Raw genomic sequence first — 142819 nt, forward strand, 5'->3', positions numbered from 1 at the left:
TCAGACTTCACACCCACCACCATCCAGCTCAGAGGAGAGGATTAAAGTTCCTGCAGGTTTTAAAAAGTTACACACAACGGCCCACACCACTCCACGCCATGAGGAAACTTTAGACATCCTCCAGATATTTTATATTCAGTTCTTTTGTTGGAGGAATTAGATGGTTTAAATCAGAACATGATGACAATAAATGAGTTGAGTGAAATGTTTTATGACCAGAGCTGCAGGTTCTCAGACAGTAATTATTTATTCATGAGCGTCAGCAGATGCTCCTAATAATGACACATAAATATTGCATTGAATAATAAACTCATTCAGTAGATTGCTTTTGTTGTTCATGGTCTTTGCATGTTTGTTATCCTAAGTTAAAGTCAGTACAACCTGTTTCTGGCCTGCAGACGTTCGTCTCCTGCTGTGGATGATTTTAGGACTATTATTTGTCCAGCTGATGTAAACACATGCAATTTATGAGCGTCCACCAAACTAAAACAGGAACAAACAATTTGCATGTTTGAAGACATTCCCTGTGTTTACTGATGAATTTCTGTTTTAGCCTTTTTTTTATACATGATTTATTCAATTTTTCTCTGCTTTAATTCCCAAGTTTTACACTGTAGCACTTCACTTGTTGCTTTATGAATAAAGTTGAGTTCAGTTCATTTCAGTAAATTGTTTTAGAGCAATAATAAAAGGAGCTGAATTAAATACATTTTTAAAATTGTTAGTTGAAATGCATAAAGTACAAAAATTAGACAAAAATATTATTATTTCATATTCCCTTAATTTACATTTGAGTTTATGAGATTTAAATATTTGAAGTTCTGTATTTCAACATTCATGATTCATGAAATCGATTATTTAGGTATGAAACAGTTGTCTGCTCTGTGTGAAATTTTAAAATTATGTGCAGTAGGGTTAATACGTCTAGCAAAAACGATTAGATCACAATTTTTTTATCTTTATGGCAACTTTTTATAAAATTCCATGTAATATCAGCCATAAAAATATATGTAGTTCAACAAATGAAACTTACATAGAGATGATTACAGACACAAGAGGATAAAAAGCACCTTAAACAGGCAACACAATAAAATGAAGCATTAAAACACACGTCTACAGTGTTTAAGTAAAAAACCTTCTGATATCATAGTAAACAGCTGCAGAAAGCATAGATTTCAAAGAGCAGACATGAATTCATGTTTGTTTTCCCCATAAAACAAAGAAAAAATCTGTATTTAATAAAGTTTGTTTATTTATTTGTTTCAGCTGCCCACTGGACTTGTTTCCTATGATTAACCAATAGAGTTTTAAACATAAAATGGGACATTTTCATTTTAATGAGAGGTTATTAATTATAAGGGAGTCACTTATTAGTCAATTACTTAATAATGGAATTTGAATTTTTTTTTCATTATGAATTGCAGGACGAATTAGGAGCAAACGCAATCGAACAGCTGAAGCTATGGGTGGTTGTTCCTCCTGCGACCAGAGGGGGCGCTGTGGAGCAGCTTAAACAAGCGGCTGTAGGTCTCAGTTATTATCATTTATGAAGGGACTGAGGTCAGAGGAGCAGCAGGACCTGCCGCTCTGGACTTCTGGACGCTTTTGGGCGAGCTGCTATGCTGCTGCAGAGAAAATCAGCTGCTTTTCAGGCCCTACTTTTACTTTTTATGCACTTTTCTCGCGGAGCGCTCGGATTTAACCTGGACACCTCTCATGTCATCAGGAAAGACGGAGAGCCGGGCTCTCTGTTCGGGCTTTCTCTCGCCCTGCACCGGCAAATCGACCCGGATAAAATCATGTGAGTGTTCACACATCTTTCTGTCTTGTGATTTTTTTTTAAATCAGAGATTATTGTCACACAATGACGTTATTAATCAATAACTCCCATCAGAAGATGTTTACAAACCTGGTCAGTTTGAAATATTTAGCAGGTTTATGGATTTTTTTCTTTTGCATGAACTTTAACCTGACTTCCATTTTCAAATTATGCTGTAAAATTGAACTAAGGTCCTGTAATATCCCCCAAACTGTTTTCCTTCCTGCTATACACTATTTCCAGATGCATGGGAAATAATAAGTGCAACAATCAAATTTAACGTGTCACTTTTATTAGATAAGAAACAAAGAGAGAAAAAAAAAGAGAAATAAGAAAATGATTCTCCAATTACCGGATGGTGTTTTTGTATTAATTGTGTGTGCACCTTTGAACTTTTCCACCTTTGAACATTTTTCATCAAAACCTGTGAGCTTTCCTCAGAGCTGCATTCTGCATTGTTACAATTTTTCTGTTTAAAAAATAGAGACTATGTAGATTGCTGAGGTACAGCACAAATGTGTAGCATGCACACAGTTTATCTGAACCTGTAAATAAGGGTCAGGCTGCATGCAAAGGGGTTCTTCATGGGCATGAGCCTGCAGCAGCATGCAGAAGAACAGGGACGACACGTACTGAAAACAAGATGACAGATTAGACTTTCGTTGGAATTTTAACCTCACTTCTGTATTGCCTGACGTTCATAAACAGGCCACGGTTTGCTGATTGTTTTGGTGTTTTACTTCCAGATTAAATCTCAATGAAAACCCAAAGAGGAGCAGGTTTCCTGAAGACTTTGCAGAACTCTGATTTGTGAAAATGAAAAGAACTAAAATTTCTAGAGAGTTTGAAAGTTATGAAACTGATGTGATATTTGCTGAGCAAACAGAAGCTTGACAGATCACACTGACCCGATAGTTGCTTCTTAGGCTATAAATGTAAGAGGGAAGTGCAGAATGGCTTCCTTATAGAAAAGCCAAGTCAAGATTTGACACAACATGGCTCAGACTTCTTTAAGTTTAAACTGATTCGACAGCATGAATAATGTACAGGTGTGCCTTGGACTGATCACAATAAAAGGCCACCCTGAAATGGGTAGGTTGAACAAACAGCACAATGCCACAGTACATCCATCCGGCCTTACAACCGCAGACCATGTGTGACCACACCAGCCTAGGACCTTCACATCCAGCATGTTCACCTCCAGGATCGCCTGAGGCCAGCCACCCGGACAACTGCAGCAACAATTGGTTTGAATAACCAGAGAATTTCTGCACAAACTGTCAGAAAACATCTCAGGGAAGCTCATCTGCATGCTCGTCATCCTCATTGAGGTCTGGACCTGACTGCGGTCCGTCTTCATAACCAACTTGAGTGGTCAAACACTCACATTTGATGGCCTTTGGCACGTTGGAGAGGCATTCTGTTCAATGATAAGTCCTGGTTTTCACTGTTTAGGGCAGATGATTGTGTGGCATTGTGTGAGTAAGCGGTTTGCTGATGTCAACGTTTTGTTATGAGTAGCCCAAGGTGATGGTGGGGTACTAGTATGGGCAGGTTTATGTTGTGGACAACAAACAGGTGCATTTTACTGATGGCATTTTGGATGCACAGAGGTACTGTGACGAGATCCTGATGCCCATTGTTGTGCTGTTCATCCACGACCATGACCTCATTGTAGCATGGTTATGCACGGCCCCATATTGCAAAGATCTGTACACAATTCCTGGAAGCAGAAAACGTCCCAGTTCTTGCATGGCCAGCATTACTCACCAAACATGTCACCCAATGAGCATGTTTGGGATGCTCTGGATCGGCATATACAACAGTGTGTTCCAGTTCCTGCCAATATTCAGCAACTTCGCACAGCTATTGAAGAGTAGTGGACCAACATTCCACAGGCCACAATCAACAACCTGATCAACTCTATGCGACAGAGACCCTGCGTGGCAAATGGTAGCCACACCAGATACTGACTGGTTTTCTGCCCCCCCCCCTCCCAAAGAAAAACTGTGCACATTTCAGGGTGGCCTTTTATTATGGGCAGTCTAAGGCATGCCTGTACATTATTCATGTTGTCTAATAAGTCCCTTGATATGCCACACCTGTAAGGTGGGATGGATCATCTTGGTAAAGGAAAAGTGCTCACTAACATGTAGACAGATTTCAGAACAATATCTGAGAGTCATGGGTGTTTAATGGATGTGGAAAATGTTTCAGATGTTTGAGTTCAACTCATGAAAAATGAGAGCAAAAACAAAAATGTTGCATTTATATTGTTGTTCAGAGTAACTTCATGTTAAACAGGTGCAAATTCTTCAAACATTTGCATGAATTGAAAAACAACTAATGAGGATTATGATGATGATGATTTGATAAATAAAGAATAAATTCAACACTATCAAAAAGAAACGGATGCCAAAGGTGTAGGTTTAACCACCAGCCAATCAGAAGCCTCGAGCAATGGGGTGAACTTTGTAAAACCGCTGTGAGCAGAATACAACAGGAAGCTGAGTTATGAACATGGGTGGGCGTGGCCAAAGACAAAGCTGCCGGTAGGAGCAGGACATGACTGGATTATGCATCAGATTTTAAATAATCTTGTAGATTTTGAAAGACCATCCGTTCTGGAAACGCACAGAGCTGCTTGTTTTAGAAGCCCCTCTCTTCTCAGCCGTGATCTTTGCTCCGAATGCTCTCGTGATCTTTAGGAGTCAAAAGCGTGAGACACACTGACCGCGTGAAACCACAAGCCACTGATGTGTCAGACTCTTTGCATCTGTCTCTTCTTTTCTCACAAGGACATACGATTCATAAGAATTCACCAGCAGCTGCAAACATCCACACACGTTGACGGGATTAATGTAAATCTTTCATGAAGGAAGAAAAAATACCTCACACAATCCTTTTTTAATATTTTACTTCATGGGGAAGAGATGGGACTTAGTTTTCTAACAGATTGTTTCCTAAGATGTGGTCAGACATATCTGATCTGGATTCTCTCAGTGCAGCCAGAGAAAAGTGACATTTGAGTGAGGGTCCGCTGCCATCTGTGCATGCGTAACCTGATAGATTAACTGCATCAGTGAGCCAAAGCATTGCAGTTAAAATTTAAACTATCTAGTTAAAGAAGGGTGGTAAAAAAACAAAACTTGGAAAACTAATCAAAAAAGTTGTGCTGAACTTTTTTTCTCTTGACTCGAAGAATATTCACAGCTTGTTCTGTGATGTGTGTCCAGCCGTTCACAGGTCAGCACCAATCAGAGGAGTCTGTTAGAACAGCTGCAGTGGTCCTTTCAAGCTTTGAATGCACAGCTGTGGGAATGCCAGTGCACATCTGTGACCAGTAAGCTCACCAGCCGCTGTGCATTCAGCTTTACACTTCATCAATGACGCGCTGCACGATGGGATGTGGCTCCACGCCGAAATTCTGACAGACAATAAAGCACAGTTGGGGAAAAAGACCTGAAGACACAGTAATGTTATACAGATATGTGATTTTCACCTACAGCGTGAGATCATTTGAGAGATTCACGGATGTTCCTTTGTTACAAGCCATCTGTAAATTCAAGTGAACAGATTTTATGGTAAAGTATTACCTTTTACACCCTGCCATATGGTGTTTTTTTTTAAAAACTACTATAACTATGTTGGTACTACTCAATTCAACTCAATCTTTATTTATATAGAGCTTTACAGAAACAAAGTACCACCAAAGCGCTGTACAGAAAATAAAAGAGGCTAAGCAAAAAGATAAAATAAATTATTACACACTAAAACAACAAGCAGGTTAAAAATGACAACACTAATGGCAAGGAGGAAAGGCCAGGTCATATAAAAACGTCTTCACCTCAAAGAGATGGGTTGCTCATTCCGAAGCTCAGAGCCCGCCACAGAAAATGACCTGTCTCCTTGCATCTTTAAAGATGTGCTGAATATAGATGATTACTAGATGATTAGTAGATGTTCAAATAATGAAAGTTGGATGATGAGCTTAAATCAGGTGAGATTTAGCTATAAGATTAACAATAATGTAGTATATTAGTAATATAGTACTTTTATTAGGGATGCACCGGAATGAAAACTTGTGTCGGTATCAGTGTCTGACATCATTGTTGCTGTCATGGCCGATAATCCATTTTATATATAATAATACATACATTCATAATTACACACACAAGATGCTGTTCTACGAATAGGATGGAGTCATGTGACTGTGTAGTAGGGTCCTGTCTGGGGTGTCAAAATTGTTGTGCAATTTGAAACGAAATGAGACAAAACAATGTTGTGACATCAGACAAGGAACACAAATATGATACAATACAATCCCAGACAAGACAATAGACATCCTCTTGGGGACATTTGTTCTGGACTCATTGCAGTCCCATCAACACAGCTGTACTCATTTTCCTCCAAGTAGCACCAAAACGTCAATTCATACTTTTAACTTTACTTCAACTCTCGTGAAGGTTAAATGAGTTTTAATGCAATAATACCAATTTCTGATACAAAATAAGTAGAACTACTCAAAAGCTGCATTTGTAAGCTGAGTATCTATTTTTATTGCTTGTTCTTTGCAGATAAACATCAGTTCTTCTTATGCTCTAAATTCTACATGCTGTGTTGCTCTTTTGGTCTTAAGCTGCACTTTTTTCACTATGCATAAGATAAATGGGATAATCCTTTTGAGAATCCATACTTTTCCTTTGTGGCCTCTAAATCATATTTTTTGGGAGGAAAGTACTAGTCAGAAATAGAGGATTGCATGTCAAAGCTAAAAGATGTCACTTCCGATCTGCAGTAATGACCGACCGATGTTCGGAGGCTGTGCAGCTTTAAAGAAGGTTTGTATTTGCATGTCACTGAGTTTTGTTTGAGAAGACGTTTTTCAGTTCAGTCTTGCATCTGACCTCCTCCTGAGACATCTTCTTGTTTAGCTAATGAGAAGCCACAGTGCTGCTGCTGCACAGATCAATAGATGTGTAGAGAAGGAACTGCAGGGTCACAAGGAGGAGAGGATTTCCTCTTTCAGCTTTGAAGAAATACCCTCATTGTGAGTTTGCTAATCTGCTCCTACATGATGGCTTTTGTTTGGTTCCAGTGGTTTCATTTGTGCTACACATGACCGATGAGTTGTCTTTCACTTGCACCTTATCTTTCTTGGCAGCTTTAATAAAAAGGGTTTTTGTGTGCTAATCAGAAGCGACTCACATCCTGTTGACTCATGAAAACACAAAGCAATTACTTAGAGGTAGATTTCAGTCATAAATGGATATTTCAGACAACTTAAATGAGACATATTACTTTTTTCTAAGGTTATAATAGTTCTATGATCCATAAAAAGCATGTTTATAAAGTTCTTTGCACTAAATCCCTCTCACATCAAGTAATCTCAGCAGTTTTATTCTTCCAGAATGAGCCGTTTCAGGGCGCTGTCACTTTAAGAATGCAGGCTGGAGCTGGACACGCCCACCTTTCACCCACTCAGGCTGAGTGGTGCAGAGAAGCTCCACGAACTGGGAGGGGCTTGGAGTAGAGCCGCTGCTCCTTCAGGCTTATATGGTAATTTCCCTGTTTGTGACATCACAAACTGAGAATTTTTGAAATGGCTCATTTTAAGCACTTAATTCCTTAACCAAACACTGACCTAAAACAGATGAATGTTTTTTTCACGTTTGGTGTTCACGTTTATAGATGCAGTGGCAGCTCAAAATGATGCATAAAAATGTCCCTTTAAAGTTGGGTTTTAAGAAAGGGCGTTTGACATCTTTGAGACATGATGTGTTTCATTCTCCAAGGTGTGGTTCATGGAGCTGTCTACATGTTATTTATTTCACATAACCCTTAAAACATCTCATCTATCTCAATAAGAGAGTTCCAAATATCAAAGCTCAGCATTAAGTGATTTATTTCAGAACTCTTAGCTTAGGCCAAGACTTAGCTCATGACTTTTAAGATAGTGATGAGTCAGTCAGCTCATAAAAATAATAACAGTGATTCAGTGCTTTATTTTAACCTGTTGCAGTCTCACAGGTTCGTTTAAAAAGTCACTATGTGAGCGCTCGAAAAAAAGGTGTTTAAAAGGAAGCTGCACAAAAACAGATTTTTTGATTGTTTCCTACATAATCATCTGCAGAGAAAGGGCCTTGTTAGCCTGTTCATGCAAAACCTTTTACCAGCAAACCCATGAAAATGTTCACATGTGATATTTCAGATTTGAACCCATTAACACAACACAAACACAAATGTTTTAACTATGTTTTAAATTGAGGTGTCAATCTGATATCCCTAAAACCAGTTTTTATTCATTTAAAAGCCTTGGTTATCTTGATCATATTTTATACAGTATTTGTACAACAGTCATGTCTAGATCGTTGTTGCTGTTAACCCCCTTCCTCTTTAATCTCATCACTTCTGAGTTTCAATGGACTTCTTGATGAACGTGACTTGATGCTGGCAGGAAATGACTTGGGAAAAAGCGAAGTGTGGTTTGTAACAAAGTTCTCTGAGCGGAAACAATCCAGGGATGTTATTCGTGTGTCTTAAACACCATACCTGCCAGTATGCTACCATTGTTCCATTTCTATTCTTCTTGTCATGAGTCAGGCAACCGAGCTAGCTCTAGGTGTTAAGTCTCAAGGCCCTGACTCAGGGTACTGGGCTTGACCTCTGCCCCTTCCTGATGAGCACCCTTACTTTGCAAAGTGATATCTTACCTTGTGCAACCTAGGCTTTAAATTCTGGTAAAACCACCTTTATTTTGCTGTAGGAAGACTCTTGCTGTACCAGAACACACTGCAAGAGCATATTTCCTATGAGAAAGGAAAAGACAAAAGGTGGGGAGAGAGGGGGAAAGGGGGTGGGGGTGGGGGGTCCACAAAAATAAACAATAATGAACAAGAGTCTGCTTCTAGACCTGCAGAAAAAGACAAGAAAAAAAAAGCAAAAGAACAAAAAAATGGGACACAACAACAACATAACAAGATCAAGCTATCACTGCATCAACTTGATGAAGAAATATATAATCAACATTGTTTAACTGAACAATCACACGATAATAAATCACAGTGCATTAAGTGCCCACCATAGTCTTAAGACCTGTGTTTAACGTACCCAAGCCCATACTTACGAGAGCGCCATGTGAGCACCTGTGTGTGTACACGCGTTTGTTTATGTAAGGTTTCTCTATAGGAGCGTCCAATAGAGAGTGTGAGAGACCACAGATCTGCCCCCCAAAGATGTGTAGGAGACGGGGGAGCTCCAAGTCCCAGAGATCCAGGCACTGCCCCAGAACACAGGAACCCCAAGGAGACTGCAACCAGAAAGGCTCCCGCTCCCCTCGAGAGGCACAGAGGATCGCCCCGGGGGGCCACAACCAGCAGCTGGCAGAGTCCCGGGAGATATCAGCGGCAAGCCCACAGGCCCGCCCGCAGCCTCCCACCCCCTAGCCGGCCGAGCCCGGGATCCAGCGACCCGGGACCCAGGGGCAACCACCCCCGCCGGGGACCCAGCAGAGCCCAGGGACCCAGACCCCACCAGGCAGCCACCGGGATTGATCAGGCAGACGCCAAAAATCTTAACCCCCCTGACCCGGGAGCCACGAACACTCAGGCAGACCAAGGCACCACACCCCACACCATGTGTGGCAGGGGGAGGGGGGATGAAGATCTATATCATCAAAAGAAGTTCCAGGAGAGGGGAGGAGTCAAAGGCCCCACCTGACGTATACAGTCAAACACAGTCACACTCTCCCTCCCTCATGCTCACACATGCACATACAACCCAAGACTTACAAAAATGCATGCCGGACACCCATTCATGCTCCCCATACACACCCTATTCACTCTGGTCCAGGTACTGCTGCACATTGGGTACAACCATCACCGGTTCCCAGAGTTTGACCCTTTCTGCTGGGGTGCTGATGAGCAGGCTCCCCCGCCCAACGCTGAGCACAGCAACCCACCACCCCAGACCCCAACCAGACGGCCAGATCTCCCTCCTAGCCTCCAGTCCCAGGAAGCCAAGCAACAACAGAGGTGTGCTAAGACCCCTAGTCTCCCTCCACCTGCTCCAATATAGTGTTGTGTGTTCATGAGGTGTATTCCATGGCTGTGGTGAGCGGACAGTGTGGGCATTGTCTGGCCTATGCCAGCTGATGCCACCGCACCACCCCACTTGCACCCACAGCCCTCAGTGTCTAAGTGCGGTTTAAAATTGGAAGTGGGCACTGGCACCCGGGAGGGGGCTGAGAAATCCCCCTGCCAAGTGCCATTGAATGTACTCACTCCCAAGGCCCCAAGTGTGTGTTTGCGTGGAATGTCATCAGTGGAAGTGTATAAGGTGCAAATAAAATTGGGGGGCAGGTTGCCACAGGAATGCGGAAATGGGGTCCATACCCGCACTCCCTGACTTGTCCACCCCCCAAGGTCCTATGTGTATGTTTGTGTGATGATGTGAGGGAGCATGAGGAGAGAAATATGCGGGGATGGGGAGGAATGGCTGGTTGAGCTTAGCCCTCCAGGGAGCCAGCTCCCCTACTGGCCCCAATAGGCACCTCTGTTGTCAAATTGCCACCCAGGGCATAAAGACCCCAGCCCATCCTGCCAGGGCCCAAAGCAGCAGCATTTCAGAGCCTCACGGAGTCCGAGGGCACCAACCCAGCCCCACCCCAGCAGAATATCTATGCCCATCCCTGCATTTGCACAACTTCCAGAGTATATAAGACATGGGACATCCAGGTAAGGTTGGGTCCGCCGCCTCCTGGACCTCCCCCTCCCCTGCGATGGGACAGCAGAGGAGCCAAGGTCTACCCGAGGCCCCCGAACCTGGGCCAGGCACTGCTGCATGTTCCTGCCTTCTTCCCGGCAGCATACATGTCAGGACCCGACCCCCAAGGCCCCTCCCAGATCCCCACCCGGGGCCGGCCACACCCGAACCCCGAGCCCCCAGGCCCCCACCCAGACACGCCCAGGGGTTATGCAGCTGCCAGGCAGTGACCCATGGTCGCCGCCAAGACCCCCAAGGGGCCCCACTCACAACCGCCAGTAGTCCACCCCCCGAGGCAACCCAAGCACCTCCAGAGGGGGGCAATGGCCCCCCAGTCCCAGACACCCCCAGTGAACCCACCTCCAGGGAACATACGGATACTCCAAACTCAGACCCCCCCCCCCCCCCCCCCCACCACCACCACCACCATCCCGCAGGACAACATCAACGGTCCCCCACCCTCGCTAAGTGATGGAACCGATCAAAGGAGCCCAGAGAGATTGATTTGAAGTGGAAGCAGAGGCTAAATCAAGTGTAATATGATCTAACAAAAGATTTCTTTACTGGTTAATGCAGAGAGTTTATTTTTCCAATTCAAGAGGATAGTTTTCTTAGCAATGCATATGGCAGTCGGAACCACGTGAACCAAAGATGTTTCAATCGGGACATCGTCCAGGTTTCCCAGTAAACAAAGAGAGGGGGAAGTTGGGATATGACATTTCAGAGACTTTGACAGGTCTTCACATACTCTACCCCAAAATTCCTGGACAGGTGGACAGGACCACAGTGCATGAATGTAATTGTCAGGAACGTTGTTTGTGCAGTGTGTACAGGTGTCAGAAGACACAAACCCCATCTTGAACATCCGATGACCTGTATAGTGTACTCTGTGTAGAATTTTGTACTGAATTAATTGTAAATTGGAGTGTCTGATCATTTAGTTTTTAAACAAGTTTGGGACCAGAAGTTCTGGTCAAAGCTGACTGATAGATCCACCTCCCGTTTTTCAATAGGGATTGCTATTCTATCGTCTATTTTGGACAGTGTCTTATATACTTTAGACAGTAGTTTGGGGGGTTTTAGATTATAGAGGTTTAATACCCTAGGTGGTGTTTGTAATTCTATTTTATTGAGCTTAAATTTTTGTTTGACTACAGATTTAATTTGGTGGTATTCTAAAAAGCTATTCTTATCTATTCCAAATTGGGAGACTATTCTATTAAATGGGATGAAGTACAATCCTTCATATATGTGTTCCAGGCATAGGATTCCTTTATTTTTCCAGTCCGGAAGGTTCATCATTTTGTTATTTTGCAAAATATCAGGATTATTCCAGATAGGTGTGCATCTGCATGGTACTAGTGAAGACTCTTGTCATTTTAAGATACTCCCACCATGCTGTCAGAGAGGTGCTGATACTAATACTTTTGAAGCCTTCGTGTTTTCTTATGCTTGAGCTAATAAATGGTAAGTCTGAAAGCTCTATCGTATTGCAAAGTGTCTGTTCTATATCTAACCAGGACTCATCTAGTGGGTTATCTTGCAACCATCTTGGTATATATTGCAGCCTGTTGGCTAAGAAATAATAATAAAAGTTGGGTAGATCCAGTCCTCCTCTGTCTTTGGTCTTCTGAAGCGTTTTTAAGCTAATTTGTGGAGGTTTATCCTGCCAAAGGAATTTAGTGATTGAGGAGTCCAGAGATCTAAACCAGTCAGCTGGTGGTTTGTTTGGGATAATTGAAAATAAGTAATTTATTCTGGGTAAGACCATCATTTTAATTGTAGCAACTCTCCCCATGAGTGTTATCGGTAAGGATTTCCATCTTGCAAGATCATCATCCACTTTCTTTAAAAGTGGGATGTAGTTTAGTTTGGTTAGATCTGCTAACTTGGTAGAGACATTAATTCGTATGTGATATTCCCTGACTCCAATTGTGTATTAAGTATCACCCGCATAAAGACTGATCTTATTTTCTATTTTCTTACACTCTATCCCTTTAATATTTGTTGCTTGCCTAATTGCTGCCACTAGTGGTTCGATAAAAATAGCAAACAGTGAGGGGGAGAGTTGGCATCCCTGCCTGGTCCCCCTCTGAAGACAGAAGCTAGCTGATATTTGGTCGTTCGTCCTGACACGTGCTGTTGGTGAACTGTATAATGTTTGTAGCATGTTTATGAAGAAGTTCCCAAACCCAGACTTTTGTAAAGTTGCAAATAAGAACTTCCAGTTAACTCTATCAATAGCCTTTTCTGCATCTAGAGATAATATACTAGTTTCTATGTTTCTACTGTAAGAGAAATCTATCAAATTAAATAATCTACGTGAGTTAGTGGATGACTGTCTACCCTTGATGAAACCAGTTTGGTCTGGGTGTATCATGAAGGGGGTTACCTTCTCTAATCTTTTTGCCAGGGCTTTACAAACATTACATTTTTTAACAAGCAGCTCCTAAATGTATCTGTCCCCATCAGTCCCTGTGCAGTCTCTGGTGATCTGAGCTTTAGCTCTAACAGAGAGGCTCATGGAGCGCTGCGGCGCTCCAGTTTGCCATCTCAGCTGATTTTGTTCAAAAAACAAACCTTATTGCCCGTGTTTACTTTCATTTTCAAGAAATTTGCCAGCCGTAGCTCAGCAATAACTCCCCACGTCATCATGACATCTGCCTCTGTTGCGCCGCAATATTACTACCAAGTGAGGCGGAACGAATGCCGCAAAATTTGCGCAACGCCATTCCAGCATGGCGCGTTTATAGACATACCATTGCGGTAATATTACGCCGATTTGCCGGCATGTTGTGTCTTGTAAAAAGGGCCACAGAGAGGAGAGACAGGCCCAGGCCTGAGTCATGTTATCAACGGGCCTGTGCTGGGTCTCCTCTCAACACTTCTCATAGTAGAGAATTGTGTGACCTATAAGACAAATAAAACATCTGACCCTGGCTTTGTTGCTGTTGTGCTCTATGATGATTTTCTTGTGCGACGTGGATGAAATTCTATAATTTCTCATTTTGTTTTAAATTATTCTAATGATGCTAGAAAATTGTGTTCTGAAAAGGCACCTCTTTTTATTGTCAACGCACTTTTTCCTCAGGTTGCTGATTGGTTCCCCCAGAGCCCGAGCATTAAACAAACAAGCATCCAGAATCACGGGAGGCCTTTATAAATGTGAACTCGACCATTCCAGTGACTGTGAGCGAGTTGAGTTTGATAATGAAGGTGAGAAACCACCTGCTCATCAAGCTACCACTAGCCTGTCAGCCTAAATAACAGTTTGTTTATTTGTTCTTTGTTTGCTTCTTTAAAAGAGGACAAAGCCCATGAGAGTAAAGAGGACCAGTGGATGGGCGTGACAGTGCAGAGTCAGGGTCCTGGAGGAAAGATCTTGGTAAATTATGACTTTTGACTTTTTTTTTTCCTTTTATCAAAAAGGTTGAACACAGTAGCCTTACTGTATTTCATTTCAGACGTGTGCTCATCGCTACCAGAAGCGCATGTGGGTTAACTCTCCATTGGAGGTCCACACCATTCCCGGGCGTTGTTACGTCCTCAGTCAGGACTTGACCATAAACCCATTTTCTGCTGAAGACGGAGGTAACTGGAACCTCTGCGAGGGCAGAGTTGGAGACAAAGATCATGAAAAGTTTGGGGTCTGCCAGCAGGGCCTTGCAGCCACCTTCACCAGGAATTACCACTATTTAATGTTTGGAGCACCGGGAGCATACAACTGGCAAGGTTAATAACAAAAATTCACATTTCCCTATTAGATCAGGTTTTCAACTCTGACCGTGTGTCTCATCTATGTCCAAATCTTTCTGCTTTCATCTCTGGAATCCTGTCCAGGGACTGTGAATGTGGACCAAAAGAATGAAACTTTCCCAGAAATTGGAATATATGTCGATGGCCCGTATGAGGTGGAGGAGATGAAGAATGTCATACCCGCCAACAGCTACCTTGGTGAGTAAACCACCACCAAAACACAAACTGTCTTCTAGTTTACAATTAAGTGAATCTACTTGGGGCTGATGGTATCTTACTTATTGGAAAAGTAGATTTTTTGACTTTCCTGTGTTCTAGTTAACTCAGAAGTCAGAATTAAGATCTGGGAATGATGTTTTTCCTAAAATAATGTTAAGTAAGAAAAACACTGTTATGCTTAATGATGAGGCCAACAATCATTATCAGTGTGATCTAACAGTGTTTTACATAAAAGTGCTTTTTTGGTGAAGACTGGAGACAAGCAACATGATTGTTGAGAAGAAAAAGGCGTACAAGAATGTGGGGGTGACAACACAGGAAGAAAAGGGAGGAAGAAATTGAAGAAAAATAATTAGAGTTCCTGATTAGACTGTAAGCAAAATCACCACACCAGCGTAAAAACATCCTGATTTTTTCCTTCGGACTTAAAGGTCAGATTTACTTATACTTGTAATACATTTGTAGTGGTCTCTAGTAGGAATGAATGCCTTGTAAGTGGTACTCTGGGGATAGAAATCCCAGATGTTCCTGTTTGAGGATGTAGAAGTGTTTCCCCTAGAATATTTTGTAGGTGTGGCACTGGAATTTCAGCCACGGTAAAGCTTATGGAAGGGAAACACTGGTAGCTTCAGACGGCAGGATTTGGAGTTTTATTTCCTGATATATGGACATCTTGCCTCTGAATGGCTAGCAGAAACGCAACTCTACCACTGAATTCTTTAGCTTTGTAACGCTGATGTTTTATCTCCACGAACAACACAAGCCTGAAGGAGTTCTGCTGTGTGGTGGAGTTGCTAATGCTAACGGTTACCTTCTACTATAAGATGTTCCCTGCAGTTTCCTGGATGCTAAACCAACAACAGCCTTTCCCATCATGTGTCAAGATGAGTGAGTCCATGAAAAATAAGTGACAGTGTGACATAGATCTGTCAGGCTTTTACCCAGGGTTCGAATTACAAGGGCGGTAAGGGGAGCCCAGCTCACCCGATAGGGTGATGGGCTCCCCTGGAATCCCTCAATTTACACACCCAGGGGGAGCCTGAAAAAAGATCCTGGTTCTACTTATATTACATTATTTACATGGACTCTCCGAGGATTCATTTGAGCTGTGAGAACAGAGAGCAGCAGAGCGCTGATTGTGCACGACCACTGTAACATTCTCAAAAAAATAGAATTAACACATGATTGTTTGTGTCGGCTAATATCCTCTGGTGCTTTCTGTCTTTTATTTGTGCCTGATGTGTGGAGCATGTCACCTGTCTTGTGCTCCGGTGACTTCACCTCACTGGTGCAGCCGGTGCGCAGCGCATACTCCGCTATTTCTGTGGTCGATAGATCCCTTTGAACAGCTTAGTTCAAAAGTAACTCATGAGGTAAAAATATAGGAAGCCAGGCAGCAGCTTCTCTGCAGGAATGAGAGGAGATGCAGGGAGACCAGAGGCAGACAGGACAGGAAAATAGTCAAATAAAAAACAAGAAAACAAAATAAAGTATTTGAAAGGAAAATGTAGGTAGATTTATCCCACTACACGTTTAAACTTTCTAAAGGAATAATTTATAAGCAGGTGATATTTATACATTTGATACAATTGAGATCACCTTCAAAACTCAGCCCCACACCCAGTGCCGTTTCAAGGCATTTCGGGGGCCAAGGCTCCCCCTCAAACCCTAACCCCAACCCCTCCCCTCACTGGGCTCCCCCAGAAGCCTCTGTGTAATTCATACCCCAGTTTTCCATCTATTTCTATCGGAAGCTAATAAAAGAAATAGATGACTATTTTCTCGTTCAGCCTGTATATTAAACTCAGTGTGACTGATCATTTTCAAAAATAAGGTAAAGCGGTTTCTCAGCAAACCTTCTCCTTTATAAGGTGGTAAACATACAAGACAGAGTACCGAAAACACATTTTTACTGTATCTACAAACTTTCTCCAACTTTAGGATTCTCTCTGGATTCGGGACACAGAATCACGAAAAGTCGTGAGCTGACGGTGGTGGCTGGAGCTCCGAGAGCCAATCACAGTGGGGTGGTATTTCTGTTCAAGAATGAAAAAAAAGAGTCCGGCAGACTCTTGACGGAGCACATATTCCGCGGGACGGGTCTCGCGTCCTCCTTTGGATACGACGTGGCTGTGGTTGATTTAAACAGTGATGGGTACAAGTTTTTCTGTTTTCTTTAAACAAACATTTAAATAAAAATAAATATGCATACACATTTGCAGAGGTGCTGACTCAAATCACATGACTTGGACTCAAGTCATACTTGAGTCATTATTTTAATGACTTCTGACTTGACTTGATAAAATCCATAAAGACTTACGACTTGACTTGGACTTGAATGTCAGTGACTTGCAACTTGAATCGACTTGCATCTGTTGACTTGATGATGACTTTTAGCCTGGCAAGCCAGACTAAATAAATGTATTATTTAGTCTGGCCAGACTAAATAAATGTATTATTTAGTCTGGCAATGCTCCATTGACGGCTCTCGGTTGTGGGACGGGTTCTACCGTTGTCTTTCAAATGATCTCCGCATTCCACTGGACAATGAATGTGACATACTCTTGTTTCACTCTGCTGCATCATCCCACCCACCAGGCATATAGAGTGCACAAAGCGGATAAAGCTCTGTGATTTTTTCCCTAAGCAGATAGAGCACTATGATTGGCCCACTATTATGGACCAATCACAGCTCTTTATGTGTTTGAAACCCCTCTAGAGAGTTGTGATTGGCTTGCCAGAGTCCTGGTAGGAGCTGCGGTGGTTCCAATGGAGCGGGCCTAGACCAAACTTTGCAAAGCAAGAATTTGGTCTAGTTCACTAGGCTAGATGACTTTAGCATATTTGATATTTTAGCACAAAAGTGACACGACATAGACAAATATCATAAGTCATTCTTTGTTCTGGGTTATTTCTGGAATTTATTTATTATCATTGTCATTACATTGAAGTTTGACAGATGACTTGATTATGACTTGACAATTCAAAGTTAAGGACTTGGACTTGACTTGGACTTCCACATCATTGACTTTGGACTCGACTTGGGCATGGTTGTATTTTTTGGACTTGACTCGAGACTTGACTGGAAAGACTTGTGACTTACTTGTGACTTGCAAAGCAGTGACTTGGTCACACCTCTGCACATTTTATACTAAAAGTGGCTTTGGGCCTTCTAAATTTCCAAAAAACCTTCCAATCTATGATCCAGGTGGGAGGACATTGTTGTGGGAGCTCCTCACTTCTATATGAAGGACAAAGACATTGGAGGAGCCGTTTATGTCTACATTAACAAGGCTGGACTCTGGGAAAGTGTCTCTCCTGTCCGTCTAAATGGAAACAAAGACTCCATGTTTGGTCTGGCTGTGAAGAACATCGGAGACATCAATCAAGACTCATATAACGGTACCATGGCTGACTTGGTGTGCACTTTATTCATTTTCTCAGTAGCAGCTATAACATTTTACCTTGTTTAAATCCCAGATATTGCAATTGGAGCTCCACAGGATGATGGTGGGGCTGGAAGAGTCTACATCCATCATGGATCTCAACAGGGAATCAGAACCAGCCCTGCACAGGTTGCTTTATTTAGCTTTTAATAGTTTTATATGGATTTTGTGGCTTGCATAAGTCTTTCCCCGAAGTATATAATTTTATGTCACAATGCATCATATCGTCTTGTGTTGTACGGCGTTGTTTCATTTATCATTGTAATGTGTTATATCATTTTGTATAACAGTACCATATGTATCATATCGCCTCAAATCATATTTGATTGTAGCTCATCGAATTGCATCACACTGCATCGTATTGTATATTGTTTATCATATAACATTATGTTGCAATTTTCCGAAGGATTTCAAAGCAACTTTTGGCATTTTTTAACAGCCAAGTAAATAATTTCCACTGTAGGAGTTCTGGGAAATTTCTGGGAAAGGGTAGAGGTAACAGGAAAAAGACGATGGCTCGGCCCTCTCCATAAAAAATTGTCCCTCTCAGGATAAGACGTCAGCATATCACGACCGTTATTGCAGTGTGTGATGTCACTGAGCAGCGTTAATTACAGCATTGTGGGGGGATTTCCACTGCGTTTTTCCGTATTGGGAGTTCACAAACAGCGATTTTGAAGCAGCATCAACGCTGCTTTTTTTTCTCCATCCATTCTCTGTCACCAGCAACTCTCCAATTTTACAAATGCCAGTTGTTTGGCAACATCTGCTGACATTGTCTCGTACTGAGTTACAACAAATCAGCATGAGTTAAAGGTGTAATATGGAACTATTTAACAAAAAGCTATTTAAAAAAATTCCTCCATGGGGCGTTTAGATGTGTGCAGAATTAATGTAAAGTCTCTCCTTTAAAAGCTTATTTAAAAAAATAAATAATCAAATTTTAATTTTGTCGGGCACAACACTGGGTTAATGTTTACATCTACCAGCAATGGTGCCACTAGAGGGCACCATTGCACTAAAGAGTCCGCTCGGCAAGGCGAGGCTGGGACAGTGTAAAATGGCGGGCTTGACAAGTCAAGTAACTGATTCTGAGCCCAGAAGATGTAAATACTGTTACAAAATAAACATTTTAGTAGAAAGTAGTCCTTACTCTGTACGATTTGTCACTGGATACGGTGCTGGCTGATCACTTAACATGTCAGCAGTGAACCAACATCCTGATGGCTGGAAAATGTTTTCCATTGTTGCAGCTACAATCTCTAAACACTAGATGTCGCCAGAGTGTCAGTGTTCCATATTAAACCTTTAATCACAATTACCACCCAGTAACACTACCGGGCAATTTTCGAGTATCCCAGTTCACGTGGACGGTTGGTCCCTGAAATGGCCTAGAGTGGTCTTGTTGGGTCGGCCCGGTGAAAGGGAGGCACGCCCATCTAGTGAAGGTCCGGTAAAATTACCCGGAAGTTCGGACACTGGAAACAGACCTATCGAACCATAATATTATGCTTCTTCAGCTCAGTTTCAAAGTTGATATAAAAAAAAACTTACAAAGATGCAGATTTACACATTAAGTTCTAGTTTATTTATTTACTTTTTGCTTGTTTATTTTTTTTCATTACAGGTCCTTTCAGGCAAAGAGCACAACATTAGGTTGTTTGGGTATTCTCTGGCGGGGAACATGGACCTGGATGGTAACTTTTATCCAGACCTGGCTGTAGGATCTTTGTCTGATTCAGCTTTTATTTACAGGTCAGTGTGTGCTTAAATGTTTAAATTCTACTGGTTTTTAATAAAATTAATGATTTCCCCCCCCGAAATCCAGGGCACGGCCGGTTATTACCATCACAAGAGATATCAGAGTATCTCCTAACAAAATTGACCTCAGACTTCCAAATTGTGAAAACAGCTTTTGGTAAGTGTTCAGATTTTATTCAGATTATTCAGGTTTCTATATATTTATATATATAAACAACTTATAAAACTGCCCTTTTTAAATTTACAGCCTCATTGTGCACACATGCTTCACCTACGCAGCGAACCCTCTATCTTACAGCCCACGACTAAGTATGCAGGAAAGAAAATAGTATGCAGGAAAGAAAATAGCTTCATAGTGCATAAAAACATTTACCTGCTTATATTCATTTGATTTGATTCCTAATTGCAGCCATCAGTTATTCTATTGAAGCAGATGGAAATCGCAGGAAACAAGGGTTGACTTCCAGAATAAAATTCCTGAATGAAACCCAGCCGGAATCTGACAACATGTTCAACGGCACCATCGACCTCCGGGGCCGAAATCAGCTAAACTGCATCCAAGTAACAGCGAAACTTAAGGTAAGTCAGTTTGGAGCAGTCTGGGGAAAATCCAGGATGGCACCAAAACAGTTAAGATCAAAGTCCTGCAGGACTAAATGATTTTATTCAAATTATTGTAGCTCCTAAAGAAGCCGAGAAGCCTCTCTTGTTCCGATTTTAATAGTCTGTGTTGGAATTGCTCATGCAGGATAACATTAAGGACAAGTTGAGGAGCATTCCCATCGAGGTCTCTGCAGAAATAATTGCTGCTGAACAACAGAAATCAAAAAATGGCCTTCCTTGGGTGATGCCCATTTTAGATGTCTCTCACCCAAGCAAAGACACAGCGGAGGTAAAACATCTGCTTATTATTGTTTGATTTTATGATTTTATTAATCTTTTTTTGCCTGTGTTGCAGGTTAATTTTGTTAAGGAGGGATGCAGGGATAGTAAAGTTTGCCACAGCAAACTGAAGATGGAGTACAGCCTGTTTTACAAACAGAGCAGCCAGGATGTGTTCTTACCGTTAACTAAAAGGTTAAAATCCAATCTAAATATTAAGATATTAAAGTATAACTAACACTACCAAATTCATCTTACTGTAAAACAAGAGGCTGGCTAGATTATTCCTTATTTCTTACTTCCTGAAAGTCAGAAACTGAGAATTGTCAGACGAACTTACTGATTTTATGTGTTTGTTTGCAGTAAAAACAACATCCCAGAGTTTCATCTGAATTATGAGAAGAAAGACTTGGCTCTGCAGGTGATTGTAACCAACACAAACGGTGATGACGCATATGAAGCGAAGCTTGTTGGGAAGTTCCCTGAAACCCTGTCGTATTCCGGTGTTCGCTCCATAACCGTAAGTTTAGGCTGCGTTCTCACAGAAAACAAGACAAAAATGTTCGTTTTTAAACGAATAAGAGGCATGATTATGTAAACTATATGAGCCTGTAAACTTTAGCTTTACACAGATATATTTTAGACAATATGTTATTGACTCAGACTTAAAAAAATGACAGAAACAAAACTTTCTTCACAGGGAAACAAGCAGATCATCTGTGAGTCCAATCAGAATGGTTCTCAGGCAGAGTGTGAGCTGGGAAATCCTTTCAAGAGGAACTCAAAGGTGTTTTATTTTATTATTTTATTTAAACACTTTCCTGTTTTCACTCAGGTTTAACGGATGTTCTTTCTTTTATTTTAGATTGCCTTTTACATCATCCTGAGCACTTTGGGCATAAATCTCAACACCAATGAGTTTGAAATTAACCTGCAGCTCCAGACGTAAGTCATTTGTAGGTTACAAAAAAACACATTTTTAAGTTTGTTGTCTGATTGGTTACATGAAGGTTCTTTAACATTATTTTTCTTAAGGAATGTACGGAAACATAAAGCTGCCACCCACACAAAATAAAATGAGGCCGATATCTCGGTATAACATGATCATTTTATTGCTCTTTAAAGAGACAATGTGTAGTTTTTACCATTAAACTATGGAAATATCCTTTGACATGTTGAAAATGAATTGAATGACACCCAGTTGTTGAAACGTATTGGCAGTTTCATAACATCTAACCACAAAAATCAGTTCTAAAATATGTGGGAACAGGTCTAAGGCAGGAGAAAAGGCTCAAGTTCCTTTTCTGAAAATATGTATTTTCTAATGAAAGTTGTTCATTTTAGGAGGACTAATTGATGCTCTAAAACTTTTAGACAAAGCAGCAACAAATGTAAAAAGATTTCAAATAATTGTTTGTTTGTTTGAAAGTTTTTTAAAAAGTTTATTTCACAGTGATCAGAATCCCGGCATGCGTTGCGATCGATGACGCAATGCTCCCAGTCTCAATTCGGCAATTATTTGTTCACTTGTGTACCACGCACTCAAAGCCTTACTGTGCACTTTCTCCAAGTGCACTTTGCTGAAGACCGCAGGGCGCAGTGCTAGTATTGGGATTGGGCTTCTGTCTATGGGCGACGCCATATCCTTCTATGGTAGCCCATGAGAACAAAATGCATTTACTGACTGGTTACAAAACTTTCACCATTAATAAATGTTGTTTTACACATTTACCTCTCCACTCGTTGCCAGCGATGAAAGGGAGTCTGATGTGATTGTCATTTAGCTGGAGGTTGCACAACCAGGGATTTTTGACCCTAATGGCCATCCGTTGGTAAGGTCTTACTCCAACACAAAAATACTGCTTGTTTGCAATGATTTAGGTATGTACTGCCCCCAGTTGCCAGGGAAATTACACAGTCACTTGTAGGGTTTGCTGAATTGAGTGCTTTAAGAGCTCAATAGATATATTACCTCTGCTTATGACCAATAAGCTGTGACACTCTATCTAAATATAAACTATCACCCTGCCTGGTCTTTATTGTGCTTTAATCAGAAGATTCTAGGATTATTTCTTTGTTAAGGAATTGTACACACTTCGTTTTGATTCAGAAACAGTCAGGTTTATAAAAGTAAGAATTTGTTTTACCAACAATTAAAACATGACAAATTCACTAAGCATTTACTGTGATGGATGGAACTAGATGTGACATATGAACCTACGTGTGGATGCGATGTTAGTCAGAACTTCCGTATCGCTGAGAGCTGCGTTCTGGATGTAAAATAATTTGGTTTGCGTTAAGCTATGAAGTTGATTATTATCAAAAACCACATCAGATGCAATCTCACTGTGTTCCATGTACCCAAGTGGAGACGCCCTTTTCGGATCAGAGATGTCGGGGGTCGGGGGGAGGTTGTTCGGTGACCCCAGGTACCGGAGTCCGTAGATTAACTGCATTACGACCAGGTCAGTGCAGAGACATCTCCAGGTAACGACAGTTGGAACTAGTTTGCGTCTCTGGAATAACTCTTAAGGAATTGGATAAATCAGCTTGTTCTGCTGGAACTGTTTTGTTGTATCAGCTTCGCAGGTTCAAAAAGATTTTGATGATGTGTCAAAAGCTTTGATGGTTAAAGAGGGTTTTGCTTCAGGTGGCTGGTCTGAAGCTTTCTCTAGAACTCCTGAATCACCCAGAGTGATCCAGTTTTAAGGATCTCATGTTATGATTGTGTAGCCAACCAGAGGTTGACAAGTTTGAGGGATATTACCAAGACAACCTCAGAAACACACGCCTTCTTTGGCCGGAGGCTCTGAACTGGGATAAAGGTTATTTATGTGTCATGGGATTTAACTTTACCTTACTTGTTCTTGTGTGTGTGCAAAATGGTTATGACCTTGTCAAGTAAACATGCTAAAACATATTTCATTGAGCAAAGATTAATGAAATATTTCATTATTTTATAATTATTATAAGTAGCAATAAACAAATGTTCATTTAATGATTATTTAACTTTATTAGTTGTGTCTTCTATCTTCTGTGAGCAAAGAGACTTAGATGAGAAGGGTTCTCTGTGAGGAGAGAATGTTTATTGTTATGATTTCGTTATCTATGTCAGAGCTGCAAGCTCTGAGTTCCAGCTGGTGGGATGGAGGCAGGCTGATTTAAAGGGTAACGCATACAGTCTTGTACCTCCTTTATGACCAGATGTTGAATGGTTAAACAGTACCTAAAAACTGACCATTGCTGGACATTACACACTTAAATGTTTACAGTGGGAGTCAAGGCATGGGTGGAGACTTGGGCCCTGTCCACACGTAGCCGGGGATCTGCCAAAACGTAGATATTTTTCTACGTTTTGGCCTGTCATCCACACGAAAACTGAGTTTTTTCACACGAAAACGGATCTTTTTAAAAACTCCGGCCAAAGTGAAGATCTGCGTTTTCTCCGGTTTGGGTGTCTGCGTGTGGACAGACAAAACCGGAGTTTTAAGGTCCGCAACGTCACTTTCCGCGACAAAAAAATGCTGACATCACGTGTGCGACCTGTGTTTACACTAGCCGACAGCATGGATGCCCTCAGAGCTGCGCTCGCTTTATCAATTGTCCAAGCGCTTTTTGCTTGTTTGTTTTTGCAAGCGGAATAACTGCTCCTTGCGGAAGACCACAGACGAAGGACGAGGTTAAGAACGGGGGAAGTACTGCCGCCTACAGGTCTGGCATGTCCTTAACAACGTATTTATCCGGGTACGTGTGGACAGAGTTTCTTTTTTAAACGAGGTGGTGTGGATGCAAGTTTTTGGAGGGGCGGATATTCGTTTTTAAAAAAAAAACGGCTACGTGTGGACTAGGTCTTATTTCAACCAGACTTCCTGTTTGCAAAATACCTGGAAAAAAGGTGTTGCCTGGAGGATTGAGAGAGCAGCACTGAGGCAATGATTGGCAGCACCCCTCTCAACCCCCCCGCGTGCACTCTCTGAGTTTCTCAATTGGAAAACAGAGTCGTTAACAACTCGAGCGTGCACACAAGCACACAGAAATAGCAGACGTGTCCCTCGGGAGAAGAACAGATACAGAAACTGACTGCACGAAGAAGGATTTCCTGTTTACCTTTGTCATTAGCGAAAAGGGGAGGAGGATGTTTTTCTTGAGGGGAGCGGCTCCGAGCTCCAAAGTGTCTGTCAGGGACTGGCACAAACCAGCCAGAGAAGCACTGCTCATGAGACTCAAAACTCCATTTTAGTTTGGAGCAGCTTCAAAGTTAACAGGAACTTTAACCCAATCACAGCACAAGACACTCTATCCAGAAAAACAAAAGACATTTCAGACACACCAGGTTCAACTTTAAAAGTGGCTGATCAGACCACTCTACATACAAGAGGGGAACAATTAATATACAATTAACACACACATCCTCACACACAAACTAACCAGTCTAATCAATTTAGGTAACTCAAATAACTAAATCATAATTACAAACTTCCTATCCATAACAGAAAACATCTACATTAAATTAAACACAAGCATAAACATGAATCTCCCCTCCCTTGGGACTTGGTAGATCCCAGGAGTGCTGATTAGGCTTCCTGAGGAGATGAGCTGCAGGTGTGAGACTCCATGGGAAACTCCAAGTCACTGAGGTGACAGACACTGCTGTCAGGTGGAAGTGCGGCGAGACTCAGCAGGAGTCCAGTGTAGTGCCGCCACGTTGTACTGCACTGACGTCACCCTGCAAGAGCTACAGCAATCAGCTGCGGCTGATTCTGAATCAGTTGTACCCTGAAGATGGAGATATAATTATGGTTTTAGGCTGAAATATTAAATTTAAAGTAAGTGGCACTATACTGCCAAAATAATGACTAAACACGTGTACAGCACTGCTAAGACACTCATCTATACAGGTTATCAGCATGTTACTCACTCTTTACATTTTAACACTAAACATGTGTGTCAGTTTTGTACAATATTATAATTATTTTGTACAAATGTGATAAATATGTGTTGTGTAAGAACATGAAATGTTTGAACAATAAAGCCGTGTTGTAACGCGATGTCACTCTAATTTTATTTTGCGTGGATGGCAGCTCTTGTGGTAGAACTGATACACGCAATCTTTTTATTAATATGGTGAAAAAATTGATATAATATTAGAAATGATAAAACAAAGGGAAAATGTGTTCACTATTAAAGTAATAATAATGTAAGATAATAATATCTAACATTATATCTCAATGTCAATCTTTTATAATTTAATAGTTTTGTTTTTAAGTCAAGACTTAAAGTTAAGGTCAGCTCATGCTTTGATAAAATATGAGAACTAAAATATGCTCTACCAAGCTGATTTGTCAGTAAAATTGTTCTTTTCTGATCTCATACATTTTTATTAATGAGACTGTCACAAAAATAGAAATTAGAAATCTGCATTTCTGTGCTTTAGGACCAGCGACCAAAGCGACCTTTTCCCAGTGAAGGTGAGGAGCAAAGTGATCATTGAAATCCCGTTGTCAGTGAGTGGGTAAGTACAGTGCTGCAGATTTTCTGACCTGTGCATAATATTCATATAACCTAGACGAGCTCACATGACGTGGACATTTCTCACATTTTTTCCAGTGAAGCTAAACCCAACCAGGTTTCCTTTGGAGGTGTTGTGAAAGGAGAGAGTGCAATGAAGACAGAAGAAGAGATTGGGAGTCTGATTCATTTCACTTTCAGGGTGAGCTCAGTCACTTCCTCTCATCGGCTCTAAGTAACATTTCAGGAGTTATAAAATATGACTTTTTGCCTTTAGATTAACAACTTGTGGACGTCTTTGCATCCGTCTGTTCGTGCCTCTCTGCTCATTCATTGGCCGAAATCAAATAAAGATGGAAAGTGGCTTCTCTACCTGGTGAAGGTCACGTCTCGTGGACCTGAGAAGGTCGTCTGCTCCCCTGAATCTGAGATCAACTCTCTGAAGCTCACTCAGGTTGGAGTTTTAAATCATTAACTTTCATATATTTGGCTTTCTGCTGTGTTTGAATAATTAAAAAGGGACTTTTCAGTCTAAGGTGCCCCGGGCAAAACGAGAAACTGTCACAGAAGGAAGCAAATCCGGGGCCAAGTTGTCCTTTCTCACAGGAAGAGATAAAGTTTTGGTGAGTTTTTGGCCTTGTTCGAGTTGAGCAGCGCCTCGCCTGGAAAGCAGACGAGAGCAGACGGACGCAGCAGGGGGAGTGCTACATGTGTAGCTCGCGGGTGACGACGGATCAAGATATCTCGTTAGAGTTCATACTTGTTTAATTATTTATTTTAATTCTGGTGCCTGTTAGCAACCGAAACACATTCTCACGTGCTTGTGGATATCATATATTGTATATGGAGACCTGACTGTAATAGTAAGTAAAGGTTATCGGCTGTAGGTTTAGTGTGCTCATAGGAAACGTGACAAAAGAACACAAACCACATTCCTCTTTATGGCTGATATAGTTGTCATCATCAGCGTTACATGATTTACAGAATACATGCCACCAACTAACATTTTGCATTCAACAACCAGATGTTTGGATCAAAATGTGAACCAATCAGAACTTAGATCAGGTGAGAGCCAGGCGTTTCCCGTCATGCCCTAGGTTTTGCAGCCGGTGGAGAGCAACTACAGCGCCTTGCTCCAAAATCTGCGGCCGCCTTGATCTCACGAGGTTATCGTTGCCTACGTAGGCATGACGTCAGAGCAAATCGGCGTCAAGTTGGACACAAATCTAACCGGCAAGCACTGTGCGCCGATCACCGGTGATCGAATCTGCGCAGAACTGGCTCATCTTGAACACGGCCTTTGTGTTATTCTGAGTTGTAGATGTGGATGTGATGCATTAATGGTTTGTTCTACTTCCTGTTGTAGTCCTGTGAAACTCTGAAAACTGGGTGTGTGGTGCTGGAGTGCCCCCTGCAGGGGCTTGATGGTACAGAGGTTGAGCTGAGCTCTCGCCTGTGGAACTCCACCTTCATAGAGGTAAACTGGGTTTATCGTCTCTGAACCTTGATGCTCGACCTTCTGATCAACCATTAAACGCTTTTATTTTCCTACAGGAGTTTGCTTCTTTCCCGACTGTTCGTTTAGCTGTGAAGGCTTCTCTCAAGCTTCACAACCAAGCTCAGAACGTTATCCTGGGAACTCCCAACACAATTGTTTGTAGTTTATCGTTTAAAATAAAAATAATAACCACTAACAGTCCTGATCGGTATCACCTGGACTCACCTGGCTTCCCTGTTTTGATGTTAAATGCAGGTGAAGGTGGATGTGTCCCCAGACAGCTCAGTAGCTCAGTATGGTGGAGTTCCCTGGTGGATCATACTGGTAGCGGTTCTCGCCGGGATCTCCATTTTGGCTCTGATGGTGTTTCTGTTGTGGAAGGTAAAGAACCCTTGATGGCAGCAAATTATTGTCTTATTGTCTTTACAAACATGGCAACATAAAAGTTGTCCAAAAACTTAAAATCTTAATTTTAATCTAAAGACTTATTGTGAAATTTGGCCAGACTTTTAATTTGAAATTGTTTTAATTCTGTGTAAAATGTCTGATTGTAAAAATAGTTTTATCAAAACAGTTTACTGAAAAATATAATGTTATTTAACAACAAATTAGAAATGGTGCAAATGTTATGTGAATATAGTTTATTAATTAATACTTGTTGTGCTTAAGTTCACCACCAGATGGCAGCGTTCATACAAAGTACAGAGCTTTTAGACGTATGTACATCAGACATGTGCTAGTTTTGTTTTTTTCTTTATTTTCTGTATTTTGGGGGGTTTCATGAATTTAAATTTAGAAAATTAAAGCGTTGGAGTTCCTGAATATTCATTATATCTTGTTGGAAAATGTCAAAGGCAGTCATTTGTTTTGAACCTTTTTAACAAAAAGAAACAAAAACAATTACTCTCATGTAAAACTAGAAGTTATAATAAATCCGTAGCAGATCAAACACTAAAAACAACAAAGATTGGCTTTGACAAAATGCATATTGGTAGATCTAAATGTATGAACTCTTTTTGTAATTATGTTTTCAAACCAAATGTTCAAATATCTGTACGAACCTGCATTGTGGCAACAGTTTTACTTTCAAAATCCTTTGTTTCTAATTAAAAAAACATTTAATAAGATTCTATAATAAACTAAAACAGGACAAAACAGATGGAGATTGTATGAAAAGGGCTCCAGAAGCAAAGTAAATGTATTCCTCTGCTCTCCTTCAGTGTGGTTTCTTCAAGAGAGCGATTAAAGATCAATACAATGCTGCGTATCACAAGGCAGAGGTCCACGTTCAGCCCTCTGACAAAGACAAGCTCTCTGACGAGGCCTGATTTATTCTCTCTGATTTGGGTAAAGTCGGCATGATGTTTGATTGTTGCTGCAGCTGCTAATGAGCTCACCTTTCCAGCCAAGCCTGCTGATTGAATGCTGAAACTTTTCAGCAGACACATGTTGCACAGAGCTGAAGGAGATTTAACCCTCTGGAGGCAGGCGTTGAAGACTTGCAACGTGAAAACCTACCTACCTGGTTACTCCACCTACGTATTTCATGAGCATTTTAAAACTCAGAAGTACGCCTGAAGGACGTAGTTGTTCGTCCTTTTATCAAAACTTATTTTGAGCCTGAGACGGTAAAATTCAGCTTTGGATTTTTTTTGTCATAGAAATTGAGTGATTCAGTCTGTGCAAACTGTGTCTGAGTTTTGGTGCAAAGATTTGATGAAAATTGCATTTTGTGCAACGACTCTTTCCTGCAGATGCTTTTTTTCCCTGTCATCTCTTCTGCTGCTCGGCTGTCTGAAGCACAAAAATCAGCAAAGCATGCTCAACTTTCTGTTTTTATTGTTTACAAAGCGCATCGGTGCTGCTCATTTTCCTAAAGCTGTTTTAATCTGTCCCCCCGTTCAGTGTGGATTCTTCAGGCGCTCCAAAAAGGACGACAGCGTCCCTCGCTACCACGCTGTGAGGATAAAAAAAGAAACTCCTCAGCAAAATGATGGAGAGATCAAACTGGACGCGTTTGATAAGAAGCAGTGGATGACGACGTGGATTGATAATGAAAGTTACTCGTGAACGTTTACACGAGAAACATGTTGTGCCACAAATGCACTGAATTTAAATTTCTGCTTTGCAAAAAAGTGTTCTCTGTGTAAATATGTTTTCCTGGACTTGATTGTGTCAAAACCTTGAATTTATACTCTGTATAGATGTTGTTGTTGTTGTTTTTTTTCAAGTGTTGTACATATTTAAATACCTCTGCACATTTTGTATTTATTTTTGATATGCAAGAACTAGTTCGACCAAAGTTCTGAGTTAGTTTCTGGAGTAGTTTTGTCTTTTTTAAACATAAAACTATGCAGGGAAGGTACAGCTTAAATGCAACATGCATATCAACCAGTAAGTCATTCCTGGTTTTAATACTTTCCCCTTTGAAATGTCGTTTTGGTACAATATTTGGTCTTAATGATTTACAAACCCATAATTTATGTTATTTTTGTTGTGATGTTCATGTAGCACCCACTGGACTGTAGAGCCTCACTGAGGCAACTCTTTTTGTTCCATGTAAGGAATCCAAAGAGAACATGCAGAAATAAAAATTTGCCGAGAAAAAAACGCCTCGAGTGCTTCATTGTTTTAATTGAAGTGTTTACAGAATAATGACCAGAACGCTCCAGCTGTAAGGATTATTCTTGGAATGAATTATTTTCAGATGACATATGTGAAACAGATCATGAAAAAAAAGCTAAACTTTAGATACTTAACATAAATGTCGGTGCAAAGATGGATGCCATCATGCTCTGTCAATCATTAAATTGAAATGGAGTCTAATAAAAAATTAAGTCCCTGTATTTTAACAAAAATTGAGAGAATATAAGGCTACCACAAACTTCATTAGGTTGATTTATAAATTGTAATTGTTTCTAATTAGGTCCCCAGTAGTTCCTTTTGAAATGCAGAGGGGGCGCTGTGGAGCAGCTGCAGAGACCCAGTGGTTGTGGGTCTGACTCTTATTCATATTCATAGTGATTGAGGGCAGAGGAGCAGCAGATCTAGACTTTTGCGTTCTTGTGGACGAGCTGAGATGCTGCAGCAGGAGGAATCGTCTACTTTTCAGGTCCTACTTTTACTTTATGCACCTGCTGACCGTAGCGCTTGGATGTAATCTGGACACCTCTCATGTCATCAGGAAAGACGGGGAGCCGGGCTCTCGGTTTGGGTTTTCTCTCACCCTGCACCAACAAGTCGAACCGGATGAAGTCATGTGAGTGTCCACACGTCTTCACTGCCTTTCAGTCAGACAGTTTTTTCCTCCTAGATTAATTTAAACCTTCATTCAGACGTTAGCTCTAGACATATTTAGATTCATGGACTCTTGCAAAATGTCTACACATTTGCAGATGAAGCAACTTTTTCATGGATCAATTAAACCAAATTCTGCATGTCTGTCTGCTTTCACACACCTGACTCAAATGAGTAAATTGCCTTCAAAGCTAAGTAGCCTGTTAATCACCCACTCGTCTCAATCCAGATGTGTTGGAGCAAAATAATCATCAAAAACATGGAGGATGGTGACCTTTCGCCTATAGTGGATTGTATTTCTGCATTTCAGCCACATCTTGTGATCTGACCTCATTCATTTTTAATAGAAGGTTTTGGGGATGAAATGAAAGAGTTGCTTTTTTTTCACAGCTTATTTCACAAGATTAATGAACAAACCTTGTTCCCAAGCTTCAATAAACATCAAAGCTCAGATAAATTATTTTGTATCTTGAGCATCAAGGAAACTTGCTTCAAATGTTAAAATGTGTGAAATGAACACATTCTAGAAAAACTAAGAGTTTGATTAAAAAAAATGAGGAAGAGTGTGCACGATGGTGCAGTTGGTAGTGCTGTTGCCTCACAGTGAGAAGGTTGTGGTTCATATGTGGTGAGCGACGTTTCTGCGTGGAGTTTGCATGTTCTCCTTATGCATGTGTGGGTTTTATCCCGGTACTCCAGTCCTCTGCTACAGGTCAAATACATGCATTAAAGGGAAACTGGCAGCCCTAAATTGTGTGTGTGTGTGTGTGTGTGTGTGTGTGTGTGTGTGTGTGTGTGTGTGTGTGTGTGTGTGTGTGTGTGTGTGTGTGTGTGTGTGTGTTGGACTGAACGAACTAATGAGACAGGTGTAAAAAATGTTCCAAAAACACCGAGGTTATGATCCTGCAGTGGGAACACGGCACATCTGACCAACCTCTAGCTTTGTTTTGCAGAACTAGCTTTTGTAAAACTTGTTTTTGGTTTGCTTTTTAATTGTTTTTGTGCTTTTTCATACTTTTACTTGTGTGAAAATGTGAAATTTATCCAAAGTGCTGCTTCTCCATATCTTCCTCCAACTGGATTCTAACAGTGTAAGAGAGTGCCGAGTCTGCTACCCCCTTGCTTCATGGGGAAAAATGTGGTTATTGTCAGACTTTTTCCTCAGGTTGCTGATTGGTTCCCCCAGAGCCCGAGCATTAAACAAACAAGCATCCAAAATCACGGGAGGCCTTTATAAATGTGAACTCGACCATTCCAGTGACTGTGAGCGAGTTGAGTTTGATAATGAAGGTGAGAAACCACCTGCTCATCAAGCTACCTCTAGCCTGTCAGCCTAAATAACAGTTTATGTTTATTTGTTCTTTGTTGCTGCTTCTCTAAGAGGACAAAGCCCATGAGAGTAAAGAAGACCAGTGGATGGGCGTGACGGTGCAGAGTCAGGGTTCTGGAGGAAAGATATTGGTTAACTGCAACACTTTTACCTTTTTTATCCCAATTTTATGAATCGTTAGATTTGAAGACAATAGACTTATTTCATTTCAGACGTGTGCTCATTGCTACCAGAAGCACATTCAGGTAAACTCTCCATTGGAGGTCCACACCATTCCTGGGCGCTGTTACATCCTCAACCAGAACTTGACCATAAACCCATTTTGAGCTGAGATTGGAGTTAACTGGAAGCTCTGTGGAATGGAGCACAGCCATGATTTGGGATCCTGCCAGAAGGGCCTTGCAGCCACTTTCACTAAAGACGACCATTAATTAGTGTTTGGATCACCAGGAGCTTACTTCTGGAAAGGTCACTGTCTAATCCAACAGTTTAGCTACATATTTTTATCAGGATGAAAGTTGTTTTACTCGTTCCCTCTAAATCTGCTGCTTTGGTTCTTCAAATCCTCTCCAGGAACCGTCCAACTGGAACACAGGAATGATGACACTTACCTAGACACGGGTATTCATGAAGATGGTCCACATCTGGTTTATGAAAATCTAAATCCTTTACCTGACAGCAGCCACCTTACAGTACATTTACAGTTTATTTTCCTGACATCAGTGTTTTGATCGTAGTTGCGCGTTTCTGTCATTTACTTTTAAGTTCCTAACTGAGTCTATCCACAGTTAATACTGACGTGTTGTTCCTTTGTAACATTAACTGTAAAATAAAAATAAAGTTGCTGCATTTTAAGCCTTAAGACACGTTGAGATTGGATCACAGTATTCATTTATCTATGACTTTCTCGCAGCACTGACTGGAAGCATCAGCGGCCATGACAAGAAAAAGGGACATTTTGTCCTTTTTTACCGCTGTTAGTAAAGAACAGCGTAGACAGAGAGAGGATGAAAGTCATGAGGGAGCTGAGAAGCAGGATGAAGGAGAGAAGGAGGAGTTGGTTGGAGAGGAACCAGAGAGGTCAGAGGCTGTCCACCCTGAGAGTGAGGAGGAGGAAGATGTAGGCTGTGAGGGAGAGAGTGAGGAGAAAATGAGGGACATCTTCTGTCATGTGCACCGTGTACACTACCGTCAGGTTTGTGGGTGTTGAACAACCCCTCTGTGATTGCAGCTCTTATTGTGTGTAAAATACATTTGAAGCATGCTGACTCTGGACCAAAATTTCTGTTGTTTATATTTAATAAATAGATAAAATAAGACTGAATTAACTAATTATGACTTTTATCCTCATGCTAACATTTATTTTCTTTCCGATATCAGCAAGTGTAAGGGTGGCCCACCTACTCAGCATCATTTGAGGACATTTCCAGTGACATTAATAGGAGACAGAAGACGCAGCTTTCAGCCAAGCTGGTATGAAAGTCATCCTTGGGTTAAATATTCTGTTGCTATGGACTCTACTTATTGTCATGCATGCAGACATTTTAGCTCACCAAGTAGTGCAGGAAGTGTGTTTGACTCACCGTGTGGATTTACGGAAAAAAGCAACTGAGGGGGGTGGGTGGGGGGGTTCAGTACATGCAAAGTACTTTTGTTACAGCTTTATATAATGCTGTTCTGTGTGTGTGTGTGTGTGTGTGTGTGTGTGTGTGTGTGTGTGTGTGTGTGTGTGTGTGTGTGTGTGTGTGTGTGTGTGTGTGTGTGTGTGTGTGTGTGTGTGTGTGTGTGTGTGTGTGTGTGTGTGTGTGTGTGTTTGACTACAAAAAGCACTGCACTAAGAAATTGTATTGTGCACATATTTAATTTGTTTGAATGTTTGTTTTTCATATGTACAGTACATGTAATCTTCAAATAAAGTCACAAACTATAACAATCAACTAGAATTATTTTTTTACTCAAGTCTCATGTTGCGGTGAAGCATTCAGAATTGTTATCTGAGTACCATAAAGACATGCCAGTTTTACTTTCACAAGTAAACCATTACTGCATTCGCTGTAATAGATTACTTGTTCATTGCCTTTTATTATGAATTTATTTGAATCTTATTTTAATAAAATACAGCTGTAAAAGATCATAGATGAAAACAGTAAAGGAAAATTTTTGATAAATTTGATCCCCAAAATATAGTAAAGATAGAAATTAAAAAGAAGAGAACAAAAAAGTGAGTAGTTTCACAGTACTAGGAATTTCCTTTGGTAAAATTGTGCACAAGCACAAAATTAGTCATATGGCAGAGACAAAAAAGAATTTTGATATTGCCCTAATTTTTCCCTTTTTTTTCTTGCGCCCCCATGAAAAAATACTGGCCCCACTGTGGCCCCCCTGGAAAACTTGGTCTAGAACCGCCCCTGATATTGTATGACGAAAGACAATTTTTAATTCCATTGAAACAGTTTAGTGATGAAGTCTTTGTACAGAAACTGTCTGATTTTAATGCATTTCAAACTCTTCAGATGCTTTTGTTTGTTCTGATGCTAAAAAATAAAAAAAGCATAACAAGTGTAAATTCCCTGCAAGACTTAACATTTTTTATTGTTTACAGAGCACGGATAACTGTTTTCATGTTTCCCCATTCGTGGATTCTGCAGACATTACCAGCCTATGATGGAACAATCAATCTCGATGCTTTGGGTGGGAAGCAGCGGATGACAATGAAGCTCTTATTTTTAGCAGATTCTGCAAATTAGGACAAACTGTAGTCCATTTTTATATTTGTGACATGGCTGTTTAATTTCCTGGGAATTTTTTACTGTAGAAATGGTGAATTGTATTTTTTAACATTGTATTAGAATGAAAATCTCAAAGTGTTTTGCAACATACCTGTGAGGTTGGCCAACATGTTCTACTACCTTATCTGGAGCTGTTAAGAAAACCAATGCTTCTGCTTGTCAGTGCGCCCCAGGGCAGCTGTGGCTACATCGTAGCTCATCACCATCAGTGTGTGAATGGATGAATGATACACTGTAGTGTAAAGTGCTTTGGAGTCCTTACTCTGAGAGGTGCTATACAAGTGCGGGTCATTTATCATTTCTTGCACCCGCCTCCTTGTGTTTTTACATCTAATCTAGGGCTCAGGTAGAATTAAGCAGCTTGTAGATCATTACTGAGACAAATTACAGTTAAAGCTCTAAAATGATTAAGTAATTTAGATTATTTCAACTCAAAAAGTCTGGTAGATCTTTCATGTTTCAGATTAGATGTGAGAATTAGAGTCATGACACACCACATCAGGCTGAATGAGATCCACTGCAATTGTTTTATTTAATCACACTACCCAGAACATTTAATATGATCAATTAACTTTATAAAGAACTATTGAGAAAATATTTATCTTAATAAAACCAAAACAGAAAGTGAAATGAGTAAATCCAAACAAAAGAGCATAATGTTTATGCAGAGTTAAACTCATCAACAGATCAGTCAAAGGTTAAACGAAAGCTCTTCTCCTGCTCCTTGCGTTGGGTGTCGCAGAGTTTAGACACTTCTTCCACTCTTCTCTGCAGGAGAACCGAGTTCTGGTCGATCCACTGCAGCGAATCCATGTGGGCGTTGAGAATTTTACAAATCTGCTGGAGCTAAAACAGAGAGAAAGAGATGAATGAAAAAGGCAAACATCATAATGACAGGTTTAAGGATGACTTAGATCTGATCTTACTGGGTCACTGGAGTCAGCTGGGCCGCTGGATGTGTTCAGGTGCTCAATTATCTCCTTCAGGTCCTGAGACATCCTCTTCAGCTGTGCGTCTACGTTCTCAGCGAGCTTGTATGTTCTCTCACGCTCCTCATCGGCATTCTGCATGTAGATGGTTCCGCTCTGCTCCTTCACGGACTCCTCCAGCGGACACAGCAGGTCCTCCAGCTCCTTCTGCTGGGACAGGATGAAGTCCAGCTCCTGGTTCAGCCTCCTCTGGTCCAGCTTCACCTTCTCCAGCTCCTTGTGCAGGGATGTGATCTTCTCTCCGTTCTCCACCAGCATGCGGTCCCAGGCATTCACCTGAGTCGCTTGCTGTAAGAAATGTCTTTCTTGGTCCTCCAGCTCAAGACTCCACTTGTTTATGAGGCTCTCCAGCTGGGCATAGGTCATCACAGGAGGAGCAGTGGTGGTGGTGGTGCCGATTGTTGTGGCTGTTGTGGTTGTGCTTGTGGTGGATGTAGTTTTGAGTCCCAGTATGAAGCCCGTAGCTGTGCCTGTGGTGGCGGCTGCAGTTAGGATGGAGGCCGGAGCAGAGGTGGTGGTTGCTGAACTCAGAGGTTTGAGTGGGAAGGATAAGCCCCCTCCAGCTGCTGTGGTGGTTGCAGTGCTCACCGATGAAAGTGGAGCCGAAATTGGAGCTGCACCAAACATGAATCCTGGAGCTGCTGCTGTAGTGGCGGCGGTGGTGGTTATGGGTGTCGCAAACAGAGTAGGGCCTGGAGTCGGAGCCACCTGGGTGGTTGCTGTAGGGGCTGGGGTTGATGAAGGTTTAATCCCAAAGTTAAAACCTCCACCCTGGGTGGTTGGAGCTGCAGAGGCGGTGGTTGCAGGGGTTCCAAAGCTGAATCCCGCTCCTGTGGCAGCAGTGGGGGCTGCAGCTGAGGTCACCTGGACTTTGGGAGCACCAAAACTGAACCCTCCAATGGACATGCCACTTGCTGCTGTCGTGGCTGTGGGTGCTACCACTGACTGAGGCTGGACTTGTGTGGGAGCACCGAAGGTGAATCCTCCCCCGCTTGGTGCCACTGTTGCTACTGCTGGTGCAGCAGCTGGGGGCTGCGAGGTTAGCAGGCTGCCTAAGGTGAACCCTGACCCGGCAGCCGGAGTTGCTGCAGAGCCCAGACTCAACCCTGTTGCTGCCGGTGTTGTCTGAGGGGTAGCAAGAGCAAACGAGGCAGTAGGCGTGCTAAAAGACAACCCCGTGCCGCCTGCGGAACTCTTGGCTGGGGTGCCAAAGCTGAAAGAGGCGGTGGGGTTGGTCTGGTTGGCATTTCCAAAGGCGAACCCCCCTCCCGGAGCTGCTGAGCTGGTTAATGTAAAACCCGCGTTGGGGGCAGCGGCAGTGGTCTTCTGCGCTCCAAAGGCGAACCCTGCATTCTGTCCGAAGTTGAATCCGCCACTCATTATCCTCACAAGAAGTTAAACACAGCCGTTACGTGTCGTTTAAAACGGCCACTTCCTTGCCGAATCTTGTGGCTTTTGGCGGGTCGCTATGACCAACTCCTCCGACTGAAGTTCCTAAAATCCCCACTGCGTCTATTTAAGTAACTTTGCACAGATACGCAGGAAATGAATGAAATCACACGCTAATCAACGTTACCTTCCGAGGAATATAGAGCCAAAATCAATAACACATTGCTAAAAACGTGGGCCTGTGAACCGACATTTCCTTTAACAGGCAATTATCTGGCCACCTAAAGGAAGTGACGACACCCGAGACGCGGCATTCTCGTATGCCCTGAATTTTGTCTGCAGGGACATAATTCCGCCTATTAATTTATTTGGCAACTGTTTTATCCAATCAGAGTTATGATTAGATTTGAGGTACATGATAGGCTCATTTGACTGCCTGATAGACAAACATTCGGAAAAATATATAGTTTGGCCTTTACAAAGAGTATGCAAAGGCAAGATAGTTACAGAATAACGAGCACTATCAACTCTTCTTCTTTCATACACACGTGAATAAAAGACATTATTTAGGACATTATCGTGCATTTATACGTCTTTATTTTCGCAATTTACCGTCAATATTGACAATAATTTTAAATACAGCCTTTCAACAGAACTTCGTGTCGGTATACGCCAGGCAACAACGATGAATCCTCTTGAACTTTGTAGTAACTCTTTGAATTAGCTTGTTGACTTTTCTGCTTCGGTGGATTTAGCAGCGATCACTTGAAGTACACACCGGACGATACACAAACATTGCAGCGCGGCCGTAGTTATGGATGCTGAACCTGCATCAATTAGCAACGTAACTGAACAATAATAAATTTAACAGCGTGTTTGCGAGCTGCTGGGTTTGCTCAACGAGCTAGTGTCGTTAAATAACACTAAGTGTGGCTCGGAAGCCACCTGCTTCCTCCGAATAACTAGTAAACCCGGTCAACATGAGGCTTCTGAGGTTTCTGAGGAACAGCGTGTCAGTAGGGAAGGATATCGATTATTACTCCAGATTTTCTCCTTCCCCTCTTTCAATGAAGCAGTTTCTGGATTTTGGTGAGATGTATTCATATAACACTCTAGGGATGTAAAAATAATTCAATGCACTGAAATATCACAACATTTCGGTTTATGATACAGAATCGATATTTAAAAGCAGAGTATCTATTATTGAGAATTTACATGCCAACATTTCTTGTATTTCTTTTGTGTGGTGCAGATCAAACACTGACAGCTAGGTGGCAGCAGTTTCTTCCTCCTTCAGTCTGACAGACCGATATCTTGCGAAAACACTGGAATTGTCTGAGTTTTCCCAGTTAAATTCACTTAAAAATTGCAAAAATAGTCAGCCTTTTAGTATCTCAATATATCGTATCGTCTCTCCTGTATAGCAACATATTATATTGCTAGATACTTGCCAATTAACACCCAGTTTTATCTCAAACTCTTCGGTGTTTCTTGATGTCTTGGTCCTGCCCCGGTTGCCTAGGAGATACGTAATCAGGTACCGCCAAGGCGTGTTCCAATCATCATGTGCTACCGAGGTGTCTGTTCTTCGTTTGTTAGCTGTTTAGCTAGCTAAGCAAGAATACACGGGAGGTGCCTTCTTTACTGGTGGTTCCCAGAATATCTAAAATTAGGATAGGAGGCAGATCTTTTAGTTATCAGGCTCCTCTCCTGTGGAACCAGCTCCCAGCTTTAGTCCGTGAGGCAGACACCTTGTCTACTTTTAAGACTAGGCTTAAAACATTTTTATTTGATAGGGCCTATGGTTAAAATCTGATGTTAGCCTACATCTGGACAAGTGGGGGAGTAGAGGTAGGTGGAGTGTACAGTCGGTAAAGACGGCTCTCCCTTGCCCTGCCTCCAACATGCCTCCATCTAAAAAGGCTAGGTTATCCTGAGTTATCTCTGTAGTTATGCTGCTATAGGCTTAGACTGGTGGAGGATACACTGACCACTTTTCACACTCTACTACTTTCTTCTACAATCTGCTCTTTAACTGTATTATTTTCTGCAATTTCAGCTATTAACTTTAATTTTTCTCTAAGTGTTTTTCTCCCCAGAAGAAGCTACAATGATGTTCTGCTGAGCTGTGGTGGCCTCATGGATGGGGCCATCGTCTAGCACACTGCTGCTAACCACTAAAACATTCTCCCTCTCCTGATAATAACTTTTTGCTTTCCTTGACGTTGGATGTGCTACTGCTAGTTTACCCATTTAATTATAGATTCACTAGGATAAGTACAATAACGTTTATCTTTCACCAAATAGAATATTTACTAAGAAATCACAATGCAACCATGCTTGGTGTGTGTGTGTGTGTGTGTGTGTGTGTGTTCTGTCTTCTTGATCCCCAGTGAGTCGTGGTGGATGGCTGCTTATACTGAGCCAGGATCCTCTGGAGGTTTCTTCCTGTTAAAAGGGAGTTTTCCTCTCCACTGTCACTATATGCTTGCTTAGTATGAGGATTGCTAACTTGATGCAATTTGCTGGTTTCCTTATATAGGAAACATTTTTTCTGATTGGATGAACTGACCTGGATTGGAATGTTTATTATGTGAAGTGCCTTGAGATTTGGCGCTATATAAATAAAATTGAATAGCCTAGCCTTGGTCAAAAAATTCCCAGAATGCAGCGTGTTATTTTCAAAAGGATGGCGGCTCAGTAGCCAGCATCTACTTTGGGGGCAAATTTCCAGTATACATGTCACGTGAAGTAAGTGTTCCATTTGACTGTTTTCTTTGATCTAGGACGCCTGGCCTCGTAAGACATCGCCATGCGAGGCCCGGCACATTGACATTGAGAAACATCCCTTATTCTATCAGAATAAAGGCAGTATAAACTTCTGCCTTCCACCTAGCAGTCAGTTTGAATTGCACCACACTAAAATATATATTAAATGTTTGCATACAGCTTTTACATGTCAATTAAGGGTCATGACACAAAATATCGCGATATTTCACATTATCGATACTTTCTTACATTCCTACTCGGTTAACATCATTAGCATGGTACCTTTTGTTGGAAAACTTCATAATTAGGACATCAATAGACCCTAACCCAGGATGATCAGATCTCTGGTGTAATTAGATATGTGTTGTCATAGGGCTGGGTGATAAATAAAAATGTATCTTATTGAAATTTCTGACTAACCAATATGAATTTTATTTTTCCATGGCAATAAATTCGATAATCAAAAAAGATGTTTGGCGAGGTTCATGTCCCTTTAAGAAGCTGGACCACATGACAACGTGACTCAAGAAATGAATGTGACAGCCCCATCTAGTGGACAACTTTTGTTTCTGCACATTCATGTAGTTATTGTCCATTCATTGTTATAAAGAATAATTCCTCAATGTATTGTAATAGTGATTTTAGGCCATATCGCCCAGCCCTATGTTGTCAGTAAATTCATCTTTGCTATTATACAGCTATATTAAGTAGTTGGACCCCCTGCTGTGATGCTGAGCAGGTTTTCCTTCTGGGTCACTGAGATCTTAAGTTGGTTATTTACCCATCCAGGCTCACATAACAAGGTGTAATTAGAAGTGAAATCCAAATTGCTGTCTTGTGTTTCTTTTTCCATTCAGGCTCAGAAAACGCATGTGAGAAAACATCCTTTGCCTTCCTCCGACAGGAGTTACCTGTGAGGCTGGCCAACATCATGAAGGAGATCAATTTGCTGCCCGACAACTTGCTGAGGACGCCGTCTGTGGGTCTGGTCCAGAGCTGGTATGCTGAATCTGCTTTTATCTCAGCAAAGGTTTAAAACAGGCACCCCTGACTCACTACTCCTGTGTAGGTACATGCAAAGTTTTCAGGAGATTCTTGAGTTCAAAGACAAAAACGCAGACGATGAGAAAGTCACATGCGAGTGAGTTGTGTTAACTTTGTAGAATTACTCTTAAATCATTGCAAGTTATTTTCCAACATTTCACTAACTTATTTAATTTTGATCAGTTTCACAGATGCTGTGATAAAAGTCAGAAATCGCCACAACGACGTGATCCCCACCATGGCTCAGGGGGTCGTGGAATACAAAGAGACGTACGGCACAGACCCGGTGGTCAGCCAGAACGTTCAGTACTTCCTGGATCGTTTCTACATGAGCAGGATATCCATCAGGATGCTGCTCAACCAGCACAGTGAGAACGTTTGTTCATTTTTGTGACATCAGATCAATGTTTCCTGAATGTCTGCAGCCTTAAAAACAAACACCCGAATGTTTAAACCTGGAACAACTTGTAGCTTTTCTGCCCCGACGTGAGAATTGTTGCATTTGCTTCCACTTTACGACGACTAAAACGTTTAGCCCTTCCCTCTTCTCTGATCAATATTTTACGTGTAGATATGAATCTGTCATGAGCCCGTAACTGTTTTCCTAATAAATAATCAGCATGTTAATCAAATAACTAGAAATAGAGTAGATGAACTAGTAGGGCAGGTGCCACATGGAGAGGGAATGGCACAGCTGGTCAGGTTTCAGCTTGTTAAAATCTAGGGAGATTTATTTAGTCTGTGAGTAAAATCCACCCAGAGAACCCTCAGAGGAAACCAAAAAGTTGACGTGAATCAGTATAAATCAGCATTTCATTATGGAGTCTTAAAGCGATGCAAAACAAGGTCTAAATGTGCTTTTTTTCATGTATCAATCTAAGCTTTTTGAACAAAAATTGACATAAAATATAGTTTTAATACTATTAAGTATATTATTTTAATTCCAAATGACTCCTCACATTCTTATTTGCAGCTCTACTGTTTGGTGGGAAGGTCGAAGTGAATCCTGCACACCCCAAGCAGATCGGCAGCATCGACCCACATTGTTGCGTCAGCGAGGTCATCAAAGGTAAGATTACTATTATTATTATTAATAAAAAAGTCTTTAACATGAATAAAACCAAACCACTTCCTCTAGATGCCTACGAGAATGCCAGGAACCTTTGTGATCGTTACTACATGAATTCCCCGGAGCTGATACTGGAGGAATTTAATGGTAATTTCCACGTTTGAGTGATTTATCTTTCATTCTTTGTTGATTGATAATTAATAGTCCTCTTTTTGTTTTTTTTTCTCTAGCCAAAGAGGAGGGGAAGCCCGTCACTGTAGTTTACGTTCCGTCTCATTTGTACCACATGGTGTTTGAACTTTTTAAGGTGAGCTTTGCTTTTTTAAAAACTCCTCTTGCAGAGTTCCTGCAAGTGTCCTTTCAATGAAACGTTTTGTTGCAGAATGCCATGCGGGCCACCATGGAGACGCACGGTGATGCATTGGATTGTCCTCCCGTTCATGCACAGATCGCTCTGGGAAGCGAGGATTTGACAGTGAAGGTGAAACTAGATTGGACTCCCACCCTGTGAATGTTTGGATGTGAAATTGTGTTTGCGTGTTATAAAATTGTTCTATTTTTGCCGATTTTGTTAGGTGTGTGATCGTGGCGGTGGTGTACCGCTTCGTAAGATCGACAGGCTGTTCACCTACACGTACTCCACGGCTCCCCGGCCCAGCACAGACGGGTCTCGGGCTGCTCCTCTGGTCAGTTTGCCGGCCTCTTTTTTTTAAGAACTGCAGATCCAAGCCCGTTTCCCACCAAGGGTGGGATGGATGCGGTCTGGTTACCGAACAGACTCACTGCCATTCACACCGACTGCGGTTCCTGTAGAAATTTGACACGTTACATTCAAAAATATTCCTGTAAAAATGTGAACTATTGTTAACTGGTGTCATCGTCATAAAACTGAAGCTGGCAAAAATAATGCAACACGGGTTTTATTTTAAATGAAAACTGATGCACATTCGTTAAACATGTCAGTTTTTGTCTGGCTTATGTTTTTAACTTTGTGACAATTTGCATGCGGTGTCTGAAACAATTAGAATCCATGCGGAAACCTACGGATCTGAACCCACCTCAGCCGGTGTGCATGCTCTGATTGGACTGCGATCCGGAGCTGCAGAATCGTCCTGAAAGGTTTCCATTTGTTTTTTGGGACGCTGCTTGCGGATCGTCAAGAAGTTGAAATTACATGAAACGTACAGAAAGTGAGATGTATGGCAGCAAGGTGCATCTGGTTTATTTAAAAATAAAACCATTGTTGCAACTGTCTGTCGGCTTGTGTAATTAATGCCCTTGATATCAGTTTGAGAAGACGGCTGTGGCTTTTGTTTACCAGCTCCTCTCTACACAATAGCTGAGTGAGGTTGCCCCCCCAAAATCTAACAAAATTGGTGTCAAACATTTGTGCTGCATTTTTGATGCTGCAACATTGTTTGTGCTACTTTCATTTTAGATATTAGTAAAGGTTTTCAAAGGTCCCCCCCCCCCCCCCTATTAAGCAAATCAATCAAAAATTTTTTAGTGAACAGAGCAGGCGATAAATATTCCTAAGATGAAAGTAAGCTGACCGAGTGACTGAACTGATATGTGACCTGAAGGACAGGGAAAAGTGGTCACGTAGACTACATTAGCAATTGTATTCACCTTTAACCCCTCCATTGGCATCAAATCAGCACAGCTTGGGTGCAGGGGGTTGACCTAGGATAACCTTTGGAAACTTTTATTTATCTTTTCAATGAAAGCAGTGCAAAAATATTTGCAGCACAAATGTTTGACACAAAATTTGAACAAGGTGTGTGTGTGTGTGTGTGGGGGGGGCAACTTTACTCAGGTTAGTTGTTCTCGTGTGAACTCGCAAGCAACTTCCCAGTCGGTGTAAATGGTAGTCCATCCGGAAGCTGTACGGATTTCAGTCTGCACGTGGTGTGAGGCTTCAGTGAGATAATTATTTTGTTTGGGTGTTCATCTTTGGTCCAGTTTTCCTATTTGGTCAAAAAACATAAAAACTACCCCTAAAAATGGAGGGAAAACATCTGTTCAGTAAACTAAATGTAGCTGAGCCAACCTACACCAGGACTGACTATAAGATTCTGCTGAATCATGGTTTGTGTTTTCCCAGGCTGGTTATGGACACGGCCTGCCCATCTCTAGGCTGTATGCTCGTTACTTTCAGGGGGATCTGAAGCTATACTCTCTGGAGGGTTATGGAACTGATGCTGTGATCTACATACGGGTAACAGAGTTTCACCATGTTAGAAGTTCCTTGTAGGATGAAAACTTAACTTTTTTCTTTTGCTTATTTCAGGCACTGTCCACAGAATCTATCGAGCGACTCCCCGTGTACAACAAGTCTGCCTGGAAGCACTACAAGACCATCCACGAGGCCGATGACTGGTGCGTCCCGAGCAAAGAGCCCAAGGACATGACCACGTTTCGTAGTTTTTAAAGCCTAAAGGCTTCTTGACGAGGCGTTTAGGGAACCTTCTCGTTAAGGAATGAGTATTTAACTGGTGTTTTAAAAAAAGATCACAGAACAAACTTAGTGCCATATGTTGTATTAGTTTTCAACTAATCATTAAGAAAACAACCACCGTGAGCTGCTGAACAACCAATATTAGTTTAAATTTGTCCAGGCTGAACAAACTGGGTGTAATGAGAAAAGGCTAAATTCTGGTAGTTCAGGACCATTTGCACAACTGTACATCTTTAAGGTGTTACAAGATCCTAGTTTATGTTACAAGTGTGCAACTTTTATTCTAAGTTTCTTTTCTGCTTCGTTATTTTGAAAAGCAAAAGGAAAAATTTAAAACGTTGCTTGATGTGGTCAAAAACTATATTATAGTTACGTGGTCGTATTTTTATTTTTTTTTACAAAAGCAACTGGATAACTAGAAGGAACAAAAATCCAGACTGTCATGTTACATCCTTGACTTTTCCGAGCTTTTCTTCCTAATGTAATGCTAACTGGTCCCAGTGTGGTGGCATTAGGACTGAACAAGTCTTAGTTTGTTGTTGCACTGTAAGCACTTAACTCAGTAGATCTATTTAGATTGTTCTAATATTTGGATTTTTGGGGTAAAAAAAACTATGCAAGTGGAATAGAGGTTTCCAAAAGGAAATGCTTGAATAAAATATATCAAATGTTTCATTTTCTTTCTGCATCTGATAAATCTGTGCAAAAAATTGCACCTGTTGTATGAAGTTGGGGGAAAAAAGCCACAAGTGAAAATGAGATTTATTTTTTTTACACTGTGTACCAAGAATCACTTCTGATTTTAAGAGTTTTCTTGCGGTCCAACATTTCATATTCTGTTCAGACGATGTAGCCATTCCGAGGAAGAGTGTGAGTTGAGTTTTCACTGCTGGGCCTCAGCAGCTCCAGACTCAAACGAGTCCTCGTGATTGGCTCATCCTTCTGCCGTAAAGTCCCGTGATGCGTCAACGCCGTGCATCGTGGTTCCACCTCCGTGATGGAGTCTGGGTCGGACGCAGCAGCTCACCTCATCCCTACCAGCCACACTATTCTACTTAGTAGAAAATTTAGATATAAAACAATAGATTTTAAGTAAACAAACAAGAAAATGCAGTTAACAGGCACATGTATAAAACTCATTTATACATTTAAAACTTTGTGGCCCCTCAAAAATTAAAAGACAAATAGTGCTTGTGTCTGTACAACAACTGTTCCTGCCAATAATTTCTGCAAACGTCTAAAAAAGAGCTGTATACGTTTTACTTCTATGTATGATCTGCAAAAAAACAATTTTACATTTTGAATACATGTTTTTCATCAAAGCTTGTAGCTTTTCAGTGGTAAAAATGTTCGAACATCCATTTTGGTCACAAACCAAGTTTGACATTCTCCATCGTTTAGTTAAAAAGTGGAAGGTGACGTTGATGCAGGTGAGAGCAAAAGTTTAAACTCAGACATTAACGGATGAACATAAATCATAACTAGCTGCTCCCTCAGTCAGCAGAAGGAGACGTCGGTCACTGATAGGATATGTTTGTTTACATTGCAACCAACTGGAAGGATGACAAAAAGCTGCACAGGGAAAAAACTTCACACAGGAAGTCCTGACAAATTAATACAAATAAAGATGTTTGATTCAGCAACCTCAGCAGACCGAGTCGTTAGAGAGCGGCAGCTTGGCGCTGCGTCGCCCTTCCTTCTCTCGTTTCTCTCTTTGTTTCTCCAGCTTCTCTTGAGCCTTACGCATGTCCTTCAGCTTCTTCTTGATAGTGGAACGATCGCTTTGACTCAAAACACCAAGTGTCTGGAGGGGAGAACGTGTAACGATTTACCCATACTTGTTCTGTCATTAATGTCTCTAAAAAAATGCTTTTCACACACAAGTCCACAAGGGGGCAGTAACTCCCTGGTCAGGACTGACTTCTCTAAAATCAGAGCTGTCTGCTGCCTTCATCATTCTAATGACATCATCACTGTTTAAACATGCATTTGTTTCACCTTCAGCTTGTCGCTGTCCAAGTTCAGGAGCTGCTGGCCGTCGATTCCTTTAGCTGTGAACTCTGGTGTGTACTGGTCCATGTTCATGCCCATCAACCAGTGACAGACCTGCTGATTGGTCCACTCAGAAACTGGCCGGTTCTGCCACTGATACTCTTTTCCTGCAGCCACTGGCTCATCATCCAACGTCTGCACAGAAAACAAACATTACAGATAAGATACTGAAATTACAGCGGCTTTATTTTGAAATAATGATTTTAATCAAACTTTTCCTTAATTATTAAACGTTGAGCAGCGTTGGACTCCTACTGGTTTGTGTGTAAAAGGAAAACAAAAAATATAGTCCTATAACATCTGTAGATGCTTTCAATTAAGAGAACAGCCACATATGGTGTGGGAAAGAGCTGATTATTGTTTAACAATGTAGAAATAAATGACGAGTGTTGTAATACAGACTTTAAATACATATATCAAACAGCAAATATGTCCTTTTAACTGCCTGAATCGACAAAAAAGAAGGAAAAGCTGCAACAGAGTATAAAAGATCCAGCCGATGAACATTTCCCAAGCTAGCACACAACACAAGCGTGCAGCAGCAGAAAAATACCAATAAAACTGTGATGCATGACTTCACCCCTTCAGATATGGAAACTAACTCAAAAACAGATACACCCCTCCGCAGACAGTTAAAACATTTTGCACGGATACAATCAGCTGCTTTAGCCACAACAAACACAGGCAGACATGCAGCGCTCCTATTCTCTGTCCATTCATGGTTTAATCTGCACTATGAAAGGGGGGTGGGCTCAGAGAGCATGCTTGAGAATGTCCCCTTTCAGCTGCATCAAGGCGTCCCACACAGCTTTTGTGACTGCGCAACAAGAAGAGCACTCACCTCGCTGGAAGAGAAGATTAAAGTGTGAGAGCGCCCAGACAGATTGGGTTCAGCGACTAACCCAGAGATGTCTGAACTGGGACTGGCAGCGTTAGAATCATCTATGACTGAAAAACTCTGGAACAAGTGGAAAGAAGGAACGCATTTACAACAAAATATCACCAGAACAGGAGGTTTTTGTTTTTTTAAGCACTATGAAAACAGGAAACAGACGGATGAAGAGTGGTGTTTTTACGACTAAAAATATGTTGAAATTAAACTGTTTACTTGATTATGTAGAAAAGACTGACTGGAAATGATCAGCATCTACTGAGCGGCACAATCTTCAAATTAGATCAAAATAAAGGAATCCACCACCAAAACTACAGCAGCTAATGTCGCTCTGGCTAATTAAATCAAGCAAAACAGGAAACATTTCAGGTATGGGTAATGTTTACACTTGAGAGGGTGCAACACCATTCATGTGATTAGTTCAGGGATTTTATGTTATGTATGAACATTTAGATTTTAAATAGTGGGGTTTGTAAATTTGATGCATATTTGTGTGCATTTACACAAAATGCATCACGTTTTACACACACCACGCTGGTTAGAATCAAATCCATGCAAAGTTCTGAACTGATTTTCCAATTAGCAATCGCAGCATGTCATGAAAACTGCTCGTGGCTTCATCCATTTCATTTAACGCATGCCTGGAAGCTTTCTTAATGATAATAAAAAGAAAGAAATGGGCACAATTTGCTGCTGAAACTTTACCACATACCCACTACAAAAGAAACAGTAATTTATTCAAAAGGGTGCGACGAAAGTGAGAAGTTAACCGAGTTAGTTGGTAATAAACTACTGTTATTTAGGAATCAAAGGTGTAACAAAAAACAAGCATACTGTACCAAATCTAATGAGCGACTGAATAAAGAAGACCAGGAGAGATTTGTCTGTTTAATGGGAAAAATGGGCGACAGATTTACCAGAAAGCATAAAATAATCACACATCAGCAGCACGTCTCAGTAACCTGCTGTCAGCGTTTTCGTTCATGTCTTGAACTCATTAAACTGTATTTTGGGAACAGCAGCCCACCTAATCCTGCACGACAGCCAGGCTTCCTGCTGGGTGCATTTGCTGCATCACTTGCCACAACATTCGCGTATGGATACAGAACCACAGACACATTCTTATTAGGCTACTCTCTCATTCTAGTCAGAAAATCGGACGAATTTCCTCCAAATGTTAATGCAGAAACTATCTTTTTATTCTTCCAGTACAGATCTGAGAAAGTGCAAGTTTGGCTCTTTGATTCACACTCTGATGATAACAGAACACACTTCATAATAAATTATGGTTTACATAGACATCAAACCCTCACGTATACACTGAATCGATCATCAGAGATGATGACATTTGCTGTGGAGGATGCTTCGTTTAGTAGCTTGCAGCACATTTCAGAAAATACATGAGAGCGAGTGGATGAGGAGAAACTTGAGACAAAACAACAAATAAAATCAGAGGTTTTGTTTGTGCAATCTAGAGTTTTTTTTTAATCAAAACTGTTGTCATTTGTGGTCCTCTTAGTGAGGAGGACTCAGCCAGCTCACCCACACACAAACATCCACTAGAACATGTGAAGACATGGAGGAAAATGTCTACTTCTATTGTTCTTGTGGGAAATAAGCAGAAAGCTTCATACCTTATTTTTGCGATCCTGGCTTTGCTCGCTGCTGGTCTCGTTTGCAGTATATGGTAGGCTGCTGCTGCTGGAGGACGGCTCCCTGTCTTTGTCTCCAAACCAGGAGAACGGCATACAGGTAGGGATGGAGGTCATTGACTCTGCCGGAGACAGGTTTCCTCCAGATTCTTCTAGCAACTCTGAAGACCCCCTGGCCATTGGAGTATTTGATTAGCAGGCCAAAGCCATAAATAAAAGCCTCATTAGTGACAGTTTTCCATAACAAAGTCCTTTCAAATAAATCTGTAAATATTAAAAATTATTCTATTTCACCAGCATGTTTCTAAATGACATCTGAACTCGTACCTGCTGCCCAAAGATGCTCTCGTTGCCTCTTTGTCGTGCTTTTTTCCTTTACCGCCTGACTTTCGGAGGCCGCTGTTTTAATCGAGATATTTTATTTACAGAAAATAAAAAAAACTTTTTGCAACAAGTGACCAACTTGCTTACCCAAAGTCTGGAAATCGTCTTTTAGGCTTCGCAGCAGGAGAAACCTCACTTAGCTCCTCTGTAAAAGAAGCAGCAATTAAAAGTTTTATACAAATAAAAAGTTGACATATTCCAGGATCTACTTTTGCGCCTCACTTACCTTTGAGCTCTTTCCCCTTGGCTTTTGGCTCCTTCTTCTTTACATTATGCATGAAACCAGAGGGAGACTGTGGGGAGGAAGAGTGTTTTGGAGGAGAAAAATGAGGACTTCCACAACTTTCAGCACTGTCCCCTTGTGAAGGTGACAAAGACGGGCTGCTGGAAAGCTCAGATTTAGTTTTGGAAGCATCTCTACTCTCGAGCGGATCGTCTGGCTGTTCGTTTCCGGGATAGCAGACAGGAATGGGCAGGGCCAAACTCTCCTGGATAGACCTCCGCTTCCTGGTAGACTCCTGCTGCTCCTGCTCGTCCTCATCTTCAGTTTCCTGTAGGGACCAAGACGATTATTCACACAAACAATGCGAGGAAGAGGGGATAAAAGCTGTTTATGTAACAAAAGTTTCTGCATGATGGCTTTTAGGAATTATGACACGTGTCTCCAGAGTAAAATAGCTGCTCAAACTAGCTTTAGTTATAGATTTTTTTGGTACAGTAAGCAAATGAGATTAAATATATGTGTCCAGACAAACCTGAGAGTGACTAGAATGAGCAGCAAAGTTCTCCTTTAGCTTGTTCCTGGATGGCTGACGTTTGGACTTCTGAGCCAACAGACATTTTGCTTTCTGAGCACTCGTGTCCAACCGCACAGTTTCTGGAACCGCCTCATTCCAGTCTTGCTCTACGAGCAGAGATGTACAAACATGAACACACGCTGCTTTAGAGGCAAGCTGTTGAAACGGGTTCAGCCCACCGTACCTATCAGGGAGTCAACGGAGTGTGTGTTGGTGAGAGAGTCTCGGCTGCTTTCAGCGGCTGAATCCTGACCGCTCTGATATTCTGGGGCTGAGGCACCTCTGGACTCCAGGACAGCAATCTAGGGACAAAAACAGACTCAGGCTGATCTCAGTGGTTCCAGCTGCTTTAATCTTCTGCCGGGAAATCTCACCCTCGTCTGTAAACTCTCCAGCTGCTCCTTACACCATTTCTCCTTTTCATCTAGAAGCTTTTTTAGTTCTTCCTCCTTCTTTACAAAATCTATTTCTCTGAGGAGGAAAGAAGAAAACAAACCCATCATGTTTTTGGTGATGATCAAGTGTCCTTAAAACTAAAAATACCTGAAGTGTTTAAAAATTTAGACAAACTTCTTAGAATGATAATCAAGAACAACCCTGATATCAAGCAGATTCTTCTGTTCATCATTCTTAAAATTAAGAATGTTTATTATCTCCTTCCTGCTTAAATTAGCTAAAATTTACATAAAACACAAACCAGTCCTCTGTGACCGGAGACAAACGTACTTTTGTTGGTGGTCCTTGATCAGCTTCTTGGCCTTGTTGTACTTTTTGTCCAGCGCTTCGTACTGAGCCTGAGTCTCTGCTAACTGCTCATTCACAGTCTTACACACAGTCTGGGCTTCCAGCCAGTAATTCTCCAGCTTCAGGATTTTCTCGTTGCTATCCTCTATTTTCTGCTCCAGTGCAGATTCCCTAACATCCCAGGATGATTTGTCCTCCTCAGATTTCCTCAGCTGCACAGAAAAAGGGACATTTTAGTTTGAACAGGTTTAGCTGTTGGGGGTCCTCACACCGTGCAGCATGACTAACTTTTTTGTTGACTGTTTAATTTCCTCCTACCTTTTCCTTTAGCTTATTTATCTCAGCTACAGCTACTCCATGCTTGAGCTGCAGCTATGAGAAAAATTAAACATCTTACATCTGCAAAAGTAATTATTTAAACCAAACCAGTGAGTGTGTTTGTGGAGGTGGGTACCTCTTTGAACTTGAAGACCATCTGAGAGCTGTCCATGTTGGCTGGCATGAACAAAGTCTCGGATTCAGGAAGCTCAAACACCTCAATGTTCCGACCCGGAGAGAAGTTCGACCCCAGAATTATTTCTTCCATGTCCTCTTCCTCCTCGTACCTCTCTTCCTAAAATAAATCTCATATTATGAAATCAGACACTCGCCCAGATGAATGTTTAACATTGTGCCAATAACACTAGGCTGGTCTGGATGAGACATGTTTACATTTAAAAACAAACAACACGAGCAACACTCTGAATTGACAGCAAGGCCACCAACACCCTTTACATAACTTTCAGATTTTGTCTGCTCCAGTAAATCCTGTTTAGTCTTTGCGCAGCCTCTTTGTTGCAAAAGCAAAGGATTGTGGTGGCGTGAACTTCAGAAAGCAAACATTTCACAACTCTGACGGACAGATGGCAGCTGAATGAACATTCTCCAACACAGCAGACTGGTGACACACGGCTTACTCAAGGCCAGATGCTAATTTCCTGGATGAGTTGAGAGGGTTTGGTCTGGGAGCGGCAAAAGGGGCTAATGCTATGCTCATGACATGGCGGGATTACTTTAATTACAGAATTAAGACTTGTAAAACAAAAAAACCTTGTGAATACAGTATGAGCAAACATGTGTGAGGTCTTGGTGACCAGCTGACTCACCTCCTCTGTCGAGTGTTCATAAAGGTCATCCAGGTGATGCTGATGTTGGTTCTTCTCCTGCTCCAGGGTCTCACTTATGAGGCGTGCAACCTCGCTCTGGGTTCCTGGCTTCTCCCGACCAACCAGGAACCTGTTAGAGGCAGGACCCACATGATTTAAAACATGTCGTTTAGAAAGCCCTCGGGGCACAGCCTTCTGCAACTTTCACTAGAAATATGCAAACCTGAAAGATATTTCAGACCTGAACTTGTAAGAGTGTGTGGGTGATTTCCCTAACACAATTATGTGTGCTGCCCCTTACAGTCCGTTTATCACAGAACCCCAAAGTACAGATGTACTAACTTTTTACAGGATTAGTGTTAAATAACAGCAGTGAACTCTCACTGGCAGCTAGAGTTTTACTGTAACGCTCTTTCCAGAGGTGAAGGAGAGGTTGAGCTGACCTCACAGAGCCTTTAGTGTTCTTTAGGACTGTTGCAGCAAACAGCTGGGTTACTCCCACCAGGCTGACACCATCCACTTCTACTATCTGGTCATTCACCTGGATCCTGTATAAAACACACAACATGGTGGATCTGCTGGCAGGATTTCAGAGGATTTTAATCTAGTGAGATATGAACACTTCAGAAAACACTGGATAAAAAATTTTACTGTGAGATTTTAAAGTGTTCTTAATTACGAAGCCGTACATATGAGCATGTGTTGTAAAAACATGAAATAAGTCATTTTTGACTGAAGTTTACAGCTGAACACATAGTTTTCGGAGCAAACTCACCGGCCGTCCTTCTCAGCAGCTCCGTTTTCTGTTATTGTTTTCACAAAAATGCCAAGTTTTTCCAAACCCTGGTCGGCTCCCACTCCCATTCCGATGATACTGATACCGAGCCCATTGTCTCCTGGTGGCAGAGACATTATTAGGACCAAAGAACTGACACAAACAAGCTGAAGTCCACATCTTCAGACAGACACACAGTTCTTAATCAGGATTAGGCACATTCTGATTGAAACTAAGACTTTTTTTTTAAGAATAAACTGATATAAATAAACTGGATTCATTTTAGCCAGTTCTGAAATCTCCAGCTTCTATGACCTGCCAAGTGTTCTCGTTTTAAATCCACCTTTTTCAATTTCCACAGGAAACACATCCATCTTCTCCACCCTCTTCTCAAGCTCATACTCAGCAGACGCGGCGACTGGGTCAACGTCATCGTTTCGTCGATCATAATCCTCGTTGGAGAAGGTACTGAAGACCTGTGTAGATCAAATTAAAATTTTCACTGTAACTTTTGCTTGAAGAACTAAAGCACTGGTGTGGTGCTCGAGCCTACAGCTGCGGAGGAGCAGAGGGTGATTTGGACCCTCAGATCAGAACTTTATGCCTTAGTTTGTTAGGTATAAAGCTCTTAAATCTAAAGCTATCTATCTATGGAGGCTTTTTGAACACATTTAATGACATTAAAGAAGTTGTAAAACTTGCAAGTTGGCTTCTCAAAGCGTTGGACGAGTCTGAAAAGGAGTTTTCTGGTTACAATTATAAAGAACAGACAGCCAGTAAAGGAAGATCATGAGCAGTGTGAAAAGTAGGACACATCTGGAAAGAGCCAAGCAGGGGAAAAGATGGATGCTTACAAATTTAACAGCATTTTCTTCCAGAGAGTAATGGGAAACAAAAAGGTGTCAACGAAATAAATGTATATTTACATTAGATTTTAGTGAACAGCATTTTAAAACCAGGCTTGGAAACAGAAATGATTAAACAAATGTTAATGTCCAAAACGACGTTAAATTAGCAGAACCATGTAGGGAAGTGTTGATTTGTCAGATTGCTGCAGAAATGCATTTCCTCCATCCCACTGCAGCTTTTTGTTTTTCTATGCTCTGCAGCTCAGTCCCACTCATCTAACAATGTCCAGCAGAGAGAACAGCCAATTGTCTCTGATCCTTTCCACCAAATCAAACCACAGCAATGAAAACCAGCCAGTCACCATCTGAAGAAACATCTTTGTTTCTTCATAAAAACCACCAGAGCTGAAAGGACGGGGTATGTGATTCAAATGTGGTCACAGAGCAGGTTGTTAACAGGAATTTACAAGTTCATTTAGATTCAAACTCAGAAGAGAGGATCTGTTGTTTGAAACAGGAGACATTTACATTTCAGGCATTTGCCACAAAATTCCCAAACAATCTATTATTTAAACTGAAATAAAATAAAATTTGTGACATGAAACTTGAACTAAATCAAAGTGCAGCATCACCGTTAGCCACCTGGTGCTAGCCTGGCAAGCCAGACTAAATAAATGTATTATTTAGTCTAGCCACGCTCCATTGACGGCTCTCGGTTGTGGGGCGAGTTCTACCGTTGTCTTTCAAATGATCTCCGCATTCCACTGGACAATGACTACGTTTACATGCAGCCAATATCCGGGTTATGGTCGGCATTCGGGTTTCTGAGTTGATCAGAATAACCCGTTTACAAGCACAAATAGAAAGAGTTACCCCTAACTTGCATAACCCGATGTAAATGCGGACGCTGGGGTAGCGTCAGGACGTGTGGACTACGTCCAGACGCAATATGCGTCATTTCCGGTTCTTCTCGTTCCGGTATCCGTGAAAACAACAACATTTTTCCCAGTTCGACCGCGTTTGTTTGTGCTTTAGTTTCTTCGTCACTCCGAAAGTGTAGTGCTGTGCTGCGACTCGCCATGTTGCTCCCTACTTGTTGTTTACTTCCGGAGTTCTGGCGCATACAAGACGTCTCTCTACTCAAAAGATCAAGATTCCTTGCGAACAGAGCATGCGCAGAACACACGCTTTGATGGGGATATCTCGATATGCGTTTACACGACCAAACATTCGGGTTAGAAAAGGGTTACCCCAGGTGTAGTAACCGGGTTTTTAAAAATCCGGTTATGAGCATATCCGGGTTTCTGGGGGTGTTTACGTGGACCTGCGGAACCGGGTTATTGTGAATATTCAGGTTTTAAAAGGGTTATTGGCTGCATGTAAACGCACTGAATGAATGTGACATACTCTTGTTTCACTCTGTTGCATCACCCCACCCACACGGCATATAGAGTGCCTTGATTGGCCCACAAAGCGGATAAAGCTCTGTTAATTGTTCACTAAGCAGATAGAGCACTATGATTGGCCCACCATTATGGACCAATCACAGCTCTTTATGTGTTTGAAACCCCTCTAGAGAGCTGTGATTGGCTAGCCAGAGTTCTGGTAGGAGCTGCGGAGGTTCCAATGGAGCGTGCCTAGAAGAAACTTTGCAAAGCAAGAATTTGGTCTAGTTCACTAGGCTAACCTGGTGCTGGTTTCACTTAACACCATATAATTCAACATTCTTGTTTAAACAATACAAATTCTTGAACTTGAGGCCTCAACACAGTGGATCAGAGACCACTGTCAGACCAACAACTGTGCCAAGTGAAGCCATTTTCCATAGCTATCTTGAAAATTTCCAAATATAATTCAACTACATGACACACAAGGGCAAGGCCTTTGTAGTAGCACTCACTCGGGACTCTTGTGGAGAATTTACAGCAAGTTTCCGACTAAAATCTCAGAAGAACACTGATGCAATTTATGATTAAAGACTTTCTTACGGAAATTTTTACCAAGAATTATGAGTGAATGTGTAGACAGGGTCCATGCTCCCTTTCTGCTGAATTTAGATTTCTATTTATTTCTTACTACAGTGGATCTGCTGTAAACATACATTTTCCCTGTTCAGCTCTTTTATGATGCACTGCTAGACGTGTGCTGCACCCAACCCTCGCTCTCATTCATGTTGAGACAGACCAAGAGCAGAAATAATAATGCTATATTCAAGTCAGCAAAAGTGCAAAAAAAAATCAATAAATATAAATAATGTTTGAGTAATTAAAGTTCTGAATAGAACATGTGAGATAACACATTTGATTAGAGATTAACAGACTCTGAGAGGGGCTAATACCAGATTACTGAGATAAAAACTAATGATGCCCCAACTGGGAGTTTAACAGTTGAGTCACAATGATTCTGTCATAAATGTCTAAAACCCTCTGTAACAGGAGTTGCAGCTTTCAGTAATCAGACTATGCTAACAGCAAAAAAGCAAAATAAAAAAAAATAAAATAAAAAAGGGTGCTTCAGATTAAATTTGGAAAGACATCATAGAAGTTGTAGTAATCAAACTGAGCCTAATTTGTTTTTTCACACAAGTTGTGTTGGGATGCAGGAAACACACACACGAGGGACCAAAAGAGGAAGAAAGTAGGATAAGATAAACTTTGTTAGCAGAGCTATGTGCTAGCTAGCAGACGGGATTGACCGATATAAACAGGTTGGCTGATATGGCGGGCGTATATTTAATCATTTTTATTGGCTAAAATACCTTTTTTTTATTAAGAGCCGATTTAAAGTCAGGCACTTCAATGGATACCCAGACAGGAAGTCTCAGAAAAGAGGGGGTTGTTGATGCTGCTGCTCAGTCAAAAGGTTTCATTTATATTTTACATGAAGATGTTTATTATTAGTAAAAAGCATACAAGACGGAATGCACTTTAGATGTTGCAGGTGTGTTTTTAAATGATTCTATTTTGTTTCCATCACTATTTTATTTAGTTTTTATTTGTTTGATTTAGAAAAATGTTCAGTAAATTTTTTACACTGTAAAGTTGTATTTATTTGATTTAAATGTATATTCATGTTCCTGAAAAATGTCTCCTTAATAAATGCTCTAACATTATTGTTAACGGACATTTCTTTTCAAAAGGAAAACCTGTATCGATCGATATTGCAGAGTGGACACCATTGTGTAAATCAAGAATAATTCTACAAACAAAATAACAAATCATTGTTTTAAAGATATTGGCCAGAGGCAAAATTTATTTGAATGGCATGTGTAAAGAAGTATTAAAACCTCAGATGAAAAAGGTTTTTGGATTTTCACGGCTGGAATTGAAAGAAAATCTGATATTTTTTACTGGCGCGGAAAAAACAGAAACTTAACTTCCGGTCTAAGCCCTGGGCAGCTGGTGACGTTTCACAAGGAGATCTGCTGAAGCAGCTGTAGTAAACAACCCCCGACTCCGGTGTTTCTGCGTTAGCGTTATAGCAGAGAACAATGTGTCATCAGTCAGATGTAGCTTCTGAAGCCTCTCTGCTAGTCGGTCAGATTTTTTTTTTCCTCTGGGATACGGCGACAAGAACGGAATTTGGATTACTGGAGATGTTCAACTGAACTCCGTGCCCTGCAGCTGGATATCAGAACCGGAGGTGCAGACAGGCTTTGGACCATTTCACTCAGAAAACCCGCGGCCCGATTAGGACACCGGGGAGGATTCTGTTCATCTTTGGAACCAAAATCGGTACAGTTTGTTAAATATTTCATGTCTGTGCTCCATGGGCAGCTTTTAGTTAAGTTCTCAGCTGATTAGCTCCATCATATTGTCCCAATATAATTCAGTAATCTACAGATGAGTAAAATAACATGTTGCCAGCTTTACCGCTGTGTATTTATTGATATAACATCAGAAAATATTTAACCGATTGGTTACCACAATAAATCTTCCTGATGCTAACTCGCTAGCTTGGATCGTTGTTTTCTAATCCACGATGACACGGAGGTTCTACCGGTCCTATAGGAAGATCTATTGTTGAAGAATGGGGATCATATTTTAGATTATATCTGTATGTGTGTGTGTGTGTGTGTGTCGTAGCTTTCACAAATTACTTGTTTATTATTTACCGGAGCTAACACGGTTAGTGCTGTGGCAGTCATGCTAACGGGACTCACCTGCTGGAGTCCAGAAGTGTTCGTTTCAGCCTCACAGGCTCAAGGGCACCAGATTCAGATAAGAAATTGTTTTGGGGCCAGACAGAGATAATTTCTTCTCTGTCTTAAGGTTCCACTGGTCCTCAACCTCACAAAATCCAATAACGGTGTAATTAATCTATCCCAATCCGTGCCGATTTGTCCACTCGCTCCTTGATCGCATCAATCTTTTGTGCCAATGCATGAATCTCAGCCAAAGTTCCAAGCTTATGACTCATTGACAATTATATGAGTCTGTGCATTCACAGCACGGTGTAATCCATCCCTGAACTCCGGGAAAGAGTCAATATTCATCGACAGCTCGTTAATTTTCCAGTAAGCCAGGTAACCTCCCAGGCCAAAAAGCAGGAAACCTGACACCAACACCACGAATATCCATACGTCTTCAGAATCCTCTACAGACAGTTGAGAGAGGTATATCAGGTTCCACTGTTTCCAGTCCATGATATGCCCAACTGGATCTGTCCCAGAGGGGCACCCAGGAGCCCCTTCTCCCGTTCTCATCGTTGAGAAAATTTCATCAATTACGTTGAGACCAGCTGACCAGGTCCATTTTTAATAATTTCAAGTTTCCAGAAAAAATGTAGAAGCGCCGTACACCCAAAGATAGACAAAGAGCCTTGGGGATAAGATAGGGAGAAGAGGAGGAAAAAAAGCATCTGTACTCTCCAAGAGCCGGAAGATACTATCCCAATCCAACCACTTCAAGCGGAGTGTCAAGCAGGGAGGCGTTGAGTCCCATTTTAAAAGTCTTTGGTATGACCCGACCGGATCTGAACCCCGATCTTCCAGGGTGGACACTCTACCACTAGGCCACTGAGAAGATAAATACCAGAAAAGATGCAGAGTTGACTCTTTGGCCACAGTCTTAGAATACAGACTTTTTACACCATAAAGAATATATATAACAATGTTATTTTGACTTCATGTTGCCAAATTCTTCTTATTACAATGTCAAATATCTGAGGTTCCATGCTTCGGATTACACAAAGGTCATTGCAAATCGTAACATTTTAACATAAAATAATAACACAAGATTAGAGCGACACTGACTGAGATGTCTGCCAAAGGTTTTATGATGTCATCAAATAAATACTTTCACAGTGGGAAAACAGGGCATTCAGCACTAGAGACCTGAGGAATCAACCCAAAACAAAGGCCTCCTCTTTCGGTTTCCTCACCATGTAGCCTTTGGATGAAGCCCAAAGAACCGAGACACCAAGTTTCCAGAATTACTCATTAAGCTGTCAGTTCAGTTAGTCAATGTGAATTATTTTAACAATATCTCACTGAATAATAGACACAGTCTATAAAACAGCACATTTGCACACTGATTTAGGGCACTTTTCAGGTACTCCACTCATGTAGTAAGAAAGATGAGACGTTGGCTGTGTCGACACCACAGCAGCTCTCTAGTTCAAGCAGGAATGCCATTGATGAGGCCTCAGCTCTCCCTCAAATCAAGTTTTCCAAACAATAACATGAATGTAACCTTGTTTCCATCTAAAACACAAATGTTTTTTATTTAACAGAAGGCTCAGTTCACAGTTTAGTATTTGTACAGAAACCTGTAAGGTCCTTGAGACAAGTTTGCTTTTACTTTGAATTCACTAAGATCTGATGTGCTGTTTTATGGCCTTTAACAGAACCGACTTTCCCACTTCAACTACCCTTGATTTCTTGTGTATGTCGCCACAAACTCCTAAACCTTTTCCAAAATCTTTTGTTCTGTTCATTGCTGAAATCCAATCACTCGCCCACTGTCTAGCTGGCAAGAAAAACAGGAATCAGTCTGTTTACTAGCTTCTCACTCTCAAAAGCATCCTCACACAAAGTGTACTCTTCCCTGCTAACAGGCTCCAACACTTTTTTTTTTTACATTTAGAACACACATAATGTAAAGATGGGACAGATTAAAGCAAAAACTGTTGCCCGGAAAAGTTAATATCTAAGAATTTCACATCAATTGAACATTTTCTGTCAAATATTCTTCCTTAAATAATCACTCTTGTTGTTTACTGGGTCTCTGATCTAACAGTATCACATTTAGCATTCAAATTGAAGTCAAACACTCAGCTAAGTCTATCCTGAGGGTCACTTTTATTTAATCTTGAACAACTGTAATAATCTGTCCTCATCATGTAAATTCACATGAACAAACCTAGACATGCCCACACCCTACATGAAACTCTTTCCATCATTCCTTCACTCCCCTCCCTACCAACACAGTACCAGAAAGGGAAATGAATCAGCAGCTGCAAGAAAAAGCATGCCAGAGAAACCTCTTGCCAGTGCAAAAAAAATCAAAACAAACCAATGGACTGCCTGCTAGATGGGGGACTCAATGTAAATGAGCACAAAAGACAACAAATTAAAACATGCTGTGAGGCTGAGCTGGGGCAGGGGCGGTAGCCAGCACAGATCACAGAGTAGTTAGGGAAGAGGCGTGGTACTGGATTTTAAATCCTGGATAAACACACCACAACTGCAATATCTCTAGTACTTCCTGTGTTCACAGAGTTCACAGTGATCAAATGTAAACAATGATTGTTTTGTGCAAAGATTTATGAAGCAAGCTGAAAATATATTTATATAGATGCTTTAGAGGTTTCCTAGGATTTCTCGTACACATTTTTAAATTCTGGAAAAATGTAGCCCATTATGTTCACTTCAGAGGTGCTGCAACCTGATGAGCACGCCAAAAAAAAACCCTATTTTAGACAACTTTTAAAAACGGTGAAAGAGAATAGTTTTGAGGGGCAAATGAATCAAACAGTGAAACAAAATAGTTTTTGTTGGTTGCAGCAAGATCAATACTTCAGCCTCTGGTAGCTGTTATCCAACAGAAGAAAGAAAAAAGCCTTTCATGGAATCAAAAAAGTATTAAGACGAAGTGTATGAGACTGCAGAAAGGTCAGGAAATAAACTTATGATTGGCTTTATAGATGAAAATATTAAACCTAAAGTGAAACCCGAAGCAGGAAAAGTAGGGAGAGAATGGAGTTTCAAAAAGGTTCAACAGGTAGAACAGGTTTGTCTCTGAATGGTCCACAAAAGCTATTTTTGTTCTTGTAAAAGCAAACATTGGTTTCTGCACATTTACTTCTCATTACATTACATCACATTAATGTTTTTGTGATCACAAAATAGAAAAGTTTAAAGCAGTTCCAATCAGCCTAACTCTTATCCCAGAGCAAGCGGGTTAATAAGCAGCACTGAGCTGACTACATTAGTATTCTGCCCCGGCTATCACCCTCCAACCCAGGTGGCTGAGGGGAACTCAGATATGCTTCGCTGGTTAGAGGAACAAGTCAAATCAGACTAAATCCTGTGTAGAAGAGCCATTTCAGTCAGGAAATCATAAGCATTTCACTACTGGGTCATTTGGCTGCAGCAGCCACGTTTTCTTTTTTAGTCATCGTAAAATACAGATTGAAGACCATGATATCGGTCCTGCAGGAAGGAAGTTAGGACATAAAAGAAACTATATAAACACACTTTCTGCTAAGAGAAAACAAACCAATGATGTCACAGCAAAAACTTTTAGTAACTAAATATCCTTTGCCTCAGGCATGCGAGATGCCAAATTGGTAAGAAAAGGTATGCTTGAATATTGACTCATATATAAAATTCAAAAAGCAAAATTAAAGTAAGCTTTAAGTTATGATAAAATCAAAAAGCCATGTGTGTTAACAGATGAATGCACTTGTCTAAAACTGCTGTTGGGCTTCCTATAACTGTGGGAAGTGTAGGGCAAAGCAGCAGGTGTCGATCCTGATCAGATAATGTCCAAACGTCTTTTGGACAACCCCTTTGAAATGCTCAACAATAATCAAATCCTGTGTATACAAATATATAACAAATCGGTCGGCTTTGAACACATTTTTTATTTATTCCTAAACGTTTCAGCTATATCTTCAAATTGGGTATACAAAACTTTTTCAAAACTTTAATTAACTAATTAATTATCTGTACTTGTAGCCAGGTTTAGTTTAGCTGTCAATAAAAAAAGCAGAGAAACCCCCAAATGTGTAAAAGTTAACTGGCTGTGAGACGGGGAAATGCCTAACTATTTGTCAGACCACAGATATGAAATTAAAATGGTTCCTCCACCATCTGGGACATAGCAAAACGTGCTGGATATGCTGTCTGACGTCTGAATGTTAGGACAAACTTGCCCACAGAGTAGAAACTCCTAAAGATGTTTGTAAAGCCCCAACACTGCTACTTTAACAGTTTCACTTGGTCCAATACACATTTTGAGTTGCATGCACACTGAATGCTAGTATCTTACATTTCACTTTAATGTCTTATAAACTGCCTTCATCCAAGTTTCCTTTTCAACAGCGATAAAACTGAGTGGATGTCTGGATTCCCTCACAAAGATGATCTTTCTTCCAAAAAGGACATGTTCTCTGTCAGAAGACTTTGGTTACTTAGGGACCTAATCCTGTGGCAAGCTAACAGCACAAAGCATTTCTTCTTTCTTCTCACCTGAGTAGGATACCAACCCGACAAGCAGACTGTTAGCAGAAAGCTAATATTATCAGTTCAGCAAGTAGAGATTTACCTTGTTATCAATTACGCACCCAACAAACCCAAACCAACCTAAAAAATGCATGTAAACACTAGGGCTGTAGCGAAGCCTCGACGAAGTCGACGGCTCGATTCTAAAAATTTGTCGACGTCAGATCCGGAAGTCGACGCACCGCGCCCACTTGTTGCATCCCCAGGAGTTTGTAAATAGAGGAGGAATCTGCCTGTTCTTCCTCTAGTTCGCCCTCTTCTCCGCCTTCACTAACATCTCCGCCAAATACCGAAGACCCGGAACAACGTCCGTCCACTACTAGATTATTTTCCTGTTTTGCCCCTTCGTCTCCCGGCAACGGACAACAACTTCCGGGGTCAGATGCGCTGCTTCGTGTCTATCGCAGATGTAGAAAATCACCGGGAGCGCTTCTCCCTTAATAAAGGAGCTTCTTTCAGACATTAGGAGAGCTGTTTTGGTGGTAGCAGTCTCTCCTCCGTGCTGGTCTGTTTGCTGCTGGGTGTTTTTGGTTTATTTAAACTTGGTAACTTGAACTTAATGTTGGTAAAGCTACTGTTAGCATCTTCGCTAACAGCTTCTTGCGTTGGGATAAGCTGTTACGTTTTGGTTTAGAGTTAATCTTTTTTGTGGTGTAGATCTCCCTTTTATTACATTTAGAGTGTTGTGGGTTTTCGGTTTAGTGTAAAATACCACCTGAGTTTGGTTTAACCCGTAAGACCACTCGCCTCACGCACATAAGTGACCAAAACAAAGCAGCATGGAGACACTCCATCTTCTACCACCTCTCAGGCAGCAGCCTGCACTCCCAAGTTCTACACGTCATCAGAACATAACCAACCAACACAATAAACGCAGTGTTATACAAAATGGAAGGCCTGTAGTGTTTATTCTCTTACAGTAAGAATTTATCAATTTTTTTTTGAGGAATTTATTTGAGATTTTCTGGTTTTTGTTAATTGTGCAATAGAAAAATAATCATTAGATTAATTTTCTAAATAGTCATTAGAATAGTCGACTATTCGATAAAATAATCGTCAGAATAATCGTTTTAAAAATAATCGTTTACCCCCAGCCCTAGTAAACGCAAATGAATAAATCAACAAATACAATATGCAAAAGCTCCCTTTATTTGGGGTAAAACCACTATGTTATATAGACAATGTTTAAAGAGAGAGAAAGCAGAACGTCCAACACATGGCTTACAATGTAATGTGTAGTTTATGTCCCTGTCACTCTAGCTTCAACTTCTGGTCCCCCTCTCCCAGGACCCCCTGATGACCAGAATGGAAATGGGGAGAGGAGATCCACGCCCTGAGATAACAGCTGACTTTAGGGCCTGAATAAACAGTGAATGTTGTGTGGAATGCATGGGAGAGATCTGTTCTGTTTTGGCAAAATGATTAGATACAGTGATGGTGGATTATCAGTAGAGGGAATATATATCTTCTACTACCACCACACCCCTTAAGTCCAAGAAAGCAATGGATGGTGATACCCAACAAGGGAACACCAGCAGAAAAAATAAATAGAGCATTTGTCTATGACAATGTACAGGGAAATGTTGATGTATGACTACAAACTGGCATGTCTAAACAGAAGGGGTCTACAGGGAAAGGTTTTTGTTACTGTGACAGTAGCAGAAATCAGGCACACCCATGTACCTGCAGGGATTGAAAACTGGGAAACATAAATAGTAAAAAAATAAACACTAAAATAAATATTTGTTTTCTTTTGAATAGAGACATTTCAGTATGTTCTACAATCAGAATGTCTGACTAGGACACTAGCTCAATTCAAAAACATTACTTATCCAGTAAGTCAGCCGCACTGTTAAAGCAGTAATATTTCATTTAATAAAGAAAAAAGACCAATATGACTGGGCAGGATAAGACTAGTGACTAGTCTTGAACACTGTTGCAAACCACTTAAACATTCTTCCTCTCCTGATAACACTTTACTGTCCTTGACATTGAATGTGCTACTACTAGTTTACCCGTTTAATTATAGATTCACTAGGATAAATACAATAAAGTTTATCTCTCACCAAATAGAATATTTACTAAGAAATCACAATGTAACCATAGAAACACTACTTGGTGTGTGTGTGTGTGTGTCTGTCTGTCTGTCTGTCTGCTCTGTGGCGGATGGCTGCTTATACTGAGTCAGGATCCTCTGGAGTTTCTTCCTGTTAAAAGGGAGTTTTCCTCTCCACTGTCACTGCATGCTTGCTTAGTATGAGGATTGCTGTAATGTCACTGACACTAGTCAGTGACTCGATGCAATTTGCTGGGTTCCTTATATAAGAAACTTTTTTATGATTGGCTTAATGAACTGACCTGTATTGGAATGTTTATTCAATTCAATTGAAATTCAAAAATACTTTATTAATCCCAGAGGAATTATGTGAAGTGCCTTGAGACGACGCTTGTCGTGATTTGGCGCTATATAAATAAACTTGAATTGAATTGAATTCTAATTGAGGGGTTGTTATTTACGTCCAAAAAAGGTAAGTATGCCCTTCTGTGAAACTAAGAAAAGGGAGCCTACAAGGCTTTGTTTAAATACAACAATACTCTTTATTTTTCTAAATATTAAAGAATATGTGTTTACAAGAGCTGTACACTGCATATTCTATTTTATGTATGTCAACATCAAGGGAGAGCATGTTAATGGAAGGATCAATAAACTTTATCATATGTCCCACACAGCACTGTAAGGTTTGAGTTCATTCAAAGGCATCCTTTTGCATTTACATGCAACCTGTTCAGCACTGACTCACTGTGATTCAGCAGGTGTGCCTCACATGATGCAAGTTGAACAGCAACAACATGCAATTTGAGGTAAGAACAGCACAGCAAACAAATATATAATAATACGATAATGGGGGGATACCAAGAGTTTTGAAAATTTGCAGACAAAAAATTGTGTACACCATGTGAAATGCATGCTAAACCCTTAAAAAAAGCATTTTGTTTCAGAAGAATGCAGAATCCCTCTACATTTACATAATGACACCTTTTCCAATCCTATAAGTATGGAAACCTGCAGTAAGACTAAATATAAAAGTAACTTACAAGCATGAAACAAAACAAAAATGCATCAGCATGCAAGTTGGTTTCTTGAAAAATCTCTAAATATTTAAGAGCTTAGTTAAAGGGACTTTACGGAGTTTTGAATTTTTATGCTCGCAATTGCCCCCTCAGGCCAAAAGCGTAACGGCAGCTTCAATAGTAGGCTCGTGCACGAGGCGCGCATGCTGTACGTGCACACTCCTTAACGAAAATACTGTGTGTGTGTATGTGTGGCCCGGAGGACAGAGGACAGGAGAATGCGCAGCTAATTAAATAACTTGGTTCTGTAACTTTCTCTTCAGCACAGCCGACAAAGGTTTATGGGTCAGTTTTCCTGCATGCTCAAATCATGCCCTTCCCTTGCTTGAAAAATTGTTCCAAAATGAAAGTTGAACCCACATCTTTTTTTTATCTGTGAATTCAATGCCGTTCGGCGAGTCTCAAAAAAATGTGGGCATCTTACTGTAAAAAAGTATACCATTAATGTAAAAAAGAAACTAAATAAACTATGTTCACACCCAGAATCTAACCCGGGTCTCCTGCACGAGAGTCCGATGTCTAACTAGGTGAGCTACAGCACCATTAACGTCTTTGGCATCTGTAATATTTATATTCCTGATGACAGCTAAAACAGCGTTGAAAGAACGGTTCGAAGCGAAAATGGCTATTTTGTTGCCAATTTGCAGGAAATATCTAGAAGAAAGTAGCTAAGGGTCCTCAGAAATGTAGCTAGGTTCATCACTAGGCGTTAGGAACAGCGACAAAGTCGCTGAGTTGGCACTACCTCACTCTCTGCTGCTAAAGCTACTGATAGCAAGTGCTACAGGCTATGCCTGAGCGTGAACGCGCATGAAGCAGCCTGCTCGACCCGAGCAGCTCTCTTTTTCTGTGATTTCACAGAAAAACAGGCAATCACTGTAAAAATGCCAGGGCTCATTCTACAGGACCAGGGCATTGCAGGAGAATGTATGAAGAAGAAATTTATTATTTCTATACATGTTTTGGCTGTCAAACTTCCATAATGCCCCTTTAACACATGGGCACATTTTCTGATATTTTAATGAACTCTTGACAGATGGAGGCTTGAAAGCATGCAGTTCCTCCAGAAAATGCAATGAAACATTTTCTAGGTCAGCACAGAGAGTAAAACAATTGCAAATTTCATCAAAAGTTGCCATTATTTTGATAAGTATAAAGTTTCACTGACTGTATCTAGCTCTTTTCAGCTTCAGTCCTGCTCTCACAGCCACTTTGCTAAGTCAACATTATTTCCAAAAATACTGCAACTACACTGCCCCGACTCTAAACCTCTCGTTCATCTCTCATGAGATTTGGAAACTAGGTTGTCAAACTACCTGCGACAAGATCAGATAAACCTTAGTCTTGTTAACTGTAACGAATCGTATCTGATGGCAGAGTTTGGCAGCTGTGACGTGAGCATACCAGACAAAAGCATTCATTCTCAGCCTCTGCTAGTTTGCTGAGTCTGTGGGGAACACCCAGGTCAGACACCATTGCTGAGTTAGAGATTCAGTAGATTATAATGAAAGCAGAGTTTAATATGTTTCTGGGGTTTCAGCTTAGCAACAGTGCTGCAGATGTTAACATCATGAAATACTTACCAAGATAGGATCTGTGGAAAACTTGATTTTCCTCTTTGGGGGAGGTTCATCTTCATCCGAGAGGCCAGGAGCCTCGTAACAGTCATCACATTCCCCATAGTTTTGGTCCTCCTCCTCTTCCTCTTCCCCAATGACTTGGTCTATATCTCTGTCATCCACAAACGCTGCATTCTCAATCCCATACACTACTGGAGGGGATCTATCCACCTGCTTCTCTAGTGCACCTTCCTCCTCTACTGCCTCATCCTCGTCACCATAAGTTTCTTCGCCATCCCGATTCACAATAAAACTGTTGTCCTCCTTGTTATCATCAAGACCAAATTCCTCGTCATCCTCCAGGACTCGGCCCTCGTCTATGATGTCTGCACCCCTCTGTGCTTCTATTGTGGCCTCTCGTGTCACAAGGCTTTGTTTTTCAACTGGAAAGCTTCTTTTTCTGTCTTTGCCACGTCGCTCTTCAAATGAAATGTCTTCAATATTCACCTCCTCGTTCTCCTCACTTTCTGAGGACTCATTCTGAACCACAACCAGTTCAGCCCGCACCATGCCTCCCCCTCTGGATTCAGGGGATGAAATCTGGCTAGTTGGTTTGTTTCCTGTAGAGCCAAGGGTCGTGCCATCTTTACTCCTGGCTTTGTCGTTGTACTTGACAGTGTCAGTCTTCTGAAGTCCGCCACTCAACAGCAAAGGCTGTTTCTCATCTGTTGGGGGAGGACTCTGTGGCTTGGCTCCATCCCCACCAACAGATGTCCTACTAAATTTATCACCAGACAAAGAGTTGAACTTGTAGCCATGACTAACAGAGGCTGTCTCCTCTGGAGAATTGAGTTTCTGAGCAGAATCAGTTGTAGAAAATGATTTGCATGTCGGACTGGTAGCCGGAAAAGTTGGCTTAAGTCCAGAATGTGACGTTTTGTCTTTATTTTTGTTGCTAACACCATTTATAGAATCGGCAGCTTCCCTGACAGGAGAAGTAGGTTTGTGTAAGCTGTTTCTTGTTGGAGAGGTAGGCTGTATGTGTTGAGTAGTACTGTGTTGTTTAGAAGACACCGTTCCTCCTTTCCCAGATGTGTTCTCGCCTTCTGTGTCATTCTCACCTATATAATTTTCCAACCTCTTTGATATAGGTCCTGCACTCAGTGACACTTTAGACACATGCTTTTTTTCACCATCAATCAGCTCATCTGGATGACTTTTGGCTGCTGAGACATGAATTTGCTCTAATTTACCGACAGCCTCTGATGATCCTGACAGTCTCCTTGCACTTTTGCCTTCATCTGAGACACTTCCCAAGGACAACCGGTTCACTACTCTGTTTGGAGACTGTTTTTCAGCCACAGCCTGGTCTTTGATGCCCCTTTCAAAGATTTTTCTGGTCACAGAAAACTTCTCTGCCAAAGCCACTTTGTCAATCTCAGCATCTTCTCCCTTGGGTGTTTTATCTAAACTGTTAGATTCTGGGCTTGAGGTACTGTTGAAGCTAACTTTGTGTGAGCTGACTGGAAACTGGACCTTCGTAGGAGACGTCTGGGGAACGTCAGGCTTTAAAATTTGTTTGCTTTCTTGAGATTCAAGTTGCTGTCCATCCATTTGAAGGAAAATGTTCTTTATCTTGTTAACTCTGGTTCCAAAAGGCCTTCCCCTCGCCTCCTCCCGGTTGTCACAAGATCCATTTGTAACCGTTTTGGAGGCATCCTCGGATTTTGGCCCATCAAATGAGCACTTAATGGCGTGGAAGTCTGACTTGTATGCATTTCTGTGAGGGGAGGCACTTCTCAGGGATCTCTCTGCTCCTTTGCTCTCTGCTTTGATCATCTTGTTTATGGCTGAGGCACGATTATATAAAAATCAACTTTTGAGGAAGAACTACTGCAAGGCTTTATGAGACCGGTGCCATGGGTCCAGCGGAGGGGTTTTTCTGGAGCACTGTTCTCTCAATCCAAGCGGAGTCATCTAAAGAAAGAAACGTAATACAGAACAAATACTTTTAATAAGTCTTTCCAAAGACGGTGCTAATTTGTTCAATCAATTATGGAACAAACATAATAAAATAACACTGATTTAACCAGCCGTTGAAAGGTTAACGTAAGGTCGCGTGCACACGTACGTACTTCTACGCATTTCTTTGCAACTCCTAGCTTAAGCTAAAGTTTAACGAAACTAGCTGACCTCAAAAGTAACTAAGTACGGCCATGTGTGTTGGTCTGTAGTCAAACGGTTGCCAGCAGCAACTCCACCCACACATAAAAGAGCGACGCAAAGTTCACTTTAGTGTGCCGACCCTTCACTTTTCTCCCCGACAATTCATTGTGTCGCGTTTTGGTTACAAGTCGCTGAAGCTGTTGACTCAATTACAACAAGCAGATTCGTAAAACAACTTAAAGAACTTTCTCGGTCTCTCACCAAGTCTCCTCATCGAGTTAGACTCCGGAATACGGCTCAGAATTCCGGTTTTTACAGTATCAAACTTGTTCCTTCTTGCTCACCGCCATCATTCCCCGCTCCAGCAGTGTTTCCCCGTCTCCCTCTTTTGCACTTCCAGACCTGCCGCGGGATGCGCGCGCACCCCAGCCCCTCTCCGCGCACGCCGCGATTGAGTGATCGGGAGCGCGCGCACATTCCAGGACTGTACAGTACTACTCCTGTTTCTTACGTGTTTCTCGCCACAACTTCTCCACAGCACAGCCCAGAGACACGATGAATGTCCAGGGAAAAGCGTGGGAACCAGAACTCACCTAGACCTCTGGAAGGACAGGAGTCCGCACCAAGCTTAAATGATTATTTGCTCTGTAATTGTTAAGAAATCAAGTTGCATTCGATAAGGAAATAGTTTTTCCTTTAGTAGCAGCCTCACTGAATGATTGATACTATAATATGTTACCTATTAGGTTCAGCCTTAGGTGTCTCAGTAGGAATAGCCTAAATAACTTGGGTGACAGAGAGCAAATTATGTATTTAAGTGATCTTTAGTTAATGAATGGTTTCATGCATGATATGATACATTCCTAACCTTACCTTGCCCCAGTGTATTGTGCAAAAGTCTTGAGCCATCTCTCATTTCTTTGTATTTTGCTTCCAAAGAGCCAGGCTGTTATAATCTTTAAATTGGTCTTGAGCAATATGTTTTCAGGTCTCTGAAGGTCTATTGGCAGCTACTGTTGGCAAAACATGAACAAATAGGGTTCGTTTAAAACTTTTGGATCATGTTATTTTTGCATCACACTAGATAGATGGACCCTCGGTTCATTAAAATTATATATATAAAGTAAGAATTACAATCTCAAGCTGCTAGTTTCCTACAAATATTAAAGGGAACACATCATGACTATTTTTTCTTAAGTCATAATAGTACTATTATAGATACAAAAGGCATTAATGATGTATTTTTTACTAATTCCCTCTCACATAAAACAATCTCAGATGTTCTATTGTTACCTTCCAAAATGAGCTGTTTCAGGGCTCTGTCATTTGAAGAAAACAAGCTGGAGCTGACTACATCCACCCCTCCTCCACTCAGGCTGCTATAAGCCGAGAAGCTCTGATATCCAAGAGGGGCTCAGAGTAGAGATGCTGATCCTCCGGCAGCAGTTGTCTCTTGCGCAAGACAAGAGTTTTCCCCATTTGTGATGTCACAAATTAGATATTTTTGAAATGGCTTGTTTTGGGCAAATAATTCATAAAACCAAACTCTGAAAGAAAACAAATGGACTGATTTTTTTTCACCCACATTTGGAGTGATTATACAGTAGAGACCTACATGGCAGTAAACAAAAAAGGATGAAAATGGTAAGTTATGTATAATATGTCCCCTTTAATTAATAACGTGTGCCTTTGGAAATAATCATAATGTAATAGAAACAACAGTGTGCAAATAAAGTATAAAAATTAAGTTAACTAAGGATAATTCCATTTCCTGTAAATAAACTATCAACTCACATTTGTTTTGAGTTTTTGTGTAGCATTAAAATAATTTTTTATGTTTCTTATAATATAAGCCAGATCCATCCACTGACTGTACATATGACCTCAATAGAAATAGGTCACTAACACAGATCCTCTTTACTGTATGTAGTAATTTGGAACGCTTCACATTTCTGACTTACAGGGCCAACATTTTAAAACTGAGTACACAGTAACATTTGTATGTGTTAGTTTTAAATCTCTGGATCATTTACCTTTGTTATTTCATCTGATTTAGAAAAAATCAAACAAACTGAGTGACAGTTTGATTTCCTCCGTGGCTGAGAACCTATTTACAGAAATATCATCCAGTTACTGACCCAGGAAACTGATTCTGTATCAGAAAGAAGACGAAAATTTTGGGATGGACATATTTTTATTTTATTGAAATCATTGCTTTCGAACTGCATGAACTTATTATTGAAAACGCGTTGAACACACATTGCAGCTCTTTACAAGCAGTTTTATGTAACAAAATGCAAACAACATAGTAATTATTGATAAACAGGAACCAGGCTGCAGCTAGAGACAGATGGTGATCTATTTAGTAGGCACTTTTAATGAGCACTGTCATCTTTTAGGTAGCCTGAGGAATAGCCTCAATTGTAGAAATAACTGGAAAAATGAAATATGTGAAGTCTAAAGACTAACTTTTTTATTTTTCTTTAAAAAAACACATTATTCATTTAGCTTTATTTTTGCTCATCGTTTTACATCAGAATCATTCAAAGAGACATCTCTGGAAAAGTTTCAGTCTTCAGGCATTTCCTCTGGAGTTATCTCTGATCTCATTCCCTCTGAGACTTGGTTATCTGATCTGTCAAACTTTTATACAGCTTGTTTATGTAAGCTTGTTTTTGTGACTGTACAATATTGCTTTCTTAGGAGTTCTGTGCTCATTTGTTTTATGTAAATCTACTCACAGTCACCCTCTGAATTTAGGGAACGATCTGCACGCTTGCTTTTTAAGTTGCATGCTATGCCTGTAAAGAAAACATTAATTCTCGTGTTGCATCTGCCAACAAGAAACAAGTACGCCCCGGCATCCTTAAAAGCAAATTGGGAGCTTATCCAAATTCTGAGGAACATTTACAAAGAAAATACGCTATATGCACATGAGGGTTGTGTGTGTGTGTGTGTTTACTATTGGCGTCTGCAACAATATCTCTTAGCAACGGAAGGTCTGCAAAGCCACACAGGCATTGGGCTCAGCGTAGCATTGCAGCCAAGTCTGTGGTCCATAGCAACAACAACCTGGAGTGGAAATGTGGAAAAAAGAAGAAGGTGATGTTGTTAGAGACAAGAGTGGAAGCTCTCCTGGTTCAGCCTCAACTTTGAGTCATTCTGCAGTTTGTTTTGACATCTTCAGACTTTCTTGTGTTTTGATCCAAGGCAGCTGGGAGTTAATGGCATGTTGCATTACAGGAATGTGTTTTTTTGCAATGTACATGCTCTGACCTGAACTAGGTCCTTTATTCTTGTTGTTTACCCTTAGCAAGAAAGGGCAAGATTACAATGGGAAGTGCATATTTTACTCATTATGAGAAAAAGAGACATGCCCTGGCAAAGTAATGCCAAATGAAGGCGCAAACCTAAAGGAACCTTCAAGTGAAAACTCACTGAGTTCAAAATTTCAAGACACGTGTGTTTTTTATTCACTTTGAAAGAAAAAAAAATCTGACATATTTAAAAATGAATTTAGCCCCTCCCTCATCAAAAATCATCTTTTTCATTTTCTTTCCAAACACAATGCTGCCATCTTGCTGCAGAGAAAAATAATTTCATTATTTAGGAACCCATTTACAAAGAGAACATTGTGAGGGATTGACTCGTTTGTCCTTCTGGTACTTTTGACAAACTGGCATTCACATAAAACACATAAAAAGATATTCCAGAGAGGTTTTTTTTTATTTCTCCTGATCTGCATCATGTACAGCAAAAATAAAATCATGAACAGTTATTTTTAGTAATACATATATAGGGGTGAAAAAGAGAAGAGGAGGTTAATAACACTTTTCCTCACAATGTTTGTCTGTGCAGACAGCATCTCTGCACCAATCTGCAGTGATTCTGCAGTTGGTTTCCAAGGTAACCAAGAAAAAAAGTGACCCTTTCATTATGTAGCCTCCTCTTACAAAGCATCATTTTCTCAAGGCCATTATGGAAACGTTCCCACCCCAGATAAATTGTCCATCTTCACACACGAGTGCTAAAGCAGCCACCGAGTCTTTAGATAAGGTCCCTCTGACCTCTGATTTCCAGTTTTATTTTAACATCCCGTCACAGAGGTCCCTCTTTCTGCTGATTGGTCACTTTATGCAAGCTCCTTGTTGTCTATCCAGCATGACAGCATTGTCTTTGTTTTTGTTTATCAATCTGTGATTTCATAACTTCAGTGTGAAATGCCTCACAAAAATGTTCTTATGAAGGAATTTAATTTGAATTAAAATACAAGTTTAATCGTGACCACTTTACAGTACGCATATCAGTGCGTCATCATTTATTTATGATTAATAAATATTTCTAACAGTAGATCTGAGCCTTGCTCTGAATCGTTTTAGTGTTTATTTAAACAGTTATTTGGGTTTATTATTAAGTGGAAACAAAACAGGAGTAATAAAGCTATTTTTAAAATGGAAAAAGTAGAAATCATAGATATTTCTTGAAAATGTAAGGAGCAGGAGTAAAATAAAGGTTAGATCAGGGGTGTCAAAAATGTGGCCCGCGGGCCAGATGCGGCCCGCATGCGGGTTAAATCCGGCCCGCAAGATGGTTGTGTAAACTTTATTTTCATACTTTACAATGTAGAGTGAACATAAACTTATCTTTGTGAGCAAGTTTTCTCTGTAATGAGTATAAATAAAACAAAGCTGCGCTCAAGGCTCACACAAGAACTTGAATCACATCCTGAAGTTGGCTGCCACTCAGGATGTGACTTCTGATACTGATGTGCTGGTGAAAGCTAAAAGATGTAAAGTAAAATGAGTCAAATATACTTTAAGTGCTGCATGAAACTGATCTAGCCATGTGATCTGTAAGCTCTTTGAATCACTAAAGAATGTTTTTTTAATTTATTGATTTTTTGTTTTTTTCAAATTTTCAAGTACACTTCAGGTGTTGTACTTGTACTATTTTGGATACACTGTCCTCAGGCTCCATCCTTGTTTTATATTGATTGTATTAAAACAAAGGAAACAATCTGAAGTTGTTTTTAATTTACCGGTCCGGCCCACTTGGGACTAGATTTCCCTCAATGTGGCCCCTGAGCTAAAATGAGTTTGACACCCCTGGGTTAGATACATAATTACTCAACACATTCTCACTCACAGCGCGTCAAAAACAAACACTTGGTCAGCCACCCTCCGCGTCAGACTCCTGACGCAAAAAGTGCCCTTTTTCGTCACTTATGTGCGAAAAGGTTTTTTTTTTCCTTTTCTGACTGCAGCTCCCAATGCAGCGTAAAACTGACGCGATGAGAATTATGTGAAAACTATCCACTCTAAAAAATAAGTGTTGAATTTACTAAATAAGCCAACTGGTTCCACTAAACCTGTTTGCTTAAATGTAAATATCCATTTATTTTTAACATGACAACCTATATTACTTTTTATATTCAACAAGTAGGTTTAGTGGAACCAGTTGACCTAACTTGGTTTAATAAATTCAACATTAGAATTTGTACTTAAGTGAGGAAAAAAAGTATTTGTACTTTGTTACTCGATACCTTTGTTGTTAATTGGTAGTTTGATTTTATAATTGGTCAGAAAAACTTCAAAAAGGTTCAACAGTTGTTCCATAAACATAAAGTTTTAATAATCACCTGTTTAAATTGAATCAGGATTATTTACTTATTTATATTTTTTGCTGATTTTTCCATAAAGATTTCCCATTCAAAATTTAAACTCCTGCTTTACCCGCATTTCCGAAGCGAGTCACGTTTATTTGCGTTTTTTTCTTTAAAAAGATACACGCGTTATTCGCTTTTGATTAATTCCTCCCAGTTGGTCTACATCATTTCCTTCCTGATTTCACCTCTCTGGGGTGATCGGCTCGGTGAGGACGGTGAGGTGACATGGTCTGGTCCAGCCTTCCTCTCTTCCCCTGTCCTCTACTCTACTCTCCTCTCCTCTCCTCTGCAGCAGCGTCAGCACCAGCACCAGGAGTTTCGGCTGAATTACACAATGGTGGCGGCACACGCCTCTTCTCATTCGCCGGAATCTGCCGAGTGGATCGTTTGTCTGGATAAGAGGTAATATTATTGTAGATCAGCCGGCAGCCAGCTCTACTGATGATAAAGAAATAGACTGTCCCTCCGAGCGTGTTGTGCTTCGACACCTGCTGCAGCTGGAGTTCTAGAACTAAGAGCTTTAAATAGTTCATCCTTGATCTCCAAGGTTACCATTCATATTCGGTCGCTCGTGCCTTTAATCGTCTTTATAATAAAATTTTATTATAAGCTACTGCCGTTTAACTTGTAGTTTTTCTTTCCTGTTGCCCATTATTCATTTACATATAATTTCTTCACTTCTAATAAAACATAATCTCCCCTGCAATTGGACTTTTTTATACAGGACAAAAACATGCTTTAAAGAGCAAGTCACCCCAAATCTATATATTTTTTGCTGATAAATTATATAAATGAGTGTCTAATCGTGCTGTAGACATGTGGAGTCAAAAATTTGGCACTTTGGTGCATCTTAGTCAAAATAAAAATATTCTGCTTAAAACTGTCAATGTTGCGCCGTCTTTAGGTAAAAACTAACGATGCACCGATATGAAACCTTTTGGCCGATACCGATATCTGATGTTGATATCACTGTTTGGCCGATAACGATATTTGCAGATACCGGTATTGATGCTTCTAAAATCAGTAGATTTTGTATAGAATAAAAATTATTAAAGCTGAATTTATGACATTATGTACACACACCACACACAGCTACACGTCTGAGATGATTACAATCACTGTCACATGACTAAACAAATACACATCACCCCTTACCCTCTGAAACAGATAAACAAATGGAAACAAGATGGAAAAATATTGGTTGTTAATATTGACCCAGTTTTATTTATCGGACCAACATGATATGTTAAAAAATGACTAACATCAGCCGATACCAATATTGATGTCGATATATTGCGCATCCCTAGTAAAACCTCTGCATTACATTTGAATTGAAATCTGCCATCGCTACTGGCTAAGAGGTACACTATGATGTTATTTGGAGACAGACATACCGCACAGCGGAAGTGCATTTTTAGGACTCAAGTGGTCACGCAGGATGCGCCACTGCGTGCTGCTGAGCACTTCTTGGAAAATTGCGTGATAGTCACAACATCACGCGGGACTTGAGAACAGGAAGTGGGAAGTGACTCTATTGTTCATTTGTGATCAGGCTTGCCGTCGAGTTTTGAGAGACTAATTCATTAACAATGGTTGAGTATGCTATTTATTCGAATATTTTAAGATCAATAGTACTTTAAAGTTATAAAAACTGCGGCTGGGTTTGTGCCGTAAAGCCGTTCCGCCCAGTAATATCTGTTATAAAGTACTCCATAAAGTTGTACACTGCCGCAGCGCTTGAAATAGAACTGGCACTTATCTTCAGCACCTCAGCGCTTCTGGGACGTGGCGCGGTGCTCCCCGTGTGGCCACTCTAATTAACTATAATGGCTTCTGTTTAAGATGATGGCACGGCGCATCTGTCTCCGGTGTGCCCTAGGCTTTGGCGGCTCCACCCTCTCGGTCTGCCAGGCAACAGATGCATTTTTCAAACAGGAGGTGGGAGTGGAGTAAGACTGGTAGGGGGTGACTTGCACTTTAGCTTGGTTAAATCTACAAAACAGCAGCTGCAGCAACACTTAAATAAACTGGATGCTCTTATTAGATTCTTATTCACAAGTTTTTGCAATCCAGATGTTTTTCATATGCCTGAGAAGAACATATGTCAGCATTTACTCTTCTTTAACATGTGACTTAAATGTGCATACCTCCATAAAAATAAAACTCACTTCAGGAGGAAAGACTTGACTGATGTGTTGACAATAAAATAATAAAAGTGCCTTTAAGTAACTGCCCCCAAAATGTAGATAAATAAATAATAATAATAAAAGAAAACCCTGGAGGTTGGACCGATATTTAAAACAGATCAAACAAACAAAATGTTAATGTGATGCGTGCAGGAGGTATGTTAGTCACTGCTGACTGCATAATGAATCTGAATGGTCCATATACAGTAGACTGCTTGAGATTTAAACGTTTTCTGATTTCAGCACAGATAACACACTGTGAGGTATGTTTGAGCAGGTGACCAGAAAAAAAAAGTGTGGGTTTTATAACTTTTAATCCAATATAAACTTTAATCTTATCGGAAGATACATTTGAAATAAATCATCCTGCAAAACACATTTCACAAGATGGCAAAATAATCAGTTTTAAAGATTATTATCTTTTTATACACTGTAAAACTGAGTTTTATAGAAGATTTTGTGTCACATATAATTTAAAAAATGTCCAGATTAACTTCCTGTTTGAAGCAGGCTGATGTGTTTGACTCGGCTCAGGGAAAACAGGGAGACCAGAGGAGAAAAACAAAAAGGTCCAAAGTGCAGCAGCAATTAAAATCAGCAAACTGAGACAATATACCAGATGTGTTTACACAGTAGAACACCTGGCTTGCTCCTAGAAGCTACATGCTCCTCCTAAATCAATTTGCGTATGACTCAGCTTTTCCTTCGCCATCCTCATGTTCTCATTATGTTGCTGAAAACGTAATGGATGATAAGGTGGTGTGCTATCAGGTGAATCTAAACTGGACCAGAAAGTCTCTCAGCTGCATCGTTTCCAGTGAGATTAAGAAGCAAAACTAACATTTTATGAAATGTGCTGCTACTTTTTTTGTTTTATTTGGGTGGATTCTTAAAATACTATCACTCTAACAGTCTAAGGAGCTTTGAAAGAAAGACGTTTCACCTCTCATCCGAGAGGCTTCTTCGGTTCTAAGGTCAAATGGTGGAGAGTCCCAGATTCAAACCCAGTGGGAGTTTCCCCCCGAAGAGGGAACAACCGGGCAGAACATGTTCCCTCTAAGCCGGAAGGGAAAGAGAAGGAACACACACATATAAAGGAATCACTTAAAACATGTGGCTATCCTAATTGGGCGTTTATAAAGTCAGCAAAGTTGCACAGAAAAGAAGACCAGGCACCAGCGAGGGAGGATAAGAAAGACAGACGCAACAACCTTGTCATCCCCTATGTAGCCGGTGTATCAGAGAAACTCAGGAGGGTTTTCTCCAAACACAACATACCAGTGTACTTCAGACCCACTCAGACAGAAACTGGTTCATCCGAAAGACAAAACTCCTAAACACAAACTGAACAATGTGGTGTATGCTGTAGCCTGGCAAGTCAGACTAAATAAATGTATTATTTAGTCTCAGTGTTGCCAGATCCAAAATCCCACAATATCGCACAGAGAGGCCTAAATTATCGTTTTTCAGTACAAATTATCGTACACTATAAATTTGATAATAACGTTCTATAAACGACTTCTCACTCCAATATAATATAACAAAGAAGGTGTTTTATATTGCCCTGTTTAAATAAACATCTTTAAAACCAGTAATATAATGCATATAAACGTGCAGAGTGTGTCGGCACCACTCCGACCTCCACGCATTGACACAATATGCACATTTGCGCAGTCCTATTTATGTCATTTCTACATAGGTTAAACACACGTGACAAAACATCACACCAGTGGAAAAACTGACCCAATAAATGACAAAGCAGCCTACTCACCTAGTTCCAGAGTCAGTTTTTGTAAAAGACACAATAGCATAAACCTGTAAGCACTGAGGTGAAATCTGACTTCAGAACAGTATAAAATTATGTAATGGACTTGGGAAAGCCACAGCAAAAGACGGTGTTACTAGATGCAATGTGAAATTATCGTACATTTGAGGATTTTTGAAACTATTGATCGTACATCGTACATAGCCCAAAATTATGGTACAAATACGATAATTATCGTACATCTGGCAACACTGTTTAGTCTGGCCACGCTCCACTGACGGCTCTCGGTTGTGGGGCGGGTTTTACCGTTGTCTTTCAAATGATCTCCGCATTCCACTGGACAATGAATGTGACATACTCTTGTTTCACTCTGTTGCATCATCCCACCCACCAGGCAAATAGAGTGCCCTGATTGGCCCACAAAGCAGATAAAGCTCTGTGATTTGTTCACTAAGCAGATAGAGCACTATGATTGGCCCACCATTATGGACCAATCACAGCTCTTTATGTGTTTGAAACCCCTCTAGAGAGCTGTGATTTGCTAGCCAGAGTCCTGGTAGGAGCTGCTGTGGTTCCAATGGAGCATGCCTAGACCATTCTTTGCAAAGCAAGAATTTGGTCTAGTTCACTAGGCTAGTGTATGCTGTACAGTGCAGCGAGGAATGCCCAGACCTCTACATCGGAGAAACCAAACAGCCACTTCACAAGCGCATGGCACAACATAGAAGAGCCACCTCCACGGGACAGCACTCAGCAGTTCATTTGCATCTAAAGGACAAAGGTCACTCTTTTGAGGATGCCAACGTTCACATTTTGGACAGAGAGGACAGATGGTTTGAAAGAGGAGTGAAGGAAGCCATTTATGTCCACTGTGAGCAACCATCTTTGAACAGAGGCGGTGGTTTACGACACCAACTGTCTGCCATCTATAATCCAGTTTTGAGATTCCTTCCCAGATGCCTCAACGCCCACGCATATCCTGGGCCATCTGACCTCAGGAATTCACATGATAGGGTGGGGCCAGGCTTCACAATGAGCTCACCCGAAACTCTGGCTGAATAGGACCCACACCCACCCTCACACCTGGGCTCATGTGTTTATGTAGAAGATCATCAGGGGGTCTTTTGTTCCCTCTTCGGGGGGAAACTCCCACTGGGTTTGAATCTGGGACTCTCCACCATTTGACCTTAGAACTGAAGAAGCCTCTCGGATGAGAGGTGAAACGTCTTCAAGCAACTCAAAGAAGTCCAGACGCTTTTCTTTCAAAGCTCCTTAGACTACATTGACCTGGATGACTGAGAACCTTCACAGACATATCACACTAACACATTTGTCTTTAATGCACATTGTGTCATAAAGTAAGTGGTGCTTAAATAATAAGAGGAAAAGCAGAAAAATAGAACTAGTTCAATTCTTTCATCAGCATTTCATTAGAATGTTGTGAATGGTGAATAGCCATAGTCTGGATTGAGAAAACACATATAAATTATAATAATCTCAATAGAATGAAGCCAGTTTTATAACAGTGACACACAAACTAAAGCCTTGTTTCCTTTTGAATTTTTTAATGATTCACATCTTAAAAGATGGGCACTGACTCATAGGTGATGTAAGCTGCCTACATGAAACATCAAGGGCTCTGGGCTCAGACGGGAGGTAGTTTTCACACAATAAATAAGACAACATGCCCTGTGAGATTTTGTGATTGGGATTCTCTGCAACGAGTCGACGCCGTTGGCAGTTTTAGCTTCAAAACAGGTGAAATCAAACATTTTTCAGCCAATTTCAAACACGGAAAAGGTAAAGGTTGCAAGTTCAAAACCCAGCTGTGTGTTTTGCCCAGATGCAAAATTTTCATCCACGGGCCAACACAGACACATCAAAGGGCAACCTTAAGTTTCTGCCAGGTGTGATCGTAAGACTGGTTGCTTGTCTCTCTGTGTCTCTGTGATGGACTGGGGACCAGTCCTAGCTGCCCTTGCCTGGTAACTGCTGTAGATATACATCAGCTCCCTGGGACCCCACCGAGGAGAAAACGGTTTAGAAAGTGAGCGAGTGTGCTGAAATGCAGCTAATCTACAAAAATCACACGAGAAATCTGAAAGTACACAGAAAGGCACACTGTAATTTTTGTGCATAAAGCACTTTATGAGCTCTGAATGACACCTGTCCTGATGATGTAAGTTCTGTTGATCTCTCTCTTCCTCCAGACCAGCGGAGCGCTCTGGTGAGGACGTCGACATAATCCTGGCACGACTAAAGCACGTGAAGGCCTTGGAGGGATTCCACCCCAGTTTGTTGCAGCAGATTTGTTTGTGCGGATTCTATGAGTGCTTGGAGAAAGGGATCACCTGTAGGTCTAAACACAAGCTTTAAACACACCTCTGATGTTAAATTAATAAATATATTTCTCATTCCTGAAACGCACCGCTTGTGTTTTCCAGTGTTTCGCCAAGGCGACATCGGCACCTGCTGGTACGCTGTGTTCTCTGGTTCACTGGATGTAAAAGTGTCTGAAACTTCAAGATATCAGGTGAAATCGCCGCTGTTAAACTCAACATCAGCCTTCAAATGAAAATTAAGCCACCCTGCAGAAATTCTGTTAAAAATGGGCATGTGTACAAATTTGTTGCTGCATAATAAAAAAATGAAATAAACAGAAAACAGAAGTATTAAGTCTTGTTGCACAAGTCTAAATTTTATGTATATTTTCAGAATACCAAGAACCCTAACCCTTCTTACAGCAATCTTAAAATGTGTTTTTTCTTGATTTACATAGTTTGAATAAACATTTTTGAGTTTTTTACCCAAAGACCATCACTGGTAATTTGTCACACATGAAAGCAAATCTGGAAATCTTACCCATGAGTTTATAAGGACAGAAACTCTTCTTGTGAGATGAATAACAATGCCGAACCTCTGATGGCTGAATGTATCTGATTATCGATGCTTTCAGGAGTTCCTCTAACCTTTTGTGTAAAACAGCATTTCTGCTGAATTTCTCTAAACATCACATTTCCTTTTGCTGATGTTTTACCTCTCAGAAACAATAATAACTGAACTCACTGTCTGCTTCTCGTAGGATGCTGTTACCATTTGCACGCTGGGGACTGGCACGGCGTTCGGCGAGTCGATCCTGGATAACACCCCCCGACATGCCACTATTGTCACTCGGGAATTCAGCGAGCTCCTACGTGTTGAACAGAAGGAGTTCAGGTCTCTGTGGGAGGTGTGTTTTGTTCCTTGTGTTCTTTCATAGTGACTGCAAAAGTTCCCGAATGCAAAATCAAAGCAGCATTTAAAAATTCTGCCAGCTAAACCAGTTAGTCGCATTTCGCACAATTGTCACAGCTTATATGGACTATTTTAGTTGTTATTTGTGCACAAAAGATACTTTTCACATAAATAATCCTTTGGAATTCAGTACTTTGTTAAAATAAAATCCCTGAAAGGCTTTTTTTTGGGGGGGGGGGGGGGGGGGGGATCTGCAGACTGTCCGCTAAAACATTTGATTTCTCAACCACTAAAGCAGCAAGAAACATTGAATTAAAAGCTTTATAAAAAGTTAAAGGGGACATATTATGAGTTTTTACTTAAGCTACAACAGTTCTATGGTTGATACAAAATGTGTGTTCTTAAAATACTTCACATAAAGCAATTTCAACAGTTTTATTTTTGACAGTTTCAGTAACTCCCAGAATGAGCTGTTCCTCACTTTAAGAAAACAAGCTGGAGCAAGTCACGCCCACCCCTCCCCCGACTCAGGCTGCTACATGCCGAGAAGCTCAGATATATGGGATGGGCTCAGAGAAAACCCACTGCCGCTTCAGTCTCGAGAGGTGACGGGGGTTCAAAGCAAATGCCCCCAGTTGTGACATCATACAATGTTTGAAACGGCTTGTTTTAGACACAAAATTCCGAAAACCAAACTCTGAAAGAAAACGGATGGATGGATTGTTGTCACGATTAGAGGCAGTACAGACCCAGTTGGCAGCACGGAAGAATGCAAAAGGGGAGTCCTGCATGACATGTCCCCTTTTAGACTTCCATTTAATTTGTGTCTCTTGAATGTGGTGCAGCATCAGAAAGCACACACACTCCTCGTCTGTCACACAGGAAGTAAGAGCTGAGTGGGATGCTCACACAGTTTGCAGATCTTTGGTTCATTATTATTTAGGAGAATTGATGTAAACAGAAGCACTTTTCTCAAACCTGGTTTCACATCAACACATTCAATAAACTATCTTGTGTTTTACTTGGCAACAAAAGCAGACTTAGCGTAACAATTATTTTACACAATGAGAATGGGAAAGTGGATGATTTTAAATGTTTGGTATATACATTCACCACTAGATGGCAGTGCAGCACAGAATTGATGATGGAGCGTTAGTCTGACGTTTGCTGTGTAATAGCAATAAATGTCAGGTGTTCGTGCTACAATACCAGTTACATCAGCGCATCACTGCAGCTATTCCAGCACAGCAGTCAGTGAAACACGAGTGCATAACAGAATAAGAGTTTCAAGGCTTAATTTGCTGCTTCATAGACAACATTTGTCAGAAAACATCCAACCTACATCCTGTATGAAGAGAATTCAGAGTAAATGGCTGCAAACTGCATTTGTTTAAATTTAATATAATATTGGAATTAAACTAAATGCACCATTTGCATAAGACAACCTTGAATAAATGCAGTAAACTTCTGCACTTGACACTCGTGTGGTCCAAAATAATCATTTTAATGCATTTAATCTAACATATGCACACCCTTCTACTGTTTAACATGGAAAAAGTCCATGTTGATGTTTTCCTTATGAGATATTGACGGGGGGGGGGTGGGGGGGTGGGGGGGGGGTCTGGCCATGCTTCTTTGTCCCCAAGCTGAAAATGCTGACATTGATTTGCAGCATTAGCATCCATACATTGGTCTTTTATTGTGTTACTGTCCTGGTTGTATGTCAAGTCAGAACTTTCTAACTTTAGCTTGCTTTCAGCATGTTTGGCTTTAGACAAAGAAGCTCACAGATGGTTTTCCTTTTTTATCTAAATGCAGATTGGATGTTGTTTTTATCTATTCATAAGCTGCAGCTTCATTGGCTGATAAATTCAGCTCCTGCACACTGACTTGATTTGGACTGAACTGGGTTTTGTGATGCATGAAAAAAATTAATCTACATGAGGTCAGCGTTCTGACTGCCACGAGCAGAGAAACGCAGCTTGTTGAGATGGAGAGATGGGAAAAGATGTCAAAAGGGGGGAAATATGTACAAACCTGAAGAATGCTTCTATGCAAACCATCTTCTATATATTTCTCAAAATCTTTAGATATTCCTCAAAATCTTATCCTCAAAATACTGAATGATGTGTACTTCTGCTATTGAAACCTTCACCTTCTGATGTTTCTGGCTGCAGCAGCTGTGATGTTATGAGATAGTTCAGAAAGAACTCAATTACCCAGAAGGCAGGGGAGTGGATTAGGAGGGAAACTGCATGGATGATACAGTAGTGGTGGCTAGTGCTAAATAAAGATCTGGAAAAGGAGTTTTCACGCCTCGTTTGCTTATTATGAGATTAAGCAAGACAACACATGGTGTCAGAAGTGGCCGTGAGCAAGACGAAGGACAGATTTGCCACGGGGGAGCCGCGAAAGACGGATGTAGAGGGAGAGTCTATGGAGAGCGTGAGTAATGGCGCGCTACAGAGCTACATGCTAAAGACCGGTGCTGCATCGTGTGACGCCCGGGAGCGAGGGTAAAAGTGAAGCTGATCGTGTGTGGTCACTTAGAGCAAACAGAAGAGGAATCGGTGCCTGTGAGAGCAGATAGACAACAGTAAAGAGCTGCAGTGATTGAGATACCCCGACGTGCTGCCATGGATAAGCTAAGCCCGCCCTCATCCATGCAAGTGACTGGTAACCTTGCTGAAAACTGGAAGCGCTTTAAGCAGAGGTTTAATATATATTTGACTGCAAGCGGAGCAGGGGGAGATGATGAAAAACTGAAAGCTCACATCCTTTTGCATGTTATAGGGGAAGATGCATTGGATATATATAATAGCTTTCAGCTGGATGAAGCTGATTTGACTTTGGCTGACGTGATGAATAAATTTGAAGAGTACTTCGTACCTAAACAGAATGTGACCTATGAGAGGTACAAATTTTTTACCCATGATCAGAAGCAGGGAATACCTTTTGATCAATATTTAGCAGAGCTTCACACATTAAGCAAATCGTGTGAATTTGGGACTTTGAGAGACTCGCTAGTAAGAGACAGGATTGTCTGTGGAACTGTGGATAATGCACTGAGAGAGAGGCTGCTCAGAGAGACTGGACTTACACTGGATAAGTGTGTCAGCATGTGCAGAGCAGCGGAAACCACACGAGCACAAGCAAAGGAGCTCCGGAGAGGTGAGACGTCAGTGCATGCTCTAAGCAAAGATGGAGTAATAAAGAAAACATTTACCAAACAAAAGTACCAAAAAGGGAAAGCTACAGAGTTCAGATGTGGTAAATGCGGAAGCAGTCACAGACCAAAATCGTGCCCAGCATTTGGGAAATCCTGTAACAATTGTGGGAAAATGAATCACTATGCCAAATGTTGTAAAGCAGCTCCAAAACAGAAAGTTCACACAGTCGATGAAGAAGCAGAGGATGAGGAGGAGTTCATTGTAGATGAAGTACACACCTCTACATCAGAGAAAGAGGAATGGGTGGTGCCAGTTGAAGTTAATGAGACAATAATTCCATTCAAGTTGGACACAGGGGCCCAGGTTAATTTGGTATCATGGGAACATTACAAAGCTATGACAAAAAAGAGCAAAATGCATCCGGTGAAAATAAAAGTCACTGGATACACAGGAGAGAGAGTTCCTGTTAAAGGTGGATGTGTTGCGACATTCAGATACAAAAAACACCAGATAAGAGCACAGCTGCTGATCGTGGATAAGAGTGTACAACCAGTCCTAGGACTCAGTGCATGCGTAAAGCTCAACCTGGTTAAAAGGGTGTACATAGTCTCCACACCAGAAGCCTCGAATGATCAGGATTCCCTCATGGAAGAATATAAAGACTGTTTCGAAGGACTTGGATGTCTCCCAGGACAACATAAAATATGTGTGGATAAAAATGTGCCACCTGTTGTGCATCCCTGTAGGAAAATCCCATTTGCACTGCGGGAAAAACTAAAAGACGAACTGGCACGCATGGAAAAACTAGAGGTCATCAAGAAAATAGATGAGCCAACTGAATGGGTCAGCTCACTGGTGGTTCTACAAAAGAAAACAGGTGCTCTCAGAACATGCTTGGATCCACGGGATTTAAATAAAGCAATTAAAAGAGAACATTTCAAGCTGCCAACCAGAGAAGAAATCATGGCACAGTTTGCCGGAGCTAAGTGGTTCAGTAAACTAGATGCCTCATCAGGTTTCTGGCAGCTGAGGCTGGACGAGGAGAGCTCTAGACTTTGTACGTTCAACACACCTGAGGGCAGATACAGGTTTCTTCGTCTGCCATACGGCATCTTGTCAGCTCCTGAAGTCTACCACAAGACCATTCATATGATTTTTGAGCACATTCCAGGAGTGGAGACCATGATGGATGACATCATAGTTTGGGGAACCACTAGAGAAGAACATGACCAAAGACTGAGACAAGTACTAGACAAGACAAGAGAAGTCAATCTGAAACTAAACAAAGATAAATGTGAGTTTGGAGTGAAAAAACTTACATTTGTGGGAGATGTTGTCAGTGAGAATGGGGTGAAGCCAGACCCAAAGAAAACGTCAGCAATATGTAACATGGAAAGACCAAACAACAAAGACGACGTCAGAAGGTTTCTAGGAATGGTCACCTATCTGGCAAAGTTTGTCCCACAACTGTCAACATTGTCAGCACCTCTCAGAAGTTTGCTTGAACAAAAGAATGAATGGATCTGGTCCCATGAGCAAGAGCAATGTTTTCTAAAGTTGAAAGAGATTCTCACACAAGAGCCAGTGCTAAAGTTTTATGACCCAGAGAGAAGCACCAGGATCTCAGCAGATGCATCACAACACGGACTGGGTGCAGTGCTGTTGCAGCAACATGAGGAACAGTGGTTGCCGGTAGCCTACGCATCCAGAGCTTTGACGAGTGCAGAGACACGATATGCTCAAATTGAAAAGGAGCTGTTAGCGAGCATGTATGCATGTGAACGTTTCCATCAGTATGTCTATGGCCAAACTTTTGAAGTGGAAACTGACCACAAACCACTGGTGTCCATCATGTCCAAACCACTGAATGACTGTCCAGTACGGATACAGCGCATGCTAATCAGGCTACAGAAATACGACGTTCACATGATCTACACCAAAGGAAAGTATATGTACACAGCTGATACATTGTCAAGAGCAGTGGATAAGGAAGAGCATGAAGACCTTGAGAAAAGTCTGGACATACAAGCGTATGTTGACATGGTGATGACATCTCTGCCAGTATCTGCTGACAGATCAGAACAGATAAAAATAGAGACAAATGCAGATGAAGTCATGAATGAACTTAAGAGTACAATAATGAAAGGATGGCCAGAAAACAAGAAAGAGTGCTCAGCGAAAATCCAGGACTACTGGAACTGCAGAGGAGAACTAACTGTGGTGGACGACATAGTGATGAAAGGGAGCAAATATGTCATACCATACTCGTTACGCAAACAGATGCTCCAAAAGATCCACGAAGGTCACCTCGGAGAGGTCAAGTGTAAACGCAGGGCAAGAGAAGTAATGTACTGGCCAAGAATCAACCAAGACATCAGCCAGACCACAGCTTCATGTGAACAGTGCCGCATCTACAGGCCCAAACAGCAGGCGGAGCCACTGCTGGCTCACCCAGCACCACACAGACCTTACTATAAGGTAGGAACAGACCTGTTTGATTTTGATGGGAAAAGTTACATAGTGGTGACAGATTACTTTTCAAACTATCCAGAAGTTGGGCAACTGCAGACAACTTCAAGTAAAGCAGTAATTGCTTATCTAAAGACTGTCTTTGCCAGGCATGGTGTCCCATGTGAACTTTTCTCCGATAATGGGCCCCAGTTTTCCAGCTGTGAGTTTGCCACCTTTGCTAAGGAATGGGGGTTTCAACACTCAACATCAAGCCCCATATATCCAAAGTCCAACGGCTTAGCGGAAAGCTCTGTCAAGATAATAAAAACATTAATGAAAAAAGCTCAGGACAGAGAGGATTTTCAGAAGAGCCTACTGATCTATAGAAGCACACCGTTGCAGAATGGAATGTCACCAGCTCAGATGCTGATGGGGAGACGTATTCGTTCCAACCTGCCAGTCAATGAGGACCTGCTGACGCCAAAAACTGCACATAAAGTTAAGGAAGCAAAGGATGGACAAAAGGTGAAACAAAAACAGCTGCATGATCGCAAGGCGAGACACCTGCCTTCCTTGAAGCCAGGAGACAAGGTGCGTCTCAGAGACATTACTACAGGGACCTGGAGACATCAAGGTCAGGTGAAGGAGGAGGTGGCGCCACGTTCATACAAGATCCAGATGGAGGGTGGAGTGTCCCTGAGGAGAAATCGAGTAGACCTTCAGCTACATCCAGAAGGAAAAGACACAGAATCTCAGGAGACAGTGCAGCAGGACAAGGAGAAATCTACAGAGTCAGCAAACAGAGGGTCAGAAGACGCTAGAAGTGGCCCGTCACAGGATTCTGCGTCACCTGCTGCTGAGAGACTTTTGAAAACTATGACATCACCACAGGGTGAAAGACTGGTGAGACCAAAGAGACATGTTCAGCCACCTAAGAGACTAATTGAGAGTTGTTAGAGTAAATGTGGCAAGGTGTTCTAAAAAAAAAAAAAAAAAAAAAAAATGTAGAGAGAAGCTGAATGCTTATTTGTTCCAGGTGGAGGAGTCATTTTGTCAGTAAGGTTATGATGTTCGTCAGGAAGGTTGCATCCTAACAGATAATTATTATTGTTCCATAGGGAGAAAGCTGTGATGTTATGAGAGAGTTAATTATTATTGTTCTATAGGGAGAAAGATGTGATGTTATGAGATAGTTCAGAAAGAACTCAATTACCCAGAAGGCAGGGGAGTGGATTAGGAGGGAAACTGCATGGATGATACAGTAGTGGTGGCTAGTGCTAAATAAAGATCTGGAAAAGGAGTTTTCACGCCTCGTTTGCTTATTATGAGATTAAGCAAGACAACACAGCAGCGATTACGGCTTTCATGCAGCTCTGCACATGACGGAATGTGGATGCAGTCACTGTGAACGTGCAGCCGAGGGCTTGTTTGTTTAACAGAGCAGACAAACCCAGCACATAGAGGCTGATCATCAACTTACGCTTTTCTTTACTTCCTTTTACGACTGCAAATGAAACAACACAATTGTTATAGACGTGGTTCCAATGCAGTCCTTTTCATCTGGACAGGAAGCATTATTATATCTACTCAGCATGCTTACAGTTCTGCATGCTTGTTTCAAAGTGTGGAGCTAATCTGTTGGGTGCAGCTGAGAGGAAAGGAGGGAGACTGATTTGGCACCAGCATTTGTGTGTGGAATCAGGCTGGTGGGCAGCCAGACGAGAAACAAGGAACTGGCATGGATGGAAATTTCCACCTAAAGTTTGAGGACTAGATGACCAAGAGGTTGAAAAAAAGAAAAAAAGGGTCAAACAGCATTTTTTTAATTTATAAAGTACATAATTATAAACCACTGAGGTGCTACGTTAGGAAGAGAAACACATCCTGGCTGTGGTGCCCTCGAGTGGAGGGCATTGTGATTGGTAGATTAATTGCTCTCACGCCGTCCCAAAATATATTCATACAAATGGTGTTGCCACACTTTTTTTTATTGTATTTTATTATTTTCGTGTCCCATCACCCATATCATCCCACAGGACAATATCAATGATCCCCCATCATCGCTATGTGATGGAACCGATCAAAGGAGCCCAGAGAGATTGATTTGAAGTGGAAGCAGAGGCTGTATCAAGTGTAATATGATCTAAAATATATTTATATACTGGTTAATGCAAAGAGTATCTGTATTTTTCCAATTCATGAGGATAGTTTTCTTAGCGATGCATATGGCAGTCAGAACCACGTGAACCAAAGATGTTTCAATCGGGACATCGTCCAGGTTTCCCAGTAAACAAAGAGAGGGGGAAGTTGGGATATGACATTTCAGACACTTTGACAGGTTTTCACACATTCTACCCACAAATTGCTGGACAGGTGGACAGGACCACATTGTATAGATGTCATTGTTAGAAATGTTGTTTGTGCAGTGTGTACAGGTGTCAGACGACACAAACCCCATCTTGAACATCCGATGACCTGTATAGTGTACTCAGTGTAGAATTTTATACTGAATTAATTGTAAATTGGAGTGTCTGATCATTTTAAAAGTTTTTAAACAAGTTTGGGACCAGAAGTTCTGGTCAAAGCTGACTGATAGATCCACCTCCCATTTTTCAATAGGGATTGTTATTCTATCATCTATTTTGGACAGTGTCTTATATACTTTAGACAGTAGTTTGGGGGGTTTGAGATTATAGAAGTGTAATACCCTTAGTGGTGTTTGTAATTCTATTTTATTGAGCTGAAATTTTTGTTTGACTACAGATTTAATTTGGTGGTATTCTAAAAAGCTATTCTTATCTATTCCAAATTGGGAGACTATTCTATTAAATGGGATGAAGTCCAATCCTTCATATATGTGTTCCAGGTAAAGGATTCCTTTGTTTTTCCAGTCCGGAAGGTTCATCATTTTGTTATTTTGCAAAATATCAGGATTATTCCAGATAGGTGTGCATCTGCATGGTACTAGTGAAGACTCTGTCATTTTAAGTTACTCCCACCATGCTGTCAGAGAGGTGCTGATACTAATACTTTTGAAGCCTTCATGTTTTCTTATGGTTGAGCTAATAAATGGTAAGTCTGAAAGCTCTATCGTATTGCAAAGTGTCTGTTCTATATCTAACCAGGACTCACCTAGTGGGTTATCTTGCAACCATCTTGGTGTATATTGCAGCCTATTGGCTAAGAAATAATAATAAAAGTTGGGTAGATCCAGTCCTCCTCTGTCTTTGGTCTTCTGAAGCATTTTTAAGCTAATTTGTGGAGGTTTATCCTGCCAAAGGAATTTAGTAATTGAGGAGTCCAGAGATCTAAACCAGTCAGCTGGTGGCTTGTTTGGGATCATTGAAAATAAGTAATTTATTCTGGTTAAGATCAACATTTTAACTGTAGCAACCCTCCCCATGAGTGATGTCGGGTAAGAATTTTCACTTTTGTTTTTTAAAGTTGAATTTTAGGTTCAGTTTTCTTCAGCAGATGTTAAAATTTGGTTTTCTTTGTTTAGTTTTTTGTAACTTTAAAAGTAAAATGAGAGCTGATGACTTCTATAAGGAAAACCACAAACATAGATATTAATCAATGATGTTAAATGTATTCAATAGCAATTTTTTTCCATTGAGCATTCATAACCTGTTTTACTATATTTTTACAGTTTTTTATTTGTTAACACTCAAATTAGATTGAACAAAGTAACAGTTTCTTTGACTGAGAATTTCTTTCATTTTATTTATTGTTCTAAATAATTTTTAAATTTTTTCTAGCATAAAACTCACAAAGGCAATAACATTCAAACATCAGTAACCTACAAACCAACATTTCATACACATTAAAGCTTAACCAATCCATTGCTAAAACATCCCAGTCTAATTTGTTCCACTGGAATAAATCACTTGTGTTGGAAATAAAGACTCATGATACTGTAGTCGCTTTAATGCTTAGGGAGTTTAGCTACAGCTGTCTTTGTGTCTGATAAGTAGTAAGGTCAATGATAAGAAACCATCTGCTCACTGCTCATGACAAGATGCTAAAGTCTGAACTTTGTAGCATTGGATTGATTTCACAAAGAACTTGGGTTGAGATTTAGAAATGATGTCTTAATTAAAACCACAGCTGTGGGTTGCTTGTGGCTCCTTTCCAGTAAAATTACATTTTTTTTAACAAATAATAAAAGTGAACAACTTGAGTTTTACACATCCAACCTGTCTTGTAGACTCGTGAGCCAGGCAGACGAGCATTGCTACTAAATTATACAACAAAAGTTTCTGCATCGTATTATTTCACACCTTTCAGAGCAATGGCATGTATATGATAACACATTTCTGTTGGCACTATATGGAAATGTCATTTGTTCTGAAATAAAATACATTTTCTAAAGATTTTTTCTCAACCCGGAAATAAAACACTTGGATTCAATGAAACCCCGCCTCCACCTGTGTGAATTCCACTTGTTTCATGACATAACCCTAGATTCCCAGCAAAGCATTATGGACCTTAAAGAAGATGAGAAAAAAGATGAAGAAGAAAACTTTTAAAGAAGAATCTTTACCACTTTGTTCTCACAGCTTAGGTATTTCTAACTCAACATGGTAACGGTTTGGCTAGTGGCAGTTTTGGTTTTACTCACGAAACTGGCTTCTCCATGGGGTGGTTTTAACATTGAAATAGTGCCAGTATGAAGATGTAATCTATCAGAAAATCCTCTCTGGTACTGTCAAGGTTCATTTGTTACAGACAAACACATTCTGGCTTGGTTTTAGAGTGCTCCCGAAGATAAAATCTAATAATTTCTGGTGATTAAACTCCACTTTTGGAAGACTGAACAAATTCCTGTACCTCTCATGGTCCAAAATGTTTTTTTGCCTTCTAGGCATCATCAAAGTGCAGACTAGATCAGAATGAAATGACTTTTTAACAACTGCAAAGATCAAATCCCCCACTTGCTGCTTGCAACTTGGATGGAGTGGGCATGAGTGTTTACAGTCCAGGGGAGGCACTTCCTCAATGGGGAGGGGTGAAACAAGATGACACAAACACACTCCATCTAGCGTTAAGCAATCGTTGGTCAAACCAGGAACTCAGAAAGTAAGATTAAAGCAACAAAAAAAAAAATATATATATATATATATATATATATATATATATATATATATATATATATATCACATCACCAAACGCTCAAAAATGTGCTCAAAATTGATATTGGCCCTTAACTGTTTTATTTAAAAGACTTAATAATAAAGTCTAAACATTCAATTCATGCCGTAGAAGATTTTAAGACCTTCCAGTTGTTGTTTTATGACCCCCATGGGGGTCAGGGCTCCAGTTTAGCAAACTGGTGTTTATACCATAGGTTTATACCAGTGGTGCCTCATGAGCCACACCCATCTTGTTAGCTCATTTCATTCTGCCTGTGAAGCTATAATTTATTAATGAATTAAAAGCAATAGAACACAGAGCAGAGACGTTTCTGAATGCTCTTCACCTCACTGCTTGAGCACTTATCAGAGGTGATGATTAGCTGCAGAAGGAGCTGCAGAGACTGAGCATGCTCTCCTGAGCTGGAGTCGGGCAATCACCCAGCTGCTCAGTAGAAATCTGACTGGCTCTCGTGCTGAGCTCTCAGTCTGCTCATTATGCTCTTGGAAGAAGGTGCAGCTGGATGATGTTGGACACACGACTTGTGTGACTTTTGGAGACTAGAAAATGGATGCATGTTTGTGAATATCTGGATTGTTGTGGAGGAGCTTCTAGACTTTAACAGCAACAAAAGGCTTCAGGTAATTTCTGCACAACTTTTAAACAACAAAACTAATTTACATCTTCCTAAAGAGGTTGCAAGTCTGAACTGAAATGTCCAATTTAGTTCAGCTTTTGTTTAAAAGATTTGAAATTAAACTCTTGGATTTGTCCTTTTTTACACCGTTCTCCCAAGTGTGCTCAGAAATATTAAGACAAACTGAACACTTAAAAAACAGTTTTCACCTTGCTGATTATGTAATCCGTAGCAAATTATTCATGCACTAACGTACTCATGCATGAACGACTGAGCTTGGACTAAAAGTGAACCAAGGGGATGTTGATGCTTGCTTCGCTGATTTGACTTCATCCTGCAGAGGAGATTTTACTTACTTAGTAAAGGCTATTTGAGCATTTAAACTGCATAGTAACCAATTCTCATTTTCATTTGTTTTTCTTGTTGAAATTATTACGATATAAATGATGTAAAAGATTGCTTCTTTCTTATAGGCTGAAGCAAGGATTAGGGAAGATGATTTTATGTGGGAAGTGCAACAATTGAAGTGCTCCCATTCGTTTCAATGGTTGCTTGATCCAAACTTTCAGCTTGATCCATAAGATTATTTTTTCTAAAAAGCACAGCAACATTTTGTTCCAGTTTTTTAAAGTTAAGATGACTTTCTGAGGTGCTGTCCCCATGGCAACCAACTGGCAACATGATCCTGTTTTGTTATCACAAACATCAGGAGTGCCTCTTGTGAGGTCTGATAGAGACAGACTTACATTTCAGAACTTTATCACTTGCATTTTTGTTTTTGTTCTTCCATGTGAGCTGCTCTTGAGTTTTCAAATATGGAGAACACAGTTCTACCATATTATAATCACAAAAAACAATATTTCTGCTTCTATGAGATTCTTGGTTTATTTTTTAGCTTTTCTTGAGGCTGAAATTGTTCCTGAAGCCAAACGAAGTAATGTCATGACTCGAGGCAAGTGTTTAACCCAAGACATGCGGAATAATAACTCGTCGGCAGAATTGGTAAAATAAAGTCCTTTATTACAAAAACGGGAATGGAAAACACAGGGAAGTCCTGCGTGAGAGGGCGGTGCCGCTCTAGTCCTTGTAGCATTCGGGATGAACGAGAGAGGGGGAAGCTGGGGTGAGCGCTGTGCAGAGAGTGAACGCTCCAGGAGGGGTGAGGTAGCAGAGGGACCTAAACAGGAACCACAGAGGAGGATGGGACGTGGTGTGAGAGATCCAATGTTCGTAGACAGCAAGGTGGAGTAGATGGTGTGAAAGTCCTGAGCAGAAGGGAAACAAACACCAGACGTCAGGCAAAATCCAAAAACGTAATCCAATACACGGTCCGAGGTCATAAATCCAATAATCAGAGAGCTAGTCAAAAACACGCGCGAACAAGAACAAACAAGTGGCTGGGGCTATCAAAACTGGTGCAATCTTCCGGCAAAGTGATGTGTCTCCTTCCTCCCTTTGAACCCGTGTCCCTGATTGGAAAATCTCCTGCAGCTGCCGCTCCCTCTGCTCCTCACCTGTGGAGAATTAGCTCAGAGCTGATGAAAGGAGATGGTGTGACTCACCTCTGCCCAGGAACATGACAAGTAATGAGATTTCAAGCCATTTATTTGTCTTATCAAAACAGTCAGATATCCCTTCCAATTGTAATTGGAAACAATGTTAAGTCAAATGAAACTTCTCTGACTGAGCCAAATGTGTGACATATGTCATTTGGTCAATCTAATCTACTGATTTTCACAAACAAAGAGCACTAATCCCAGAATGAACAAGCTTCGCAGAGCTGCCTGAATAAACTATTCACTGTCTTTTTGTGAATTAAGCTGATGGACAGTATCAGCCAAGTGATCAAAAACACCTTACTCAGAACCAATCTGTCAATGTTTGGTCAATAAAGCGGCAGGAAAGTAGCCACACATAAAACCGTGATTGTTTTATGGTATCATAAATATTCATGGCTGTGTCTCCAGAGATATCTTTTTCTGGAGATGCTTGGTCAATGGTCCTTGGTACTAAATAATTCCCACTGTGGGTTGCACTCTGTTTAGGCTTCCCTTTGTCTTGGCTCCTGTTTGTGGAGGTTAATAGATAAGATCTCCAGGTTTTGGTAGTGGGGGTGGAGGGTGCCTGGCGAGGGAACATCAGATGACGGTATCTTCTCTGCCCTTGCAGATAAAGTTGTTCTATAGACTATCTGTGAGTGATGGGGCATTCCATATTCTAGATGAGAGCTGGCTTTGCCCTGAGTGGGTACAAGTTGGATGCTGTATTTGGGGTTGGGATTGAGTTTTAGCCTCCTGCAGAAGAGTGTAATTGTTTTGTCTTGTTTATGTTTATGATAAATGGATTAACAGGAAAGCTCTCAATTCACCAATCTACCTTCCTCTCACTTGAGTTGACCAAAAGAACAAATTCCCAGACACATGTAGCTAAAATAATGGTAGTCTGCAGGGCGCCTGGGCGCAACTTTATGGATAAGGAAGCTCTGGATCAAAAAGAGCTAATTGAAGTGGTTCCCAGTTCCCAGTTCCAGGCAGCTTGGAGCAAATCTTAGATGTATTGTATATTTTCTCTAACCCGGGAATGCTTTGGGATTTTTCAGGAGAAGCTGGAGGATTTTGCTGGAATATCTGGGTTTATTTTCTCAATCAGTGTGACATCAGTGACAGACAGTTGAAAGCTGGATTGATTTGGTTGTTTTTGAATTTAAAGGGGACAAATTATGCAAAACTCACCTTTTGTATCCTCTTGTGCTGCCACGGTGGTCTTTACCAATTCTGTAAACACTGCAAAAGTGAAACAGTTTGTCCATCCATTTTCTGTCGGTGTTTGTTTTTAGGACAGGGGTGATTAGAACGAGCAGCTTCAAAAATTCTCTGTTTGTGATGTCACAAACTATCTGGCTAGCTCCAGCTTATTTTCTTAAAGTGACAGAGCCCTGAAATGGCTCATTCTGGAAGGTACTGAAACTACCAAGAATAAAACTGCTTTTTAAGTATTATACCTTCAGAAAAAAAGTCATAATATGTCTCCTTTTACATTTTCCCACCATTTAGTGCAAAATCTTTAAATTTGATTAAAGCAAGCTGTCATTTTGCCATTTAGTACATTGTATTATAGCCCAAACAACTTTCAAACCAATATTTTACAAATTAAATGTAAAAATGCCCACAAGAAACACAAGTGGTTATATTTCTGTGTCAAGAATCAAAAGCATGACATTGGTCATAATCCTCCTTTAAGCCAACCCACCCATCCTGAACACTGGATCCTGTCTCTTAGGACCAGTTGGCTCAAAGAGGATGAGTTCATTTGTTCTTCTGCTCCTCGGTTTAAGTGCTCCAGCCTAATCCTAAATCCCATTATTGTCAACAAAGATTGATATCTCTACTAAAACTGACTGTTGTCTTCAGTGTACTTGCATTAATTACATTTTGAATGTGTATTAAAGCACTTGACATTAAAACATTTTCCAAAGCTGCACTTGGTAATGAGATTAATTCTCAGTGAGCAGAAAAAAGATCTTATTAAAATATAAAAATAAAAACCAACAACTGAGGTCACTGACTTATTTCTAAACAACGGAGGAAAGAGGTTTAGGTTCCCTAAAGGCTATCTGATGTGATTAACTGACTTCAGTGAGCAGAATTGAATTTAAAGCATGACCTCTGAGAGCTTCACCACCAGGGGAACAAAGAAATCCAGACTTCTTGTTTTCCTTCTCCCAGCAGAAGATGAGGTAAGGATTTTTAGCTTGGCACTAAGTAGACCCTGATCTGCTTTTTATTGACCTAAACCAGAGTCGCAGCAGCACATAATCACATTCTGTTTGCTGTTTACTCTTAATAATTCAAGTCGTTAATCTACTGGGCAGTTTTCAGTTAGAAATCACAATTTTATTTGTTTTTATTGTTTTTCTTTCATGATTTCCCTGCTGGACACCCTTTTTCTTGTTAAATTTTAAAGTCTGCATTTGCATCCCTAATCTTGTCAAAATAAAGAATCAGTTACTGTGTGGCTGATTGGGTGCATTTCATTTGACCCCTGCTGAAACAGCATCATCAACAAAACGGTGACATTTGAATGAATACATGAGAGCAGAGTTCATTATATAACAGCTGTGCTGCTGCTGGGCACAGACACTGACTCTTCATCACAAAAATGTTATTTTTGTTCTTGCTCAGCCTTGTTTTAGGCTGGCAAATAGAAGGATACAATCTGACAGGTGAAAACGAGAGTAAGAAGGTGAAAGAGAACAGTTCAGTACACGATTTAACATTTTCACTGCACTCTCCTTTCCTTTGATCATCATTCTGTGAGCCATAGTTAGCACAGAGCTAATTGGGAGAAAATAGCAACAAACACTCCAAATCACTTTTGACTTTTTCTTGTCCTCACAGCCAGAAGACATGTGAAGAAAAATCACTTTCTCCGTCATTGCACTAACGAGAAACAGGGAACTTTGGATGGAAAACTACAGGAGCAAGCAGATCTGAGCTTTCATGTTTTTTTTTTTTTTGTTTTTTTTTTTGTTTTTTTTGAGGCTCCAGATTTACAGCTGCTATAGCAAATCTGCAGACAAGCTAGGTTTTGAATGCAAACTTCCCTTCCCTGGATCCGTGTCCTCCAGAACCGGAAACCCACATTACTAGTGGAAAGGATAATGTGCTGAACACCAGTTTTCTTGGTCCAAACGTCTTTTGTTGTCCGTGGCTTCAAATGGTGTTTTTCTTTTTGGTACTGTGGTAGTTTTTCCTAAAGTTGAAGTGGTAGCAGCCGACTGTTTCTCCTTCCCTGATGTTATTGAGCGGGCAGCCTCTCACACCATTGGTGTTCTGTTGCAAAAGGTGTGAGTGCGTAATGAGTGGATGACCCAAATGTAATGATTGAGTGAGTGTTCCACACCTCTAGCACAAAAACTAAAGATCAAATATATTTAAGTTTGATTTCAAACTAATGAAAAACAGACTTTATTTGGTCCATGAGGGTCATCTAAAACTATATATATAAAAAAATCATGCTTCATTCATATTCAAGAAAATAGGTGAAAAAATATGTGTTGCCATGAGAACAAATTATTCTTGTTTTCTATTATAATTCAACAATGATGAGCCTAATGAGCTCCCTTAACAATAAACTTGTGTTAACAGGAGAAAACCTTAATTTATTCTCCCCCTTGAGGTCTCAGATGTAGTGAAATAAAATATTTTTTAATTTGTTTCATTATGATGTTTTAACATTTGTACAAAAAGGATTCAAAAAAGTCTAAGTAAACTGGTGATTCTGGCTTCATAAGTAAAAACCTTTATGTGAAATAAAGGATTTTTATGGTCCAGGGTGGATTTTGTTGGCATCCACTAAATTTTTAAACACACGTTTTATTTCCCTTTAGGGTGCGCAGTAATCAATACAATAGACCATTAACTAGTGTACAAGAGCAACAGTAGGTCAAAAGCTCAGTGTAGTTTATGACCTCGCTAAACAAGGTTAATGACGTTACATTCAGTTGAGCTTTAGAAAAATACCAACATGCTAAATTTCAAGTTTTTCTCTGTTTTAGAAATTTTATCACTGCATGGCCGGACTCCTCTCCCCACCGTATGGCGTGATGGACAGCAGTTGTGGTTCTGACCGTAAGTAACCCAGAGCTGTAGGAAATATAGTTGCAGGTTTATTCCAACAGCAAGACAATCACAATGAATGTTTCAGTGCAACATCATTTTGTGTTTTAGTTGTGAATTTCCTGTTTCACTTGACATCAGTAAAGCTACCTTGACGCAATAAACTGGTGGTGGTACCAGATCAGCTCGGGGTCCTGGGCCTAAAAATGTCACACTAAGATTGGCTGAATGTAAGACTTACGGAAGTTACGGTACCACGTTCGTAAAAGTTACGTTAACACGTTGATGCTGAAGATTTTGATTGGTCCAGACAAATTCATGGTTGTAGTCCTGTAGTCCCAAAAAAAAACTTTTTTGGGGGAAAATGTGTTTATATTGCCAAAGGAAATGTAAAATAAAAGCAAAAATATAAACAAAGACCCCCAGCAGCTCTGATTTTGATTAAATGGGGGAAAATAAAAATAAAATAACTTTATTGAACAAATATCAAGCAACATTTTGAATGAATGAATGGATTTTTTACACAAGAACTAATGGAAAATACAGAATAATTCCACATTAATACAAATGGAAAGGGCTGCTAAATGTGAAAACAAAACAAAAAAATTAAATTCTTTACATTCACATTCTTTAAAAAAGGACGACAATATGGTGTTTTATTTACAAATAAGTTATAAAGAAAATATTTAGATGTTAAGAAACAAGAATTTATTACCAAAACCCTCTTTCCCAAAACTTCTGTGTGAAAGAATATTGAAAAAGAGAGGCAATGCATTTCAGACAAGTGGGTTTAACGTAGGGTGACGTCATTGATCCGGTACACCTGAGCATAAAAATCCATCAAGAGGAAAGCTAATCATAAAACAGCTGCAGAATGTAAACAGATAACTTAGGGAAACCGTGTCTGAAGCTTAAACCACATCAGGGTGTGTTGCACTGAGTTAGCTGGCAGGATCTGAGTTTATTATAAAGGCCACTAAATGACATTTAACTCAGAGACTGTTGTGATATTTGACAGTAAAATATCTCAGCCTAGACACTCCCACATGTTGACATCAGCCAGTGCGTTTGGTTAATTAGACTTTTAGAAATACAGATAAGAAAATGAATAATGCACTATAAATGTATTATAATCAAGATCACATATAATTTATGCTTTCTTTGTCAGTTCACTCAATATTGACTTTGTTTTGCTCTGGCAGAGAAATGACGTCGTTTGATTTAAAGCCAAGAATCATAAAAAAGATGAACAACAGTGAGAAAATCCAGAATCAGTTCATTTTGTTAGCTTTATTTGTGCAGATTTTTAAAGTTTCCTTCTTTTAAACCCAAATATAAACTTTAAACTTGGTTTAATCAAGTCCCTGCTACCACTTTTGTCATGCCTTTGATTACAATAGAAGGTGAGCTTTATTTTATTTTTGTTGAAGAAACAATTTAGTCATTCTCTCTTCTATTTGTATCAGTGGGTTTGTGAATGTAGCGGTTGAATAAATTAAACATGTTTCTAACAGTTCTGCTGGTTTTAAGAGCTGCCTGACTTTTAAAAGGCTTCATTTGGGGCAGCAGTAGCTCAGGTGGGAGAGCGGGTTGCCTCATGATCGGAGGGTCGTGGGTTCGATTCCAGCTCCCGCCAGGGGTATCCTGCTGTTGTGTCCTTGGGCAAGACACTTCACCCAACTTGCCTGTGTTAGTGGTGGTCAGAGGGGCCGACGGCACCAAATGGAAGCCTCGCCTCTGTCAGACCTCCCCAGAGCGGCTGTGGCTACAAGTAGCTTACCACACTAGCAGTGTGTGAATGTGAGAGTGTGTGAAAGCATCTTTGGGTATCTTGAAAAGCGCTATATAAGTTCAATGCATTATTATTATTTGTTCAAGTCAGGCATCCAGATCAGCCTTTAGTATTTCTTCCAGTAAAACTCAGACCGATGTAAACAACAAAATGTGATTTTTGATAAAACTCTCATTGGGCTGATATCATACTTTAATTTATGTATCCCCTTAAAATGTCTCATGAACGAAATGATTAACAGCTGAAGACACTTACAATGTTTTATAAATTGTACATAAAAAGATATACTCAATATACCGATTAATTTTTTAGACTAAATAAATCATTTTACGGTGCACTGTAACACATTTGTAAGTCTTATGTTTATTTCCAACGATATTACTGTTTTCTTACAGACCACCTTTTGCATCATTCTGACTCATTCACACTTAGCAATTCTCTTCACATTTACCTTGCTTTAATCTATGCGCTATGTTTTTACAAGGAATGCCAGGAAAAGAGAATTTATCCAACAGCCTGTTTGTTTCAGTCTCCAAACATCCAAATAAGGTAATTGTTCCGCAGTAAATGACAGAAAGATGATTTAACAATGAGACAATGCCTGCTTTTTTGACAGTTTTTATTATTGTACCCCAGGCATGAGAGGTTTGTTTAAATGTAGCCTTAATATGTGATAGTTTTTGTCTGCATCCATAACAGTTCCTGTCCCACCTTTATTCCGCCATCATTTCCTGCTTGACAACGCAACACCGCAGCAGACTGATTGTGTTCTACTCCAACTTGGAGATTAGTCATAACACTGTTGTTGTTCTATATAAAAATATGTTATTGTACATAAAAATTCATAAATTAAACTTATATTAACCTAAGATGAATGCTCTCAGAATCAATGCTGCTGTTGCAATCAAGTGAACCTATGCCCTAAATAAATGATGATGCTTTAAAACCCTCACATAAATGCAAGGGTTGCACTCCTTTCTGAGGTGTGTAGAGTGGATTTTAAATGTTAAAGTCCTGCAGCTTGTCTAGCAGCTTAGCAGGAGGGATAAACAATGAAACAGGAAAAAGAGATGTTAAGTGTTAGTATAACTAAAACTTCAGTCAAAGATTTTGAAATGAATCACTTAAGGTAGATATTTTTTATTAAATGTTTTATTGCTCTTCTTTCTTCCAAAGTCCTTCACTGAAAGTCCATCCAAACTCCGGCCTAAATGTTCCTCTCAGGTAGGAAACACGACCCACTTCTGTGCTCAGCTAGTCACACGTTGCTTTTTTGACCATTAACGTTTTTATGTTCAGGTTTTTTCTGAAAGGATCCTCCATGCTGGGAAAATTCTCCGCAACACCATCCTCTCTGCGGCACCTCACATGATCCGAGACAGGAAATACCACCTGAAGACTTACAGGTTAGCTGTTGACTTGCTGTGTTGTGGTGTTCCTCAGGGTACTGTTTTAGGGACACTGCTGTTTTTTTGGTTTTATATACATGCTTCTTCTCCAACAAATTGTGTTTCTTCATATGACTGATATGCAGATAATATAAATTTATACATCTCTGATATCCCTAAGCTGAATCTCTTAATAAAATGTATCGATAATGTGAAAAGCTGGATGGCACAAAATATCCTCAGACTGAATAAAGACACCCATAAGACAGGTGAAACTCAAATAATTACAACAACGTGCAAAAGTTCATTTATTTCAGCAAAAACAAAAAGGGGCCCAAACATGCATGATTATACTTTTTCAAATGTATGACATTTTCTTTTTAAAGGGGTGGTTCACTCGTTTAATCAATACATTTGCAGTGGCCCAGTAGGAAAGAAAGGCTTGCAAGTCATACTGTGGGGAACAAAGCTCCAGTACGCCAGCGTGACTCTTCCATGACTCTGTAACATTGATATTTTATCTGTGGGCAGCAGTAGCTCAAGAGGTTGAGCGGGTTATCCAGTAATCAGAAGGTTGCAGGTTTGATCCCCGCTCTGGACAGAGAATTCTGCTATTGCGCTATTGTGTCCTTGGGCAAGACACTTAACCCACCTTGCCTGCTGGTGGTGGTCGGAGGGACCGTTGGCGCCTGTGCTCAGCAGCCTCGCCTCTGTCAGTGCGCCCCAGGGCAGCTGTGGCTACATCGTAGCTCATCACCACCAGTGTGTGAATGTGTGTGTGAATGGATGAATGATACACTGTAGTGTAAAGCGCTTTGGAGTCCACACTCTGAAAGGCCATTTATCATTTATCTGCACAAATAATACGAGCCTGAAAGAGCCCTGCTGTGTGGTGGAGTTGCTAATGCTGATGGTTAGTTTCTACTAGCCGAGACTTTCTCCGCGGTTTCCTGGATGCTTAACTAACAACAGCCTTTCCCGTAGTGAAGATGGGTGAGTCTATTTAGTAACAGTGTGACGTAGATCTGACAGGCTTTTCAAATCCTAGATTTTCACAATCTATTTCAGAAGCTAATGCAGGTGATAGGTGTAGGAGACTATTTTCTTGTTCAGCCTGCATGAAAGTCTCAGAGTGACCGATTATATCCAGAAATAATAATTTAAAATGGCTTTTCAGTGAACCACACTTTTAAAACCTTTGTTTTATTGATTTCATGTAAAATTCCGAGATTTTGAATCTGGGGTTTTCATAAGCTGTCAGTCATAATCATCTATCTCATATATTAGTTTGACGTTTTACGTTGAATGCCTAAAATAAATATACTAATATTTGGAGTTCCACCTGTATGTGTGCTAGACAAACACAAATCTGCAGTCATGGAGGCGTTGGGGTTTTTTGGCCTCGTATACTCAGCCTGTCTTGAAGTTAGCTTCAATGCTGGATTCACTCTAGATGATCCTGTAGTACACTCCTGCTCTTTCAGCTAAGAAACACTGCAGAACTGTGTAAACTGTGTATGGTTCAAGTTTTAATCACTTTACAACCTGATTGTTGCAATTTAGTGTTTTGTTGTCTGAATTCAAAGCTTACTAAATCATACAGGTTCAAGCAGGTTCTTCTTGTGAAGAAATAATGACATGCAGATTTGACTCAGAAATACAAGAAGCAAAACAAACCTGAAGCACGTTCTAAAACGATGACATAACTGCGTTTCCCTCCCAGGCAGTGCTGTGTGGGGACAGAGTTGGTTGACTGGCAGATGCAGCAGAACTCCTGCGTCCACTCTCGTGTTCAGGCCGTGGGCATGTGGCAGGTGCTGCTGGAGGAAGGAGTTCTCAACCACGGCGAGTCTTTGCTCAGTCTGCCTCGACGTGTTCATATGAGATAAAACGATTATGTGAATTCTGCTGATTGTGTTGTGCTACTGTAACACAGTGGACAGAGAAACGAGCTTCCAGGATAAGTACATTTTCTATCGCTTCCTGGACGATGAGCGGGAAGATGCTCCTGTTCCGAGTGAGGAGGAGAGGATGGAGAGCCACGAGGAGCTGCAGGACACTCTGCTGTTCCTCTCACAGATTGGACCTGATGCACTAATGAGGATGATTCTGAGGAAACCGTACGACTCTGACATTTAAATGAATAAATCGTTGTGTTCAGATGTTTATTGGCACTTCTCCTGTCTTTTAGTCATTCTGAAAGAACAGCAGAAGAGTTGGAGATCATTTATGAAGAACTCCTTCATATAAAAGCCTTATCTCACCTGTCCACCACTGTGAGTTCGTTGTTGTTGCTCTTCCTGATTTTAGAAACAATTTGAATATTTATCCTGCTGGTAAAATTGATGCATTTTTCTGAGAGCTGCAGCTTTTTCTCCCATTCAGCTGCAGTAAAATCCTTGATGCAAATGTTTGGATTGTGTGTTTAAACTGATCTTCAGTAATAAATCTGTCTCACCTGATTACACAGGTAAAGAGAGAACTGGCTGGAGTTCTTATCTTTGAGTCCCATGGAAAAGCAGGAACAGTTTGTGAGTTAGATAATAAAATGAGTTAGATCATGAAGAAAATCAGCCTAATAATCCCAGATTAGGTTTTTACAAAGTGGTGAAGCTTCCCTGTGTGTTTTTCCCCTCAAGTGTTCAATCAGGGGGAGGAGGGCACATCCTGGTACATTATTTTGAAGGGATCAGTGAATGTTTTCATCTATGGAAAAGTAAGGATTTCTTCACACACACAATTCCTGAAAGCACCAATCTTTCTAGTTTCTGATTGGAGTTTTTATTGATTCAGCTGTGATTTTTCAATCTGCACAGGGTGTGGTTTGCACCCTCCATGAAGGAGATGATTTTGGGAAGCTGGCGCTTGTCAATGATGCCCCTCGTGCTGCCTCCATCATCCTGAGAGAGGACAACTGTCATTTCCTGAGAGTGGACAAAGAGGACTTCAACAGGATTTTGAGAGTGAGTGTTGAAATGCAGCACTATCCCCCTCTGCTGGGAATTATCCAGAGTTGCAGCCAAAAATCCTCCATCAGAAGGCTAATAATTTGCTGATAATGGCCCTAATGTTGGAGTCAATTAGCTGTAGATGTGAACTTGCTGTGTGGAAAACTTCCATCTGCGAGCTTTGATGGCTTGAAAACCTTGTTGCTCAGAATAAATAAACCAAGAGAAGATTTTCAGGATTGAATATTCAGCGATGATCCAGCAGGTTCGTGCAGACATGGCATATGTGACTGGCAGTCCAGTAAGTGGATGATGCCAACTAATAAAACTGGAAAGATTTTTAGAAGACAAGTGTGAACTGTTTCATTTTATTTCAGATTTCCACTTAAATAGAAATTAACTGTGTAGGAACTGTAGATTTATTTTTAAGTTTCGTTCAGTCATTAGTTGGCATGAAGATCTATGGTTCTGACAAAGTGTGTGTGTGTGTGTGTGTGTGTGTGTGTGTGTGTGTGTGTGTGTGTGTGTGTGTAATGTAGGATGTGGAAGCCAACACTGTACGTCTGAAGGAGCATGATCAAGACGTTCTGGTGTTGGAGAAAAGTCTGAACAGTGGACGAAACTCCATCCATGGCTCATCTGCATCCCATTACAAGTAACCCACAATCAATCACTCGATCAATCAGTCTTGTCGGTCAGTCAGTTTGACATTTGGAAAACGTATTTTCCGCCACAAGAGAAGAGCTCCACATTTGAAGCTTGTTTGAGTGCAGATTATTCGTGCATAACCTGGAGTGAGAGTTTTTTCATCCTCTTCATCACTGCAGAGACTCCTGTTTTCCATTTTCAGATATAAAAAACAATCATGGTGATGAAAACATTGAAACAGATGATTACATTTTTCAGCATAGGTGTTTCTAGCTTGCTTTGGGGGATGCTGAAGCCCACTAATGGGCCATTCCCATCTGTACCGGGTCGGCCCGGGCCGGGTAGCGTAGGTTGTTTACATATCTGGGTGGCCTGGTATTTTTCCGGGCCAACCAAGGCTCATTCTCAGCCCTCTTCTCGAGGGGGTCTGCTTCAGGCCGACCAGGGCCAACACACGCACTGCTGAAAGCAAATTCACACCTTCCATTAGAGCAAGCCTCTGATTGGTGGGTAGCATCAGCCCACATGGGCTTAAGACAAGGATGTGTGGAATCAACCGGGCCAGGCTGGGGCCGACTGGGGCCGACTGGGGCTACCCGGCCTGGGCCGACCCGGTACAGATGGGAATGGTCCACTAGATTTAATCTCAGAACACTTAAAGTTTGGTATTTATTTATTTATTTATTTTTTTACTGTTTGTGGTCATTTTAAGTAACCAGTACCCAACCAGGATTGCAGTTCGTTTTTATTGTTGATTCTTCGTCTGAATAAATATTTATAAGACATTTTTTTTTCAATTGCTGCCTTGAAAGAATGGGGAAGTTGCGCCCTCGGCTGGCAAAAAATAGAACAACACTCTTGTTTCCAACAGCATTTACAGGAGAAGGAAAAATGGAGAATTGCTGCCCTCCAGTGACAGAAAGCTGGTACTACACTTTAGGTCATTTTAGCCATTCAGAAGAGAATATTTAGTCTCCTCATCTTAACTAAGTTTTAGAAAATCTTGACATCTTTAGACTTGGACCAGCTTATTTTACACTGATAGCAGAATCTGTTAAACACAGACTATGATGTGAAAACAGTGCCTTTTTCACAAATGTGGGAATTAAATTTTGTTAAAATGTACAAAATGTTGAAACAAATCTTGCCTGGCCGGGCAGCTCTCTGGGTGCTCAGCCCCCCTAAACTGCTGATGCTAGAATTGCCCCTGTGACTCAGCCTAAAAACAGCTCTTTTGGCTTCCACTGCATTCTAGTAAGTGTGAACTGTGCGTGCATCACCATCTCAGCAGATCTGCTCAGCAGCCGTCGAGTGCAATCGTATTAGAGGCATCTGTTGCTGCCCACCAGAGGCTGTAATACAGAGAGACACATTAATGGTAATGACGGCCTATAGCCCCTAGGAGGGAAAGAAGGTTTGGCAAGTCACATTCAGGGTCGCCATTTAATCAGACTCACTCTTCACACACGATGGTGTCAAGCCTGCCCCAAGAGAAGCAAAGACACGTCCTTGCTTTTGCCGTTCCCTTTCCTCTTGTCACACTGTTATCAAGTAATAAAAACAACTGAGGCTGAACTGTGCTTATTCTCCTTCACATGGAAGATGCTCCAACATTTCTTTCTTCATTTTTTTTATTGGCTCCTGCCTCCTCTCTCAGTCTCCTCTTCATCTTCAGCTTCCCGAAAACACTGATTGTGTATAAGATTGTTATCAAACGAGGCAATCACAGACGCACGCTGAAGTAACTCAAATCAGCCGAGGGGCCGCGGCCGTGTCATTAAGAGCTGGTATTTCTTGATTAGTGAAGGATGTGCTTGGCTCCTTGTTGCTTCAGATACAACATAATGTCGGGAACGCCGGAGAAGATCTTGGAGCACCTTCTGGAAATGATGCGATTGGATTCCCAGCTGACAGAGTCAGGTACCGAGTAGCTTCGCCTCACCAACAAGTGCCATTTGTTAAAATAGAAAAATCAGTTTCTTTCCCTGTGTGGTCTGTTCTCATCCACAATAAGCTGCACATCACAGAGCTGATCTAATTACCATTGTGTGTGTGGGAACATGTTTTTTCCAATTGCATGCAGGGATGACAGACATGGCTATGTTTGAAGTCTCTTACCGGGTATTCTCTGTTTCCCATCACAGACTCAGCCTTAGATGATTTTGTGCTCATGCACTGTGTCTTCATACCCAACAGTCAGCTGTGTCCCGTGCTGAGATCTCAGTATCCTTTTTATTTTTCTGCGTTAATGTGATTTAATGATAAAACAAAAAAAAAGTTGATTTTTGCTGTTAGATCTTTAATAGTGGTGCAGCTACCAGGCCCAGGCCTTGCAGGGCTCCGAGCAGGAGAAGCTGGACTACACACTGAACAGCAAGCGCAGGGTGATCCGTCTGGTGATGAAATGGGCCGCTGTGCACGGAGAACACCTGCAGCAAGAGAACACAGCCTTTCTGGAGGTGTGTGTCTAGGCCCTGCTGCTAACATAAAATAGTCACAATATCACAAAGACCACATCAAAGATGTGTTTTAAATGTAAAATAATACAATTCAGATATCACACCTTTGGATTTTTTTTGTGTGTGCATTTTTTATTTTAGCTGCAGTCTCAGGAAGTAAAAATCTGAACCTTTATTTAATTCAAAGCTTGTTTTACTATGAAGGAGTTCCTCAGGGCGGTATCTGATGACGCCAAAGTGCTTCCAGCCCTCAGGGATCAGCTCACAGAGTTGGAGAGGATTGTAAAGAACAAGTAAGTTGTCATAAATGAAACAGAGAGGAGGAGCTTTGACCTCCTTGTGATCAGGATCATTGAGAATGGTGAAATTTACTCAAACAGATTTTTTTCTATAGTGCAGAAGATTTTAAAGCCTCACAGAAAAAGGTAGAAAACTTGGTCAGATAAAAATTTTGCTCAGATATTTGTGTTTTTGGTAAAGATGAACACCATTTATGTCACAGCGCAAAATCCTTCTACAGCAGTTCAGTACGGGGGACGAGAAACTTCAGAAACGCCAACCAATCAAGGGTAATGATGAAAGTAAGTGAGTAAGGATGCAAAGTTCAGTAAAGCTGTGGTCCATAGTATGATGTCATCAAGAAGAAGAGGAAGAGATTTTGACATCTAAACAGTTATAGCTCCCACACTGGCTTCCCATCCCTTCTGGAAGAAGCTGAAAGCCCTGCCTCATACCGCGCACCTGCACACAAATAGCCTTGTAGCGCTAATGACAGAATAATAATAAAACAGTTAATGTTTTTGATAGGTTCCTGCTCAGACACACCTCAATCTAACTGCTGAATTATCTCCTCGGCATTCATCAGGTTCTGCAGGAGCTGCTAATCACTTGATTTAAACAAATCTGCAGAGTTCAAGCAGGGAAACATCTAAAACCAGCACTCGCGATGCTAGCACAACCCTGCTACAACTGGCTAAAACAATAGTCCGATGTATCATAAGGTTGAACGTTACACTATTCACTTAGGTCCAATACACAAAATAAATCGTTGTTCCACTCCCTCCTCTTCCAAAGTTAGCTTGAAGACATGAATGCAGGTCAAGTTAGCAATCAAGCTAGGTTGGTGTGCTAATCTGACAGTAGAGCCTAATTTATGCTTCATGCGTCTGCATCGGACACGCAACACCAATATTTGTCATTGCAAGGGCTCTCCAACAGGCTCACAAGGACGGACTGAGTCTAGTTCACTTTTCTAAACATTTGTTGAACGAGACGGAGAACTCAAGCTCTAACGGTGAGGTGGCGAGCGCATGAAGAGCTGTAGGAGACCGAGGGACAAATTTGCCCGTGTAAAAAAGTCTCTGAAATACAAAAAAATAAAATAAAAATAAAAACACAATATAAACACAACAGTAAATGCACTATTTTGGACCAAATACAGAACAAGATACCCCAGAACAGCTCTACGCTCTCTGTTGTCCTGGCAGGGAATTGCTTTGCGACACTCCCCAGGAGAAGTCTGAGGGGAAAACGTCTCCGTTAATGCGTACACGTGTCTCCCTCATGGAGCTGACGGAGAAGCATCAGTGTCACCCTACAGTGCATGCTGGGAACTGGGACACATTCTCATTGTTTGACAGCTCCCTTTTGTAGATACAAAATTTAAATGGTTTGTTTGCTCTGGAGGCCAGGGGAGGGACTTGGGAGAAATAAAAATGATGAAAGATGAAAGATCTTTATATCATAGAACAGGGTCAGATTGTAAAATATTAACACTTGCAGTCACTTTAAAAAGTCTGAACTATGTGCCCCAGCTTTAACTGACCACTCTAATGCTGTTTATGTACAGCTCAACCTGTGTTGTTCAATCTCATATTTATTCTGATACATGCCTCCAGTTCTGTTCAAAGTCTACTGCTGTGACCACACCTACACCACCATCCGGGTTCCTGTAGCCGCGTCGGTCAGGGAGGTCATCAGTGCTGTGGCTGACAAGCTGGGGTCAGCGGAGGACCTGATCCTGGTCGGCCTCAGCTCAGCAGGAGGTGAGAGCAGCAGCATGAGAATCAAACGGCTGCAGGAGGCAAATACAGAGAGGGCACATGCATGCTGGTTTAACTTTTCATCCTGGAAACAGGTGACATTTCTATTCAGCAGGTGCAAGATATCAACCTCAAAACCACATTTGAGTTAAGAATTGACAATGAAAGGTTTTTTATGAAGTTTGTTAAAAGAAAACTCAAACATCTCACACATTTTTTGACAGAGAAAACAATCTTTAAACCAAACGATGTTTCAGTCTTCTCAACACTCGGCATAAATGGACGACTTTTCACCTGCCAGACGGACCAGCTGGATTTGTTGGTGCGTCAAAATACAACAAAGATACAAAACAACTGAAATCTCTTCAATTTTAGAGGATTAAATCAGTTTTTTGTGCTTTTTAGACTCCTCTGCCAGAACAAGAGGGCCCCATCTCAGGATCGCTGGCTAGTTTTGAGTTGATGAGTTCCAAAGATGTCGCTTACCACATGACCTCCTATGACTGGGAGCTTTTCCACTGTGTACATGAGGTACTGACAACTTAACAAATCTTACCGCTGAACACAAACTAACAACATATATCAAAAGATCTGTTTTTTTCTTCTTCAATAACTCACAGCTTGAGCTCATCTATCACACATTTGGAAGGCAGTATGTAAAGAAAACCACCGTGAACCTGGATCTGTTCTTGAGGAGGTTCAATGAAATCCAGTTTTGGGTGATCACAGAGGTTTGTCTGTGCTCCCAACTGAACAAGAGAGTGCAGCTTCTCAAAAAGTTCATCAAGATTGCAGCTCAGTATGTTGGTCTTTGTTTCTTGATAAATATAATCAGTTTTTTTTTGTTGCTATAACCCAGTTTACGTTTTCATGCATTGATTTCTTTTAAAGGTGTAAGGAGTACAAGAATTTAAATGCCTTCTTTGCCATCATTATGGGACTGAGTAACCCAGCAGTGAGCAGACTGAGTCAGACCTGGGAGGTGGGAAATGGGAAACACTCTGTTGGTTTATGGTCAGTCTTTACTACAATGAACCATTTTTTTTCTGTTGTTTTGTTTGCAGAAACTTCCCAGCAAGTACAAGAAGTTTTATGGAGAATTTGAAAACTTAATGGTATGCTACACAATTTTTTTTAAACATTTTTGTGCACTAAATTCACAAAAACACTGCACATCTATTGAGGGCACCACCTAAAGCTGTTGCCCGTAGCGTGGCATTATCAAGGAGATTATGACATTTGAATGTCTATAGCTCCTGTCCATGCTCCCCCTCCTCTTCTGGAGGCAGCTGGAAGCCACGCCGCGCACACACACAGAAAAAGTGGAGAATTAGAATTATTAGCTTCAATACATAAAACATGAATCCCTTTTCTTCGCCCTTCTTTCTCTTAGATAGCTTGAACTTTACAGACTAACACTGGTGTGTCCAAATTCTGGGACTGTGTCCTTCAAGAATGCGGTCTACCTGGCCGAAGTAGATCCGGTTCTTCATTGACCAGCTAGACTGGAAGCAAGCGGCTGTGAATTTGGATGATTTCGTCTTCAGATTTAGTCCTGCTCCTAAGGGCTGGACCACATTTGAAGGAGTCTTAAAATTTGGACAGCCTTCATCGCAGCGCTTTGGCGTAATCGCCTATAAATAAGGCCGATGAAGGATGCTACCCCTGAAATTGGACACACTCATTAATTCAACGCAGGACGAGTTAGCATTCAAGGTAGTGCCATATTAGCCTACGGTAAACACAACATACAGTGATTAGCTACAGTCTTATTTATTTTATTTAAATAAAGTTTCAGTTACAATTCCCTAAAATACAATAATTAGTAATCAGGTGCGTTAGCAAAAATGGGGCGGGTGTGTCATCCATCCATCCATCCATCCATCATCTATACCCGCTTATCCACACAGGGTCATGGGGGGATGGTGCCTATATCCAGCAATCTCTGGGCAAGTAGGAGGGGAACACCCCGGACAAGTTGCCATTCCATCACACGGCAACGCAGAGACACACAGGGTTGTGTGTCTCTGCTAACAACCAAGCACACACACACACACACACACACACACACACACACACACACACACACACACACACACACACACACACACACACACACACACACACACACACACACACACACACACACACACGGACAATTTAGAGAGGCCAGTCAACCTGATAGTCGTGCTTTTGGACTGTGGGAGGAAGCCGGAGCAGCCGGAGAGAACCCACACATGCACAGGGAGAACACGCAAACTCCATGCAGAAAGACCCCAGGTTGGGAATTGAACCCAGGACCTTCTTGCTGTAAGGCAACAGCCCTAGTCACTGTGCAGCCCCAACAATGGGGCAGGTGTGTCAGAAAAAGGCAAATTTATTCTCTCATTCTGTGATGCATGCCAGACATTTTTCACACATGAACTTAGAAAAATTGAGTGGCATTGCATCGTTGTTTTTCACATCATCAAACCTGTGTGATTGTTTCCACAGGACCCAACCAGGAACCATCGCGCTTATCGACTCACAGTCTCCAAACTGGAACCTCCTATCATTCCATTCATGCCCCTGATGATTAAAGGTCAGATTTGTTCACCTAAAGCATTTTCCCCTGTTGCACTTCTTCAGCTTCTCTCTGATGTTTTGTTTATACCTTCCAGACATGACATTCACACACGAGGGCAACAAAACACTTATCGACAGTTTGGTCAATTTCGAGAAAATGGTGAGGCCCTGCTCATCATTGTCTACCATTTGGCGTGAATCCTTTTCTTCTTGTTTACGTTTCTGTGATTTCATGCGTTTGTTGCAGCGGATGATAGCAAAGACGGTGAAGATCGTGAGATACTGCAGGAGTCTAACATTCAGTAAGATGAAGAAAATGTCTTTCTGCTTGAATGTTGGGGAATAAAAGTAATTACAGTTAACTCCAACTTGGGCTCGTCTTTTTACTTTAAATAGGTCCCGATTCTCCTCTGGCTGGGAAGCACCACCTGGACGTGTTGGCTTACGTCCGTCAACTTCACATCATCGACAACCAAAGGACGCTAACGCAGCTCTCTCACAGCCTCGAGCCCCGCAGGTCTTGAATCCACTCAGGGCCTGATTTTATTATTTTTTTACCTTCTGATGCTGCTTCTCAACATGACGCATGCTCACGCTGATCTGAGTTTAATCCAAACACAGGCAATCACATGGAGGACCTAATGAGACATCAGATAATGAGATATTGTTTCATTGACTTGTTAAGCCTTTTATTACAGTAATCTGTGATTTTTCAACAACAGTAATTGTTGTGAGATGAAGTACCTCTCACATCGGTGTCATGCAGATATCATATCATCTCCGACTCAAACAGAAGAAAATAAAGCTCTCTGGGTGGTAGGGTTTTCATTTATTAGAGTATTCTTGTAAAATGTAAAAAAATGAAACACTAGGATGCTTTAAAAATGTTAAATATTCATGATGTTCGTTCGTTTTGTATCTTTTTGTATCAAACAATATTTAAACTAATTTATATTAGTAATAAACTTGTACATTTTGTACAGATATTTATCCTGACTTTAGCATGAAGATGATGCAATTTAAGGAGAAATATTTTTAAATTCCTGAGATATTGTAAGCCAGTTAGAAATATTTAGCAGGCATTTGTGTACAATGACACTATTGTTGTATTCTGTTGTGTCATTCTGTCAATATGATGTTTTAGCTCATAGCATGCCAGCTTTTGGACATCTTTATTTGTTAGTAAACAGTTTGAGTGAAATATGTCCTTTTATGGGAACTGGGACAATGAGCATTAAACTGGAACTTTCTAAAAAATCTCAGACTTGTTTCTTCACATGTGTGTAACTAGTTTTATCTGAGTTATTTATTTACCTTTATCTTTAAGAATGGTTTATTATGAGGTTCTCTCGACGTTATTATGGCATGGGTACTTTAAGTGCAAGCACATGTTCTGACTGGTGGAAGGTGTGCTAACTCTGTGGTTTGCCCGGGGTTGCCCCATCATGTGGGTCGTTGGGTTCTTGTCACGTGGTTTATAATAGCCCGGTTATTACAGTTTTGGCTCTCATTACTTGTTGCATGGTGTGTCACGTGACTCACCCCGATTTATATGGAATAGAAGATTAAACTAGAGAGGTAGTCGAAATTTAAGGCTACGTTTCTCTTAAGAGAATCCCTAAATTTTATTTGGGATTAAACTAACTAAATCCCAAATGGGAAAGTCTGGGCGAGCGTGCATGTGAATGCAGTTAGTGACTAGTCAGTCAGTTGCTGTTGTTGCGTCATTGGGCAAGGCACTTAACCCACATTGGCTGCTGGAGGCAGCATTTGATCAGATCTTCCAGCAGGGGGAGCTGTTGTCATCAATTTAGCTCGCAGAGAAATGGGGGCAGTGCAGTTTTTTTTTTTTTTTTTTGCCTCCTCTGCTCCGAGTTGTGCAACTAGTTTAACCAGAACCGGAGATAGTATCAGGAATCAGAAATGAAAGCTCGTCACATGTGACTTTCCGGAACTCTGCTCCCCTTCTGTTTGAAGTTGGTGTCGAACCAGGGTCCGCCGGTTCCGAAGACCTGGAAACTTCTGAATGTCGGTACGTATGTTCTTCAGAAAGAGGACAGCGTGAAAGTGTAAGGGTGGAAATTTAAAGGCATTTTGTGGATTAGGATTATTAGATATGAGTGTGTGGATTATAATCTACAGGACACGTGAAACATATCAGCACCAAAACAGATTTATTGCTGATTCTGAATGTAATTTTATTTCCTCACTGCTGGGCTTTTAGTGATTAACTACTCATTTAGGTCTGATTACAGTAACTACCATGAGCTTTGACACATGGTTGCCAGGTGGGATTACGTTTCCTGCAGCAGTGTTTAATATTAGATGAGAATCAGGCACCTGAGGAGTGCTCCCACATCCCAGTAACACTGGTTTCTTGACTGGTCACACACAATACTGGAGGGGCTGGGCCAATGAGAAAATAGCTTTTGAAGCTAAGTATAGCAGACAGAAGAAAATCAGCAGTAAAAAAGTGGCTCCCCTCTGTGACAATGGAGACATTTCCCACTGTGATGGATAGTAATCCCAATGAAGACGAGGTATAACAGGCTTTTAAAAGCTGTAATTGCTCAGCTGTAAATGGCAAGCCCAGGAACAATAACAGAGCTGCAATTAGCCTCAAATGATGGAATTATTATTATTGTTATTTTTGTATATAAGATGCTTTTATGCTGTTAGAGACCAACAAGATATGTGAAAATCAATCTGACAGCTCCCATCATGAAATGATTGGCCTCAACGTGAGCAGAAAAGCAGAAAAAATAAGGAGAAAACAAGATTTGTGTATTTTTTATATTCAAACATAAATTTTATTTTATTTTCCTGTGTGAGGCCTTAGAGCCAATGAAGTGTTGAATTTACTTAAGTTATGTCAGCTGATTCCCCTTAACCAGTATCAAATGTAAAGGGTAAAATACATTGTTATGTGACGTTAAATTAAAGTAAATGTATATTTTTCTTTGCATTGAAAGAGTAGGTTCAGTGAGAAGACATGTTTTTGAAATATTATTGTTCATCCTAAGTTTAACATGCTTAACCTGCTTACCTGTCGGCGTTAATACAAAGACACGTCCCTTCACGCTCATGCGAGGGTGATGTGTTGGTGGTTCCCCGTGCTACGTATAGATCACGAGGAGGTTGTGCGGTTGCTGTTTTGTCACCTACACTCTGGAGTGAACTGCATTTGAATATTAGACAGGTGCCATCATTGCAGTTTTGTAAGTCATACTTGAAGACGCACTACTGTGTACAAGCCTTTCCAGCACTGGGATCTGTAACATTGCACTAATTTCTTTGAGGACCTTTTTGTGGTTTTTATTTTTTGTATTTTTTTTACAGTTTTTATTGTCTTTTTTATTGACTTTATTGTATGTTCTTATTGGATGCTCTTTTTTTTTCAAATGTTTGTGTTCAGCATCTTGGGCTTCTGCTCAGGTAGTGGAAGGTGCTTAAATAAATGTAATAAATGAAAATGACACAAAACATGCAGGTTTATCGTGATAGTAATCTTCTACCCCTATTTCCTGCAATATCCGCTGAAAGAAAATAGACGTGAAAGCAATCGAGTCAGAAAAAGCCACACAGATGTACGTTACACTGTAAATTGGCATTTATGGACTCACCCACCTTGGATCATAACGGGGAAAGCTGTTGTTTATTTAGCATCCAGGAGAGAGCAGAGCATATCTTGGCTAGTCAACGCTAGCTGTTAGCATTAGCATCTCTACCACACGGCATGACTCCTCCAGGCTTGTGTTATTTGTGGGGATAAAACATCAACGTTGCAGAGCAAACAGTGTCAGTGGTAGAGTCGCATTGCTGTTAGCCAATCAGAGGCGAGATGTCTGAATATCAGGAAATAAGATACCAAATCCTGTCGTGTTCGGCTCAACTCTGATCTGGCTCATTTCTAGGTGGCAGATAGTTGTTAGTTAGTGGCAGAGGAGTTAAAGTAGCTTTCCAGAGTTTTCTCCTTTCAGAAATTATGTATGATTGATCAGAAATCTGTAAAAGTGATTATCTTATCATGTACTGTGAAATAATGTAAGCAATACTTCTTTTTTTTGGCCTAAGCACGCCCCCTGCCCCGCAGAGCTCCATGCAATAGGAAACTGAGCGCCAACCAGAACTAACCAATAGCGTTAGACTACCGCTTCAATGCTTCAAATTTAAGGAATACCTCGGCTGATGCAGAGTCGATGAACTTTTCACGAAAAAGTAAGCCTTCAAAATATAAATATATGAAAACACAACATGACACGAGAATAATACTTGTAAAACAACGTGTTTTAGCTCTGTTTGTCGGCTACAGAAGCACATTTATAAACAAGAAACGCGAAGTCGCCATCTTAATAAAACGGATCGGCAGACTTTTTGTGTGATATACTGGTCAGCCACTAGATGGTGCCATCGGATAAGAGAAATACTCCATGAAGATACTTTTAAGTGGCAACCCCGTAATCGGAAGGTTGCAGGTGTGAGCCCCAGTCAGTCAGTTGCTGTTGTTGTGTCCTTGGGCAAGGCACTTAACCCACATTGGCTGCTGGAGGCAGATGGAGGGACTGGTGGCACCAGCGTTCAGCAGCCTCGCCTCTGTCAGTGTGTCCTAGGATAGCTGTGACCAAATTGGATCACCACCTCCAGAGTGTAAACATGTGCGTGCATGGGTGAATGACCAGTTGTATTGTACAGCACCTTGGGGGGGGGGGGGGGGGGGGGGTTTGTAGGACCTTAGGGGACACTATGTAATAAGTACAGGCTGTTTATCATTTTTTCTTCTTCCTGCCTCAGAATCTGTGTCAAAGTTGAGCGTCATCCTTATGAGATGTCGTCTCCCCGAGCATCTTTCGTGCAGATCAGGTTCGATGACATCCTCTTCTACGAGAACTGCGGCGGCGGCAGCTTCGGGAGCGTGTACCGAGCCAGGTGGATCTCCCAGGACAAAGAGGTGGCGGTGAAAAAACTGCTCAAGATCGAAAACGAGGTGAGAGTCATCGTAATTGCCGGAGCTTTTCATATACTTGTCTTTTTTTAATTGTCAGTGTAATCATTTTAATTACCACCCCATTTAGCTGGATGTGGTGACTTCTTTTACCCATCACTCATGGTCATTATAGTCTCCCACTCCAAAAAACGTGGTGCAGAAAAAAAAAACGTTATTTCCAAAAGAAAGAAAAGTATTTGGCCCAATTACAACCAAGAGTCACAGCTCTGGAAATCACTTTGAAAGTGCAGCCTCATTGTCTTAAAGACAAAAAAAAAAAAAAATGAAATCATCTTTGAAATAATTTCAGGGAAATTATATTACATTTGTTGGACGCTTAGAAACTTATTCAATGTTTCTTTTGTGAACCTGTAAAACATCACAGATATCCATTCAACTTCACTCAGCTGTTAAGGACGTGATTGTTCAGTGAAAATTATAATCTAATCCTTTCACATTGAACCAATTGTTCCTTTAATTATAGATCAGGATAACAATTAAATGAAAGTATTACGCCAGGTTTCTGTTCATTCAAGAAACGGGGAAGTTTTTCTTGGATATAACACATATTTGCTGTATATTCATCCACGATTAAAAGTGCCATATTGAGGCTTTTCTGGAGGATTTGTGTCACACGGGTGACCACAGAGCACAGATTTGTCATTATTCCAGCTGAAAATATTCTGGAATTTGATGTCAAATGTAAAAAAAAAATTTGCCCTGCGATGGACTGGCTCTCTGTCCAGGGTGTACCCCGCCTGATTGCCCGTTGACCACTGGAGATAGGCACCAGCCCCCCCGCGACCCTACATGGACAAGCGGGTTCAGACAATGGATGGATGGATGGATTTTTAAAAATTTTAAAACAACTTCTCTCAATTAGTAAAATGTGCTTTATTTAGTTATTTATTTACTTTTAAATGAGCAAATTTTCCTGCTGATATTTTGCTTTAAAAGTGTAGAAAAAGTGTATTAAAAAGCTGCATCCCTCGTATGGAACTGTAAAAACCGTACGTGTTTGTAGAGCGTCCCCTAAATGGAATGCAGCTTTCGTCGTCCAATAGGCTGGAGGTTAAATGTTAATCTCATTTCAGATGTTCCTTCCATCTCTCTTTAATTTGGGAGCAAAATAAAAAATTTTTCTTGCCGCAAGCTAGCCGGGCAATTAAATGGCCGCCGTTTGTTTTGTTCTTGATAACAGAAATAGCTGGATGTTGAATCAGGTTAGAGCTGCTCTGTAGTTGTAACATTTATAGCCTTGCAGAAGGAAGTAAAACACAGCTATATGTGGTCCGTGCATGCTGCTGCAGCACACTGCCTGCAAAAGTTTTGATCCACCCCTCTATTTTTTTTCATTCTTTCAAGGAAAACTGGAACCCAGAAATGTTTTAATCTTTTAAAATAGTTTGGAGGAACAGCTCCTCAAATGTTCCTTTGATCGTTTCCTGCTTTATAATTCAATTTCTAAACTTTTACAACGGGACTACTCAGCGTGACTTGGGAGGGTTCGGTTTGGTCCGGCCGCGTTTCCCAACAGCACGGGGGAAACGCCCCTATTTTTCATCTACTTTTCAGTCCCTGCTACATTGTGGTTCTGAGGGCTGAGGCGGAGTTGCGACTGTCGGATGCCTATTGGCTAGGGGGTGGAGTCACTGCTTAGTCCGGATGCTGCATCACTGCTGCTGAGTCTGACAAAAGCCATAAAACTGAGCAGATTATCCAACATCACTGCCATTTTTGTGCTGAGTTGTGTTCCTGTGTAGCATACAGACCACATGACATCATTTACTGATTACTTCCGTTACTTTTGTCTAGAGAAAGCATTGTGCCCCCACTCAACTTGTTAAAAGAGGGGGACCATTTATTTATCATAGAGCTGGCAGGGAAAACCAACCACACTGAGGGGAGCTGAGTTAACCCAGACTGTACTGAGCTGTTTTAGGCTTGTTTATACTTTTCAGTTTGAAACTTGAACACACACACACACACACACACACGCACGCACGCACGCGCGCGCGTTTGGTGGAGACTTTTGCCTTTTATCCTTCTCCATTGGTGTGTCGATGTTGTGAAGCAATTCTCCGCCAGGACAGCAGAGGGCGTAGTTCTTTTCTGGGGTATGCAACCATCAATGAGGGCAGGTCTAGTGCTTTTATATTGTGTTTATTTGTTTCAGAGACTTTTTAACACAAACATATTTGTCCTCCACATCTTCATGCATTCACCACCTCTAAACTCATCTTCCCCATACTTTCCTGACACAAATAAAACGTTTTCTGCATATCTTTGTACTCCTTCAGTCATGGCTGTATAAACATTTTATGTCGTCAGACTTTTACCGTGAGATGTTCTTCAATCTCCTCCGAGTCTGTCGCTCTCATTTTTTTCCTTTTTTGAGGGGGAATGGTGGTGCTGTTGAAAAAGTTAAAGGAAGTGGCATCCTGACCTGACCAATCACAGACTTGTGGTCTCCGTCGCTTTTGTCGGATTATTAAAAGAGTGAGCTCTACTCCATCTATCCTTGCAAGCCTGTTGATCCTGCGATGACGGATAATGGCGCTGCATGTCTCCGCACCAACATAGAGTGAGAAGTATAAACTAGCCTTAAGCCGTTGTTGCAAAATAATGTCGCCAATTTGCTGCAACGCAGTGGCGGCATCAGGGAGCCCTGGGTTGTTTATAAGTAGTCAGACCGTGGTGGTAATGTGGTGCAATCTTGTCCTTTTTATAAAAGATTAGGCAATGGCGACATAAAGGGTGTCTCTGCGATGCCACAGACTTTCGTTAATCTTGGACATAACTTACTTTTTATATCGATTGAAGCCGCGCAATCGTTACGTTTTTTTAACAAGCCGCTCCACCACTCCTTCCATTGTAGAGCTTTTTTATGGGGTTGTGTTTGGCCATTTATCAGGGCTCCTGGGTCAGTTTGAGCCCCAACACTGTTTAATATGCTAAACAGAGGCTCAAACAACAGTTTCCAATTGCATAAAAACAGAACCTCTCTCATCATGGTTTATTATCCTGAAATTAACATTGATTATAACAAAAACCTTGTTGTTTTCTTTTCCTTTGTGCCACTCAGGCTGAAATCCTCAGCGTGCTCAGCCATCGTAACATCATCCAGTTTTACGGCGCTGTTGTCGAGGCTCCCAACTATGGAATTGTCACTGGTAAGTCATGAAACCAGTTCACATGTCAGTGAGCATTTAGTGAATAACTTTAGAAGTTTGTTTAAAAAGTAAAAAAGGCATTGCAAGGTTCTGAAGGAATCATTAAAAAAATGAATCCAGTCGCACAAGGGAGGCCAATTCATGTAAAAGGCACCGTTATCGAGCTTGAACAACAAAGGACCAGAAAACACAGGAAGTAAAAGGAACCGATCTTACATAGAAATATGAAAGAATAACCTGGAAATAGTCCAGAAACACACACACAGAAGCACGGCTGGTGCACAAAAGCAGAAAACTTGACTAAGTAAAAGTAAGACACATCATTCTTTTTAAATATTTATTTATTTATTTATTTATTTATTTATTTATTTATTTATTTATTTAAATGGTTTTAAATTAGGTCAAACAAAATGTCCTCTCATACGATCATACAAAAATCACTTTGACACAATTTTCTTGCTGCTAACTTTTTAGAAACTGTGTGACGTAACCATGACGATCACACAGATTTATTTTGAAGAGGGCTTCATGAGTTTGAAACGACTCCATCCTGTGTGATTCTATACACGTCACACACTATTATCTCCTAGATAATAAAAATCTTTATGAAATGTTGTGTAACGTGTGATTTATTGGGACCATAAATGCAGGGAAACCAGGATAAATGATGAAAGTAAAGTAGAGAAAATCTTTTGTTTGTGGCATTTAGGATGTGTTTCTAGAGGATGTCCTGCTGTCCAGGAGCGGGGACGGTACCTCTGATTATAAAAGCAGAATTTAAATGAACATGAGAAAAAGTAGAAAACAAGATTTATGGTCCTCCAGACTTTCATCAGCTCAGCTGAGTTATAAATTTCTTTTGTTGACACAGTTTCCTCTTTCTCCAACTCTCTGTTGACACTCGGCACCCTAATTTAACTCCATGAGTTTAGGTCAGCTCTGCTTGAGAGTAAAGGTGCATTTCCCTGCTTTGCACTACTGTTCCGTGGAATCAGACGATGGACCCAAACGAAGGCACATCAAGCTCCTTTTATCTGTGGAATGTGGACGTTCTCCTTCAGGTGCAAAGTACAGAAGCAGATGGGTTTTCTCTTTAATCACTTAGCTGCATGACGTTCAAGATGCAAGTCATCCATGGCAAGCAAAAAGACCCAGGTGAAATCCAGGCCTGTAATAATGAGGCATTGTTGTGGTTTTATGATTGTTAATTAGGTTCCCGTCTTGGTGCCTGTGCATGTTTACCGTCCAGAGTTGGGTTATTATGCACAAACAGAGCCTTCCTGCTGTTATAGCTGCTACTTTTTTTTATCTTTATTTAAGCACTTAAATAGCTTCTGTCTGCAGATGAAATGGTGCCTGTTCTACATATCTTTGATATATAGATCAGCTTTATCAAAGCCTTCTTCTTGTTCTTTTATTCTCTCTGCATTTTAAATCTTCTGCATCTTGAACAAAGCTGCACGACAGCGGAGCTTCACACACTCACCCCTAATGGCTCATTAGAAGTGTGCAAAGTGAAATCTTTGGAAGTGAAGCAGAAAGATGATTCTGGTGTGTTGCAAAGATGTGAGAACGTGGCAAACTTCTGCAGAGGAAACGAGGAGCATCAAACTGTGACAAACCAGGCCCGAATTTCAACTTTGAGATGTTTTCTTGTATTGCACTCATGTCACCATGCCACACGCTAATATAAAACACTGCTTTCCAATCATAAACCACATTTAAGTTAAGAGTCATGATCATCATTTTTTATCTTTTCTCAGAGTACGCAAGTGGTGGCTCGCTTTACGATTATCTGTCAAGTGACGAAAGTGAGACGATGGACATGGGACAGATCATGAGCTGGGCTGCAGAGATCGCTAGAGGTACATTTCAGAATAATTATGGTCCTAGAAACGACAGGAAACTTAGATTCAGTGAAAGGTGACTCATTAGGAAAAAAAAGTGTTTCTTTGTTTTACACATCTGGATTTGTGTACACAGTTCCAGAAATCCAAATAAATGTTTTGCAGTTATTAAAACTAGCAGTAATATGATTAAAAAGGTCATGCTGATAGCAGCTAGAATTAGCAAAGCTGTAATAAAATAATAAACACACACACACACACACACACACACACACACACACACACACACACACACACACACACACACACACACACACACATATAGAGACAGAGTTAGGCATTCATGTATAAAAATATAGATATCACCATATTCATCTGAAATGTTTTTGTTTTAGGAATGCATTACTTACACTCCGAAGCTCCTATTAAAGTGATTCACAGAGATCTAAAGTCTAGAAATGGTAACACATTTATTTATTAATTTTTTAATAATATGAACAAAATCACTATTATTTTTAATGACTTGTAACCATTTTGTTTCCTTTTTATTTTAGTTGTTTTAGCTGCCGACAAAGTACTCAAGGTAGGTTTAATCATAAATGTTTGTTTTTCTGTATTTTTATAAGTGATCGAGTGTAAAGCAGGAAATTACAAAGAATCTCGTTAATCTGCAGAGCATGAACACAAGAGGGCAGTGACTAACTGAGTGGTTAAAAAAACACTGGCTGTGATTTTTGTCTGTGTGAATGATTGATTTAGTGGGTCTGGATAAAATAAAATACTTTTAAATGCTGAGTTTTTTTTTATTTGAATTATTTAAGATCCTTGCAGAAGAAAATAGTTTGCATGAAGAGTTTGCTTGAAGAATAACTGATGTACCTAAGTTTCAATATTATTTGCTATTATATTATGGCCTTAAATACTATAATTAAATACAAACCCATTTCTGCAGAGTTTGTTGTTCTTTTACACATCTGGTGAGATTTGATTCGTTTGGATCTCCTCAGATTTGTGACTTTGGAGCCTCTAAGTTCCTGTCCCACACCACTCACATGTCCCTGGTGGGGACGTTTCCCTGGATGGCTCCGGAGGTCATCCAGAGTCTCCCCGTCTCCGAAACGTGCGACACCTTCTCCTACGGCGTGGTGAGACGCATCTTTCCCATAAAACCTTCATTTTTATATGGATTCTGTTGAAAATGTGATTATTTTTAGGGAGTTTTTTTCTTTATTTTTAAAACCTGTTGGCCAACAAAAAAAAAAGGTTCATCCCTGAAACAACTTTAAAACTCGTATTCTTGTAGTTTATTTTTTCTTTTTGTAAAAAAAAATCTTATAAATAATGTAGTTAAACTCAGTGAAATGTATTCGTCACAGGAGTGCCTGACAAGAAGCTCAGGAAAGCACTGTTTTGTTTTTTAAATGGTAAACTTGACAGACAGGCTTTTATTTCTGCTTGAAAAATTCAGACATGTGGAAAATTTGATCAAATATGGTGAATACATTTGCAGGAAATTGCACTTAAGTCCCATTTTGGCTGCCAGACACTCGCCATGCTTTCACTTTAAGTTTTTTTTTATTCATAGTTCTGTGCAATAATTTTATTTTAAGACAGATAATTTAAAAAATGCTGTAAAGTCAGTGTTTGATCCTTTTAAAGACCTATTTCTGTTTCTGTTAAAGATTGTTAATGACAATGATTATTATTGCCTATTTAGTATAAATAATGAATCTTAAAAACCCTCGAATGCATTTGGATGTCAAATAAAAAATACAAAAAAATTCCACATTATTAAAAGATTGATGTTAGATTTTATCAGCCACTAAAATGTCTTTTATGTTCCATTTTCTGCAAATCCATCCACATAAGTGTGATGTGATATTAGTTTCTTAAATCCATGCATGTGTTGAGAGGCAGATGGTGGGAAATCCAGGAATGTTTTACAAATTTCAGGGAAAAAAAGCCTTTGAATTTTGGGAAATGACTGAGCTGAATACCAGCTGAAGAGCAGCTAAATTATAAGGGAGTGGCACCATTAATACGATTGGTCCGTCTTGTTTGTTGATTTTTGGTCCTAAATAAAAACATTTCCGCACTTTTGATGTTCTTTTGTTGCGTGCATGAATATGCATAACACGATTTATGGGCAAACAGAGTAAAAATAAGGAAATATTGATATTTATTATAGTTTGGTTCTGCTCTTCTCAGTAAAGTTAAAATTCCTAAAAGGAAGTTTGATGTTTTTAGGAGTGTTTTGAAGCCGTTTAGACTCGACAACAACACCAACCAAAATGTTTACCGCTGGGATGGAATAAACTCATGAGTTCACATCCCAGCCCAGATCGTCCGAAATCTGTGGCTAAACCAAATCGTGTCTTTGAATTTCGTAAAATGACTTCATCGCTCACTATGAATGAGCTATGCAGCAGAATAGTTAAAGGGACTATAAGGAAGTTTGACAGCCAAAACATGTGTAGAAATAATAAATTTCTTCTTCATAAGTTCTCCTGCAATGCCCTGGTCCTGTAGAATGATCCCTGGCATTTTTATTGTGATTGCCTGTTTTTCTGTAAAATCACAGAAAAAGAGAGATGCTCAGGTCGAGCAGGTTGCTTCATGCGCGTTCACGCTCAGGCATAGCCCGTAGCACTTGCTATCCGTAGCTTTAGCAGCAGAGTGAGGTAGTGCCAACTCAGCAACTTTGTCGCTGTTCCTAACGCCTAGTGATGAACCTAGCTACATTTCTGAGGACCCTTAGCTACTTTCTTCTAGATATTTCCTGCAAATTAGCAACAAAATAGCCATTTTCGCTCCGAACCGTTCTTTGCGTTGACGTTGTTGCAGGTGTCATCGAGGATATAAATGTTACAGATATATCAAATATTCCTGGTGCTTTAGCTCACCTAGTAAGATGGCTGACTCTCATGCTGAGGACCTGGGTTCGATTCTGGGTGTAAACATAGTTTATGTAGAGTTTCTTTTTTACATTAATGGTATATTCTTTTACAATAATAAGACGCCCAAATTTTAATTTGAGACTCGCCGAAAGCCATTGAATTCACGGATAAAAAAGATGTGGGTTCAACTTTCATTTTGGAACAATTTCTCAAGCAAGGGAAGGGAATGATCTGAGCATGCAGGAGGACTGACCCATCATAAACCTTTGTTGGCTGTGCTGAAGAAAAAGGTACAGAACCAAATTATTTAATTAGCTGCATGTTCTTCTGTCCTCTGTCCTCCGGGCCACACACACACACACACACACACACACACACACACACACACACACACACACACACACACACACACACACACACACACACACTGCACGTTTGGCCGGCCGACGAGAAAGTGCAGCTGCAGAGACAGAGGCACATTATTTTATTAATTTGCTGTGTTCTTCTCTCCTCCGGGCCACACACACGGGACGCTCTCAGAGTTCTGTGCTCTGTCTCAGCTGTTATTTTCGTTAAGGAGTGTGCACGTACAGCATGCACGCCTCGTGCACTAGCCTACTATTGAAGCTGCCATTACGCTTTTGGGCTGAGAGGGCAATGGCGAGCATAAAAATTCAAAAGTCAGAAATGTCCCTTTAAGTAAGAGTTCAATAAAGTCTCCTAAATGCAAGAAAAAGCATCTTAGACAACAAACTGACACTAAGTATATATTTATTTGGATGTTTTAATACATTTCCCTCTATTTTATGACATGTCGTTGTTTGTCTCTGTGACAGGTGCTTTGGGAAATGCTGACTCGTGAGATCCCTTTCAACGGTCTGGAAGGCCTACAGGTGGCCTGGCTCGTGGTGGAGAAGAACGAGGTATTTTGATGCAAAATTGTCGCAATACGCTTAACTTAACATGTCATTTGTCATTGTTATCTTAGCATGAATTAGTTGCTGAGATTCTCTATTTTAAATCTGAATGGATTGACAGGCTCATGGCTAGGCTGAGTAGGCCTAGGACTTTGTTTGCTTGCAGGAATCTTTTTGGTTCATTCAAATGTGTTGTAAACATTTATATCATTGTTGTAGTAAACATTAGGTGCTACATCTAGCTGCTGCTATAAGTATGTGCATAGGCAGCCATAGAAATTTGCAAATGTAAAAAAAGTGCATTGCAAATTTACTAGGAGGTACTATTTCCTGCTTCCACAAGCAAACATGTAAGTCAAGTTTTACCAGAAACAAAAAAAAAACTAATAAACCACCTTTAAAGCTTCTGATGTCTTCAAGGTAAGTGTTTATGTTTTAGACTCTTATTGTGAAGTTCTTTGAATTTCACTTCTACTGAAGTAGAATCTGACATTCAGTAAAAGAAAGGATATCCTGAGAAGGGATACAAAATCAGTTTTAAGAGCTTACTTAGTAAAAACACACTCACCCTCTTCAGTTATAACTATAATATAGAAGCAGAACGTATAGTGTGGGGTTCAGGAGCGCAGCGGCTAGGGATGGGTACCTTTGACATTTGAATCGATCCGGTACTAATTCCCAGTATCTACGAATCGATACCGGTACTTAACGGTACCAATTTTCGATACTTTTGAGTGTTTATTATTTTAATTCTCTTTTATAATTAAATATATATTTTTCTTAATATATAACAATATTTGATAAATATCACGATAAATAACATACAACTGTTTGTATTAACATCGTCCTTGTAGTTTTTTAAGCTGATAATTAAACTGAAGCAAACATCTTTACTGTGAACTAAATTTACTGTGTATCTTCATTCCTTTTGCCGTCTTTTTTCATTTGATTTTTCCTACTGGGAAGTTAGAATTTCCGAGGAGAAAGCGAACGCACCATTAGCTGATAACAACGGTGGCAATGGAAGCTAACATATCAAGCTAACGTTATCTTTAACAGTTTATTTAGCTGCTAGAGCAGATTAAAACGATGATGCCTCACACTTAGATCGTTGTCGCTGGTTTCGTCTTCACCCAATCACCCGTCGCATTTAGTAAAGTGAAGGCAAACTTTAGAGCGCGTTCATGTTCTAGTCGGAAATTCGGAGTTCCAAGGAGAAAGCGAACGCACCATTAGCGAAACGGAAGCTAACATATCAAGGTAACGTTATCTTAAACATTTTATTTACCTACCGGAGCAGATTAAGATGAGGATGTCTCACTTAGATCGTTGTCTGTCGCTGGTTTCATCATCTCCCAGTTACCCATCACATTTAGTGAAGTGGACCCAAGCGTTAGCGTGCGTTCTTTCTACCCATGCTGCTGTTTACAACTCGCTCGCAGGGGCCGACGACATAACGCTCTTGCGCATGCGCAGCTGTCTTGGCAAGTTCTCGTTATGAAGGACGTGTACCGAAACGAGGCACCGTTTGAAACGACGTGAATCGGTGCTCGTCGGTACTATGGAATTCGGTCGGTACCTTAAAAAGTACCGAATTCGGTACCCATCCCTAGCGGCTCTTCTTGACATGACTCATTTTTTCTTTTCTTTTCCTTGTCTTGTTTTATATAGAAATACTATTTAGACTTATTTCCCAACATTTTCTTGACAATTTCACTCAAATCTTGGCATTTCCACCTTATATTGTCCTTTGCAATGCATGAAAAGGCTATTGAATCAACAGACAATCAGGTTAATTGATAACTTATCCTTATAAGAGGATCCTCTTGTTTTGGCATTGCTCGAACTAGCCATTAGCATGTCAATCCAGTCAGAACTCCATTTTTACCTCTTTTATTGTTTTTAACATGATGTATTCGGACCAAATGTAGCTTAGCACTCTGATCGTTCATTTCTAAGGGTGCGATAGCATAAATGCTGCAAAACCTGCTGCAAGTGATTGGTGTTGTGTCCATAATTATTATTTTTCTGTATTTCAGAGGTTAACCGTCCCGAGTTGCTGCCCCTCCAGCTTTGCAGGGCTCATGAGGAGGTGCTGGGCTACAGAGCCAAAGGTGAGTGGCTTTGCCATCTAAGCATCGCATGTTTTTGTTTCAGTCATACAGCAATGTTTTTAATGTTCCTGTAGGAGAGGCCGATGTTCAGGCAGATCCTGTCTACCCTGGAGTCTATGTCTAAAGACAGACGGCTTCCTGAACAGTGCAACTCTTTCCTTCACAACAAGGCTGAATGGAGGTAATATGATCATCTTTTCCCCTGCAGCCTGTAAATGTATTTACCATGCCTTTCCCCCTTGCCAACATACTGCATCAGCCCAAGATAATGTGCAACTGTTTAGAAAGAATGATGTGGAAATGTAGCTGACGGGGGCCGCGATGCACAAAAAAGAACTTGAGATCGTGCATATAGATCCTTAATAATCGCACTGATAGCTACATAAAGACATGAAAACCCCCAAAGAATGATCCATCTGGATATACTTCCTCTCTTTATCCATAAGACCCTAAAAATAATCACCATCTTTTTCAAGTAGAAGTGTTTAATTAGCCTGTATGAGCAGCTGGATGTTTGGTGATGTTCAGCACAGCCTGAGTCTCAGCTGTCACTTTATTCTCTGTCTGCCTCTCCACGGGCCTCGTCTGTGCGCCGAGTTGGTTTATTTTTTTATTCTTTTAATTTGATTTCTCAGAAGTTGTGCTGGTGGCGTCATGTCCAAACTGCCATGTGCAGGTGGAGCAGCCTGGACTGAATGTGGAACAGAGAAAAACTAAAAAAGTTGACAGGCGGCAGCTTGCGGGGAAAAAGGGGGACTTGTAGCTACAACAAAAAGTAGGAAACGAGAGTGAGAAGAGGAGAAAATTAGTGATTTTTCTTATTTTTGCTCTAGAAAAGAGCCAATAGTCATTTTCGTGGTTTGCTTCAACTAATTTGACCTCATTGCTTTTTAATAATAGAAAAAGTCTCAAATCCTGTTTTCTGCCTAGCTTTAAAAGCAGTCGAGGGATCAATTCAAAATAAAACGTTTAGAGCGAAATGCAAATAAAGATTCTAATAGTTTTAACTATTAATATAATATTAATATTTCAATAAGTATTAGCTTGTAGGTGTCTAATGTTCCTAGAAAGCTTCCATTTTGAAGAATTGTTGGATCAGGAAGTGCTTGGCCTCCCTGTTAGAGCTGCATGTGTTTATAACTAAAATGAGGGATAGTTTGTTGTTTTTGCACCACATTGTGCAGCTCCACCTGCTGGACAAAACTCGCCTCCCCAGTGTGAGGAAAGTGAGACTTGTTGGGTTGTTTTTCGGATTCAGTGAGTTGTTTTGCACATTTCTTGGTTTTGGAGTTTGCTCACATACTAGTTTCCTTCATAACTCTGCTGCTTGCTTGAAAGTAGCCCAGTGTCAGCAAAACACAGTTAAAACCTATGTGTTGTGGCTATTTAGAGGTTAACTGTGGTGCAAAGTTAACCATTTTCAGCATTTCTGCTCTGATAAAAGAAAGACCCGCTCAAGTCTCGATGTTAACACTGAACCAAAGCTAATTGTTTCATTTTAGAGGCACAATCTGAACAAACTTAGCAACAATAAGTTAGAAAAGTTTGTAAAGTTGATCTAATCAATCAAATCCATAATCAAGTATTCAGCTATGCAATCATCCCGGCACCAAATGTGTTTTAATCAGAGGCCAAATTAATTCAAACAGTAGATGCACTCATACTCAGAAGTCCTCGCTGAAGTCTACAGTGTTGAATAAATTAGACAAAATTAAAGAACAAGCTGAAAGTCAGAAAATGTTTGCAGATTTTGTTTTTGTTTAACATGAATGAATTTAGTTAAAACGAATCAGACAAATGTTGATGATCTTTTGTTTTGTGCTGAAGGTGTGAGATTGAAGCGACGCTGGAGAGGCTGAAGAGGTTGGAGCGAGACCTCAGCTCCAAAGAGCAGGAGCTGAAGGAGAGGGAGCGGCGGCTAAAGATGTGGGAGCGAAAACTCGTCGAACAGTCCAACACTCCGGTGAGTCCCGCACCTTCCTGTCATCAGTTTGGTCCAACTCAGGGAGTCACGAGCAGTCTTGTGTCCTCAGTCACATTTAAGTTTCTCAGAATTGCTTTTCTGTATTCGGAGTCAGAAATGGGTAGAATGCCTTCTCTGGGTCAGGGAGGAGGTCCTCCCCCAAATGGAGGAGTTTAAATAGCTCGGGGTATTGTTCACGAGTGAGGGAAAGATGGAGCGTGAGATCGATAGGTGGATTGGTGCTGCGTCTGCAGTGATGCAGGCGTTGTACCGGTCTGTCATGGTAAGAACAGCTGAGCCAGAAGGCTAAGCTCTTGATTTACCGGTCGAGCTACATTCCAACCCTCACCTTTGGTCACGAGCTTTGGGCAGTGACCAAAAGAACGAGATTGTGGATACAAGCGGCTGAAATGAGTTTTCTCTGCAGGGTGGCTGGGCTCTCCCTTAGAAATAGGGTGAGAAGCTCTGTCATCATGGAGGGGCTCGCAGTAGATCTGCTGCTCCTCCACATCGAGAGGAGCCTGTTGAGGTGGCATCTGGCCAGGATGCCTCCTAGACGCCTCCCTGTTGAGGTTTTCCGGGCAAGTGGAGAGGGAAATCTAGGCCTGTCGTATTAGGCTGCTGCCTCTGCGATCCAACTGCGAATAAGCGGAAGAAAATGGATGGATGGATGTTTTTCTTTTTCCTAGAATGCACCAATTTTGATTAAAAATCCCATTACAGTCAGAGAAATCTCACTGAGTTTTATAAAAATGATTTACATTAAAGATAGCTCGATGAGGGTTTTTCTATTGCCAAACCCAATGCCGATATATAGAGGTCAAGATCAGCCGATGACCGATATGTGGATGTTTCACCCCTTACTTGCATGCTAGATTATCTCCAATAACAGCACATTTCTGAACCTGAATCACTTTTTTAACTCTTAATTTAACCAACAGCTGAATCTTAATTTTGTGCTCAGCGTTTCAATCAAACAAATGAATAAACTGACCAAGTATTAAATGTAAAGTAGATGATAAAAATCCTTAGTTGACAATATTGTTTTACAGCATTTATTAAACAGATGGAACCAAAATATATATTCAAATTTAATTTAGCAGCAGCTCTAGGCTGCCCACAGTCATGCCTGTTTTTAATTCGGCTCTACTAAACATTTTCTCCAACCCCCATCACCTGCATTTGAAAGGAAACATATGGACAAATGATTGGGTCGAAAAGCACTAGACAGCTCATTCAAGCCCGCCTAATTTAGCTTGGGAACGTGTCAGGCTGTATTGATTTAACCACAGAGAGAGCAGAGCACGTCTCGACTAGTAGAAGCTAACAGTTAGCAATAGCAAGTCCACAACACGGTGGAACATGTTCATGCTTGTGTTACTTGAGGGGATAACGCATCGATACCCAAGAAAGAAGAGCGAATGAAGGCAGCAGAAAAGTTGTGTCACTGTCAGCCAATCAGAGGCGAGATGTTTGCATATTATGAATATTAAGACTTCAAATCCTGCCCTTTTCCAACCCACACTCCTTTGAACCAACTTCTAGCCCCTCAAACAAGAGCGCCAGAGCTTTTTTTCTACAGAAAAGATCTCAATACATTCATTCATCCCAGAGACCACAGCAAACTTGTTGGAAAAAATGAGTGAATGAGAGCTTTAAGTTGTTTAATGCATCTGGGATCATTTAGTTATGCCTTACTGCTGTGAAGAGACACCTCGTTACCATAAAACATGATGTCTCCTGCTTTGTATGCATGATGCACGTTCTCTAATAGATGCATGCTGCACAGGAACCCAGAAATGATTATCAAATATATTTTAGAGCCCTCACCTGTGGATATTATGGATGTCACTTTCTGTAAGCCTAATGTTGGGGACGTATAGGCACATGCTGTGCAGAAACAGCCACGCCAGCCGGCTGCTTACAGAAGGTCAGGCTTTTATGATGAAGTGACATTTTGCTGACATTAAGATTGGCCAATTTGTTCTGGATGTGGTGGAGTGGAGTTGTTGAGACGCAGTCTCTTATCGGGATGGGAAAGTACATGTTTTATTTTATTTTATTTGTTTTTTCCGACTGCCCTTGGAATTTTCTTTTTGTCACTGTCTCACATTTTCATTTCAAACTTAAAAAAATAGAATAAAAATGGTCATTAAAATATTTACTGGAAAAATTCATAATGTACATTTCTTCTTTATGTTGATATGATGCTGCACAAACATGGTCCAGATGAAAATGAGCTCCAAAAGTTGAACTTGACAGTAGAGAAAACCATAAAAATGCTTCGGTGTTACACTTCATCTGGAGCAGGACACGCTTCCTTGAGCGGAGTCCATTAAATTGTCCCCTCTGCTTGTTCTAATCAGTCAGTCTCATGAGGAGGTAATCCTGTGTTTCTGCTTGTTAGCTCTATACTCAAACATCATGTGCACACTCATGCCATCAAGTCCCCGACGTCGTTAGATTCAGTACAGCAAATAGACCAGACTCTTGCCTTTTGTTTGAATTTCATTAAGCCAAATCGCTCTAGAAATAATGCTTTCTTTTCTATGTTTTAGACTTTTTTTGCCACATTTGAACAAACGCTGACTAAAAAAAAAACAGATGAAATCCTCACAACTTATAACACAGGACAGAACAGAGTGTAACTTAGAGGAAAAATTGTTCAAATACAGAATATGTGACTGCATATTCTGTCACACAAGACATCAAAAGACTGTGATGAACAGCAGCGAGACAAACTGACCATTAATGCATTTTGCAATGAGAGGAGGGAGGAAAATGTGAGTTTAATAAACTAATAAAATCCAAACAACTATTTCAGTCACATAAATATTTCTCTTTAATAAGCTGGTTATCGTCAACTAGTGGCGCCTGGGTCACATCTGACCTGTGAACTCATTCCATATGGCCCATGAGGTCGAGCCCAGTGGGTTGTGTTTTACCCCAGCTTTCCACTAAACACAAAAATTGTTGTGTAACGTCTACAAAGCTTTATAGTGGATGGGTGTGTTTTAACCAACCGTAAAGTGGGTTAGGGTTAACTAGGTCGTAGCCTAGAAGTCTAGATTTTGCTCTGCATGTCGGTCTAGCCATGGTGCATTGGAACCTCCACAGCCTAGCCAGTCTGGTGGCTGGCCAATCACAGCACTGAAACCGGGTGAGTGGGCAGATTACAGTTTGGTGGGTGGGATGATACTGTGACTGAAACTAAGATGGCGGTGGCTCGTTTTAATCAGCTTTGGTATCAACTTTAGAGTATGTAGACTTGAGCTTTTCTTTCAGTCAAGAGCAGATAGCGGTCCTTATATTTATTTAGAAAAAGGATGTATGAGTCTTCTTTGACAGTGTTAGGCAGACTGCCCCATTGACTGGCATCCATAGCAGTGAGTATGTCACTTTGTTTGTTGTCCAATAGCATGTAGAGACAGCTTGAAAGACAACTGTAGATCCCGCCCCACGACTGAGATCTGTCAATGGGTCTTGGCCAGACTATACATTCACAAATATAGGATGGCTTGCCAGGCTAGTAGTGTCACTTGGCTTTGCAAAACATATAATTTGAGTCCATGTTATACGTGCTCATCTTGAAAAGCACGTCAAGTTAAGTTGTTAAGATCGAACCAGAAAGAAAGTCAAACACAAAAGCAGTCTAAAGCATCTGGCATTGTTATCGCGTGAACTGCTGAAATTACGTGTGATCTTGCAATTCTCTGGTGATTTTGTGATTTAATGGATGCATGGAACACTTTTACTCCCTATTCGCATCTGACACTCTCGGTGGTGCTGTTGAGCGTCCCTTATGTTATGCATTCAGTGGAAAGCCGGGGTTAGCCAATCAGCGCTCTCGCTCTGAGCATGTGATCAGACTACTGGAGTGGAAGGACGTGCAGCAGGATGAGAAGAAAGCTATCCTGCATCCATGTCAGCAATCTCAAAATGTTCACACTAGTTATTTTTAATGAAAATGTGTTGATCTTATTCAGCATTTATCATCATTTTTACAACTTTTTCATACTGGACCTTTTTTTTCAGGCAAAGTCACAAAAAATTGTAGTCAAACCAAAATAAAGCTTAATTTTTATAAATAAAATATCATAACAGCCTTGCAAATGTCATCTATTTACAAGAGGAGAAATTGGAATAAATAAAGCAGACTGGCGGTAATTACCAGCAACATGGCTAATCAGAGACACCGGCCCCCGCACCGTCTGATTAGAAACATTGTGACTCTTGACTAAATTTTGTTGATGACCCCCATTGTTGACCATTAGGAACAACTGCTCTAAATTGTAGAGTCTAATAACTGCAAAAATGATGGTTTCAGTGACTGATTTGGAGGACTTGGTGTTTATAAACACATGATGTCTTTATCCAGCTAAAGTCTGCTGCATGTGTGTTTCCCTACAGCTGCTGCCCACTCTTGACATATATACCTGGACTGAAGAGCATGTGGTCAGTATTTATGTATTTGTCCTATAACTAACACATTAATTTACACTAGAATTCAAATTTCTACCATGACCGTTAAAACTGACGCGCTGCTGTTTTGATTCTGCAGTATTTCTGGATGCAGCACTTATTTGATGCAGGTTTGGTCCTTCTCTATTCTGAGGATTTTGAGACTTTGTCCACCTTCAGACTTTCCACTGATGTGATTGTTTCCTCCTTTTCTGTTAGGGAACGGTACATGTGACATGCAGCTTTATGCCGATCTGTTTAAAGACAACCACATCACCGGGAAGAGGTTGCTGCTGCTCACAGACAGCGACATGCGGGACATGGGGATCAAGTCCAAAGGTCACGTCATGCACCTCAAGGCAGGAAACTCGGATCATTACAACTAATTCTGATCCGTCGTTCACAGGATGCGTGATGAGGTGAATGATATTTGTAATTACTGTAAAACCTAAGAGATTTTCCTCCTGTGCAGGCGGAAATTGAAAAGCTAGCCAATGATTACCTCGGGTTTCTCCACTTCCCACCTCTGCTGAAGGTATTGACCTTCATCTTGAAGTGTTAGTTTGTTTTCTGCTCATAGTTTTATTTTACTGATCTTTTTTTTCTGTAAGGATGAGCTGGAAAAGGAAGTGGAACAGAGCAAAACTGTTAATCTGGAGTTGGTGTTTGGGTACCACTGGAAACCGGGAACAGGACAGTCTGTAAGTTTGCAACAGAAGCACTCTCCAACACACCAACTTCACCATATTCTGCAGCTGTGAGCATCTGATGCAGCTCCTTATTGACTCTGTGAAACCAACAATTAATGAATGCCACAAAGAAATGCGGAGCCCACTTTGAATTTTTTTTTTTGGGAACTTTCTCAGCCTGCTTGCTGCCTGGAGCTCTTTGTTCCTGAAGATGCGTGACGGCGGCCATTGAGGGCATCACTAGACAAATAAACATTTCACTCCCAGCCTTGCACCGCATCCACCTCCACTTGCTCACAGCCCCTTTTGCTGGGGGTTTAAAACTGTGGAGAAAGGGTTGTTCTTCACTTGCTGTTTGAATTTAATCAAAAATAGCCCATTTAGCCAGAAGTCATTTTCTTTTAAAAGGCAAACGTTATTTAATCTTTCAGCTGTTCATTGTCCCATCATAAATAGTCCTCTTTCAGTGTGTTCGGCAGGGCTGAAACGAGCCTGCTAATTGCCTCCCATTTCTTCTGACATGTGGTGGTTTAGTGGGTAGAAAACACAGCAGGGAGAAGGAAACAGGAGGCTGAGAAAATGAGAGCTAATTATTTTCCCCTGCCTGGTGTCAGGTTCCGTGTCAGCCTTGTTTTTACAAACTGGAAGGTTTTTTTGCACTAAATAAAACAAACCCGCACTGCATTTTTTTCTCCCTCTCTCTTTGCCCCTCTTTGCTGGCGATGTCATGGAAGCAGCTGCACTTCTCAAAGACAAAATGAGGGCCTGCGATTGTGCGGCCACCATCTGACAGCCACTGAGGGTCCCCCACTAATGAGGATATCACCGTGCAGCCAAGTGAAAGGTGCTGAATTATGTATGAGTTGTCATTAGACGCACTTGGGTCCTAGGCATCATTACCAGACATTGTTTCTGCTGGAGTGATTAGACTAGCGCGGACCTGGGAGCCCCAGTGCGACCGTCCAGGGCCGACACCGGGCCAGCGCCGGGGCCACTGGTGTGTTTCTGAGCCAGAAGCTTGCCGCGGCTTCTGCTTTGAGCCGCTTCCAGCCCCCAGGGACGATGAAGGAGAGGTCGAAGGCTCCACAGATGAGTGTGTCGGTGCCACTCTTCTGATGTCTCTCTCTGTGATCCCGACACAATGAAATGGCCTGTGCCATGAACCCAGCATGGTTAAGCGGTGACCTGTGGCTTCGTGGCCAGCTCTGTGGGATTGGAGGATTCATTATATGCCTCGTCAGCATTCTGTATTCCAATGAAGACGAGGGTTTGGAGCAGTTTCTCTGATTTTTACCTTCTGCAGCAATTCACAAGAGAAAAAATTATTTTTTCCTTCCTTATACAAATCAACCGGCACCAAAAATCCTAGATTATTTTTTAATACATCCAGTAAAAGAAATCTACTGCTGCCATTTATTTCTTTATTTTTACAACCATATTTCTGTGAAAGGTGTGCAATTTTGAGGCATTAGTGTCATGTGATTTAAATTTTCCAGCAAAAAGGTATTTTTCACATGATAAATGTATTGTCTGTAGAGTTTACATAAAAAATATATCTCTTCTTTAGTCTCTGCACCATTCATTAATGAAACATTTTACTTTGCTACTTCAGCCTTTGCAGCCAATAACCTGCCACTGCCGTCAGGGGCGTAACCATCACTCAAAAGTGAGGGGGACAATTTTTTTCAGAGTTATTTATCATCTTCTCGCATTCAATCTTACATTTCTTAGTAGATAAAAAACATTTAAAGAGCAAGTAATGCTTAAATTAACTTGTTTTTGCTGATAACCTGTATAGATGAGTGTCTAATGGTGCTGTACACACGTGTAATCATTAGTGTGGCAGTTTAGTGCAACTTACTCTAAATTTAATATTTCAGCCCAAAACCGTAATTATATCTCCATCTTCAGGTTAAAACTCTGCTCCACATTCATGCAGAACCAGCTGAGGCTGATGGCTAAGCTGAAAAACGTGACGTTGTCAGCAAATTACTACGTGGCTGCACCAGGTGAGGCAGCCGCACCTCCACCTGGCTCAGCCACTCACCTGCCAATATGACACGCTGGTTCTCTGAGCCGCTCACCTCCTTGAAAAAAAATGCCCTCCTCCCCTTTTTCATCTAAGGATCGGGGTTAACAGGAAATCCTCCAGAATGCTGCAGAATCTGTGTCTGCTTTTGTCCTGAGCGGTACGTCTCGTGTGAGTGCGTGCTTGCGTGCACGCGCTCGTTAACAGCTCATTTTTAGATTGAGGAACTCCGACAGCACACGCGGGGTGGTTGAGAGGGGTGCAGTCTACCACTGCCTCAGTGCCGCTCTCTCAGTCCGCCAGGCCACACCTCTTTCAGAAGCGTTTTCCTAACAGGAAGTGTGGATGAAATACATCTCCACCCAGGCCTTGACCCTCACTTTAATCACTGATTTAGTTATTAGCGAAGTGGTTCAAAGACAGTAATGATTATTACTAATATTTAATTTTAGAGTTACAGGGCGCCACCTGCTTAGCATGAACAAATGACAGTTTAAATAGTAGTGGGCAATTTTTTCCAAAAATAAAAATAAAATAAAGATTCTTGGATACCCAACATTAATAACAGCCACACAGCACCAGTGAACCAACTTTAGTTCTTTAAACTATAAATAATACAAATGTTAATTTTAGCTGCCAAACTCAGGTTCAGTTGATAAAAATGATCCATGAAGATCATTATGGGCCAAATCACAACACTGAGTATAAAATGCTCAGCAAAACAACAGTGCTGGGAAAAAATGGAGTGGAGATAGTGGAATCTTGGGGGTGCGTCACCGGAGGACAACAGGTGATGCGCCTCGCTCCGCAGCAGCGAAATGCATCAGGCACAAATAACAGACAGAAAACATGAAAGGAAATAAGCCGACATGAACGATTGCGTGTTTAATTTGTTTTTGAGGTGGTGACACCTGATTTGGCGGTGCTCAGGACGCAATGTCGGGAGCGCACGTCAACAAAGTAAGGTTAGGATGGGGGTGAGGGGAAGGTTAAATTGCAAGAGGGAAAAGGTCACAGTTTGGTTAAATGTCCGTTTTACCGCCGGTGTCAGTACCGCACAGCGCGTCGCCTCCGCCTCGATCCAGACGCGCAGTGGCTCATCACCTGCTGTCTTTTCCGAGGACTGCATCTTGTCAGTCATTATCACGTGACAGCGACTAGTCGATGACAGGCATAAAAAGTCACTACAGAGCCGTGAAGTCGACTAGTTCGTACAACCCCTACTGCCTAGCACATAAAATTTAATGAGTGTTGCAAAATAAGCCATTTAATATACAAGGCATTAACATAGAAAGTCACACAACGCTGAACACAACATTGTAGTGAAATGTGACAGCATGTGTGCAAAAATAATCAAGATAAAGAAATATGGCATGACAAATGCCTGCTACATTTGAGCATAGAAATAATGCAGTAGTCAAATTATATCAGTAAATAAATAATAAACAAATAAAAATATGTACTCTTCCTGGGCTACCTATTAAATTACAGTGAAAAATAGTTTAAGTGTTAATGAGAATAATTCTGAAAGATCTTTGAAAACCCTTTCCTAAGGCCTGCCTGGTTTCTCCCATCTCTTACCAAGTTCTAATCTCTCCTTACCCGTGGAGACCCTCATCACCATCCCTGATGCTGTCCTTTGACCTGATGTCTCCTCCCTGACTCTGCTCATTCTGTTGTGGCTTTATAGATAAAGGTGGAAAATAAAATATTGTAACAGAGTTAGGATAAGCACCAGTAATATTACTATGGAAATTAACTTCAAATCTCTTTATGCCATTATTCTTAGCCACTTATTTTATCTTTTAACCTACAGACTCTCTCTCACACTGCTCGGTCTGTGTGGCCAAAAGACAAATAAATGGAAAATGTGGAAAGCAAAGTGTTAAAATAAAACTAGGATGGGTTACAGTGAAAGCGGAAAAAAAAACGTTTAAGTCCCTTTATGCCATCATTTCTCAGCCACTTACCGTATTCTCGTTTTACCTACAGACCCTCCCTGGTTCTCCTGTTTATCGTCACAATATTTTTTCTTTCAAACATGTGGAAAGTCACAGTGAGCACAAGTTCAGCACAGAAATAAAGTAGAATTGGGTTTATTCCCAGCAATAACTAACTAGCAAAAGAGAAACACAACTTTGTTAACTAACATAATGTTGGCTTGTATTAGGCTACCTAGCTATCATTTAGCTAACATTATCTGTACGCAAAAGCATAACTCAACTTACACAGTTTGGTTGGAAAAAAACGCAAAGCTTTTTGCCTTTTACTGTCTCTGGCTGGTTTGCTGAACATTGTGCTGCTCCTCTGTTCACTCAGCAGCAGCACCTGTCGGAGAGCCACTGGCACTGGATGCTCGCGTTAGCCTAAGGTGCGTTTAAAGATGGCTCGGAAAAATAATTTTCCGCATATTAACGGATAAAACGGTAGCCTGGCAAGCCAGACTAAATAAATGTATTATTTAGTCTGGCCATGCTCCATTGACGGCTCTCGGTTGTGGGGCGGGTTCTACCATTGTCTTTCAAATGATCTCCACATTGCACTGGACAATGAATGTGACATTCTCTTGTTTCACTCTGTTGCATCATCCCACCCACCAGGCATATAGAGTGCCCTGATTGGCCCACAAAGCGGATAAAGCTCTGTGATTTGTTCACTAAGCAGATAGAGCACTATGATTGGCCCACCATTATGGACCAATCACAGCTCTTTATGTGTTTGAAACCCCGCTAGAGAGCTGTGATTGGCTAGCCAGAGTCCTGGTAGGAGCTGCTGAGGTTCCAATGGAGCATGCCTAGACCATTCTTTGCAAAGCAAGAATTTGGTCTATCAATCAATCAATCAATCAATCAATCAAAGCTTTATTTATAAAGCGCCTTCCTCAACCCTGTCAGGAAGCCCAAAGCGCTGAACATGGTGCAGTTAAGTAAATATATTGAATAAATCAACAATAAAAGAAATTCTAATTACAAAGTACAAAATGGAAATTACAAGATAGATGAAGCAGTCCGGTAAAGGACAAATGTGTGAAACACATTTGGATTGAGTGGATGGATTGAGTGTACCAATGAAAACTGTGGAATGGATTCAACATAAAAGAGGGCCAAAATCAAACATATTCTGGAAACGCCAAGCGGAGGAGGTGTGTTTTTAGGTGATTCTTAAAGACTGGCAGAGAAGGGGACAGCCTAACTGAGGGTGGCAACTGGTTCCAGAGTGACGGTGCTAGGACTGAGAAAGCCCGGTCCCCACGGGTACGACACCTAGACCGAGGGACAGCGAGCAGGCCTTGGTCAGAGGAGCGCAGAGCACGTGATGGGGAATGTTTGTTCAGGAGAGTGGCCAGATAGGGGGGAGCACCACCCTGGAAGAAATGATAAACAAAGACGAGTATTTTGAATTGTGAGCGATAGCAAATCGGAAGCCAGTGCAGGGAGGCCAGAACTGGACTGATGTGGTCCCGTTTCCTGGTCCCAGTCAGGAACCTGGCAGCGCTGTTCTGCACAACCTGTAGGCGACGCAGTGTTGACTGACACAACCCTGCATATAGAGAGTTGCAGTAATCAAGCCGAGAAATAACAAAGGCATGCAGTACCCGCTCCAGGTGGGCTCTCGACAGCATATGCTTGATTTTTGCAAGGCGTCTCAGGTGAAAGAAACTGGACCGGATCACAGAATTGATGTGAGCATCAAATTTAAGTCCTACATCAAGTTTCACCCCCAAACTGGTAACAACTGGTTTTGAGTACGGAGAAAGAGGGCCAAGATCAGCATAACGATCCACATTCCTGCTGTTGGGGTGAAAAACAATGAGCTCTGTCTTTCCCTCATTCAGATGTAGATAGTTGGACATTAGCCAAGACTTCACCTCATTAACACAGGAGACAAAGGATTGAATAGAGTGACCTTTCTCCTGACACAATGGAGAGTAAATCTGGCAATCGTCAGCATACAGATGGAATGATAGGCCATGTTTACGAAAGATTGACCCCAGAGGTAGCAGATAAATGGCAAACAAAAGTGGACCAAGGATCGACCCCTGCGGGACCCCCCAGCGGAGCCCCTCCCAAGAAGAAAAAACATCACCCAGTTTAACACAGAATGTCCTGTTTTGGAGATACGATCTAAACCAATCCAGAGCTGACCCTTTGATCCCAACCCATCGTTCCAAGCGATCGAGTAGAATCGCGTGGTCAACTGTGTCGAAGGCTGCTGTCAGGTCTAACAACAGAAGCAGCACAGATGTACCCTGATCTAGTGATAGATAGATGTCATTTAGGACCCTCAGTAGAGCAGACTCTGTGCTATGGCCAGACCTGAACCCTGATTGGAAAACCTCAAACAGATCAGAGTCAGCTAAATGTGAGACCAGCTGCTGATAAAC

At 40.9% G+C, this 142819-nt stretch overlaps 6 protein-coding genes across 13 annotated transcripts in view; 4 read left to right on the plus strand and 2 right to left on the minus strand.

Moving 5' to 3' along the window:
• The first annotated feature begins 1512 nt into the window (after window positions 1-1512).
• itga6a (integrin, alpha 6a) lies at window positions 1513-30254 on the plus strand. Of its 2 annotated transcripts, XM_015966489.3 has the most exons (26): window positions 1513-1801; window positions 13674-13798; window positions 13888-13967; window positions 14047-14314; window positions 14423-14536; window positions 16499-16712; window positions 17766-17959; window positions 18038-18132; window positions 19631-19758; window positions 19832-19921; window positions 20012-20073; window positions 20174-20343; window positions 20513-20656; window positions 20723-20841; window positions 21010-21166; window positions 21347-21433; window positions 21512-21591; window positions 26081-26158; window positions 26254-26356; window positions 26432-26608; window positions 26685-26777; window positions 27521-27631; window positions 27709-27807; window positions 27908-28033; window positions 28873-28999; window positions 29558-30254. In XM_015966489.3, exons 1-25 carry the CDS (start codon window positions 1620-1622, stop codon window positions 28978-28980), a joined length of 3204 nt encoding a protein of 1067 aa, XP_015821975.1. In that variant the 5' UTR covers window positions 1513-1619; the 3' UTR covers window positions 28981-28999; window positions 29558-30254. The 2 variants fall into 2 exon arrangements, with proteins under 2 accessions (XP_015821975.1, XP_015821974.1); XM_015966488.3 differs by lacking the exon at window positions 28873-28999 and having other exon boundaries at window positions 29558-29868.
• A 501-nt stretch (window positions 30255-30755) lies between these two features.
• Window positions 30756-45459, plus strand: pdk1 (pyruvate dehydrogenase kinase, isozyme 1). 2 transcript variants are annotated; one of them, XM_054746927.2, is made up of 11 exons: window positions 30756-30911; window positions 41073-41214; window positions 41285-41356; window positions 41443-41627; window positions 42233-42328; window positions 42398-42475; window positions 42559-42635; window positions 42711-42809; window positions 42904-43014; window positions 44433-44546; window positions 44619-45459. In XM_054746927.2, exons 1-11 carry the CDS (start codon window positions 30827-30829, stop codon window positions 44757-44759), a joined length of 1200 nt encoding a protein of 399 aa, XP_054602902.1. In that variant the 5' UTR covers window positions 30756-30826; the 3' UTR covers window positions 44760-45459. The 2 variants fall into 2 exon arrangements, with proteins under 2 accessions (XP_054602902.1, XP_015821972.1); XM_015966486.3 differs by lacking the exon at window positions 30756-30911 and adding an exon at window positions 38198-38535.
• On the minus strand, window positions 35577-37628 carry nup62l (nucleoporin 62 like). The gene is made up of 2 exons (XM_015966487.3): window positions 35995-37628; window positions 35577-35914 (listed from the first exon to the last, which is right to left on the minus strand). Exons 1-2 carry the CDS (start codon window positions 37435-37437, stop codon window positions 35756-35758), a joined length of 1602 nt encoding a protein of 533 aa, XP_015821973.1. The 5' UTR covers window positions 37438-37628; the 3' UTR covers window positions 35577-35755.
• Window positions 45460-46202: 743 nt separating the features above from the next.
• On the minus strand, window positions 46203-70062 carry ppp1r9ala (protein phosphatase 1 regulatory subunit 9A-like A). 3 transcript variants are annotated; one of them, XM_015966483.3, is made up of 20 exons: window positions 69922-70062; window positions 67519-69471; window positions 53571-53703; window positions 53228-53348; window positions 52896-53000; window positions 52453-52582; window positions 51762-51920; window positions 51626-51679; window positions 51290-51519; window positions 50938-51034; window positions 50748-50865; window positions 50522-50670; window positions 49993-50317; window positions 49854-49911; window positions 49710-49781; window positions 49365-49554; window positions 48570-48614; window positions 47680-47796; window positions 46785-46973; window positions 46203-46590 (listed from the first exon to the last, which is right to left on the minus strand). In XM_015966483.3, exons 2-20 carry the CDS (start codon window positions 69331-69333, stop codon window positions 46432-46434), a joined length of 4266 nt encoding a protein of 1421 aa, XP_015821969.1. In that variant the 5' UTR covers window positions 69334-69471; window positions 69922-70062; the 3' UTR covers window positions 46203-46431. The 3 variants fall into 3 exon arrangements, with proteins under 3 accessions (XP_015821969.1, XP_015821970.1, XP_015821971.1); XM_015966484.3 differs by lacking the exon at window positions 48570-48614; XM_015966485.3 differs by lacking the exons at window positions 47680-47796; window positions 48570-48614.
• Window positions 70063-75531: 5469 nt separating this feature from the next.
• On the plus strand, window positions 75532-114755 carry rapgef4a (Rap guanine nucleotide exchange factor 4a). Of its 4 annotated transcripts, none has more exons than XM_054746922.2 (31): window positions 75532-75727; window positions 81487-81629; window positions 81721-81809; window positions 82359-82505; window positions 99459-99531; window positions 101796-101860; window positions 102488-102535; window positions 102611-102717; window positions 104423-104544; window positions 104636-104819; window positions 104891-104975; window positions 105170-105230; window positions 105339-105415; window positions 105516-105662; window positions 106187-106302; window positions 108130-108215; window positions 108440-108518; window positions 108610-108754; window positions 108959-109047; window positions 109149-109179; window positions 109257-109335; window positions 110653-110799; window positions 111021-111118; window positions 111202-111327; window positions 111417-111595; window positions 111688-111778; window positions 111861-111911; window positions 113290-113377; window positions 113457-113521; window positions 113609-113663; window positions 113758-114755. In XM_054746922.2, exons 1-31 carry the CDS (start codon window positions 75660-75662, stop codon window positions 113883-113885), a joined length of 3069 nt encoding a protein of 1022 aa, XP_054602897.1. In that variant the 5' UTR covers window positions 75532-75659; the 3' UTR covers window positions 113886-114755. The 4 variants fall into 4 exon arrangements, with proteins under 4 accessions (XP_054602897.1, XP_070400539.1, XP_054602899.1 ...); XM_070544438.1 differs by having other exon boundaries at window positions 109257-109323; XM_054746924.2 differs by having other exon boundaries at window positions 109275-109335.
• Window positions 114756-115243: 488 nt separating this feature from the next.
• The window catches only part of map3k20a (mitogen-activated protein kinase kinase kinase 20a), a 32751-nt gene continuing 5175 nt past the window's right edge, over window positions 115244-142819 (plus strand). The window contains exons 1-16 of the mRNA XM_054746926.2: window positions 115244-115393; window positions 118153-118345; window positions 121431-121518; window positions 123282-123383; window positions 123761-123826; window positions 123920-123948; window positions 124373-124510; window positions 127099-127185; window positions 129219-129293; window positions 129368-129474; window positions 131121-131256; window positions 135667-135711; window positions 135818-135848; window positions 135937-136076; window positions 136190-136252; window positions 136329-136418. Coding sequence (XP_054602901.1) covers window positions 118187-118345; window positions 121431-121518; window positions 123282-123383; window positions 123761-123826; window positions 123920-123948; window positions 124373-124510; window positions 127099-127185; window positions 129219-129293; window positions 129368-129474; window positions 131121-131256; window positions 135667-135711; window positions 135818-135848; window positions 135937-136076; window positions 136190-136252; window positions 136329-136418 — 1356 coding nt within the window. The 5' untranslated portion in view covers window positions 115244-115393; window positions 118153-118186. The remainder of the gene's footprint in view (window positions 115394-118152; window positions 118346-121430; window positions 121519-123281; window positions 123384-123760; window positions 123827-123919; window positions 123949-124372; window positions 124511-127098; window positions 127186-129218; window positions 129294-129367; window positions 129475-131120; window positions 131257-135666; window positions 135712-135817; window positions 135849-135936; window positions 136077-136189; window positions 136253-136328; window positions 136419-142819) is intronic.

Source organism: Nothobranchius furzeri, chromosome 14, assembly GCF_043380555.1.
Source record: "Nothobranchius furzeri strain GRZ-AD chromosome 14, NfurGRZ-RIMD1, whole genome shotgun sequence".
Lineage (NCBI taxonomy): Eukaryota > Metazoa > Chordata > Actinopteri > Cyprinodontiformes > Nothobranchiidae > Nothobranchius > Nothobranchius furzeri.

Coding starts and splice junctions, on each gene's coding strand:
- itga6a (XM_015966488.3), top strand. CDS start 1,620: ATGCTGCTGCAGAGAAAATCAGCTGCTTTTCAGGCCCTACTTTTACTT. Junction 19,759..19,831: donor GATTCAGCTTTTATTTACAG/GTCAGTGTGTGC, acceptor CCCGAAATCCAG/GGCACGGCCGGTTATTACCA. Junction 21,434..21,511: donor CTTTCAAGAGGAACTCAAAG/GTGTTTTATTTT, acceptor CTTTTATTTTAG/ATTGCCTTTTACATCATCCT.
- nup62l (XM_015966487.3), bottom strand. CDS start 37,437: ATGAGTGGCGGATTCAACTTCGGACAGAATGCAGGGTTCGCCTTTGGA. Junction 35,915..35,994: donor CAGCTGACTCCAGTGACCCA/GTAAGATCAGAT, acceptor TCTCTGTTTTAG/CTCCAGCAGATTTGTAAAAT.
- rapgef4a (XM_054746922.2), top strand. CDS start 75,660: ATGGTGGCGGCACACGCCTCTTCTCATTCGCCGGAATCTGCCGAGTGG. Junction 102,536..102,610: donor GGCCTAAATGTTCCTCTCAG/GTAGGAAACACG, acceptor TTTTATGTTCAG/GTTTTTTCTGAAAGGATCCT. Junction 105,416..105,515: donor ATGTTTTCATCTATGGAAAA/GTAAGGATTTCT, acceptor CAATCTGCACAG/GGTGTGGTTTGCACCCTCCA.
- pdk1 (XM_015966486.3), top strand. CDS start 38,427: ATGAGGCTTCTGAGGTTTCTGAGGAACAGCGTGTCAGTAGGGAAGGAT. Junction 41,215..41,284: donor GTGGGTCTGGTCCAGAGCTG/GTATGCTGAATC, acceptor ACTCCTGTGTAG/GTACATGCAAAGTTTTCAGG. Junction 44,547..44,618: donor ATGCTGTGATCTACATACGG/GTAACAGAGTTT, acceptor TGCTTATTTCAG/GCACTGTCCACAGAATCTAT.
- ppp1r9ala (XM_015966483.3), bottom strand. CDS start 69,333: ATGATCAAAGCAGAGAGCAAAGGAGCAGAGAGATCCCTGAGAAGTGCC. Junction 49,782..49,853: donor AGACGATTTCCAGACTTTGG/GTAAGCAAGTTG, acceptor CGATTAAAACAG/CGGCCTCCGAAAGTCAGGCG. Junction 46,591..46,784: donor TGGACAGCGACAAGCTGAAG/GTGAAACAAATG, acceptor TCTCCCCTCCAG/ACACTTGGTGTTTTGAGTCA.